This window comes from Pinus tabuliformis, chromosome 5_2, assembly GCF_031772625.1.
Source record: "Pinus tabuliformis cultivar Carrire ecotype Pingquan chromosome 5_2, CPIR1, whole genome shotgun sequence".
Classification (NCBI taxonomy): domain Eukaryota; kingdom Viridiplantae; phylum Streptophyta; class Pinopsida; order Pinales; family Pinaceae; genus Pinus; species Pinus tabuliformis.
In genome coordinates, this window is record NC_142306.1 from 848,245,356 (window position 1) to 848,389,534 (window position 144,179).

The 144,179-nt window shown below is 38.6% G+C and overlaps 1 protein-coding gene across 5 annotated transcripts; it reads left to right on the plus strand.

Annotated features, from left to right (window-relative positions):
• The first annotated feature begins 984 nt into the window (after positions 1-984).
• LOC149161957 (uncharacterized) lies at positions 985-81,426 on the plus strand. 5 transcript variants are annotated; one of them, XM_089437091.1, is made up of 7 exons: positions 985-1,384; positions 1,884-2,014; positions 2,233-2,313; positions 2,615-3,052; positions 10,668-10,896; positions 11,013-11,076; positions 11,237-11,531. In XM_089437091.1, exons 2-7 carry the CDS (start codon positions 1,971-1,973, stop codon positions 11,416-11,418), a joined length of 1,038 nt encoding a protein of 345 aa, XP_089293217.1. In that variant the 5' UTR covers positions 985-1,384; positions 1,884-1,970; the 3' UTR covers positions 11,419-11,531. The 5 variants fall into 5 exon arrangements, with proteins under 5 accessions (XP_089293217.1, XP_089293216.1, XP_089293213.1 ...); XM_089437090.1 differs by having other exon boundaries at positions 987-1,384; positions 1,953-2,014; positions 2,606-3,052; positions 11,237-11,527; XM_089437087.1 differs by having other exon boundaries at positions 989-1,384; positions 2,606-3,052; positions 11,237-11,521.
• The last annotated feature ends 62,753 nt before the right edge of the window (positions 81,427-144,179 follow it).

The following is a 144,179-nucleotide window of genomic DNA, read 5'->3' on the forward strand; positions in this document are numbered from 1 at the left end:
CAATCATCTTCCGTAAGCTATAACAAGAAGATACAAATCCCATGAAAATACAAACTACACAAAAACTAACTACACAAACTACACAAAAACTAACTACAGTACAATAATTGTACAGATAAACCCCAGTAAAAAAAATTAGCCACCATAATTTGAACTTGGATGATCTTGCTAATAACTATTTCAAATTTTAACTAAACCACATTATAACAAAAATAAATAACTTATTTAAAGAATATTAATTAAAAAAAGCAATTTTTAAATTTTCTTTTATGTGGGTGAAAGTTTTATTGCACAATAACCAAACATATGCCAACATAAAAAAAAATATCTAAAGCCTATGTGGATGCACGTGTATTGAAGGCCCATCTAGATACCCAAATTCTTCTTGAGACATTTTCGCTTATAGAATTTTGTTATGAAACGCTCTTCTCGATTGCACCATATGCCAACAATGTCCAGTGAGATATGAGCTACTAGGTTGTGGGAGCGTTACCTAAAAGTCTTTCTGTTCAGCGAATCTTGGGGAGAGACTGAGCATAATCTTGTACGACAATGGCACACAGAATACAAAATTCAGAATAACCGGGGTATTGTATCGATTGACTTCCGAAAGACTAATGCAAAATATCGCTATCACAAATAGCGAAGGTGGTGGAAGGATAGGCCTATGTGAGCATGGCCTCAACAATTGACCAATGTACTTGACACAACAAGAAAAACACACACAAAGGTGAAATGCAACTTCCTGGGTTTAAAAAAACAAAAAACCATAATTAAATAGGTGAAAAATAATAAGGCCCCACAGCCAAAGAGACGTTGTGATGTTGCTTTTGCATTGGTCAAACATTGTACAGATAAAAACTAGAGAATGTGTAAGTCAAAATTAACACACTTAGAAACCTTACATGGGACCATGTTATACTTGGGAAACAGGTACCCAAAAATATAGAGTAGTTAATTAAAAATTAAAAGAAAAACCATCAGAAAGAAGTTGACAGGAATAGACCGGATTATCCACTGGCTGAGGAGTGATATGCTTACTTTCTAATGCTATTTCTTTTTCTCTATTATACTTTTCTTTATTTTGGTTACGGGCGGATCATGGTCCTCCTTAGTCTCTTCATTCATCATTAGGCTCTCCCTAGATCTCCTGTCTCGCACATGATTAATTCCCTCATTGGCAATTCGATTGTTCTCCTGGTCGTTTTTCAATTTTTTGTTGTTTCCCAGTGGATCTATTTAGGAGACCAAAGTGGTTTTTGGAATTCTTTATTGAAGAGTGGTGGGCACTTGTAAAAACTACCATCTCTGCAATAGAATTCAGTGCAAAGGAGCATACAGTTGGTGTAACCTTCCAGGTTCTGCTACATCAAATCTTTGATTGGTAATGTTATTCCTTTTTTTTTTTTATCCCTAGGCATTTAAATTGAATTTTTCCATTTGGGCTGATGTGAAACTTAGTCTTGCTTGATTATCCAATTCATGTATTATGTGAAACATAAATTTGCCTTTCCCAAAACTCTGTTGTGATAATGTTTAATCCAATGCAAATGATGCCTTGCTTTGTGTTTGTTTCGCGTGGGCATTATTGATTAGTTCAATTCTTTGATTTGGGTCTGCAGTCAACAATGGAAGAGGTTATGGGTTCTTGTTATTTCATGAAATGATGGATGAAAATCACTTGGGTTTCTTGTTAATCTTTTGGAAAATGGATGAAAATTATTGGGATGCTTCTACCAGTTGTTTCCAATCGTACCCAAGAAGTTCTTTTGATCATTTGCTGTCTCAGTTTATATTGGAATCTTGAGTTCTGCTACAGTTCAATATGATTTCGAAAAGTTTTAGATAGGCTTACAGCTGGTCTGACTTTATTTTTATCACAGGTGGCAAGCTGCAAATAAATCTTCTTGCCAAAAATATTCTTAATTCCTTTGTCTGGCCACTTTTCTCAGCCAAACCATCGATTACTGATGGAAAGCGAGAAGTTCATGGATTGGCAGTGTGAGTTAGGCAGGTGAATATATTTCTGTTTTGGCACTATTTTTTTTTAATAGAGTTTTCCATAACGTGAATTGTAGATTTATAGTACCTGGAAAACTCATTTTCACCTGGTGCTAATTTCGAATCGAAAGTCAAGTATTTGGGGCTAGCAATAAAGATTTTATTTTCTTGGTAATGTATTAGGTTTAGTACATTGGCATATGTATCTTTCTAACATCACAAACGCTGCAGAACTTCCTATGGGGTCAGAAAGCATTTTGACGATGCAGAAGGCACCGAAGCCAGTAGCATCAAACTGACATATTGTAAAAGGTAATGAACTGACAAAACTGCTATATGTATTCCATTTCAAGCAACCGAGAATATCATCATTGAGTTACCATTTGTTTTGATCAAATTCAGTCTGATCCCTTATAGGGTTTTAATAGGAAACTTCTTGTACCCTGCTGGGTACTTAAAAGTCACCAGTTAGGTTGCTATTCTAAGTAAACAAGTTGAATTCACTTAATAACATAAAAACATGTATCAAGTAGCCCTTGTTTTTCCTGTGGATGCATGTTAAACATGGTTTACGTACATGATCCTAACAATGTCTAAGTTGCAGGAATTGCAGTAATGGTGATGCGGCCAAGCCACACACCCATGAATTTTCTGAGGACACAAAAACTAATGGCACGGAGCCTATAGAATCAGTGGATGCTGAATTCTTCCCATCCAATCAAGCTAATAAAGAGAATAATTCTCTGCAACCTCGACCAAAGTCTTTTACAAAAAAGTTCAAAGAAAATAAACCTGAACAAAAAAGAGGAGCAACTGGCCATGGCAATGGCACATTAAGCACTACAGATTTAGGAGTGCGGGTGCGGAGGCGCAAACAACAGAACTTGGAGGAAAATCATGGATCTAACTTGAGGCATGAGCAAGAAGTCGCATCAGATCATAATCAACAAGAAAAAATAAATCAGCCAGTTAGCAGACAAAGACGAAGGCAAGCTCCTAAAGCTGCTTCTGAAAAGGGCAGGGTAAATCAATGTCCAAGGACCCCAAAACGGTAAATCTCAAACTTCTTCCTGGGAAAATGTCAACTTAACAATTTCTTTTAGGGTGAGCTTTGCTCCACATGCCACATTGGATAATCAGTAATGACTATATTGAAATTTTAAAGTTAGTGCCAAGCGTCTACTTCAGTTCTTTATTGTTCTTCGTCAGATCTTCTCTGAGAAAGCTATGAGAACATTTAATGGAGAATACATATAGGCAAGATAGAAAAAAGGATAAGCAAAGAAGTGCAGTTCTATAGTACAATGACCGGCTTGAGGGAAGCTGTTCTGAAAGTCATTGGACGCAAATAAACTCTTTATAAACTTTGTTAGCATTTGTCATTGTTCTAATATTTCTCTGTTCGAATTCTCTTCTCTTTTCCAGGATCTATTTAACAAATTGAATGTATATTGGGTAAAAGGGATTTATGGTTTTCATAGGAAAATTTCTTAAGTCACCTGAGCTAAAAGAAACTATAATGTCAGGTCCTCGGAGGTTTTGTTTTTATTGATTAATGAAACCTTTTTGGCTTTTGATGTCTCTTATCTTCCTGAAATTGCACAATCCCAGGGTTTTTTGTTTAAACTTATGTTTCGGCTCTCCTGTGGCATGCTAGAGTATTCTATGACTTTAAATGTTAGAAATTAAAATGAACCAAAGCATTAAAATAAATATAGACTAAGAATCTTCTCTCCAAATATGAGCTTCTACAAAACTATAAGCGTGCAGATCATTTTCTTTCACAAGTTGATTGTACATTTGGTCAAGGGATATATGGTTTTATATAGGCAAACTACTTTAGTCCCCTGAACTAAAAAAAAAACTATAATGTTAGGCCCTCAAAGGTTTCGTTTTTATTGAAAATTGAATCTCTTTGGGCTTCTGACGTCTCTTTATCTTCCTGAAATTGAACGATCCCAACGTTTGTTGTTAAACTTAGGTTTCTTTAAAGGTCAGAAAACTGAAATGAACCAAAACATTAAAATAAATATAGGCTAAGATTTTTCTCTTTAAATGTGAGCCTCAACAAAACTATAAATGTGCAGATCATTTTCTTCTTTGTGTCTATTTCTTGAGTATGATTTTCTTCTTTGTGTCCATTTCTTGAATACTTCGTTTCTATGTAAAAGGCAATAAACCTTACATGAAAGTCCCTTAAGATTTGGTACAGAAATTCCCTGCCAACTACAGCTTTCTTTTTTGTAGGTTATATGTGTGCATCTGCTAAAACATTTTTATGAAGAGGCTGCTTCAATTAAGGTTGCCAGCTCTGTGCTGTATATTTTATACAGCAAAGTTCTCTTTCTGTTGACACAATTGGCAAATCTGCAAGAGTGGAATCCATCACCAACATTTTATAGTAATACAAATGTCATTTAAGGTGAAATCTAGCATCATTCTTGGTAGTACTGGTTCTGTAGCTCAGCCGGTAGAAGGGCAATATAGAATTGAAAAGCACAAGTTTTTTATGAATCCATATCTATTGCAAGGGTCCCAATATGATAGACAGAGAGGTTAATAAAGGACATCAAAATGCTCTTGTGGTTATTGGCTACTTGAGGAGTTAGTAGCACGTTACACTTATCAGGGGTTATTAAACTGTGATTTCAATCTCTGGCTAGGGTTAGGGGTAGGTAGTCAATTATTTTTCATGACTAACAGCATATTTTTGTATATAATCAGCATTTTGGATTTGTGATAACCCGATATATCACTGATCAGTTGATTAGATTTTTTATTCATTACAGATTAGTATCGTGTTTGCAAAGGCTCTTGTTGGTCAGATTTTAAGGCTTAACTTTTGATTAGGTAGTAGAATTGGTAGGCTTAACTCAGTGCATTGGTGTGGGTTTATAAATATGGGATTAATTTCCTTCACTGTTAAAAGGCAGGAAAAGACTGGCCAATTTTGTAATCAGTCCCTAAAAGGTGGGCGTGTTTAAAATTTGATGAGGCAGCCAAAGGTAACCAGGCAATGCTGTAATGGGGACAATCAGGAAGGAGGAGATAAGTGAATTTACCATTATGCTTTAGGAATCGGTTAGGCAACTAACTATGAAGCAGAGATTATAGTGATGCAAGGACCATCTGTAGGCTGAATGCTAGAAAGCTGTCAAGTTTGAGCGATTTTATTAATGGCTGGAAACTGTATTAAAATTGAAAGCTCCAAGATTTTCTTGAGGAAGTAGGGAGCTTGTATCACTGTTCACATAATTAAAACGGGATGATGTCAGAAGGGGCAAGATAGGTTGGCAGGTAAAATGGCAAGTGTGGGGATTAAATTAGGGCCAATTTATCTAAAATAATGACCTTTTAGTATGGGATAAACTACCAGGACTAGAGTATTAAGGTGTATTTAAAAATTATTTGTGGAATGACATGTGATTATGGGCTACATATAATGACTACGTTCTTGAGGATCATTACCTTATATATTCTCATTATAATTGAATTGAGACGTTGATGGAACACAAACGGCAACAAGGTCTCTTTGGAAGCTTAAATTTTAGTCTTTATAAAGGAATCACAATGTCACGAAAGTTATTATAGTTTTATTTGTAGAAATGAGCAAATTACAAGTATTGATTCTTCATAAGCTCAAAACTGTGAAGGAGGATGAGGGATCATAGGACTCAGATATTGATTATGAAAGGGATGTGAAACGTGCCAAAGGTCAGGGAAAGAGCTGGCAATAGATAGTAATGCAAGGATAGGACCAATGTTTGAGGATTTTGGCCCCTAAGGAGTAAGCACCCATAGGAATCTTATTATTTTGGATAAGGAGATGAGAGAAAGCATAGAGACAATCCTACCTGCAATTGGTCAGGAGTTTTGCAATATATACGTGGCTGTTGTGAATCTTATGCTTCATACAGTGAAGTTGGGGCCAGCTTGCACAATGTTTTCAAGGAGCAGAAACAGCTGAAGGAAATTGTATCAAGTCAGTAGCTGCAATAATTTATAGATGCAAGAAGTACGGCTGGACAGAGTTATGGTGAAGCTTGAAGAGATTGAGCCAAGACGTTAGTTGTAAGGGAAATTAACTAGGCTTGTGCCTTGAATCCTGATTTTATTAAGTTGGTGGAGAAGTTTCCCCAACTTGAAAGCAGGGACCTGTGCAGTGGTACAGTAAGTTTGGCTTAGTGAGATGGTTTGGTTTGTGGTGGGTAGCTAGGCATGTTGGGGATACTGAGAGGTTTAGGACTTTAAGCATGGGACGGGGAAGAGGTTTTGGGAGGGTGAATTTGGCACTGGTAGTCTGTGCATATGCCAGTAGGCATGCTTCTTGTAATAACCATATATATATTCAAATAAGTCTCTCCTTAAAAAATATCACTGAATCACTTTTGATTTGCATTTGTGTTCAATGCCACAGTGCTATTAAGAATTTCTAATTTTGTATCCAAGGTTAAATTTGTTGATTTCAGGGGGCCTTTCCTTATATTGAGTATACCATGGTTGAACTATACCTCTCCAAGTTTTGAATCAATCTTACAAGTTTTGAACCTGATATTTTCAAGCCCGTGAAGAAGGTTATGTTTGCCACGGGTTACAATCACTGAGATAGCCCCCGGGGAACTTGCTGACCATTGCTGAAGTCTGTTACCTGTCATAAAGGTCGGATTCACATTAAGGATTTTCAGTTTGTTGCATGGCCTTGTTTCTCATGTGATTACAATGGAGCCTTTGATTTTGCTACATTCATCAAGCTGAATTTAGTCCATTGTAGTACAGGAAAAATATTGATGGGATTGTCCAGTGACTACAGTAGTTTTCCTGTTTTAAGGACTCTATGACACTTTTAAAGAATTATTATCGCATTAAACTTTATTTTAACTTTTCATATTTGTCAAGATAAATTTTCAGTACTGAAAGGTCTCTTTTGAGTTTCAGGTAATTTTTGAAACTTCTGAAAGAATAAGGTTGTTTTCAATTATAACTCTTCATTTCTTTTATAATGGTGAACAAAACAAGGAGATATGGAAATTATGATCATGGAATTGCTCAATGTTCTTGTGTATCTTGTTGTATATTAATAGTAAATCCAAAAAGCTTACACAGATCCTGTTGTGAGGCTGAGAAGCCTGGTGGATAGGAAGCTAATTTTACTTGTGATGAGTCCTATCAGTCAAATACGGAAAAGGGATTCTATTTGTCATCCTTGGTCAGAGCATACAAAATCTGGTTTTATTTCTATATCTTATACTATATACTTTCATCTGGTGTCCAAAGTTATAACAACTGACACATGTATGTAATAGCATTAATATTTGACTCACGAGATGCACCTGCATTCATTGGTTAACTTGCATTTATAGTTGCAGTCATTAGACGATAAAGTCAAATTAAAAGTGACTCAGTTCACTTTAAGACCGGCATTGTACTAAAACACAACATCAATGTTACCATTTCATCATTTACTTTGAAGACATAATCAGATTTCTTATAAGCAATGCCACTGCATAGTGACACACCCTTGCTACCAAAAGTTTTTCTTTTTTTCTTTTTTTGGTGTGTGTATCATTTCTCTTGCATTTTAGATCTCAACTCAACAACAGAAGGTAATTATGGGAACTTACATTAAATCAGGAGGAGAAATTGCACTTGGAATTTCATGCCTTCGACATATAACTTGCATTTGGGATTGATCGGTATTTAATATTTGATGCAACCACTCACATTAACCAATGGTCTCATTTTGTGGGCCAAAGGCTTAGATTTAAATACTTGAGTCCAAAACAAATGATTAAGTTCAAATTTATAAAAATAATAGAAATGTAAAATAATACGACTAAACATTTATCTTCATAAGAGATCCAAGCCTATTTCAATAATGGTACATAGTAACTGATGCAGGAGCATTGTGTTTGTTGAGAATTTTGCAGTTTACTTTTTCTTTTAGTACATACTCATTTTTTTCAGGTTTTACAGTAATGTTATGGCCTGACGCTTGTGCTTGCCGTACAAGAATTTCAGTTCATCTGGGTTCAATTTTGGTAGCTGGAGAGGCAGTTAAGGCCTAACCTTCCACCTTGTGGAAGGATGACCTTTTTAAAATAATTCTATGAGCACATTCATTTTCTTCATGCAGATAGGGGGAGATAATATAAGATACCTTTATTAATGTCCAACAAATGACCAAAAATAGTTCAATGATCAATTTCAAATTTTAAAAATAATAAAAATTTAAAATAATATGACTAAAAATTTATCTTCATAAGAGATCCAAACATATTTTAATAATGGTACATAGTAACTGATGCAGGAGCCTTGTGTTTGTTGAGAATTTTGCAGTTTATTTTTTCTCTTAGTACATGCCATTTTTTGCAGGTTTTACAGTAATGTTATGACCTGACGCTTGTGCTTTCCCTACAAGAATTTCAATTCATCTGGGTTCAATTTTGGTAGCTGGAGAGGCAGTTAAAGCCTCACCTTCCACCTTGTGTAAGGATGACCTTTTTAAAAAAAATTCTATGAGCACATTCATTTTCTTCATGCAGATAGGGGGAGATAAGATAATATACTTTTATTAATGTCCAATAAATGACCAAAAGTAGTTCAATGAGACTGCTGAGAAATAGGGGTAGAGGGTACTGAAGATGTGAAGAGTCTGGGAGAAGGTATTTTAGAATGATTTTGAGTGGTGTATGAAATTTGTCTGTATGATAAATGGTGATAGCATGAAGAGCTTGTTGTATTGATCTAACGGGAGATTTATGAAGTCTAAGGTTTAGTTGTGTTTGTCTGCGAAACCTTAGCTGTTATTACTTAGATTTGCCTGTTTATCCTGCATTATTCACATGACTTAATCTTCTGTGCATAGATTCAACCTAGAATTTGGATTGAGCTCTGTTTTTCTTGTGGAATCCCAGCTTGAAAGGCCATGGATTTCAGGATATTGAAAGGCTATGATATTGTCAGGATTTCAGGATTGGCAGCATTACAACATTTCCACTAGATTCTGTCACATATGAGTGTATAGTACTGACATTTAATCAAGAGTACCAAGCCCTCTATGTACCTTGATGTTGGTGTCATTGACTGTTGAACTTCTCTGTCATTACTTTAGTAAAATGTACCCTTCACTCAAGCAAAATCACTGATTAGGCATGTTAAGCTTTTCTATCTTCTTTTAATGCTTAGAGGGTGATATTTATGATGAGGATCCCAATATAGACAATGATTTTGTTGTTATGTAGCTATTTGTTGAAGCATTATTTTTTTTGGACTCTAGAGGCCATTTAGAGCCTCTTTATTGATGTATTTTGGTTCGTAGATGGATTGCACTAGGTTGTATTTTGGTTATATGCACCTGTACTTTCTATATACAGGAGAAACTTTGCTGATTTGGATTCATATGGATGCACATGAATACATATGTCTTTTTTTTTCAAAGTTAAAATGTTTTATGTATTTTTGGTTGACCGGTCTTTTAGTCCAGTTCCAGTCCAGATCAAGTTTTGGGGGTTGACTAGTCCGGTTCTGATAACATTGTTGAGGATGTTGTGATCATTTTCTATCAAGCAAAGAAGGGGAAATCCATTCTTTCATTACTCAGGATGGATGTCATGTTTCAGTATCGATCTGTGATGTACCACTTGACATCTTATACATCTTGTCAATTTTGTTTTCATATTTATGTGGCAATTATTTTGTTTGATATTGATATTGCTTTAAAGGTTAAAAAAAATTAAAAAAATGATTTTTTTTGTTTGAAGTTTCCTGATAATTTCTGATAACTTCGAATAATTTCCCTGATATTGCCGATAATTTATATTTCAGGCTCCCTGCGATAAGTTCCTGATTACAATAAATTAACTTTGTTTTTGATACCCTAAAAATTTCAAAATAAGGCAACCAGAAGCTTTTAACAATAAAGCATTTCACTCCTGCTATACATCTATGGAACATGTTTGCAGTATATTGTGTGTGGGCATTCATCAAAGCACTCTGGACCATCATAAAATCTCTCAGGCTAATTAGGGGGTAGTTATTACTAATTAGTCGAAGTTGGGGGTTTTGCTGACAAATATGAGTATATTTGAGGAAAATATTACTTTCTTTATATCATTTCAATTATAGGGCAACGAAACTCAGAACATCTGAATTCAAAGGGAACGCTCTAAAATTATTTTTTATGTGGATCAATAACTTGAAATGGTTATTGCGGGTATGGCCATCTGAATATTGAATACGACATTTCAAATATTGTACCTAGCTATTACTAATCGGAAATAGAATATCAACTTTGGGCTGGTATCATGTTAAGACTAAAATACTTATTTTGGGAAGTACATGTTGAAAAGTTTTGAATCTTGCAACAAGTTATGCGGACATATGCTCCATGTTCTAAAAGAATTTCCATAAGCCTCAAGGATTTGAGGATATATTTCAGTTGGCGAGAGTAGTTAGAAATCTCTAGTTATATCCTCGAGTTCAAATGTAAAGTTATGAATTTCAGATTATGGACTTCGATCATCATAATCACGATATCTAAAATGAGATTTGGTGACAAAAACTATCTCAAAACCTAAATATATGGACGTTGTAGGCCTTGCAGTCTCTGCATGCCATATCATGTACAAAAACTCATGTAAATTATTTTGATGTTGTTGCTTCTTCAGAAAGAGTGAATCTGAGATATTTCCGCCGCCAAATCTACCACATGGCAAGGGTATGAAGAGGTCAAGGAGAGTGGCACAACGGTTAGCTCAAGAGGAACCTCCACCACCACCATTGAAGCTCCCCAGGCTTCATGTTGTCCTTACTCGGAAGGAAATCCAGGAAGACTGGATGAAAATAACGGGCCACAAGTATACAGGAAAACCAAGGAAGTCGACTCTTGTCCAGAAGGTACATTATTTAGTCATTAAAATGTCTTGTATGGTTTAATAGAATGTGTTGTGTATGAAATCTTTTTTAATGGAAATTTCTGGAAGCTCCACTCATTAAGAAAATAACGGATGCAGGGGCTAGGACTTTGTACAGCATTGATGTGTCCGTCATCTATTGAATACCTCAATGACCCTCATTGTAAGTTATGCTGGTCATATGTGCAATTATTTCTATTAATCTGTAATTCGGGAACATTCACTTTCATGCATTGGATTCATAATGTCCATCGGGCAGTCATATTTCTTTATTCCAACTAAACTAAAGTGCCCAAAATCCTTTTTGTCTTTTATTGATTCAGACACAAATTACTCAACACTGAGGCAACTTCCCAGGACACACATGAGTAAATTAAGGAAGAACTATTTTACCACCAACAATGAGAAGCTCATGCTTATTTATTACTACATAGTGATCCTTATCTCTTATTTCTGTATTATAAATGAGAGAATACAATACATCGTGAGTCCTGATCTCAACTGATTGCAAAGGTCAACAACCTAGCGTCAGCGTACTTCCAGAGGCCTTCTGTATGTGTTATCTCTGGATCATCACAATTAATAAGAAACAAGTAATTTTCCATGAAACAGCAGAAAAGTGTAATTTTTTTTAATGCTAAAGTGTATGTAATTTTACCAATTTATTCTTGAACCTCTTCGCAAGGAGTGGACCGACTATAGTATTTAGGAAGTCAAAATCTGATTCTTATGACCAATGTCTGAAACTACTAACTACATGATGATGATATGAGACATAGTATGCCTAATTCCATGCCATTCATCCAATTTGTTTTCTCTGGACCATGAGGATGCAGGCTGTTGTAATTATTAACTTCTACTTATCTTGTATGAGAAGGTTGTGGTTATTGTATTCATCACTGTATTGTAGAGTTTGTCTCTGCATGAGTAGTTTGCTTCCAAGGTTTAGTAGATTGTTAGATCTAGTTGGATATAAGAGATTCTCATCAACTAGTTGGATCCTATTTTGGTTTGTGATTGAGATGTTCTCTCAAGAGTTGTTGGCTCCTATTTTGGTTTGTGATTGAGATGTTCTCTCAAGAGTTTGTTAGTGTGCTAAGGTAGTGTTTATAGTCTAAGGCAAAGCTTCATGTATTTATATGTCTCTCAAGAGTTTGTTAGTGTGCTAAGGTAGTGTTTATAGTCTAAGGCAAAGCTTCATGTATTTATATGTTTACAATTGTTGGTTTACAGATTATTGAGCACAGTTTTTGTGTGTTTGGAAACAATATCTACTCGCCAATGTCTCTAGATGGTATCAGAGCAGGAACAGTCTTGACTCTGTCATGAGAGGTGCTGTGATCCTGAAAATTCCACACTGTTAATCCTAGGTAGATCTAGGATAATTGTAGGTAGAGGATTAGATTGTTTTATGGGTGATTACTATGGGGTGTCTGTGGTAGTGTTTTAGAACCATTGTTTATCAATGGTGTTGTATGTGAACGTTGTTCATCACATTGGTACAATGATCATGATCTAAAATTGCTAGCTCCGATGCCCATTGAATGAGACCATGTGCATTGTGGATTCTTTTGGTTGTCACAATGGAAGACAACATGACAGATGCATTGGTGGGGGCTGTTTTGCATTGCTTCTTAATGTGAAATTGCTTCTAGATTTGTCCTGCTGCAATTCAAGATGGAGGATGCGCCTGTGTTAAATGGTTTTGATATAAGAGATGTCGTTTCTTTGAAGGGCATAGAGTGAAGGAGACCTGTCTTGGTGGAGTCATCACCAAGAAAAGAGCCACTATAGTTAGACACCATCATGGAAATAAGAGACGCCCATAAGCCAAGGGGTTGATGTGAAGACACCCACGTTAGGAAACACTAGATCCACCACATGCTAGCATTGCTGCCATTGTGATCAAGAGGATCTGGTAAAGTTCTAGTTGTTTTAAATTTGCTGGAGAGGCATGCAGATATGATGGATCTGTTGGTATGGCAAAAATAGATTGAGTAGGTTGGAAGTAGTTTGCAGAGTTGTTCATGTTAGATTTTAGTTGGATGTGCACAACAGGAAATTATTCATCAGTGAGTTTAGACCAAAATTTCAACGGGAAAGGTCACCGGGTTGTGCCTGAAAAGAATGCTTCATTTCATAAGCGTTCTGACATATTGCCTAGCTCTCTGGCATCTGATCTCTAGCAACTATGGCACTATGATTACAGTCTGATCATCCAATCTGGAGAGGTAGTGCAAAATTGTCAGGTGTCAGAAGGAATCTTTGTGCCACAAGCTCATTGTTTTTGCAGATCTTCAGAAGGAAAAGATGTAAGCCAAGAAAAATTTGTGTTTTTCCTCCAACCATCATGGAATAAGTCTTTTTCCTCTCAAAGGTGAGCTTGATCTTCATCTACCGCAAATTCCATTTGGACCTAACCTAGTAAGTGGTGCATGCTTTTTTGTTGATCAATTGCCTTCCATGGGATCATATGAATGTTTGGTACGTGTGTGGTGGTCTTTCATATAAGGGGATCCTTCTAATTGTTGGATGTAGTGTTGTGGTTTGGCACTGATACGTCTTGGATTGCATTACAGCTGTTTAGATCATGAATCAAATTAGGAGTTTGAATGGCAATCATGGATACTTTAGTGTTTGTGTGTGATCATGAGCCTTGATCTGCCAAAGGTTGACTAAGCATGCATTGAATCCATTGCACATTGTATATATTGGTAGTTAAAGAGTTGAGGAGTAGCACCATGATTTGATAGGGAGACCTATGCATAGAAAAATTCACCACCAAAAAGGAGGAAATCAAGGGTTATGCTATCAAGGTGGAGGAATCGTAATTGGTGCAGCTGCAGGTGAATGCTGAATAACCCAGATCTGTGGAATCTTGGCTAGTTTGTGCAGAAGGTGAAGCATGACAACTGTTGTCCTATGCTTGGATAACCCATTCTTTCAAGATCGACATCGTATGATGATGTGGTTGGTTTCCATCTTCAAGTTATGGAGGATATGGTGTTGTTGGATGACATAATCAGAGTTGCAGTAGCAAAAATAGTGGTCATGTTCTAGATGTTGAGCTTATGTGCATGTCATAGAAGGCTTCAATCTACACAAATATGGTGTTCATTTTTTATCTTATGTGTGTCTTGATTGGTAAATGGAGCATGTGTATTGATCCATTATTGTGTGTGCTGTCAAAAAGTTCGTTGGTTATGAAATGATATCAGTTGTAAAAGAATTTCTTGGTGTGTTTGAGTTGATGGTTTGCTTGGTGTATCTGAGTTGAGCGAAGGATGTCTTGGTGTGTCCAAGACCAGAACTAAATGGTCCCAGGGATGGTGTGTCCAAGCTGTAAGGTTTAGTATCTGTAATGAATAGATGATTTTAGCTTAACTAGGATATTTGGATGTGCATCCTCATGTTTTGGTGCATAAGTCAAACTGGTCATTCAACCTTGCTTGAACTTGAGGGCAGATGATGCACATCCACATGGCGTAGTTGAGTTGAGTTCTTGAAGTGAGCACCTGTTATATTTCCTTGAATGGAGAGATTTTTTGCCCATATAAGGAGTTGTTAAAACTTGGAGGAGTGGGTTGTTTGTTGAATGATGAATGAGTGGACTGCTACCCACCAAAAAGGCGGGAACCCTTAGGGGAGAACGTTTCTCCTCCTTGGACAACCTTCTAGCCAACAGTCCTATTTGAACACATGATAGGATGGCAGGATCGTCCGTTTATCGCTTCGGTCATATTTCTCTCTCCCATCCAAAATTCCTTCTTGAAGGAAGGTGGGTCATTCATCAGTGGGTGCTTCAACCATTTTGCAATCATGTGCTTTAACTTAATGTTTTGGGTACACTGATATGGATCAAGGGGATAACTCGATGATTGATCGATTTTGACTATATTCTTGTTCCCTCACTTCCCCTGGGAGGTTAGTCATTGCCTCTAGTCTAGTGGGATATCCTTTGAGGTCTTAGGGTTTTAGGAAGGACGCTACCGAGGAGGCTTTGATTGAAGGAGCATTCCATGGTATTCCATACTTACCACTTTCCATCTTTCTTGTTTTTCTATCTCCATTCTTCGGGTGAGTGGTCATTGGTCATGGGGATTGGCACCCTTTCATCGTGATCCTTGAGTTTGGGTTAGAAAACTTTGCCTTAGAGGTTGATGCAGCTAAAAGAAAGATAAAAGCATAATAAATCCAAAAAAAAAAGATAAAATGCAAAATATGGTTGGGACATTAAATTAGCGTGTGGGCAAAAGTTGAGCATGAGCTCTACCCCCCTCATTAGGCATCACATAGTTCCTTGAGCATTTGAATGCTTCATCTATTAAAGTAACTCGTGCATTGTCCAAACCTTGATGAGCAATAAATTGACTCATCATTAAGGGGTACTAAATGCTAAATCTCAAAAAGCAGGCTTGGGCTCTTGAGCTATTGATGAAAACAGTTTCTTGGGTCCTTTGTTTTCTCATTTTCTTTCTCTTGATTCTAGTACCTGTGGTTATGGCCAGACTTGCATTCTCTTAAGTTGAGCAACAACGACAATGATCTTCTCTACGTTGACAACCATTCGTTCTTTGCTATAGCGAGATTCAACGATCCGACACTATCACACAGTGAGAGATTCAACGCTGATTCGTTTATGTGTAGGGATCAATGAATAAAACACAAAACTACCACGATTTCACATAGATGCGCACTCAACATAGGAACAAAAATGTGCCTATATAACGAGTCTCCATGCATAATTATTTCAACACAGAGTTCGTACAAGATCAATAATCCTATAACCATTTGCAGACTCGGTACACAAGTTTGAAAATAACATATTAAATGAAACAAAAAAATGAACTCTGTTTCACTAAACACTTTGCCACGATCATGGTGCCTCTGGTTTACGGCCTTATCTACATTTCTTGGCCGCATATGGGCCTTACCTGTCTTACCACATTGCAGGCGTACGATAAATAAAAACAATACAACCTCGTGGATCACTTTGGATCCATAAATACCTCCTAAAATCTCTTAACAACTCCTTACGATCCTTCACAGATCTCAATAATCTCTAACAAGATGGATTATGTGGCATTTTCAAAGGCATTTTAATGAGGATCTAATCCTCTTACAATAACGTCACCCTTCTAGAAGCTCGTCGTGGTTGTTTGACTATAAGGGGTTGATGCTCCTGCATCAACTATGCACCCAAATTAAAGCAAATCATCAAGAAGTAAAAAGCGCACCAAAGGGGTGGAAAAAGTAGGTCGAGGAAAGGGGTAACTCATGCCTCCACGATTGCTCCCTCCTTACATCTATACACTCAGGATGTTGGACCTCCATTAGCTGGTCACTTGGCTATGGCACCTTGCCTTGAAGTCATTCCCACTCCATTGCCACCATTTTTGTAGATGCCTATGGATTGATGGGCTAACTTAGGGCTTGTTATTTCCCCTTGGGGGTTGGAAACATCTAATAATGTTATCCATCTAACCATCCCTAACATAAGGAGGTAACTTGTTTATGGGAGTTGATCTAGTTAGACATTTGAAGGTGAGATCTTTGTGAAGTATTATTGAACCCACAACATTAGTTATGGTCCACTATGATGCATCTATGGTTATTGAACTTAATGATTGTTGATTTTTGATGTAGGTGCCTAGGCCGAGCACAAAAAAATTGACGAAGACTGGACAAGAGCTTACCAATGTGATGGGATGGTCACTAATGTTGGGAAAATTTTTAAATGTTTTGTTAAGAAAGTCATAATATTTAATTTAGGAATAGGTTTTGATTTTAGTCATCTTGAGAAATTTTCTATTGTAGGAGAAACTTTTTATTAGTTTTTAGTTGCCCTTATTTTGTGCAAGGGAAAACGATTCACACTTTGTGACTCTTGGTTTTCATGGTCAGTTTCTTTTGGGAAACAATAAGAAAAGAGCGTTTGGGAAGTTCCTGAGGTGAGGAGAAGTTCCAAAGGAGAAGAAGAGGGAAGGAGAAGAGAGGAGGAAAAAAAAGAGGGGAAGAAAGGGCCTCGTTGTTTCTCTTTGTAACTACAATTCTGAAGTTGCAGACCCGCCTGTACCTTCAATTTGTGTGAACTGGAAGGTATTTGTGTGTGAATGGCATAAATGATAAAAAATTTTGGACTGTAAGTTGTGTGCTTGCTAAATGGTTGAGATTGAATCAAATTCCTGTGATTAACTAGTTCGATTTCTGTTTGTGAACTCCTGGTTTCTATTCTTGTACATTTGTTCATTTGAATACTGGTCCTTTTGAAATTTTGTAGCTTTCTAAACCAATTTATATAAAAAAATTCAAACCTTGGTGGCTTCGGTTGTTGTATTTTGTCCATTTGCGTTTTGATTCTTATTGTGCCAGCTTAAAAAAAACCCACAAAGGAACGTGTCAATTGCATTCTGTAATAGTGGTTGCATGGTCTTTAGCGATTTTAGCGCTGTTATAGAGACAAAGTATCTTGTTTGAAAAAAAAACCCTCTTTGATACTTTGTTCGATTGGCAAATTTAGCATTGCAAACCTGATGAAGAAAGGTAAGTGAAATCGTTCCATGTGTCAATGATCTATAATTGAAAACTTGAAGATTTGAACAAATTGCAAGTAAAATTTATATGTGTTTTGTGCAATGGATCAATTTACTAAACACATAAGCAAATGATTTTTAACCAAATTTTACAGCCAAACAGAGACAAATAACTATATCTGAAACACATAACACAAAACATGATAAAGGAGTTCACCCCTCTCCTGGGCTACATCTCCTAGTCCAACTTCCAATGCAGGGCCTCTTTCATTAAGTGCTCAAAAGTGTGTTTACATGGCTTTACAATGCTCAAACAACAGAATTGATGTCTCCAATGGATCCAGAACTATCAAAAACCCCCATCTGGGTTCTTTCTGCACCTCATTTGGCCAAAAATTGAGAAAGTTATGTCTGTTACAAGTTTTCACGCAATTCCATCGCTAATCATCCTCCAATTCGACCCAAAGCTGGCTTGAGCGCTCCAAACTCGAAATCAGTGTGCAAATCTAGCCTACAATATCTCCCGACAAGCGAAATTGTAGGACAGTTAAACTGCGCATTAACACCCTAGTTCCGAAAAACAGGGTTGTATGGGTGCGCATGTGACCGGGATTAGCGCCAAAGATTCTGGGTCGAGAGCTTATAAAATGTGCCCCTGTCTTCGTTGCGGCATGGTCTCATCGACGCACATGTGGCCCAAGGCTGGCCCCCTCTGCGCGCCGCGCTCTTGGTCCTGTGATGGGTCATGTGACCCGGGGATGGCTCTTAGGACTGGCCCCTTTCCATTATCTCCGCTCGTGGTTTTGTATTGGCTCCCAATGCATGGTTTTATGGTTGGGCTAGACCACGGGGCTGGGGCTAAGCCCTATCCCTTGGTTCCGAGGGCGTGGGGACCAGGGTTGGGGCTTATTAGCCCCGACCCCAACCTCCGTTGTGAAATACGCTAACACTTAAATCAAAGTTGTGAAGTATGCTGATTAAGAAACATTGCATGGCGCTTTGGGAAAGTGGCTTGGTGCTTGATGCTTTGTCGAGAGTTCGATTCCGGTGGGTTGCTCGGCCTCCATAACAAAATGTTAGACCACCCTTGGGAGGCCATGTGGTTGCCTGTGGTTGGCCCACATGGCCCTCCCCCATTGGTCCTCCAATTACATAGTCAACAACCCATAAATTAATAAAAAAATTTGAATCCTCAACCAATGAAAATGCACCATTCACGAAGCAATCATAAGGAGACACTTGTCAATAAATAATGGGCCAATAAATTACGCAGTCATTTGCACAATCACCTGCCTAGTCAACGTACAGACTGCTGACTGGGCGTACCTGCAACCCAACTTTTAAAATTTTCGCTGTTTGGCAATTCGATTAGAGAACGATATCGGGAGCATACGATATCTGTTTTGAGTGAAACAAGTTGCGTTGGATTTTGGTTGCCGAGATCTACGCATTGGTACAGGTTTTGAGCCTTCTTGAGCACTAAACTCATCCCTTGGATCACTCCTCCCCATTGGAAGCTTTTGGACCTCTAAAAGACTACTTTTAGTCAACAAATAGATGAGGGTACAATTCCCTCACCCTTCCAACCTCAATCCATTTAGCTTTGCTTGGATTTGTGCCTTTGAGACCAACACAAAGGTACTCCACATTCCCTCATTTTGAAGTTTTTGTCCTTTTGTCAAGGATGGTATCCTGTTGCAATTCTTCAAGAAATTCTGGCGAGAAATCTTCTATTGAAGGAATCTGAACATGCTCTCCTTGATCATCAATCAAAGGAGGCTCATATAATCTCAAATTCTCAACATTAACAACTGCATACATTTGCGTATAAGGAGGTAAACCCAAACAGAAGGCATTGTTACCAATCTTTTCCAGAATCTTAAAAGGTCCATACCTTATTGGTTTTATCTTTTTACCTTATCCTTTAAGCCTCTCTTTGCTAATGTAAAGCAAAACTTCATCTCCGACTTGGAAACTGTGGTCAACACGATGCTTATCATGCCTTGTCTTGTACTTGGCTTTGCTCTTTTCCAACTGTTCTTGAACCATTTAATGCACCAATTAAACTTGCTCAATGAACTGCTTGGCCTTATCAATGTCATTATGACCATCAATAGCAACATCCTTCCCAAAGATAATATCTAAAGGAGATTTTGGTAAGTAATCAAAGCGTGCCTCAAATGGAGATGTTTGAGTCAATGAATGCTTTGCCCAGTTATAAGCACGCTGAATGTAGTGTAAGCGTCCATCCCAAAGCTCAGGGTTTTTGTTGCAATAACCACAAAGAAGATGTACTACCGTTTTGTTCACCACTTCTGTTTGATCATCGGTTCGTGTATGTAAAGTTGTGCTCTTTTTCAACTTGGTGTCCATGAGTGCCCATAAGCTTGACCTAAAGTTCCTGACAAATCGAGAATCTCGATCAGGAATAATGGATTTGGGCAACCTAAAATGTACCCATACACGTTGAAAGAACATTTGTGCAGTCTCTTCAGTTGTAACCCGCTTCTTACAAGGCACCAAAATACACATCTTGCTAAAACGATCCGCCACAACATAAAGATAATTATGATTTTTTTTAGACATAGGCAGTTCTCCTACAAAGTCCATAGAGACACTTTCCCAAGGACGGGAAGGAACTGGAAGTGGAGTATACATTCCTAACTTTCTATTGCTAGGCTTATTTGTAGCACATAAAGAACATCATCTTACATATCGTGATACACTTTCATTCATTCTAGGCCAATAACAATACCTTTGTAATTGTGCCACCGTCTTGCCTACACCGAAATGGCCAGCAATAAGAGAAGTATGTGATTTCCTTATGATGTTGACTCTTTCACCCTGTGGAATGCGTAGCTTGCCAAGATGATACAAAAGTTTATCGTGCACATGGTACTCCAATTCCTCTACCTGGTTGCCTTGACACAAAGTTGCATATACATCTTTAAAGTCATCATCTAAAGCATATTCTTCAACATAGTTCTCATGCATGATAGAATTATGCTTAAGAATAACTGAAGCACTAACAATTGGTCTAGAAAGCATGTCAGCAACCTTGTTATAGATACCTTTCTTATACCTTATCACCAAGTGGAATTGTTGCAAGAAACCCATCCATTTGAAGTGCCTCTCTTGCTGTAGCTTAGTTTGTGATTGCAAGTATTGCAATGGTTGATGATCAGTGTGAATGATAGTTTCCTTTCCCGTCAAATATTTTTTCCACTTTTTCACACTTTGCACCAATGGATACAGTTCCTTGTCATGAGTAGGATAGTTAACTATTGCACCATTAAAAGTTTCAGAATGGTAACATATGGGCTTACCATGTTGCATCAAGACTGTTCCCATGGCATGGTCACTTGCATTTGTATCTCAAACGACTGTCTTAAATCAGGAAGTGCAAGAACTGGAGCTATACTGATTCTATCCTTCAATGCATCAAAAGCTTTTTGTTGCTTGCCTCCCCATTAAAAAACTCGCTTTATGCTTGTCAAGTCATGTAATGGAGCTGCAATTGAAGAAAAGTTAGAAATAAACTTCCTCCAATATTGGGCTGCTCCCAAAAAGCTTCTAACCTCAGTTACATTATTGGGCTTGGGCCAATCTACAATGACTTTGACCTTTGAGTGATCTATCTTCAATTCAGCCCCTCCAACAATATGTCCCAAATAAACTAATGAGGTTTTTCCAAACTCACATTTAGTCATCTTTATAAACAATGTTTCTTTCTTTAAGACATCTAAGACTTGTTTCACATGCCTAACATGTTCTTCATGAGATTTGTTGAATATCAATATGTTATCTAAGTAGACAATTACAAAATCATCAAGAAAAGGCCTTAACACATCATTCATAACTCGCATGAATGTTGCAGGAGCATTACAAAGCCCAAATGGCATAACCAACCATTCAAACAAACCTTGCTTTGTTTTGAAAGTTGTCTTCCATGTGTCTCCTTCAGCAATCCTAATATGATGATAACCACTTCTCAAGTCCAACTTAGTGAAATACACAGTATCTTTCGATTGATCAAGCAAATCATCAATTTGAGGAAGATGATAACGATTCTTTATCGTAATCTTGTTCAAGGCTCTAAAATCTACACACATGCGCCATGTACCATCTTTCTTTGGTACTAAAACAATTGGTGACCCGCATGGCGATGTGCTTGGTCTGATGACCCCTTTGTCAAGCAACTCTTGGATTTGTCTTTTGATTTCTACATTCTCCATGACTGACATCTTGTACATGCCAATGTTTGGAAGAAGACAATCTTGTTGCAATTGGATCTCATGTTGGATACCTCTTTTAGGAGGCAATCCTTTGGGCTCCTGAAACATCTCATCATATGTTTTAACAACCTCATACAATTCAGATTTTAACTTTGCATCACATCCTTGGAAAACTTCATTTTCAACATTCTCTTTGGGTTTGATCATCAAGAGTACAAAGTTCTTACTAGCATTGACTAACCTCTTCATTTGTCCAGCATTCACAAGTGACAAATTCAACTTCTTGTTATGTGCTCTAACAATGTACTCAACTCCATTTTTAAACAAGTGATATTTGCTTTCATGGCGATGAAAGATGACTCTCCTATCATATGGATATGGGCTTCCCAAATCAGTGCCACAAATATCAAATGGAATGACATCAAGCTCTACCTCATCTATAAAGTTTGCAGTGATGGCAAATCTTAATTTCCATCTTTTTGTCGCATGTAATTTTGTATTGTCACATATCCAACCTAAAGGATATGGTTTATGATGAGGAGTTGTTTCCAAATTCAATTTCTTGACAGTGTCTTTAGAAATGAGGTTTGCTTGTGAACCACTATCAAACAGTGTATCTATCTTGGTATGTTTTGAAATGACTCTAATGTGGAAAAGCTCTATTCTTTCTTTTTCATGTTGAGTTTCATTGAGGCTACTACTTGAAGAACTAGTACTTGCAATAGAGTCCTTACCTTTGAATCCCATGGTTGTGATCTTTGTTTCATCCCCAGAGTCAGATCCTAAATCATGTTGTGTAGTTGCAGTAGTCTTTTGTTTCCCTTTGTTGTTAAAATTTTTGGGTCTCATTTCAGGATGAAGTTTCCAACAGTGGTCTTCATCATGGCCTTCTTTTGAACAATGTTTACATGTGAGTTTTTCTCCCTCTTTCTTGATTGAAGCATTCTTCTTTCCTTTTCCTTTGAATTTCCCCTTTCCTTTGTCTCCACTCTTAAATGGATTTTTGTTGCCCTCTTGAGGAACATTCTTCCCTCTTGCTTCTAAATGAGTTGCCTGTACAAAAACTTCATCTAGGGTTAAACATGAGAATTGTGTGTCTCAAATAACTGTGCAATCCTCCAATATATTTGAGTAGAGTGTCTTAAGAGGATAAATATATACCCAAAATCAAAGCTCTTTTTCTAAGTTCTTGAGTATAGCTTTGCACATTTTGACCTTTAGCTTGCTTAAAGTTTTGCCAATCCATAAAAGCTTTCTGCATGTATGCTAATGGATAAAATTGCCTTCTTATTGCAACAACAAAATCATTCCAAGAGGATAATCTTACCATGTTTCTTCATGTCCTCTTGAGTTTTGGCTTCCCACCACATAAGTGCTGTACTTTCCAATATAAGAGAAGCAAGTTGAATTTTGGTCTCATCATCCTTGATTCTTTGTATCTTGCAATACACTTCAATCTAATGAACCCAATTATCCAATTTCTCAGCATTTACCTCCCCATTGTACATAGGCAATTCAAATTTTATATCAAGTTTAAGCAAAGGAGTATTACCATGCCCCTTTGGAGAATTTGGAGGTGTTTGTGTAAGGGTAGAAGAAGATGAGGATGAAGGTGAAGATGATGATGGAGGTGAAGGTGGTGGTTTGTCACCATTCCCTTTTGGAGGCTTGTCTCCTTTTCCTCTATCTCCTTTTGAAAGCTTTGAGCTCTCTCCATACAATCTTGAATTCCTTTCTTCATAAAGAACCTTAACCATTTCAAACATCTCAAAGAATGATTTTATGAATGTTTTCTCATCTTTAGACATCCCTTTAGGACCTTCTTCACGTGCCATAACTATTGAAGCTTGAGGTGTATTTGTTCTCCTTGAAACAATTTGAGATCTTGGCTTCACAAGTTCTCGTTCTCCTCTTTTAAGCTTCAACCTTGTAAGCATAAAAAAAACACTTGCAAACAAGTCAAATCTTCACAATAACCTAGGCTTGATACCAAAATGATCTATAATTGAAATCCTGGAGATTTGAACAAATTGCAAGTGAAATTTTATATGTGTTTTGTGCAATGGATCAATTTACTAAACACACAAGCAAGTGACTTTTAACCAAATTTTACAGCCAAACAGAGACAAATAACCATATCTAAAACACATAACACAAAACATGATAAAGGAGTTCACTCCTCTCCTGGGCTACATCTTCTGGTCCAGCTTCCAATGCAGGGCCTCTTTCATTAAGTGCTCAAAACAATGTTCAAACAACAGAATTGATGTCTCCAATGGATCCAGAACTGTGAAAAACCCCCATCTGGGTTCTTTCTGCACCTCATTTGGCCAAAAATTGAGAAAGTTATGCTTGTTACAAGTTTTCACCCAATTCCATCGCTAATCATCCTCCAATGCAACCCAAACGTGGTTTGAGTGCCCCAAACCCGGAACCGGCGCGTAAATCTTGCCTACAATCCCACCCGACGAGCGAAATTGTAGGACAGTTAAACTGCTCATTAACCTCCCTAGTTCTGAAAAACAGGGTCATATGGGCGTGCATGTGACTGCGTTTAGCGCTGAAGATTCTGGGTCGAAAGCTTAGAAAACACGCCCCTGTCTCCGCTGTGACATGGTCTCATGGGCGCACATGTGGCCCAGGGCTGGCCCCCTCTGCGCGCCGCGCTCCTGGTCCCGTGAAGGGTCATGTGACTCGGGGCTGGCTCTTAGGGTTGGGCTAGACCATGGGGCTAGGGCTAAGCCCTGGCTCTTGGTCCCGCCCCTTTGTTCCGAGGACACGGGAACTAGGGCTGGGGCATATCCCTGGCCCTAATCTCTGTTGTGAAATGCGCTAACACTTAAATCAAAGCTGCGAAGTATGATGATTAAGAAACATTGCATGGCACGTTGGAAAAGTGGCTTGGTGCTTGATGCTTGGTCGAGAGTTCGATTCCGGTGGGCTGCTCGACCTCCATAACAAAATTTTAGACCACCCTTGGGAGGCCACGTGGCTGCCTCTGGTTGGCCCACGTGGCCCTCCCCCACTGGTCCTCCAATTACACAGTCAAGAACCCATAAATTAATAAAAAAGTTCGAATCCTTAGTCATTGAAAATTCACCATTCACGAACCAATCATAAGGAGACACTTGTCAACAAACCATGGGCCAATAAATTACACAGCCATCTGCCCAGTCAGCATATGGACTACTGACTGGGCGTACCTGCAACTCAACTTTTAAAATTTTAGCTGTTTGGCAATTTGATCAAAACACGATATCAGGTGCCATACGATATCGGTTTTGAGTGAAACGAGTTGCATTGGATTCAGGTCGACGAGATCTACGCACTGGTACATGTTTTGAGCATTTTTGAGCAGTAAAATGATCCTTTGGATCAGTCAAGGAACGAGTTAGGGACATTTGGGGGTTGATCTGGGAAAAGATTCGAGTCGTTTCATCTTCCTCGAAACCACAATACAAAATTTTCATGGGCACTATGAAATCGTTTTGTAGCAACGAAACAGTAAATTGGAGAACAAGCACTATCAAATCATTTCGTAATGATTGCACAAAATTTTTTTAGGACTGCATGTTCGGTTTTTAAATCCCCATTTGCCCTGCCCGTTACACCATTTGTTAAGTTGAAATGTATGTAATCAGATTTATGAAATGAGGTGAGATAAAGTGGAAGGTTAGAGAAAAATCTCTCATGGAATTTATCATAATAAATTCATATTCCTATATTGAATGCATATGTTAAATGATTCATGAAATATTGTTGAATTGGATGTGTGTGGAATAGATTGGGGATATTGGCGCCGGTCTGTGAGTTTGGTTGCCATTAAGTTGTATCAGAGCCATGGAAAGCTCTTTAGCTTGACAACTCTCAGAGGAGGAATAAGAAAGGTTTTAAAGAAGATGAGTCTGCACCAAAACAGGTATGGCATGATTCTAATCTTGAAGTAGAGGATGTGAACAAGAATCTGATTTTCCAATGAAGTTGGTTTTGTGAAAAGACTATAGTGGAGTTTCTGAAAGAGACCCGAACAAAGTAGAGGTGAAGTTTAGAATTGTAGCAATACACATTGGGAAGCCTGTGAGGTAAATTGTTTTAATTTACAAGGCCAATTACAGTTGAATTAATGATTGCAGAATGGAAATCTTAAAGAAAGGAAGCAAGTAAAGTTCAGAGTTCGCAGCAGAAGCATGGAATAGAATCAGAATTAGAAATCTGATTGAGGTAAATTTGGTTTTAATTTCAATTTGTGGTGAATTTGAAAATTGACAATTGTATGGTTGATGTTTTGAAGTTTGAAGGAAACAATGAAAGTTTATGAAAGGAAATCTACTTTAGGAGAAGTAGATCAGATTTGCTTTGAAAACATATCTGAAATAAGTGTTCTGAGTGTAAGGGACATTGAAGGCTGCAACATTAAAGGTAGAGTCATCAAGAGAAGCTACAACAATAACATATGTTCAAACAGAGATTTGGACGATGAGTTGATGACTGTAGCCAAGAACAAAGAGAGTTCTTGATGAAGATGGCAACGAACCTTGTAATAGAGAGGGAGGACAAGCCAAGTTCTCAAAGGAGAATGGTGAGCAGTTGAATGTAGAAGCTAGAAGAGCAGAGAGTGCTCAGATGAAGATTCCAGAGGAAGGAGTCAACAGAAATACCAGGAGAAGACTAGGCATGGAAGAGCTTAGTATGGTATTTACAAACAGGTTGATGGAGTCAGCTTGTTGTATTGGCTTGTTTGCAGCTCACGGTGAGCAAGAAGTTCACAGAAGGAGGAGATTTGTGACTACGGAGAGTCATAGTAAAGGTTTAGAGAGAAGCCATAGTAGATCAAGTTAGGACAAATTTGATCGAGAAGTAGCTGAAATTAAATTACAGCTAGAGATAATGAGAGGAATGCTACAAAGAGATGAGGAAGACCAGGGTTACAGATGGACTCTCTGGAAGAAAGTAAAATGGAATTTGTTGCAGGTGAAGCTGGGACAAAGATCAAATCCTCAATTGATGGAGAAACTCAAGGTGTTTGAATAGAGGTTCAATGCTCATTTGGGAAGAGAAATGGAGCAACAACAAAGGACAATTGCTGAAGATATTATTTGTGAACCGGAACAAGGATCCATCCTTGGAGAGGATGAAAGTGATGAAGAAGTTGCTGATGAGGGACTCATCAAGGGTCTCATAGATTATTTGGAGAATGGAGATCAACATGAAGAAATGGTGCAAGAAGCATCAAATGAGGCTACAAGGCCTTGTGATTTTGAAACTGACAAATTATATGTGTTTGCAGGTTGCACAAGCCAGAAAGAAAGACAACCATTGAAGACTGTCACAAGGATGAAGGAGAATGAACAAAATTTGATTTATGTTCCAAAGGCTGTGTCCTCGTGAGAATGTACAAAAGGTAATTTCTGGGAGATATTTGCAACAATCTGTTTTATTAAAAAAAAGAGTGGAATTGACTTGTGCAGACAGCCAAAGGAGAAACAAAGAGAAGCATTCAGATGAAATGCTTAATAAATTTGATGAAGAAATCGTGATGCGGAAAAAATTGCTACAAAAATCTGAGTCTAAGCTATTGATAGAACCACAAGCTGAACATTCAAACTTAATGTTCAAGAATTTTGAGGAAGAAATGGGATTTTTGGAAAGTTGGCTAAACAAGCATTCAGGTAATGAAAACCACGGGAAGTTAGTAGACTCAGCTGAAGAGAAGGAGCAAATTAAAGTACCACACAACAGTGGTATAGAAGAGGAAGGAATGCAACAAATAGTAGGCAACAACGACATAAATTTTCAGCAATATGAAGAAGATATCATGCAACACAGTATTGCTGAGATCAAGGATGAAGTCAGAGCGGAAAATTTTGAAGAAGACAACAATGTCTTTGTTGTGAACGAGTAAGGAAGAAGACATCCAAATGTCTTAAGTATCTATGGAGAGATGTGTGCTGAAGAGGAAGAAGATAAGAATACTGAAATTCTTATACAAGGAAAGATCTAGTTACAAGTGGGTAGCATTTGTAAAGGGAGTCTTGAAGATTCGATTGGCAGTTTAAAAGTTTTAGCGTTGCATGAAGGAGAGATTCTGGAAGCAATAAAGGAGACTTCAAAGTCTCGTATTTTTAAAACAGGTAATTGGTTTGTATATGCAAATAATGAAGATGTGCATGAAACAATGAAATGGCTTGGAAATACTTCAAGTAATGAAGTACAAGAACCATTGGGAGAGGACCTGTAGGATTGCAGGATAAGCGCAAAAAAAATGTAGCAGAATTGAAATTTTTAGAACACTAGTTGGAGAATTTGAAAACAGTGGATTGCAACAACCCAAGTAAGGACGAGATAGAGTTTTCCGTAGAGGAGATGTAGAAACAAATAGACAACAGTGATGGAAAGTTCCAGCAGAAAATGCAGAGAGTAGAGAAATTTGAAAAAGTCAGCAACGAATTTTAGCCAAGAAATAATGGTTTGTGCCAGCGGGAGGATAGGTTGGATGTGGAAATAGAGAAAATAAGGAAGTTGATGTTGAAGAAGCCTTAGAAGAAGAGGTATGTAGGACAAAGGAGAATAAAGGACATCATGTTCTAGATGGTAGAGCCAGCTTTCGAGGAAGACTAAAACATTAAACATGGAAACTTGGAAGGACAAAGAAGAAAACAATAGAGCAATGACATGACAAGGAGAAGGACCAACTACCACATAAAGTTTGGGATCGAGGAAGATTCACTTCATCAACACATGGTCAGGAGATCATGAATCTTTTTCACCTTGGGAGTCTGATGTAGGTGCATAGGCTGAGCACAAAAAAATTGACGAAGACTAGACAAGAGCTTACCAATGTGATGGGATGGTCACATGGTAATGTTGGGAAAAATTTTAAATGCTTTGTTAAGAAAATCTGAATATTTAATTTAGGAGCAGCTTTTGATTTTAGTCATCTTGAGAAATTATTTTCTATTGTAAGTTTTTTTTTAATTAGTTTTTAGTTTCCCTTGTTTTGTGAAGAAGGGGAAACGATTCACACTTTGTGACTCTTGGTTGTCATGGTCGATTTCTTTTGGGAAACAATAAGAAAAGAGTGTTTGGGAAGTTCCTGAGGTGAGGAGAAGCTCCAGAGGAGAAGAAGAGTGAAGGTGAGGAGAGGAGGAAGAAAAAGAGAGGCGAAGAAAGGGACTCGTTGTTTCTCTGTGTAACTACAGTTCTAAAGTTGCAGACCCGCCTATACCTTCAATCTCTGTCAACTGGAAGGTATTTTTGTGTGAATTGCATAAATGAACAGAAATTTGGATGTAAGTTGTGTGCTTGCTAAATGGTTGAGATTGAAACAAATCTTGTGATTAACTAATTCGATTTCTGTTTGTGAACTCTTGTTTTCTATTCTTGTGCATTTGTTCATTTGAATACTGGTCATTTTGAAAGTCTGTAGCTTGCTGAACCGATTTATATAAAAATAATTCAAACCCTGGTGGCTTCGGTTGTTGTGTTTTGTCCATTCGCGTTTTGATTCTTGTTGTATCTGCTTAAAAAAATCCCACAAAGGAATGTGTCAATTGTGTTATGGAATAGTGGTTGTGTGATCTTTACAGCGATTTGAGCGCTGTTACAGAGACAAAGTACCTTGTTTGGAATTATGCAAAAAAACCCCCTCTTTGACTGCTTGTTCGATTGGAAAATTTAGCATTGCAAACTCGGTGAAGAAAGGCAAGTGAAATTGTTCCTTGTGACAAGGAGCAAGTTAGAGATGTTGGGAGTTGATCTGGTAAATAATCGAGTCGTTTCATCTTCCCTGAAACCGCAATACAAAATTTTAACGGGCGCTACGAAATCATTTCGTAGTGACGAAACAGTGCATTGGAGAACAGGTGCTGCCAAATCATTTCGTAGCGACTACACAAAAATTTTAGGACTGCGTGTTTGGTTTTAAATCCCCTTTTGGCCTCCCCGTTACACCATTTATTAAGTTGAAATGTATGTAATTGGATTTATGAAATGAGGTGAGATAAAGAGTGGAAGGTGAGAGAAAAATCTCTCATGGAATTTATCATAATAAATTCATATTCCTATATTGAATGTATATGTTAAATGATTAATGAAATATTGTTGAATTGGATGAAAAAAACAGAGCTATGTGTGGAGTAGATCGAGGATATTGACGCTAGTCTGTGAGTTTCGCTGCCATCAATTTCACTTGATCTTGAGAGGGTTTTGTCAGGTGGTTTTGTCATAGTAGTAGAGGCTTCTTGATAGATGATGATCCTCTTTCTCAATAACATTGTAGGTCGTTTGACCCATTCTACATTGTTGATGCATGTTGCCTATCCAAAGCAGAGTGTTGGGCTACTTCATGACCCCACATGATGCTTGATACTCTGAGGTACCCCTAGATGTTGAAACAATGAGCCCATGAAGCTTGGTGTTAGAGATATTATTGATGTGTCCAGTGGACCCAGGATGCCCCCAGGCTGACCTTGACATTGTGTGATGGGCATTACTTGTTCCAAAGCCTGGATGATGATGGTCATCTTTGTGATGACGGGGGGGGGCTTACAGATCACTTTGGAACCCCAACGCTTGAGTGAGAGAGTGCCACATCACCTGTCTTGTCCTTTAGAGGGTGACATAGGTTACCATGGAGATGACGTCTTGGTATGGAGGCACTTTGGAGGCATGCCCATGATCTAGGAGCTACACCTTGGAGTATTGAGTGTTGAAGAATGTAACTAGGTTCGGTCTTCATAATTGTATTGGAGTCATAATGAAATGTATTTATCAAAAGAAAAAAAAATTAATTATTATTATTATTATTATTATGACTTGTTAAAACACAGGTTTCATGCTTGGGTCATCATGGTTTAGGTCAAAGTCCCCATTGAGGACTTCTAGGTTTTGTCTTGAGTCATTAGAGTCATTGTAAATTTAATGAGACCCCTTCTTGGGCTTTTGAATAATGTAAAAAGAATTCTTATTGAGTAAAATAAGTCATTTGTCACCTCCACACCAAGTCGGCCTACATGAGGGTAATTTGAACTTCAGAAAAGGGTATATATACAGTGCAGTTTGACTCATTTGGAAGATACACTGACACAAGTTCGATATAGAAGGAGGAGCAGAAAAAGTACGAAATTCCAAGAGAAGAAGGAGAATTGTTGGAGAAGGATAAAAGTTGAAGTTTATGGGTTGTTTCTCTCTCACATGTGTGGATTTACTGGGCTATTTGTTGGAAGGTCGAAGTTATTGTTGGGTCGAAGTTTCGTTGGATTGAAGTTCTGCTGCTGGGGAAGTCGAAAGTTTGCTGCTGCTAGATCGAAGTGACCAGGTTGAAGTTATTGCTGGAAGGTTATCATTTGCAGAAGAAGGGAAGGGCTGACTTGGTGATTGGAGGAAGTCTAGGTCTAGGTCAAGGAGTCTTGGATAATCTCGTGAAACTATTAAAGGAAGAGTTGTTGACTGGGTTTTCCCTTGGATAGGGGTTTTGCCTTGGTTGTCCGCCTACATTTGGTGACTTTGATCTTTGTGTCATGGTTATTGGTAATTGCTTGATGAACTAAGTTAAAAGAACACAAGAAAGTTAATAAGAGCATAAGAATATCACAAGTAATTATCAACATAAGAAAATCTTTTTGCCTTTCTGATTTTCCAACATGGAGCACTCATTAGCCCACAGGACACGCACTTGTGGCATTTATTTCTCTTTTGGAGGATGATGTCATGCTCGAGGAGGTCTTTCTCCCACATGTGTGGGCATTTGGCATCTTTTGTTATGTTTTTGAGCTATGAGGTTGGCTTGTAACCTCCATCTTGTGGAACACTTATGGTGAACTTGTAATTAGGGTTTCTTTACTTATATTATTGTAGAAATGTGTGGGATTAGTCTCATATGAATAGAGACTCCCCTCATTTCATATTTTCAATATTGCATATTACATTCCTTTCCTCTCGAAGCAAGTACAAGCTAGTCTTTTTTGTTACTATGGGAAATATGTGATATGTATTGGTGCAACTTCCTTGTGGATGTGCTTTTTGCATGGAGACATTATTCTGGGATTGAAAGAAGTGCTTTTGTGGAGAATTTTGTAAGTTTATTGCCTTATCATTGATTTTTGGATGTAACTATTTGAATGAGGTATCTACTTGACCCAGATGAAGTCTACTTTTTCCACCCCTCAACTCAGATGGAGTCTTTTACAAAGAAGTAAAAGATATATTGACCAAAAGGTGGAACAAGATGACCACCCCATTACACCTTTTGGCCTAGCAGTGAATCCAAAATATTATTATGTAGAGTTGCTAAGTAATCCAGAAAGAACCGCATCAAACAATGACCCAAAAGTCTCACAAGGATTTAAGAAAGCTTTTAGAAAGCTATTTGTAGATACTGCTATTGGGATTCAAACTCGTTTAGAGTTTTCTCATTTTGTGGGATTAGAGGGTTTGGGTTCAAATCTCGATTCTATGCAGGACAAAACCATATTAAATTCAATTAATCAGTGGGACTACTATTGTGGGGAACTTCCACATATCCAAGAAATGGCCATCAAGATCTTGTCATAGGTTACTAGTTCCTTTTTCAATAGAGAGGAATTGAAGTACATAAGTCTTCATCCATTCTATGAAGCGAAACATATTGGGCTCCAATAAGGCTGAGGAACTAGTGTATGTTCCTTTGAACCTTCACCTTCTATCGCACAAGAGTGACAAATACAAATTTGTGCCCACCAAACTATGGGATGTGGAACTAGAGTTGCCTGAATTGGATATGACGTTGAATGCCATGTCTCATATGACTTTGTTTGATGAGGAGACATCAATAATTGCATCTTCAAGTGGACATGGCAACAATGCTCCCACTCTTGGAGAGGATTCAAATGTTGATGTGGATCTTGTTGTTTTTCCACGATACTAGAGTCTAGGTTAGAATCTTAGAATCTCTAATGCTACCAATCCAAGTACCACAACAAACTACATTGCACAACGGAACAAAATACAACAGTAAATCTACTAGTGCACAAAATATAGACAAATTTTTACAATTTTCAACAACCTAAATTCGTTATATTAACAAACTGTCATACAACTGTCTAGGGCTCCTGTACCAGGGATAATGGCCCTTATACATCCATCAATACAAGGCATACAACTAGGGCTTTGTTGTCAACAAATGTGACAACCAAACTCCCCTAAACAAGATACACTGGCGATCTAGTTGATGTAGTGCACAATCACAACTACTGTTATCGTACCCTAAACACAAACGCTGGTCTGTCTGCTCCAAATCTGCAGCTCTTGCCTCTGTCAATGGTCTTGCTCCTTTAGGTCACTGAACACGACTTCTCCAACTGCTCTGTAGCTGATCGTTAGTCCTTCAACACATCAACACATAGAGACTCTTGTTGAGTTGTTCACAACTTAGTTTGTGAACAACTCTCAACTGCCCAGTGCTGCTTCTTAGTTCCTTTGGGACTTCTCTCTAATGCTTTCCTGTGCTGCTTCAATGAAGACAAACTTTGGGTCGGAGGGTTGCCACATATCACTTGAAGATGTCCTCCAACAATGAACTTGGGCTAACTCACTTCGCTGTGCTTTGTTCTGTTGATTTTGGGTAGCATTGGATGTGCTCTAGCTTCGAAATTTTGTGGAGGGGCTAGAATACATGAGATTTCGAAGACCCATAAATCGTTTGGAGAAATTCCACCCAAATTGAGAGTTATTAAAATAATTAATATTTTTAACGGGGTTCCTAAGTCTAAACTTAAGAAAATAAAAATATTAATGGGTATTAATAAAAATATGGGTGAGAAGCTTCTAAGTGATGAGGATCAAGTCTGCTTTAATCTTAGCCGTTGATTAGGGACTTAATCTCGGCCGTTGATTCATCAACAAAAAAAGTATAAGAGGAGGCTTGAGGGTTAGTTAGAGATACACCAAGTGATCAGTCAATTTGATTTTTCTAGGGCGAGGTTTGCTGAGAAAATCGAACAAGTGATTTGTGTCGCAGTGAGAGGGGCAGAAGCAGAGATTTGGATCAAAAAGGAGTTCCGAGCTAGAGAGTACCGGGTAGAGAGGCAACAATAGCATCAGAGAGGCAGCGCAGAGGCCTATGCAGCCCAGGAAGGGGCTCACATAGTGCTGACGCAGGTCGAGAGGGTCTCTTGTAGTGGCAATGCAAGATAATCGTCAGAAGTTCGAGATTTTGCCAGAGAAGCGAGGTTCTGAGCTGGGAGGGCTGAACAACAACCTTCCTCCAGCAAATCGATCCAACAGAAGGGGTGACACAATCTCCTAGAGGCAAGACACTCGCCCAAGCAGGGATTGTGCTAGGATTTTCGTAGTGCTTGCCGGAGTCAAGCCACTCAGTGGATCAGTTGTGACTTGGAGAACAAGGTAAACCCTCGTATGTATTTCTTGCTGCCGAGATTTCTCTGAAAGGTTAGTCGTTGTAAGAGGCAACCTGTTGTACTCATATTTTGCTTGCTTAATAATACAAACCCTCTATATGTTGCACCGGTTTTCCCAAGTTGGGTTTTTCCGGGGATGTGTTGTCCAAAAATAACGGTGTCCCTTGTGTGTTTGTCTCATACATTTTTAAGCTTATGATCTATATGTCAGTGTAGTCTGCAGTAGTGTTTTCCATCACTGTTTATAAATAAAATAACTTGTTGAATGTAATAACAAGTAGGAGATGATAAACTAGTGATTGCAGTAGGATTTATGATGTGTAGATTTAGAAATTTTCACATGGTATCAGAGGATTGCAGATCATAGGACATTGAAGCCATCAGCCGAGAGATCCAGTGAAACTGTTGTAGAGAAGCAACTGTCCCGAGTGACAACGTTGTTTTGGAGCCAAAGGAGTAGCTGAAGGAGTGACGCAAAGCCAGAGGAGTGACGCAGAGGCTCACACAGTGCCTGCGTCAACATTCTGAGCCAGTGGAGGGTGACGCAGTACCCGAGAGGAGCTCACACATTGATTGCATCAGCTCTCTGGGCCAGCGCAGAGGCTGAGAGGCTCAGGTCAATCAGTTGCCGGGGCAAGAGAAGCAGTGTAGATTCGATTTGTGGTGCTGGTGGGACGTTGTTGCTATTGGTGCAGAATAATGTTCGAGGAGACAAAGCCGAGGTAGAGGGAGTCACTGCCTTAGCAAATTTCTTGCCAAAGAAATCTAGATCCGGGTTGCTGAGCAGTAGCAAAGGAGGATTGGAGAGGAGTGATTCGACATTTGGCGAGAGGATTTCCGTGAAGGAAATTAGGACTCAGAGGGAGTCTAGAAGGAGCTTGTTCCTTAGAGGATTTCTAGCGCCGAAGAAATCCAGATCCGAGTCTTGCTGGGGTAGCAGCAGGAGAGGGAGAAGAGAACCAATTCTATATTTGTTTGAGCAGAGATGGCAGTCAATGGATTGAGGGATCAGGCCAAACTGGATGGAGCATCCAATTTTGTCATCTGGAAGGCCAGGATCCTGGCAGTCCTAGATAAGAATTGCATCAAGGATTATGCCTTGAAGATAGTTGTTGTTTTGGTCGATGTTGATCTGTTGAAGAAGTAAGAGGAGGCCCAGGCGAAGGCTAAGTGCATGATTTTGGACGGGGTCAAGGATCATGTGGCCCCACACATTGCTGAAAAGGACACAACAAGGGAGATGTGGGAGGCTTTGACCACCTTGTATGAGGGGACTTCCGTTCAACGGAAGATGCTACTGGAGAATGAACTGAGATAGTACCAGATGCAGAAGGGAGAAGAAATCGATCCCTTCCTCCTCAGGTTGCAAGGGATTCGAGACCAGTTGACTTCCGTGAGGTCTACACCAGATCCTGAGTTCATGGTCAGGACTTCCCTGAATGCAGTCACTGAAGACTGGGAGACCTTTGTCCAGAGTATCCTGGGCAAGGCTTCTCTCTCTAGTTGGGAGGAGATGTGGGCAGCTCTTTGGCAAGAAGAGATCAGGAGGTTGATCAAGGCAGGAAGTAATGGCAAAGGAGCCCGAGTGAAGAAGGAGGAGGAGGAAGATGCAACTCTCGCATCATCGGGACAACAAGGGCAACAAAAGAGGAAGAAAAGGGATATATCCAAGGTTAGATGCTTCAAGTGTGGGGAACTAGGACATTTCACCACTCAGTGCCCTCGGAAGAAGGGCAAAGAAGAGACTTCTGACTCGAAGGCTGCTCCAGCGAAAGCTGTCAGGGAAGGCGAGGATGACGATTGCGCCATGAGTGCTCATGCACCTCTGGACAAGAGGTGGGGCGACATCGAGTTGTAGTCGAGAGGACTACATGGGAGGGGCAGGATCCTTGAGGTGCCCAAACTCTTGCATCAAATATGGCTACGAGAACCCTTAATGACAGTAGAAGAATGATGGGTGTCAGATGGTGCAAGGGATGATGGAGCAATAGTGGTAGAGCTAGAGTGCCAAAGTCTGAGGCAGTGTAGTGGAGGTTGCAACAGTGCGGGAGGCACAAAGCAGATTGCAACAGTGCAGTTGCAGCAGAGGGTCAACATAGATTAACAACAGAGGTAGCTTCAACATCACGAGGCATCCATATTGACCAGCGTGTCAATTTTTGGGTGAGGTTTCAATTGCTTACTTCTTAGCAACTGAGTTGCAATGCAGCAGTTAGCTGTGGTAGTATGATGGAACATATTGAGAGGGAGCTGCAGTATAGATGTAGCAATGACAGTGGCAGTGTCATGGGTAGCAATACAAATTGCAGCAGTGCAGTGGATGAAGGGCAACAAGCCAAGCATCAACAACACAGAGGACCGATGCAATGGATCAATGTGATGCTTCTATTGGGAAGTATTGCTAGAGCACATTCCTTGCTAAGAGGGAGTGTTGATTTTGGGTAGCATCAGATGTGTTCTAGCTCCAAAATTTTGTGGAGGGGCTAGAATACATGAGAAATCCAAGACCCATAAATCGTTTGGAGAAATTCCACCCAGATTGAGAGTTATTAAAATAATTAATATTTTTAATGGGGTTCTTAAGTTTAAACTTAGGAAAATAAAAATATTAATGAGTATTTACTATTAATAAAAAAATGGGGGAGAAGCTTCTAAGTGACAAGGATCAAGTCTGTTTTAATCTTAGCCGTTGATATGGGACTTAATCTCAGTCGTTGATTCATCAATAGGAAAAGTATAAGAGGAGGCTTGAGGGTCAGTTGGAGATACACCAAGTGATCAGTCAGTTCGATTTTTCTGGGGCGAGGTTTGCTGAGAAAATCGAACAAGTGATCTGAGTTGCAGTGAGAGGGGCAGAAGCAAAGATTTGGATTGGAAAGGAGTTCCGAGCCAGAGAATACTGGGCAGAGAGGCAACAGTAGCATCAGAGAGGTAGCACAAAAGCCTACGCAGCCTAGGAAGGGGCTCACGCAGGCCGAGAGGGTCTCTTGCAGTGGCAGTGTAGGATAATCGTCAGAAGTTAGATATTTTGTCGGAGAAGCGAGGTTCTAAGCCGGGAGGGCTGAACAACAGTCTTCCTCCCTCAAATCGATCCAACAGAAGGGGTGACACTGTGTCCTAGAGGCGAGACGTTGGCCCAAGCTGGGATTGTGCCCGGATTTTCGTAGTGCTTGCCGAAGTCAGGCCACTCAGTGGATCAGTTGTGACTTGGAGAACGAGGTAAACCCTCTTATGTATTTCTTGTTGCCAAGATTTCTATGAAAGTTTAACCAGTGTGAGAGGCAACCTGTTGTACTCAGATTCTGTTTGCTTAATAATACAAACTCTCTATATGCTGGCAGCTGCACTGATTTTCCCAAGTTGGGTTTTTCCGGGGACGTGTTGTCCAAAAATAATGGTGTCCCTTGTGTGTTTGTCTCATGTATTTTTCAGCTTATGATCTGTATGTCAGTGTAGTCTGCAGTAGTGTTTTTCATCATTGTTTATAAATTAGATAACTTGTTGAGTGTAATAACAAGTAGGAGATGATAAACCAGTGATTGTAGTAGGATTTTTGATGTGTAGATTCAGAAATTTTCACATGTTCTTCAAAGTGTTAACACTAGAGAAACCTTCACCGTTGGAAAATTAGAAGACTTAGTTATTTAAATGATTTTCCTTAGCTTGATAATTATTTGTGATATGTGTTGACCTTTTATTACTTTATTAATTCTTTGTTCATCAAGCAATTACCAAAACAATGAAGCTCACAAGAGACAAAGTACACAAGATATAGGCTCCAAGCCAGGGAAAAACCCCTCCAAGGGGAAAACCCCAAAAATACTTCTCTTCTTCTTTAGAATCTGCTTACAAAATAGGCTTCCAAGACCCAAAGACTAAAGCCAACAAACCCTCCAAGCCCAAGCCAACCCCTAGAAAGATCTTCCTTGAGACAACCACCAGAACTTTGATACTGCTTCTTTGATGCTGCAACTTCGGCCCCTGCAACAAAATTTTGGTCTTGCAATTTCGGTCTCCTGCAACTGCTTCATAATTTCAACCTCCTGCAATTGGTAGCTTCACAAAGCCTAGTGAGACAAGGAAAGACAAACTTCGACTTCTGTTACTCTTCTTTGTCCTCCCAACTACTCTTCTTCACCTTCGCTATGCAGATTGAACTTGCTTGAGATGAGTGAGTTGAGCTTCACTCCTTTATATAGCCTTTCTTGAGTTTCGAATTCCCTCCCTTTAGGCTGACTTGATCTGCTCCTTGGGCCGACTTGGTCTTGGTCTTATCCATGGCTTTTTCTCGACAAGATAAATATTTTTCTTCATTACATTGAGTCCAAATGGGATTATGACACATAGCCAATATTATTCATTATCCTAGAAAGACCTAGAAGACCTAAAAGTACGAAGAACGCGCTCTTGACTCAAACTTGAGTATGAAACCCATACTCTAAAAATAAAATATTTTTTTCTTTCTTTCTTTATAAAGAATATACAATGTCATGATTACAATTACATCATAATGAAGACCGGACCTAGTTTCAATTTTCAACATCACCCTCCTTACAACTGTCAATGTCCTTCTTGGCAACTGATATAGGGCTACTTTGAGCACCTACTTGTTTCCGTTCAACAGCCTTAAGATGTCCCACCACGAACCGTCCCTTAATCCTTTTGGCCCTCTCCTTCTTGAGCTGCAACTGCTTCAGATGATGTGTTACTATGAATTGATGCACTTGGATGTGTTCCTTTGAGGCCCATGAACCTTCTATTTATATGTTCTTGTGGGTGCATCGAACAACCCTCCAAAGGGCACCTCCAATTGCTAGCCAACCTGAACTTGTAGGCTCTTTTACCCACATGAGCATATAAAAATTCATATCTCGCTTTGTAGACCTTCGATCTTGTTGCTTGAAGTTGCCCCTTGCTCCTCTAAGGGTCCTCTTCCATCTCCAAGAGTCAAACCAACAAAAGTCAACATGGTTTTGGCCCAACTCCTTTGGGTACAAAACCCCCACCTTGGGTTCTAAGCCCACAAATCACTTTTGTGGTGCCCATTCCTCCAAAACCCTAAGTCCTAAGGCTTGGAGTACCTCCCAAGCTACAAATTTCAACACTCCCTCTTAGCGAGGGAGGTACTTCCTATGCTAGGAAGTATCTCGTCATCACTGTCATTGCTGGTGACACTAACCCAACTCTTGCCACTCATAACTGTAGGAAACCCTGTAACATGAACTATGGCCTTCTTGGAAGTGTCACTGCCACTGTAAGTCTCCTGCTTCTTCTTCCCTTGAAATACTTTCAGGCTATTCGACGATTCCTTCTTGCCAGTTGTAGAAGCACCCTTACTACTCACTGACCGCGTGCTTTTCTTGGGCTGCATTCTCCCTTTGAACCTGCAAACTCTCACTAGAACTCGGCTCCATTTGAACCTCTAAAACGTGGACCTTCTCTTCCTTCTTCGTCTCGTGATCTATGATCTATAGGCTTTCATGTCAGTCTAGACTCTATATAGACCATGAACTTTAACTCCAATCACTACTCCTGCAGAGCTAGAGCCTCTGGGCTTGAGTCTCACCTTTCCACCTTGGAACAACACCTCAAACCCCTTCTGTTTGATTGCTGAGATAGATAACACGTTATATCTGAGCTCTGACACAAACAATACATCTTGAACTTGCATCAACTGGCCTGACTCCATCTTGAAAGGCATGACACTTGAACCCCTGATCTCTTTCTAACTCTTGTCGCCCAACACCATGTGCAACTCTGAGTCCCACTCGGCTAGAGTCTTGAACACATCTTACGAACCTGTCATGTGATTTGATGCACCATTGTCCATGTACCATGCAACCTCGTTGATGGTACCTTGAGAGAAATACAAGATCAAAGCAAAATCCACACTCTCCAATCTCCTGGAGAGGTCATCAATCTCGGTAGAAGTAGCAACACCTGCAACTTGCTTCCCCTTCTTCTTCTCATCATCTCCTTGCTTCTTCCTTAGACACTTCATCGAATAATGACCATGCTTGCTGCAGTTAAAATACTTGATCTTACTCAAGTCCTTCTTTTGCTTGCCCTTAATTCTCGTGCAAGAGCCACGTCATCATCGAGAACCTTCTTGTTCGGATGAAGATCCTCGTCTCTCCATTCTTCTTGAACGAAGTCATCCCACAACCCGTTCTAGTTTGGCATCTTGTCTCGGGCAACGATCCCTTTGATGAATGACTTCAACTCTGGAGTAAACCCCTTCAAGGCAATCCTCACCATCTCAGAATTTGAAACAGTCTCACCGATGGCGGCAAGCTCATCTCAAACTTGAGACAACCTCGTCAGATACGAAGTCACCCCTTCACCTTGTATCATCTTGGTGGCCTTCAACTTATCCTGTAATACTAATACCTGGTTCTTGTTCTTATTCTAGAACAAATTTTGAAGATCTTCCCACATTTCATGGGCAATGTTCTTCCCGGATAGATGAGGTATTAAGGAATCCTTGACACCATCTAGGATGATCAACTTTGCCTTCGTATCCAACTCTTTGTACACTTCCAGGTCCTTAGGGTCAGTCAGATTCTTGATCACTTTCTTGGTAAAGTCCCAGATCCTGTTCACCATCAGAACCAACTTGATCCTTTCCTTCCATGGACTATAGTTGGATAACCCTTCCAACCTGTCCTCATATTGTAGACCAACTGACAACTTCGACATTGTTGCGAGCCCTTCAACAACAATGTGACCAACTCCCTCTTAAGTTGTACTTGCTGTGCACACTTTGATTCACTGGCCCTTCAAAGTACCTCTGATACCATGTTGTTTCTCCACGGTACTTGAGTCTAGGTTAGAATCTTAGAATCTCTGATGCTACCAATCCAAGTAACAAACTACTTTGCACAACGGAACAAAATACAACAGTAAATCTACTAGTGCACAAAATTTAGACAACATTTTACAATTTTCAACAACCCAATTTCGTTATATTAACAAATTGTAATACAACTGTCTACGACTCTCATACCAAGGATAATGACCCTCATACATCAACTAATACAAGGTATACAACTAGGGCTTTGTTGTCAACAACTGTGACAACCAAATTGCCCTGAACAAGATACACTGATTTTCTAGCTGATGTAGTGCACAATCACATATCCTCTTGTCGTACCCTGAACACAACTACTAGTCCGTCTTCTCTCAATCTGCAGTTCCTGCTTCTATCAATGGTCCTGCTCCTTTAGGTCACTGAACACAACTTCTCCAACTGCTCTCTAGCTGATCGTTAGTCCTTCAACACATCAACACATAGAGACTCCTGTTGAGTTGTTCACAACTCTATTTGTGAACAACTCTCTACTACCCATTGTTGCTCCTCATTTCCTTTGACACTTCTTCCCTCTAATGCCTTCTTGCGTTTCTCCAATGAAGACAAAATTTATGTCGAAGGGCTGCCACCTATCACTGCAAGATGTCCTTCTCCAACAATAAACTTGGGCTGACTCACTTCGCTGTCCTTTGCCCTTCAAGGTGTCAACACTAGAGCCTCCAACCTTCACCCTCCTTATAGCTGTCAATTTCCTTCTTGGCAACTGAGCTAGGGCTACTTTGAGCAACTACTTGTTTCCCTCCAACAACCTTAAGATGCCCAACCAAAAACAGTCCCTTAATCCTTTCAGCCTTGTCCTTCTTAAGTTGCGATTGCTTTAGATGATGTGTTACTATGAATTGATGCACTTGGATGTGCTCCTTTGAGGCCTACAAACCTTCTATTTATATGTTCTTGTGGGTACATCGAACAACCCTCCAAAGGGCACCTCTAATTGCTAGCTGACCTGAACTTGTAGGCTCTTTTATCCACATAGGCATATAAAAATTTATATCTCGCTTTGTAGACCTCCAATCTTGGTGCTTAAAAATGCTCCTTGCTCCTCTTAAGGGTCGTGTCCTCTTCCATCTCCAAGAGTCAAACCAACAAAAGTCAACATGTTTTTGGCCCAACTCCTTCAGGTACGAAACCCCCACCTTGGGTTCTAAGCCCACAAATCTCTTTTGTGGCACCTATTCCTCCAAAACCCCAAACCCTAGGGCTTGGAGTACCTCCCAAGCTACAAATTTCAACAAATCTTAATTACGTGGAATCTGGATGAAGACATATTTGATAGTATGTAAATGTAATTTATGATGATGTTTTAAACTTTTGAACAATGAGTGTTGAATACCATAATATGTCATATGATATTAGACTGCCAATCATAGTTCATTTTGTAATTTGTACTATGTAGTGTGCATTATTAATTTTGGTGATGATGTTGATGATTGAAATTTGAAATAGAAACTTGATGATATGTTGAATGTTATAATAATCATTGATGATGATGACAATGTTTATGCTGAATTGATGATGATGATTTGTTTATGTTGAATTCATGATGATGATTATGTATTTTTAAATATAGAATCTAGATTCTAAAAGATGAATGGTAATATGAATTTTTTATTTTGTCTAATCCATATCGTATCACATTTTTTGAGAATTTGTTGTATCCATTCCAAACCCCGTATCTATATGCATCTTGCATCTGTTTCAGTGCAACTTAGCTATCTATTATACCATGATTAAATGCTTCATTATTGTTGAAATTTTGCTACATAATTGCATGTAAAGTTGTTCTTTCAAAGGCCTATAGGGAAACTCTTAATGTTCAGACTATATTTAATCTCTCTTAGACAGCTAGGGCAGCCTCTAGGGTTGGTAAGGAAGATTTATGCATAAAAGTGAAGTTTGTGTGGATATTTGTGGCTCACAATTTAAGAATTGTATCTATAAATTGTTTAAAGAAAAGTCTAGCATATTGCATGGTCTGTATTTCCTAAATAGGGCTGACGTCACTTTTTCTTTTCTTTTCGATTTATGCATATCTAACAGCTATAGCAATAATTTCCCTAGTCTATTCTCGATTGGAAGATCTTGATCCTTTGTTGTTGAATATCTTCTAAGATCTTTTCTTGGGATGCCATATGACATTGAATGCCTCATCATTGCATATCTTCCAAACCCTAACTTATAGCAGCCTATTTCTTGGTCTAGGCATCGAGTATTTGAACCCTAGTGTTGAACATCTAGGCCATCTTAGGCATTGTGGATACTCTATCCAATGTAATAGGCCTTTTATTCGTCACCTTGAGCTATTGTATTAGAATATCCATCTAGATGGTTTAGGGAAGCTTCCCTTGTGGTCTAATTCCACTAAAGATCGAGAGAAAGGTTGTTGAGGTGACAATGACAACCCAACCTCTCTCTTGTTGCCATAAGGTCTGGCCCCACCTAGTGAGGCTTTGCACCAAGTCTGCTAGATTTTGCAGCAACATGGGCCATTTATCGGTTGTGGACTCTAGATGATTTTATGGGACCAAAAACCTGTATGCAATTTGTTCTGTGTGTTAGCACCAGGTAAGACTAAAGGGATAGGTGTCGGCAGACAGTGGGTTTATTTGTTGCACTGATTAGCTTTTGGAATCACTGATGGAACTGTTTGCACATTTAGGGGGAGTTTATCAAGAAGTTGAATGAGCCATGTACCTAAAGGGATTTCTACTAGACTGGTGATTATAACGGTTGCGTACCATGTATTCAGATGGATGGTTGTCACCTTATATGTATTTCTACAAATTGGTGATGTCTACAAGAAGAAAGTCCCTAGTTGAACTAAAATGAACCAAAATATGGACTTTATTAGTATGGAGCATCTTTAGTTTCTAGGGGAATGTGTTGCATGAGATTAGATGATGATGAAGACCTAACTTGATAGAGATTAAGACAAACACTCATTAAGGGAGAGTGTTAGAATTAATAACTCCTACTTTTCTAATGTGTGATACCGTATACTTGATCATATGAGAAGGTTGTGGTTTTTAATTTTATTGTATTGGCCTTTGTATTATAGAGTTTGTCTCTATGTGAGTGGTTTGCTTGTAAGTTTTAGGAGGTTGTTAGATCTAGTTGGAAACTTGGATATAAGAGATTTTCTTCAACTAGTTGGCTCCTGTTTTGGTATGTTGTTGAGATATTCTCTCAACAGGTTGTTAGTGTGCTAAGATAGTGTGTATATCTTAGGGAAAATCTTCATGTATTTATGTGTACAATTATTGGTTAAATAGATCAGTCAACATGTTTTTTTGTTTGTGGAAACAATGGCTACTCTCCCAATTTCTCTATGCAGGTATGGTTGTGCAATTTGGAATCCATGTTGCATTCTCTCTGTTTTCTTATTGACGCAGCCCTTCAGGCCATTCTACATTATGTATTTATGTCTAAGCCAAGGAAAGTCACTTGCACGCATATCCTTAAAATAGGTTGGGTTTAGAAATCATTCTATAGTCTTCTAGCGGGTCACTTATAATATAGTATGGCCTGAACCTTCAGAAATTATAAAGTTAAAATTGTAAACTTCCTACCATGGATGATGAAATTCACTATCTCCATATACACATACACACCATCTGCAGCATTATTATTGATCAGCCATGTAGATGTATGACCAATAGTTATCATCAAAGCCCTACGCTTACTGCTGTGGGGAAGAAAGAGAAGCAAAAAGAAACATTAGGCTTCAGTAGGAAGAAGCATGTCAATAAATATTAGGGAGCACTGACGTATAAAGTTCACTTATGGTATTGAGTTGCTTCTGATATCATATGCCATAAGTGAGGCAGTAGCATTTAAAATTGCACTTTCAAAGAGGAAGCGTCAAATGCAGCTTTCGTGGTCAATAATACCTCGACTATAAATTGAAAAAATACATCAATTAATTTGGGAGGGGTAAATTTGGCAATGGGTTAGCAGGGAAAAAATATTAATGAAAAGAAGAAGAGTGTTAAAAACAAGCAATTGTATTCTGTTTGTGCAGCTGACAAAGAGGAAACAACTCACATTTAACTTGAGACAAACTCTCAACCTTAAGTGCATCCAAAATTCATGTCATATAATTAAACATGCAATAAAGCTGTGGGATTTTGGTGGTAGGTTTTGAGAAATGAGTGTTTTGATTCAGTCTGTGAAATAAGATCTTGATTTATATGGCCGCCCATGGTTTTTAGACCTTGAAAACTATAGTCACATATATGATTGATGTCCAACATCCATTCTATAAGATAGAGGATAGATTATGAAGGTGTTTATACTGCCTTTTTGAATCTAGTTGTGGCATTTTTTTGTTTCTTCATTTTGGCTAGCTCATCTTACTTGGCATGAGTAATTTTGTTAGTGGGTTACCTTTTCCTTTTAAAATCCATAATACGGTGATTGCTTTATGATTTTGAGACAGCCATCTGGAGTGCACATATGATTTTGACAATGCAGTGTAAATTCAATTGTTGATTTGCTCCCCCTTCTTCTGATATGATGTCTACTTTATTGTTTTGACTGTCATATGGAACATATCTACGATGTTAATGATGCGATGTAAACTCAATTGTTGATTTGTACCCAATAGTAGATGCCCATTGTGTCTGGGATAAAATTTCTTTATTGTTTTAACATTACTCTCTTTGATCAGTTAGTTTCTACAGAGACTCCGCTTGTGCAATATGTTATTAGTGCATGGATCCATGGGACCCTTGTCCCAGTGACTCTGAAAGTTGCACCGTTGTTACTTTCAATTGGGGCTGTTCCTTTTGCTGTTGAATTATTGATATTGAATATAGGGCTGTTGTTGAAAATGGGTGTAGGCTTTAGCTTTTTCTTCATGTCTACTAAGATTGGGTTTGTCTAGATGATAGTCTCTCCATTATTATATGGAAAAATGGGAGTGAGACTTTGCAACAATTTTTCTATTAAAAACTGTGCCATAATTGTGATGTTGCTGTATCACATAACAAAGCATACAATATACAAAATGACAAAGGCTTTAAAACTGAAAGATGATTTTTGAAACTTGTAGCATGATTATAATCGAAGGAGTATAGTAAGAAAACAAGCGAAGTGTTGCATGATAGAAAGATGATCAATTTCTTGCATTTATTGTCATCCATCAAGTTTTTGGATAAAATGATTCCTTTTAACCATTAATAAAACAATATGCACATGCCTTTTTATAGAATGTCATGAGCATAGAACCTAATGCCTGTGAATTACCTCAAGAGCTGATGTGAAATACTAATAATGTCCATGCTCTAATGGCTTATATGAAAAAATACATCTGTCCAAGTGCCAAGGGCCACTGACATCAACATCATAAACAATAGAGGTTGGTTGGTCAACATAAAGTTGGGCATTATGGGGGCAGTAGGTACAATCCAAGTGTCTGGTGGGGGATCTTTGTCATCAAGTTTTGGGCCTCAACCATAAATGGTATGCTCTCAAGTAGGAGGATAGGGTCCAATCCATCATTCTCTTGTGATTTAGGGCATGTCTCCATGGAAATGGCGAACTCAAGTTGAGGGAACTCATCATTATGGGCTAGGGAAGAGGTGGCTAGCTATGGTGCTCCCTACCATGGTTTTCTCTGCAATCACAAGCAAGATGATTAACCATATAACACATGCAACTCCCAGACCTGAAGGAATGGGTTGAATCAGGTTAATATTGAGCATTTAGAGGGATTGTGGTGCAAGGAGCCACCCCCTAGTTTTCCAAAGGCCTACAAAGAGCCCTAGCTGAAGCTCCACCTTGTCAGCATGCACCTAGATCTGCAAGTGTAGGTTGCCACATATTAGAGCACCATCATACTAGGTGAACTTGCCTCAACATTGGACATTTTTAAATACACAATCTTTTTATTCCTAGATGAAAAAGAAAATCTCTGTCGTAACTAATTTCTATGGTGTATGTGACTCAAGGGCCCATGGGATTTTATTGCCAAGAAGGGTGGACTTCTAGGTAATGGTGGAAGGGAGTGATTAGCTAGAGAGGCCTGAAGATGTAGTAAACCTTAAGTAGATTAAAAAAGGAAGAAGAAAAAAAAAAATTTCTTAACTTTAGAATAACCAAAGGCATCCGCACAAATGTAAACACAAGAATATAGAAAGAACCTGTAAGGTAGGGTAACACCATCAAATACTTCTTATGGAAGGATTGGTCCACAAGCCATGCTTGCTACAATACAATCCTCAACATCCAAGATATCTCAGCATAGTGATACTCGTGTATACAATATGTACAACTTGAGTGGGTCTAATGGTTAAGAACACGCGTTTCCTCTCAAGAGGTCAAGGGTTCAAATCCATAGGGGGTAGAGTATGTACACCTTTGTAGACTTTAGCAGTCAAATCCCTGCATGGAGGTGGGTCCTTTGTTCCACAAACAAGGGGGTTTCATACAGCAATTGGGTGTCTGACTTGGCTATGACCTTAAAATTAGATTATTATCATTATTATTATTTATACTCTCTTACGAGTATCACTGGGGGTCTATGCCAACTACTCATTATTATATTTATTTCTAAAGTTTTCTAAGCCATGGTAAACATATTAGGTATTGTAAAATAATTCCTACAGGAAACTAAATAGCTGAAACTAAAAGACCACTTAAAACAATTCTGTAACAAATACTAGAATCTATAAAAATGTACTATAGAAAACAGATAACAAAACTCAATCAGTGAATGTCAAAACCTGTTACTTTTTTCATTAATTCTAAATATGAAAATCTGCTATATAAGAAAACACATTGCTAATTATTGAACCGAAAAAATTCTATACTCTACCTTGTTTATAGAATATAAGTTACAAATGAATCTAGACACATGCACAATGATTTCTTAAGTGGATTTATTAAACCCTAACCCTAAATTGCCTTCCTTGCATGGATAGATGAGCCTAGGTGAAGTCCATCTCCACTGGATATGAACTGGAGCATCCAAGTATGTATCATCCTAGAGATTTGCTCCCTAACTCAAACTGGAATCTGCATGCATGAGTGCCTTGCTTAACTAGAAAATTGTGTCTTATAATTGTTCATGCAAATACTAACTAAGCAAAACTAGAAATGGAATTGAAATGCTAATATAAAAGGCATTAAACTGGAACTAAATTGAGGATGAAAGCATGCATGCATCCTCTATCTTTCTCTCCATAAATGCTCTTGCATCCTCATTATTGCTGTATGAAATTTTTGAAGGAGAGTTGTATGGAGTTGTCATCATGTTGTATAGAGCTCTATTGGAGGAGGGTTGCCTCACTATTGTACAGACCTGCACTCATCACATATGCCTTCGCTATATGGACCTAGAAAATACACTGTTATACACTTTTTGGTGTAACAAAAGTCCAACATTATTACCTCTGACTACCTAGTGGGCTAGTTTTATTAACTACCAACTACCAAGCGGACCTTATTCCATGATTATGGCTGCACACCAATTATTCCTTTTGTTTACCTCTATAGTGAACCTTAGTAGATAACGATGTGAAACCCATAACTTTAGAAATAAAAAAATGTAATCGCACAAGAATGATACATAAATATGGAAATAATCCTTAAGACAGGGTAACACCATCAAATACTCATGGAAGGAATCACTCCACAACCATGCTTGTTACAATAAAATACTCAACATCCAACATGTCTCAATACAATGATACGAATGTGTATATATACCTTTTCATGAGTATACCTTGGGGTCTGTTGACTACTTTGTGTCAATGACCCCATAGCAGTACACCCCATTTTTTTCACAAAAGGGATAGCCCCTAATCGATGTGTATGTGCCGTCCAGCTATCATCATGAACCTGATCATCATGTTATAATGTAAACTCATTTGGCATTTATATTATGGAAATAATCTCTGTAGAACCGTGTCATGTATGTAACGACCTAGGTAAACCTACTTTTCTAGTGATGATCTCCATTCCAGGAAGTTTTTCGTTTCACTGATTCATTCTCGGATGGTTGGCAAAGTTTTCCCCTCCAGTCTTAACCCCAAAGCTGGAATGGATTTTGTCACTAGGATCTTAGGCGAGTCCTAGTTTTATAAATCGAGTCTATGTAAAAGTGTTTTGGGAATAATCCTAACTATTTGGTTAGGTTATTTTATTACAAATTGCTTGGTCTGCTGGATTATATTTGTGTCGCAAAAATGGGTAGTCTGTGAGGGTCTATTACAAATGGGTTTTTCCCCTTATGATGTAAAAAATATGAAAATCATGATGTAAACTGTTTTGAGGGTTGGAAAAATAATTTATTCCCTCATAGGGTAATTAATAAAATTTGCTGGCAAAAAATTAATTAAAATCCTAAGCCAGAAATTTAATTAATTCTAGGTCTTAGGCAAATTTAAATTTTCCAAAGGAAAAATTTGTCGGTCCTAAAAAATTAAATTTTAAAAGGTCCCGGGACTAAGGTAAATTAATTATTTAGCTAAATTTTAAACCTCTGATCCCTGGGAGTTAAGTCAAAGTCAAAATTTTGGGGAAATTAACTCAAAAGTTTAATTTTTGAGTTAATTAAAATGCATTTAATTGAAAAATTCGAATTCCCTCAAGAATTAAATATTTTGATGGATGAGATTAAAAGAAATTTTAATCTGCATCGACGATCGAGATTGCTTTGACGATGATCACTCGAACTAGTCCTTGGAGGATTTATCTTTAAATAGGATGTCATTTTTCAGTCAATCTATCTAATCTTTGAGTCGTGTGCTTAGCAAGAAGCTCGTGTAATTTTTTTCTGGATAATAAAGAAAGACTTTGGAGTTAGATATTGCTGGTGTTATTCTTCATGGGAATGATGTAAGATGTGTTGTTTTCATGCATAATTTTTTCTAAAGCCATTGATGATAGCTTCTGAAGAGTGATTTGAGTCATAGTTTTAAAATTCGGCCGATTCGAAACGGAAACGGCCGAGTTGATCCGTTTCATTGCCCAGAAATGTGACTCGGTGGAGGAAACGGTTCAGTAGGCCGAGTCAGCAGAAATGTGACTCGGTGGAGGAAACGGTTCAGTAGGCCGAGTCAGCCATGACTCGGCCTACTGAACCGTTTCCGAGTCATGGCTGACTCGGCCAACTCGGCCGTTTTTTGTATTGACTCGGCCGAGTCATAACCAACGGCCTGTAACCCCATCAAAACAGCGATTTGACATTTTTTTAATGAAATTTTGAAGTGTTTGCTGATTGGTTTGGACTCCAATGTGTTTTATGAATTAGTTAAATGTTATTTGGGGTCTATTTCCCCATCCCAAACCCTATTTAACACATTCAAATGCTCTCTACTATTGATAGCTATTCAAATTTCATGGTAATGTTAAATTCTTAAAGTAAAAGTGACATTCTCCTTAATCTTCATTTTCATCCTTTTACTTAAATTTTTAACATTACCATGAAATGACTCAGGATGTTTGAGAGTGGTTTCGGCCTCACTGGATTTCATATGGAGAAAGTAGAATTTTAGATTTCATTCAAAATCCAGCAGACTTATCAATTTTTCAGGATTTCAGGATTGGAGGATTGCAATGTTTCCATTGAATTTTGTCATGTATTAGGGTATGGAACTCGTATTTAATCAAGAGCACCAATCCCTCTATGTACCTTGATGTTAGTGATATTGGTTGTTGAACTCCTCTGGGATTCGCTCCCAAACCAGGAGCTTCTGAAAATGTCGCTTCCGCTCGCGTTTTCGCTCTCGCTCCCCACTTTCGCTCCTGCTCCCAAGTAACACTGAGCCAGATGATGTTGGCAACTCTAGCAGTAGCCAGTGGTACTGGTCACAGACTTTTGTTGTAGAGGCCATTTATAGCCTCCTTGGTTATGTGTTTTTGTTTCGATCTCTATATCATCATCGTGGATGTACTATGTATTGGACAATGCACTGGGTGCCATTTTGATATAATGGATATATTCATGAGCCTACCTTGATCATATGTTGTCTTCTATCTATATTCTAATGCTGTGTGTTTGGAAACATGAACGAAAATCTTTAAAATTATGTGTTTTTATAAAAAATAAATATTTAATGTCTTTTTTACAATGACCGAGTCATTGAAATCGAGCCGGCCGAGTCGATATTGAGTCGGAGTCGGAGTTTTAAAACACTGATTTGAGTACATGTATCTTGCTCAGTCACTGGGGTTTGAATAATAATCTAAATTTTGAACGTAATAGTTGGTATTTCTATTTTTCTGAATTTTATTATTATTTTCTCGCTCTATTTTGATGGCTGGATTGAGTTTTGCAGGGAAACCTTGATTTTAGATCCTCGGGCGTTAGGTGAAGTTTTCAGTTGAACCAGCCAACTCCCAATCTGTATTTCCTGAAGAGCCCAACTAAATTAGCTTCGGGCTTATCATAAGATTTTTTTGGTGATACACGAAGGGTTTCGAGTTAGCACCTCCTTTAAAATTTAAAACTTTAATTTTTTGTGCAACATAATGATAGATCTGGCTACTTAGAGCCTTCAACTTGTAATTATTGTAATTTAACTGGTTTTTTTAATTTTATCATTGTAGATCTCGTTTCTGGGTGTTTCGTTTTGTCATTACAGGTACAAATCTAAAGAAGGGTTCCTGTTTGAAGCCAGATCTTGGCCCTGGAGGGTAAGATCTAGCCTTAGTATCATTTTGCTGGGACATTTTATTCAACTTTTTGCAATCCAAGGGTTTTAAAATTTAAATATGGAGATTTTGTAAGTTTTTTCAAGAATAGATCTGAAACAGGAGAATATCACTATAATTAAAAATTTCTGAGAATTTTTTTTAAAGGATTTGAGCTACCAGCGTTTGGCTGCGTTTTTCTTTCTCTGGAAAATTTTGAATTATTTTATTCCCTGCGGTTTTCGATCTGCTGCAAATTTCGATTTTTTTTCAAAAAAAACCCTTATTTCTCCATCGCTGCAAACCCTTGCGGCTTCCATTGCCTGCATTTTCTCCATCAAGCTTTCCCTCTCTTCACTGCCTTTTGTCGCTGCCCTCATCTCCTAATCCGCGCTCCCATCAAAACTGCAACCCTAGTCGATTTCCTTGCAGCATGAAAAACGTTGCTTGAAGTCGCTGCTATCCCTTGTTGCCCCTTCACGTCCTCTCCATCTCCTTGTCCTGTTGTGCTCAGTTCCCTTCGCCCAGTCTTCCACCCGCGTCGAAGCTCTTTCTCCTTTCCTTCGACCTGCACATTCCCTATACCTACACGTAGCCCCAAAACCTCATCTGCTGAGTCCCTTGTCTCCCCCTGTGGCCATCCTTTCCCTCTCGACCTGTGTCTATCTCCATCACTGTCCCTTCTCCTCGAGCTCCATCGCTTCTGTTGCCATCGAAATCTGCAGCCCATCCCTGCGTGCTGCCAGCCCTGCCATACTTAAATCATTGCTCGGTCCTCATCAAAGCCTTTCCTCCATCGATCCACAACCTTTTGCTCCTTCGTCGAGCTCCTTTGCCGCTGTCTACCTGCAAAGCCCAAACAAATTTTATTTGTTTCCTTTCTGTGTATCATATGCTTCAAAATTTTGTTTAGGTTAGGGTTGGGTTTTCACAAATGATTTCGATTTTTTATTTTATTTTTGTTTTTTGTTTTGACCCTTTTCATTTACATTTTATTTTTATTTTTTGTTTTGATTTTGTTTGAATTTAAACTTCTTTTGATTTTTTCTTTCGTTTTTTTTGTTATTTTGTTTAATTTTTATTATTATTATTATTATTTTTTATGACATTTTGATAATAAGAAAAAAAAAAAACAAAATTTTAAAAATTTTCTTCATTTACCACATTAAAAAATTACCGAAGGGATAATTAAATTTTTAATCGAAAGTTCATTCTTGGGTTTTTATTTGTGTTAAGGGTTTTGGACTTCAAAAAATTTTAGAAGGAAAATTTTGTGGTATTGACATTTTTTATTTCTCTATAGTCAAACACGCTTAAAATCATATCTAAGATTGACTATAAGAAAATTAACAAATTTGCTAGATCTGGGCCATTAAAGAAAATCATTTTAATTCTAGGATTGTGAATTTGCTTAGCATTTGAATTTCATAGTTCTTCTTGGTATTTAAATTTTTCGAAATTTAATTGCTAGAATATTTTTGCATGCTAATATTTTGATCTAATTGTTCATGATCATCTCTTTTATTACATTTCCAAATTTCTCTGAATAACTTGTTTTCATTTGGTTTATGGTTAACTGAATATTAAGGCATTGGTCTGAAAATCATTTCTATCTTGTGGTTGTGTCTTATTTGTTTTAAATGTTTGATCTATCCATCTCAGTTAACCATGACTTGTTCTATATTCTACAAGTTGTTCATCCTTGATTCTCCTAGAGCCTGTGTTCCACATGCTATCTTCATCCATCCACCTTAGGGACTACCCCCCTTGACTTGTCTAAGAGAGAGTCCAAATGGAGTAAGGATTAGAGTGACAACCCTTACTTTGAGCATTGTCGCGGTGCCTCGACACTTTGTGCGACAACATTTTTTGGTTTCGTTGCCGATGACAGAGTTTTTCTATCATTGGTCATCTCAATCTCTTCTCATCATTTGATCCTTTCATCTTCATCTCATTTTCATCATATCATCTTCTGTGTCTAAATTAGATTTCTGTCTGGGTAGCGACTCCACTTCCTTCATCTTCTACAAGGGTGTGTACTAGGAGGAACCCAAGCAACTTGGCTAACCCTGCTCCGGATCTTGAAAGGGCTCCCAGAGCTAGATTACACAAGCTCTTTTCTCATACACTCTTTGACAATCTTGGCTAGGAAGCTCTCTGCGATATCCATTCATTCTTCTTGAATCCTCTTGTTCTAGACATAATGGATATCTATGAGCCTCTTAACTTTGCTAAAATCCAAGGTTATCCCCATAACCTTCCTAATAATGGTCTAGACAAGTTACCCACTTTCCAAGGAAATAATGCAATCATTGTTAAAAATCATTTATATGCTTTTCAGACTTGGTGGGCTAAATTCGCTAATGCTCATAATTATGAGGATGTGCAAATGAAATGCTTCGTCTTGACCCTTGAGCAAGATGCTATTGATTGGTTTAGGGATAGGCCTGATCATTGTATTGATTCATTTAATTCCTCCCTTAATGCTTTTAGAGAGAAATTTGGTGATAAGAAAGAAGATCGATTTCTAGCAAAAGCCATTAGCGTCATTAAAAAGAAAGAAAATGAGATGTGTGAAGAATTTAATAAAAGGTTTAATGGTATGCTTAAAGAAATATCTACTGATTACAAACCAACTGAGAAAATGCTTCTAGAATACTATCTCGATGCTTTCAATCCTGACACTTCTTATGAGCTAAGAAGGACCAAGCCTAGTGACTACAAGGCTTGTCAAATCACAACTGAAGAGCTGGAAAAAGATAAGAAGGCTTCTGGCAAATCTGAAATTCCTGGGTTTGATAGATCTGCTGTTAAATTAAAAGAACCTAAAGGAAAAGAAAAGGAATCTGAAGAAGAACCTATGCAAAAATTGCTTAAGAAGTTATAAAATATGGAGTTAAATCAAGCTAGGATGATTGCTGATCATGCTAAGGAGATAACTACATTACAGTCTAGGTTGATTCAAATGGAAAGAGCTCAAATGCAAAATCATCAACCTAAGGGTTAGAATAATAATAATAATAATCGAAATAATTGGCAGAAGAAAGGTCAAACCAATGAGCAAAGGCCTCCCAATCCTCTCGAAACTAATAATCTTGTGGAGGATACCTTGCCTTACTGTAGGGTCTGTGACGAGCTTCATGAAGAAGCTACTTGTCTTGTTATCAAGAGAATCATGCATCATGAGATGCTTGGGACAAACAATCAGATAAACATGGTTGGTAAAGAGTATCATCTATCGCAAGAGAATTGGGAAGAGGTCAAGGAAATTAGTCAACCCGTCAGAGCTTTCACATCTTCATATAACATTAATAATTTTGGTCAAGAAACTAATGTCTTGGTTAAACTTTTTAGTGAGGTGCCTCCTCTTAAGAGAGTTCTTGAAATTGCTAAGGACAAGGGGCTAACCTATCAGAGAATGAGTCAAAATGATAATCAAGTTAATTCTCGAAGTCTTAACCCCGGATCAACATCTAGTATGAATATTGATTTAGGAGGTTGGTTTAATAATTCTAAAGTTTTGGTTCCTGTCACTGAAATAGTGAAGATCCCCTCCCAAAAGGCCAAGTTACTAAGTGCTATTGGCAGTACCCAGGTGAATGCAACTCAAGAGGAAACTCATGAGGCTTTCTACCAGGATGCTCCTGTGTATTTGCAAAGTATGGAATCTGATAACAAAGGGCATTCTCCTTTTTTCATTACTTTGCTTGTTAATAATTATCGGTTATATAACTGCATGCTTGACTCTGGTGCTTTCGCTTGTGTGATGACTAAGAGAGTCATGGAGCAGCTTAACTTAAGGATATCTAGGCCTTACTATAACATATGTGCCATGGATTCGAAGAAAATTGAAGTTCATGGGTTGATTAAGGACTTACAAGTCCATCTGTCTGTCTACCCTGATATCATGATTGTCATGGACATAGTTGTGGTTGACGTGCCTGATGCTTGGGGTATGCTTTTGTCTAGGAAATGGGCCTCTGATTTAGGAGGAAGCATTCAAATGAATTGGTCATATGCTACGATTCCTTCCCCTAATGGTCAAGGATTTCTTAAATTAAATAGAGAGCCCAAAAGGAGATTCCATGTCGAAGATCCTAAAAGTCCCCATAATGAGATAATATGTGAGCAACCTAACCCTGGGAATCATGCTATTTTATCTAATTCGATCATTCCCGTAGAGGTCAAGGTTGATAAAAAAGAGGGTGATTTAAAAGATAAGGTTTGGCATTTATACTTTGATGGTGCAACATCTAGGCATGGTAAAGGTGCGAGAATTACTTGGAAATCTCCCCTTGGTCATATTTCAAAATTTGCTTATCGATTGGAATTTGAAGCAACCAACAATGTGGCTGAATATGAAGCCTTGTTGTTGGGTATTGAAATGGCAAAAGCTTTGAAAGTCAAATTGCTAAGTATCAAGGGTGATTCAGATTTAATTATCATGCAAATTAAAAATAATTTTACATGTAAAAATCAGAGATTAAAAAATTATAGAAATGTTGTGTGGAATACCATGGAGTATTTTGATGCCATTAATCTTGAAGCTATCCCAAGAGAGCAAAATTGCTTCGTTGGTGAGTTAGTTGTTGCTGCTTCTACCATGCAGTTTTTTGATAAATCAATTGAAGATAAAACCAAGACTAACATTATTTTTAAACCTTCTATCCCTGAAAAATTTGAACATGGGCATGCCTTTGATAATGAAACACATGTTATTCACTTTCTAAATAATTTGGATAAGTTTCAGGGTTTTCAGGTAAATTCTGCGGAAGACGGATCCAAACGGCTTAATTTTCAGAGAGGGAAGAGTCCTACCATATGCATGATTGAACATGGCACATCTGAAAAGCAGCCTACAGATTTGCCTAAAAGCAGGCAAATGCTCAGCATGCACTACATTGAATGCATTTGATGCCATAGGGCATCCTTTGTATTGTATTCCTAACCCTACACCCTTTTATTTCAGTATTTCATTTCGTAGGTAGATTTATGTTTTTCATGTTATTAGGATAGTTAATAAATGAAGAGCTTATATCTTTCCTGTGCTTAATATTATATGATGATTTTTGGATGGACGCTACTTATGTTATCTTGTGTGTTGCGTGGATGCAGATTCTGGATTCTCACATTCCTCTGGTGCAACAACGTGTTCCCAAGTAGAGCCAGATGTTGACTACTCTATGTCAACGACCCCATAGCAGTACACCCCTTTTTTTTCCACAAAAGGGATAGTGCCTTATCGATGTGTCCATGCCGTACAACTATCATCATCAACCTGATCATCATGCTATAATGTAAACCCATTATGCATGTATATTATATAAATAATCTTAACAGAACTGTGTCATGTATGTAACAACCTAGGTAAACCTACTTTTCTAGTGACGATTTCCATTCCAGTAGGTTTTTCGTCTCACCGATTCATTCTCGGATGGTCGACAGAGTTTTCCCCTCGACTCTTACCCCAAAGCTGGAATGGATTTTGTCGCTAGGATCTTAGGCGAGTCCTAGTTTTATAGAAAGTGATTTGAGAATAATCCTAACTATTTGGTTATGTTATTTTATTACAAATTGCTTGGTTTGCTGGATTATATTTGTGTCGTAGAAATGGGTAGTCTGTGAGGGTCTATTACAAATGGGTTTTCCCTCTTATGATGTAAAAAATATGAAAGTCATGATGTAAAGTGTCTTGAGGGCTGGAAAAAAATTTATCCCCTCATAGGTTAATTAATTAAATTTTCTGGCCAAAACTTAATTAAAATCCTGAGCCAGAAATTTAATTAATTCTAGCTCCTAGGCAAATTTAAATTCTCCAAAGGCAAAATTCGTTGGTCCTAAAAAATTAAATTTTAAAAGGTCCTGGGACTAAGGTAAATTAATTATTTTGCTAAATTTTAAACCTTTAATCCCTGGGGGTTAAGTCAAAGTCAAAGTCAAAATTTTGGGGAAATTAACTCAAAAATTTAATTTTTGAGTTAATTAAAATGCATTTAATTGAAAAATTCGAATTTCCTCAAGAATTAAATATTTCGACGGATGAGATTAAAAGAAATTTTAATTTTCATCAATGGTCGAGATTGCTTTGACGAGGATCACTCGAACTAGCCGTTGAAGGATTTATCTTTAAATAGGAGGTCATTTGTCAGTCGATCGATTTGATGTCTGAGTCGTGTGCTTAACAAGAAGCTTTTGTGTAATCTTTTTCTAGATAATAAAGAAAGACTTTGGGGTTAAATTCTGCTGGTGTTACTCATGGGAATATTGTAAGATGTGTTGTTTTCATGCATAATTTTTTTTAAAGCCATTAATGATAGCTTATGAAGAGTGATTTGAGTACAGGTAGCTTGCTTAGTCGCTGGGGTTTGAATAATAATCTAAATTTTGAACGTAATAGCGGGTATCTTTATTTGTTTGTATTTTATTATTATTTTCTCGCTCTATTTTGATGGTGGATTGAGTTTTGCAGGGAAATCTTGATTTTAGATCTTCGGGCGTTAGGAGAAGTTTTCAGCTGGACCAGCCAACTCCCGATCTGTATTTCCTAAAGAGCTCAACTAAATTAGCTCCGGGCTTATGATAAGATTTTGTTGGTGATACACAAAGGGTTTCGAGTTAGCACCTCCTTTAAAATTTAAAAATTTAATTTTGTGCGACATAATGATAGATCTGGCTACTTAGAGCCTTTAGCTTGTAATTATTGTAATTTAGCTAGTTTTTTGATTTTTTAATTTTATCATTGTATATCTCGTTTCTGGGTGTTTCGTTTTGTCATTACAGGTACAAATCTAAAGGAGGATTCCTGTTTGAAGCCAGATCTAGGCCCTGGAGGGTAAGATCTGGCCTTAGTATCATTTTGCAGGGACATTTTATTCAATTTTTTGTAGTCCAAGGGTTTTAAAATTTAAATCTCGAGATTTTATAAGTTTTTTCAAGAACAAATCTGAAGTAGGAGAATATCACTGTAATTAAAAATTTTTGAGAATTTTTTTTAAAGGGTTTGAACTACCAGCGTTTGGCTGCGTTTTTCTTTCTCTAGAAAATTTTGATTTTTCTTACTGCCTATAGTTTTTGATCTGCTGCAAATTTCGATTTTTTTTCGAAAAAACCCTTATTTCTCCATCGCTGCAAACCTTCGCGGCTGCCATAGCCTGCATTTTCTCCATCAAGCTCTCCCTCTTTTCACTGCCTTTCATCGATGCCCTCATCTCCTAATCCACAACTCCCATCAAAACTGCAACCCTAGTCGATTTCCTTGCTGCATGCAAACCGCTGCTCGAAATCCCTGCTATCCCTTGCTGCCCCTCCGCGTCCTTTCCATCTCCTCATCCTGTTGCGATCAGTTCCCTTCGCTCAGTCTTCCACCTGCGTCGAAGCTCTTTCTCCTTTCCTTCGACCTCCATATTCCCTATTCCTACACGTAGCCCCAAAACCTCATCTCCTGAGTCCCTCTTCTCCTCCCGCTGCCATCTTTTACCTCTCAACTCGCGTCTATCTCCATCACTGTCCCTTCTCCTCGAGTTCTATCGCTTTTGTTGCCATCAAAATTTGTAGCCCATCCCTGTATACTGCCAGCCCTGCCATACTTAACTCGTTGCTCGGTCCTCATCGAAGCCTTTTCTCAATCGATCTGCAGGCTTCTGCTCCTTTGTCGAGCTCCTTTGCCACTGTCAACCTGCAAAACTCAAACAAATTTTATTTGTTTCCTTTGTGTGTATCATATGCTTCAAAATTTCGTTTTGGTTAGGATTGGGTTTTCACAAACGATTTCAATTTATTTATTTTTTTTAATTTCCGTTTTTTTTTTTTGTTTTTGTTTTGACCCTTTTCATTTACATTATTTTTAAAATTTTTGTTTTGATTTTGTTGAATTTAAATTTCTTTTGGATTTTTTTTTTTTTTTTTTTTTTTTTTTTTTTTTTTTTTTTTTATAGTTATTTTGTTTTAAATTTTTATTTTTACGACATTTTGATAATAAAAAATAAAAAATTTTAAATTTTTTCTTCATTTACCACATTAATTATTTTTAATGAACTTAGCACGTTAAAAAATTACTTAAGGGATAATTAAATTTTTAATCTAAAGTTCATTCTTGGGTTTTTATTTGTGTTAAGGGTTTTTGGAAATTTTTGTGGTATTGACATTTTTTATTTCTCTATAGTCAAACACACTTAAAATCATATCTAAGATTGACTATAAGAAAATTAATAAATTTTCTAGATCTGGGTCATTAAAGAAAATCATTTTAATTCTAGGATTGTGAATTGCTTAGCATTTGAATTTCATGGTTCTTCATGGTATTTAAATTTCTCGAAATTTAATTGCTAGAATATTTTTGCATGCTAAAGTTTTGATCTAATTGTTCATGATCATCACTTCTATTACATTTACAAATTTCTCTGAATAACTTGTTTTCATTTGGTTTATGGTTAACTGAATATTAAGGCACTGGTCTGAAAATCATTTTTATGTTGTGGTTGTGTCTTATTTGTCTTAATTGTTTGATCCATCCATTTCAGTTAACCAGGACTTGTTCTATATTCTACAAGTTGCTCATCCTTAAATCTCATAGAGCCTGTGGAACATCCATTCACCTTAGGGACTACCCCCCTTGACTTGTCTAGGAGAGAGTCTAAACGGAGTGAGTAAGGATTAGAGTGACAACTCTTACTCTGAGCGTTGTCGCGGTGCCTAGACACTTTGTGCGACAACAAGGTCTATGCCAATTACCTCTTATTATTATATTATTTCCTCTACCTACTAGTGGGCTCCTATTTATTACCAACCAACTACCAAGCAATGTTTTAAAATTCCGACTCCGACTCCGACTCGGCCGAGGGTCGACTCTGACTCCGACTCCGACTCGGTATCAACTCGGCCGGCTCGATTTCAACGACTCGGTCGTTGTAAAAAATACATTAAATATTTATTTTTTTATTAAAAAACATAATTTTAAAGATTTTCATTCATGTTTCCAAACACACAACATTAGAATATAGATAGAAGACAACATATGATCAAAGTAGGCTCATGAATATATCCATTATATCAAATTGGCACCCAGTGCACTGTCCAATACATACACGATGTTGATATAGAGATAAAAAACACATAACCAAGGAGGCTATAAATGGCCTCTACAACAAAAGTCTGTGACCAGTACTACTGGCAACTGCTAGAGTTGCCAACATCATTTGGCTCAGTGTTACTTGGGAGTGGGAGAGAAAGTGGGGAGTGAGAGCGAAAACGGGAGTGGGAGCGAGAGCGAAAACGGGAGTGGGAGTGACATTTTCAGAAGCTCCTGGTTTGGGAGCGAATCCCGGAGGAGTTCGACAACCAATGTCACTAACAGCAAGGTACATAGAGGGATTGGTGCTCTTGATTAAATACGAGTTCCATACCCTAATACATGACAAAATTCAATGGAAACATTGCAATCCTCCAATCCTGAAATCTTGAAAAACTGATAAGTCTACTGGATTTTGAATGAAATCGAAAATTCTACTTTCTCCATATGAAATCCAATGAGGCCGGAACCACTCTCAAACATCCTGAGTTGTTTCATGGTAATGTTAAAAATTTAAGTGAAAGGATGAAAATGAAGATTAAGGAGAATGTCACTTTTACTTTAAGAATTTAACATTGCCATGAAATTTGAATAGCATATCAATACTAGGAGAGGGGAATGGACCCCAAATAGCACTTAACCAATTTAGAAAACACCTTGGAGTCCCCAACAATCAGCTAAATGTTAAATAAGTTAAAAAAATAGAAAAATCCCTGTTTTTTTTGGGTAACTGGCCGGATTTAATGATTCGGCCGAGTAGATGTGGAAACGGCCGAGTTGGCCGAGTCAGCCATGACTCGGCCGAGTCATCTGAGTCATGGCTGACTCGGCCTCCTGAACCGTTTCCTCCACCGAGTCATATTTCTGGGCAATGAAACAGATCAACTCGGCCGTTTCCGTTTCGAATCGGCCGAATTTTAAAACTATGCTACCAAGTGGGTCTATTCCATGATTATGGTAACATTACATTAGTTATCCTCCTTGGGTACCTCTTTAGGTACTCCGTATTACCCTCCCTAGGTACATTACATTCCATCCCCCTTCATGTGTTTCATCCTTCAAAAATGAGTGAAAACCATACAATAGGATCCGTAAGCAATCTAGTCAATTGGTACCGAGTATGAACATCCATCCATCCTAGTGAAATATGGACATGGGGTCTATTGCCGCCTAAATCCACACCTGGGCTAATACAGAGAAAATCTTTAACTCCACTTGTTGTGGCCTTGGAGGCAAGTCTCGAGTTGAGAAACTGTCACTCAATTCTCAAATCTTCGCGAAGCTGAACGGGGTGGACACTATGAGACAAAGAAGACTACGGCTTGATCAAGCTATAAGATAAACAAAATAAAGTTCTAAGAGTAAATGAATTTATACAAGAAACATATCCACCATCAATATACAAATTGCAGTGTATCACTTTAGAGCAGGTAAATATTTCCAAAAGTGAATGAAATGATCATGAGCACATACAACCATCCATAAATAAGAGATGTAACAATGATAGCATCAAATGAATGGAAAATCTTAAGAAAATGATATAGTGAGTAATGGAGACTAGTGCCAATAAGATAACTTATGGAAACAAATGCTCAAAGCAAGAGACAATACTTGAAAAGTAAATATTTTGAAAATGAGATGCTCAAAGTAAATGACAATTGCTTGAAAATAAAATGCTTGAAATGAAAATGCACAAAAGGTAAATGTACTTGAAAGTAAAGTGATAATGAGATAATGATCAAGTACCAAGTGCTGCAAAAGGAAATGTGATGGAGTGTACTTGGTTGATTTTAGTTAAATTAGATTTTCACTTGGGTTTAGGTTAATTAAGCGTGTGAGTGCACAACATGAAATATGTGGTTGCAAGAAATCAAATCTAACTAAGGTTTGGGTCTCTTTCAGATTTATTCTCACTCGGTTGAGGAAAATCGCAAAAGGACCCTATAGGGAGAAGCTTAGCTTCAATGAGTACCCCCAAAGAGCCCACAAGTCAGCCCGTTTGCAAGGAGGTCCAACACTAAGGGAAACAAGCCCCTAGCCTTACTTCACAAGTCGAATGTTTACCGGTTTCCCCCAATCCCAGAATAAGAAGATATAGAAGAGGTTTTCCATATTTAGTCTAAGTTCAACCAACAAGCCTTCTCTGATCATGCAAGAGGATCAAGCTAGGCTTGCAACTTGCATGAAAATGTATCAAGGCTTGAAGGAGGTTTATTACTCTTTGCAAAAAATTGAAATCTATACTAAAACAAGAATTGAAATCTATTCTAAAGCAAGAATTGAAAATTAGTCTAATCTAGGAGCATAAAAGGAAATCTATTCTAGATTGAAGTTAGATTTATCAAATGAAATGAAATGAAAACTAATCTATATTGTGATGTGTGATTAAGCTAATTTAGGATTAATTTTTTAGCCCAAAAGAAATGCAAACCATGAAAAGAAACCACACACACAAAGATCCCCATTAGGTGGGGGGGATGCTTAGGGGACTCCCCTAACTCCCAAGATAGTTACAATGCTCTAATGAGTCCCTTGAAATCAAAGGGATCAAAAGAGAAAATGGAATCCCTTGAAATCAAAGGGAAGGTAATGGCTCTTTATGAAGTTAAAATGGTGAAATTTGATGGTTTTTTACAAAGGGTTCAAAGTAGGTCTCCTTTGAGGTTGGACCAAATAAACTGGAGGTCAAACATTGTTCCTTAGAAACTTTAAGACTATGTTTATTTTTAATACCATTCTAGAATACACATTGTTCTTTTCCATAGGGGCATACAAATGGCATTCAATGCCTCTTTATCCTCTTGAGATTCATATTATTAAAGTCTTAGGCCCTCAAAAACGCAGTGTATTTCTAGGAGGCATTGTCTAGCCAATATCAAAACACCAATTGGTCATCAGTGTCGTTAGAAGCATTAAAGTTAGGTAAGACAAGTACTTGATGTGTGGGTTCAAACAACATGCTCAATTACATATGCAACAAGCGTTGGTGAGATAAGAATAGCCACCACACCTCAACCGTCCTCTTGCTTAAAGTGGAAAATACAACATTAGGGGAAATGTAATTAAGAGTTGTGCTTAACAAAAAAACCATGATTTTAACATCTTGAAGATAGAGATGTCTAAATTTGAAACCAATTAATGAACTGGCTGAACCATGGTCTTCCTAATAATGTCGGCAAAACCACAAACATTCCAAGATGAATATTACACACTTCATTTGGAATCTTCAACGTGAACATTACTCTCTTGACTTTCAACATCCAACAAAGCTTGGTAAGGGTTTGAATAAATAATCATCTTTTAAGAGAGAACAATTGTTACCCATGCACCAATTGAACTTTTCTTTGGTTTTCTTTGCACATCCTTAACCCCATTATTGGCTCAAGGGTTCAACATTGAGGATGGAGACCAAGCCCTTTGTGTGGCCTAAGAGGAGCAAATGAGTTGTTTCCTCATGGTTGATATGGTAGGTTTAGATAGAGCTAGCCTAGATTTTGCAAAGCTCTTAGCTGGAGGAGCCTTGTTATCCTTTTTACCACTTTAATCTAACCATTTCCATAAGCAAAGGTTGAACCCTTTTGAGCTTGGGTTTTAGGAAAAATCGCTAGAAAGGCATCAGGGGAGTTGACATTAACCACCAAGGGGTAGTCCTTAATCCCATGAGTTAAACTCTGGCACCTAAAACAAGTGTCAAATTAATGTATCTAACTGGTTTCCTTATGACCTTTGGGCCTACACAGATGTATACAAACTCAGGTCCTTCGAAAGATCAACCCTAAGGCAAACCCACCTTTTTGGGTGAGGATTGAACAAGTGTTGGGCTTTATGACATATGAACTTCTCATGAAATTCGTGAATTGCAAAGTGGGGCTTGGGAGTTCCATCCATATTGGTCAACACAGTTGTGCAACTTTTCCCATAGAGAAACTTTCATACCAATTTGATGATACAACCAGGGTATGACATATCCAAGGGCCACAGACTACTAAATCAACAATAGGGCTATCTTCCTTGAATGTGAACTAAAAAAAATCCCTTATTTGGTGTATGGGTTGCTGTGCATATCCAATAATGGGTTTCCCAGGATTCCTTGACCCTTTCCTTTAACATAGACTTTGGTGGAATATGCATTGAGGATGTGTTGTCTAATATCTTCACAGACAATAACATATCCACCAATAACACTATCAATTGGAACTCCAACTTAGAAACAATGTTGCATGAAGAGGACGAAGCGAGTGTGTTTTTGGGAAGCAAAGCGTTAGAAGTATCATTTTCCAAAATCTTCAGAAGCGAAGCATATATATATATATATATATATATATGTTATAGTGTATTTATATTAAACAAACATGCAAAATGCCAAATTAAGTGTAGAATATATGAAAGCATGCATATTTGTACTTAATTCAAGATAGAAATGGCATCCATGGTACAATAATGATTAATTATTTGAGCATCAACCATCTAGATTCTAGCAATTACAAACAAACATCAATTTTTTAAGCCTCTCACAGTCAATTGAAGGTACAAAGTATCAAAATTTTAAGCATCTAATAGAAAGTAGGCCATTAAAAGTTAAAACATTGAAATAGCTTATATAGCAATTGTCAACATGACCATATAAGAATGTTTACAAAATGGGCCATCTGCACACTGAAGTAGGAAGATTGAAAAGTTAAAATTCCCAACACTAATGTCTAATATTGTTTATAGACTATGATCAATAAAGTAGTGAATCTATCTACTAATATCTCCTCCTTACAACACCACAACTGCTGCTTGGGCCTCCACATGGTGGTAGTGAAGTAGATGGTGGCTGTGGCATTGAAGATGAAGCCCCTGTTGTTATCATTGAAGTCTTGGATATGGGGACCATGGCCCCTGTTGTTTTCACTTTCGCATGAACATAGTTATATAAGATGACATCTCTAGGCTCAACAACGTCTTTAATATGCCCCAACATGTTATTCATCTACTCATGCACTTCCCTAGTTATTGGCCGATCTAAATTTGCAAACTTGATCATGTGATTAATTGACCTGGTGAATTGCAAAGCATATCTAACCCATTACTAAAAGTGATTGTCAATAACAATGTCCTTCACTACATTAGCATCATCTCTGTCAATGCTCATGCCATCCCATGAATCACTAATCACCATAGCACCCAAAGCTGGTCTCACCTTCAATAGGTGCCTAAAGGTGAGGTCGTAGCTTGCAAATATAGTTTTCACAATCTTAAGCAACTAGAAAATGGAGTAAATTCCATAGAAGTAATTGACCCTTATATCCCTTGTGATAGATTTAATGAGTTGCTTCCCTATCTTGTACAACTGATTAATCCACCCACATTCTTTATGCTTTACAATATCATGCATCAAAAGGTTCAATGTGTGCACCAAGCACCCAAACCAAAAGATGTGTGGATGAGTTCATATGATTTTTCCTGCTCCCTTACAATTTGCTACATTATCAATGATTACTTAAACCACATTAGTAGGACCAATATCATTAATTGTTTTCAATAGGAGATCTGCAATGTTTTGAGAAGAGATGTAGTGATTGAGGAGGTGTCATGACTTGTAAGAAACATTGCATCGCTAGCAAAAACACCAAGAACTTTTATCAAATGTTGGTTTCTAACATTTGTCTAACCATGTGATATAATGGATACCCTACAATTACTCACCAGGGGTTGGGATAATCATAGGTTCCTGAATGATAAAGGAGGATCATCTAGGGCCTGTAGGAACCAGGGTGATGGCCATGATGATGGTATAGATCTCATGTATTGGATTTTGCCCACGTGCTAAATGTGTTTGTCTCGACCATCTTTTGCATTTTGTGGTACATTTTTCTCTTGAATGTGGCCAATTATGCTTTACTTTTCTTTTCAGTTGCATCAACCTTCGAGGCATCATTCCAGGCCCAACCCAAGGTGTGGGTAAGGGAAAGGGAAGGGTAACCCTATGTGGACCCAATGGAGGAATGTGGACCTAGGCGCGAGAAATGATGAACGGGGTTATAATCAGTGGAAGGGGAGCAATATATATGGATGAGGGAGCAGAACCATGCAATCAAAATTGGGGTTTCCCATGTAGTACCATCCCTAAAGCCCAATGGTTAGTAAAATAGGTCCCACGGGACTAGAGTCCAAGGTTAACATCCAAAAGAGGTCTAGGGGACAAGAGCACAAACCTAGCCCACTCTTTTTGCCGAATCCCCCCATTAATCCATGCCCATAAGTGTCCATGATAAACACACTACTATACTCAATTACCAAATGACAAGTCATACCTTTAGGTTCGGGAGGCCCACCTTCAAACATACGATCATGACAGATGGCTGAGGGACCACATGGTTGGCTCAGGTGGCGAAGAAATGGCACAACGAGCTACTTGGTGGCTGTAAGGGGTTGTCGGTTGCCGACTGAGGAACATCTTGGAGAAATTTTTCTCCTAGGGATATCACCCACAAAATGGTGGATAATAGGCATCAAGGGGAAGAAATGGAAGAAGACAATAATGGTCACGTTGATAATGACCCAATGTATGATGAGGAGGAAGGGTTTGAAGGGGGCAATGAAATGCAAGTGGGAAAAGGTTCATTGACACCCTTGTGGAGATTTTCTTGAGCTTGGAGAATAGAGGAGAAGAGAGAAAAGGAGATATCAAATTTTTGAGGGAAAATTTGTGAGATGTCTTATCTCACACATCGTGCTCTAACCCCTTTAGCCCCAATTGATCAATTAAAGAAAAAAACCATAAAAGGAAAAAGGCATATAAGGAAGGGTGGAAAAATCAAGGCCAGGGCACCTCATGTACCACGATTGCTCCCTCTTATACGTTATATACCCAAGTGTGGGCTTTCCTTGTATTAGCTATCCTTGTACTCCAACATGTGACTGAGGGCTCCCCCTTTCATTTCCCACTCCATTCATCTCTTTATCACATGCCACCACCTTTTAAAGGATATACCTTGGACATAATGTTCCCTTTAGAAGTAGAAACCACCTAATAGGATACTTGGTTAGCCCCATTTGGAGCTTGGAGACATTAGCACATGCCAAAGCCCACTATGGAAGGGCATGCCATTATGAAGTCCCCACTTGTTGTCCATGGTTTGTAAGCTCTTTTACTCGATTTCCTTGATGACTAATTGTATTAGAAGGCTAGGGGACGCATTAGATATTATGCAGGATTGTAGGTGGTCTCCATTTTATGTTTGGTCTCCCTATACGAGGTTCTAACCCTCCAGAGGGCTACATTAGCACATGTAGGGTGTGTGTTGAGAGCCATGGGCCTCCACAACAATAGAAAATGTTCCATGGATCCCCAAAGATATTCAAAGATTGCTCGAGATTCACCTATTGGACGAGGAAGATGCACCTAGTTCACCTTTGCCCAACTGGCCCCACAGTTGTACCATGCACTTAACAGAAGACCCAGGACTTGTATGCTGATGTGGCATCACTTACACCATCATCTAAGCCCTTATAGATGGTGTACAGGCATCTTCGACTTACTTGGTGACCCATGAGGTCACTTGTGTGCCCTCAAATCCATTGGGAGTACCACAAGTTTATTATGTGGAGAACAAGGGGCCAACCCATTGTCCATTACTTTTGGAAGTCTTATTCCTCATTATGGCATTTATGGACTTCATGAGGCTTCTTATAGGGCCCAACAACATGTATTATTGATCATTCGACCTCTTGAGAGGCTTTTTATTTTGTTTATGAGCTAGTTTGTTGGGCTTGTCACCAAAAGTTAGTTTGTTGGGAGCACCACAAGTTTATTATGTGGAGAACAAGGGGCTAACCCATTGTCCATTACTTTTGGAAGTGTTATTCATCATTGTGGCATTTGTGGACTTCATAAGGCTTCTTATAGGGCCCAACAACATGTATTATTGATCATTCGACCTCTTGAGAGTCTTTTTATTTTGTTTATGAGCTAGTTTGTTGGGCTTGTCACCAAAAGTTAGTTATTTGCACATTATTTTTATTTTAGGGGCTAATGTAGGCTCAACTAGCTACATCGAAACTAATTAGGAGTATATAAATACAAATGGTGAGAGTTCATTTCTCATCATCACTTGGTTTGGACTTGTATCTCTCTTGAGATTTTCGCTATTCCTTCTTGGTGGACGAAATTTTGGAGCATGGATGACTTTTGATGTATGGATTGTCTTTTCTTATCTTGGAGCTTCATGATTGGCAAGTTTATTGATGGTTGGATATATTCTCTTACATTTAAGTACAAATTTAATGCTATTTATTCTTTTACTTTGCCACATACATTGATGATGAAATTTTTGCTATACTGGTGCTAGTTGCTGCATGCATTTACTGCGAAATTGTGGAATTATGTTTCTATATAGCATATCTCTATGTATGGGCCATGTATCTTGAATGAATTCTCTTAGGGATAATTCTATGGTTGAATTTATTTTGACAAGCCCTTACCTTGCAAAACAAAGTGTAAAAGCTTTAAGGTCACTCTCCTTTGCCCTAATTACAAGTGAAGTTGTCCTTGAAGCCTTCTTGACCTAGAAATGAAGTCCATTGTCATATTCTTCTTGATTCCAATATCCCAAAGGATTAGGCACTGGTCTACCATATGGTGATCACCTAAAGAACTATTTTTCTTCACCTCTCCTTTACTCTAGGTCTAGCCACATTAGGGCTCCCAGGGCATCATTTTCCCAACAAACCACCCATAGAAAAACTTCGATCTCTTGGCCTCCACTGCGCTGGTGTACTCCTATGCCTCCTCCAAATTTGAGGAAATTCTTACGGTGGGGTTGTGAGATATCCGAAGCCCTAGCCTCGAGATTGGTTTTTGCCCTAAGTTTCCCTAGGCTAGTTCCTCATAAGGATCATTTTGCACCTTTAAGAGAAAATCAATTCTTTGATCCCCTTCTTCTCCTGGTTTAGGTCAAAATCATCATTGGTTGCGAAACTCCCTCCTCTTGACCTAACCTAGGTCCACCTGGTCCCATGTGGTCCCATACCTTATCAAAGTAAATGCGTCAAAAATCACTCGGGAAACCAAGTTCCATAAGGATTTTAGGGATTGGGAAGCCCCTTTACAATTCATACTCCCTAAACCTAGCCCTTAAATCCTCATTTCATTTCCCTAGAAAGATTTGTGTTGTCGCACAGATTGTCTAGGCAGCGCGACAACGCTCATACTGGGGGCTGTCACCCTGATCTCCGATCGCTCCGTTTAAGCCGTCTCCCGAGGCTAAGGGGGGTAGACCCTATAGGATAAAGGAAGACCAACTGTGGACCAGTTGGGTTGGGAGACACAGCAAGGCAATTTAGCACCTGATTGATTTTAGAAATTAATGTACCAGTGCCTTATGGAGTTAATGATTAAATGATTATTTATTAAATGTTGCAGAAATATGAACCTTGTAAAACAATCATTTATCATCAAATAACCCAAGCAAAGATTAATTTTACCAAATGCGAGATAATCAATAAATGCACAATGCCTTAACAATATTCCAGCAATTAAAATTCAAAAGATTAAATGCTTTAAATAACCATGCAATTTTAAATGCTAATCAATTACCACTTTCATATAGCTAATCTTCAAATAAACATTTAAGCATGTTTAACTATATAAAAATGATAAATATTAATCTCACACCAAAATTTTAGCCTTAGCGGAAAAGATACACAAAAATCGTAAATATGACAAATCCTTGAGCCAAGACTAAATCTGATAAAACATATATATATATATATATATATATATATTTTAATAAACTAGAAAAATAAAACAAAAATAAAACCTATGGATAAAACACTTTATGCCGTTTGGGGATAAAATCAAAACCTAAATCGGATGAAAAATGATTTTTAAATTTCAATTATTATCAAAATTTTAAATAAAACAAAAATGAAATGAAATAAATCTAAAAGCTAAAACAAAATTTATGATTCTAACTAAAATGAAACTATATTTAAAAAGAAGCACCTATGCGAACTTAAGAAATCACATAAAATTTAACTATGCTGACTTTAACCCTAATCTAAATAGAAGCCTCACCAAATATATGACGACGAAAATCAAATGCGTTGAGGCGTTTGCAGGTTCTAACGGCGGTATGGAGCAGAAGAGTTTTGTCGATGAGGAGGGACGCAGGGATGCGAGGTTTCGATGTGTTTTGCAGGTGGACGGAGAGGGGTAGGAATGTTTGACGGCCTGGAGAGTGGAAATATTGCAGGTATAGCAGCGTAAGGAGCTTGGATGATTGCAAGCAGAGGTTTGATACAAATTGGAGGGCGTTCGACGACGGAAAACGCAGGATCAAAAACTGGACATAGGAAAGCGGACAGCGTAGGGCGAATGATAGCAGAGGGGCTGACAAATTTGGGTTTCTTTGCGAAGGTAGACAGCGTAGAATGCGTGAAAAATGGAAGAAACACGCAGGATTATGGCAATGCGTATGATTGAGGTATGGAAGGCAACATGGACGGCGTGGAGAGATAGCACTAATGGACAAGCTTGCGTAGTAGCAGCTAGACGGTGGGTTTGATGAAAGTGTGAAGAGGCTAGGGCAATGCGTAGGTGCAAAAGACAACGTGTAATTAAGGAAGGAGCTGCACAGGTAAAGGGAGCACGTGGGAGGTTGAGCGGATTTAATTTGCAGGTGAGAGGATGGGTGGAGGTGTGCGTGGAAGCTGGAATGGACAACGTGTGAAGATCTGGAAGACTGCGTGGGGGGCACAATGGGCAGTGGAAAAGTAGCAGCTTGAGCAGGGTTTGCAGGTGAAAGAAATATGACAGCGGCAAAACCCTTAATGAATTTTTTTTTTGAAAATAACTTTGCTGGACAGTAAACAAAATGGAAAATTGTTGCCAAATAAAACCCCAAAAAAATTTCTCTAGATTTGGACAAGATCTGAAATCCTGGACTGCAAAACGATGCACCTGCAAAAGCTAGTTCTGAGGCCAGATCTTACCCTCCAGGGCCTAGATCTGGCTTCAAAATCAAATTTCGACTTTAGACAACCTGCAACCTGTTCCTGAAAACAATGAAAACAAACAGCCAGAACCTGAAAATGCAAAAAATAAATGAAACCCTAAAAACCCTAAGATCCAACGAAATAATTACAGTATTTACAAACTGAAGGCTCTAGGTAGCTAGATTTATTGTTATGCCATAGAGATATTTTCAGAATTTTAAACTCAATGTGCGGTGCTTTAGAAAACCCTCCGTGCATTCACCAGAAAATTTCAAATGATAAGCTCGGGATCAAAACTGGCTGGGCTCTTTAGAAAATGCAATCCGGGAGTTGGCTGGTTCAATCGAGAACTTCCCCGAATGCTCGGTAATCTCAAAAAAAGGATTTCTTGCACAACTTAAATCAATCATTAACGAAGAAGGAGAAAACGATACTAAAATCCAAATGTAATGGAGATACCTGCCATCATATCCAGAAATTTAACTACCATTCAAACCCTAGCGACTAAACAAGATACCTGTGTTTAAAATCACTCTTCATCAAGCTATCATCAATGGCTGAAAATAAATTTATGTAGAAAAATAAAACATCTTATAGCAATTCCAGAAGAGTAACACCAGCAAGATTTCAACCCCAAAGTCTTTCTTTATTGCACAAAAAATGACTACAAGAAAGCTTTCTTTAGCACAAGACTCACAGATCGAATGATCTCAAATGACCCCTGACACCCTATTTAAAGAAAAAATTCCCAACAACTAGTTCGAGTGATCCATGTCAAAATGATCTCGACCGTCGATGAGGATCAAAATCTCTTTTAATCTCATCCGTCGAAATTTTAAATATATTAAAAAATTAAAATCTTGCATTTATTTCCTCAAAACTTTTGATTTATTAATATTTTATTATTTTATTTTATTTATAAAATTTTTTGTTATTTTTTTAATTTATTTTATTTTATTTTTAATTTTTTAATTTTTTATTATTTTTATTTTTTGGATCCTCGAACTTAACCTTTGGAAAAATCACCTAGGACCTAGGACTTATGAGGGGATAAAACATTTTCTAACCCTCAAGACACTTTACATCATGATTTTTACAATTTTACATCTCAAGGGGGAAACCCATTTGAGATAGACCCTCATAGACCACTCAGTTCTGCGACACAAACATAATCTAGCAGATCAAGAAATTTGTAATAACCTAACCAAATAGTTAGAATTATTTCCAAATTAATTTTACATAGACTCGAAGCACACTAGGATTCCCCTAAGATTCTAATGACAAAATCCATTCTGGCTTTGGGGTTAGGCTAAAGGAAAACTCTGCCGATCATGGATCGATGAGACAAAAAACCTTCTGGAACGTAGATTATCACTAGAAAATTAGGTTTGCCTAGGCAATTTACATACATGACTCAGATCTGCTAAGATTATTTACAATTTACATATGCAGACTGGGTTTACAACATAACATGATCGGGCTGATGATGAAAGTCGAATGGCACGGATACAACGATCAAGCGCTACCCTTTTGCGAAAAAGGGGGTGTACTGCTATGGGTAGTTGACACGTAGTGGTCAACATCTGGCTCTACTTGGGGACACGTTGCTGCATTGTAGGAATGTGAGAATCCAGAATCTGCACCCACGCAACACACAACAAAACATAAGTAGCGTCCACCCAAAAATCATCATATAACATTAAGTACATGAAAGATAAAAGCTCTTCATTTATTAACTATTTAGTAACATGAAAAGTAAATCTAATCCTAAAATAGAAATGGAAATGCTGAAAAAACAAGGAGTAGGGTTAAAAATATAGAGGATGCCCCATGGCATCAGATGTGTTCAATATAGTGTATACTGAGCATTTGCCTGCTTTCAGGGAAATCTGTCGGTTGCTTGTCGGATGTGCCATGTCCAATTCTGCATACGGTAGGACTTTCTCCTATCCGAAAATCAAGTCGCTCGCGGCCATTTGATGCATCAAATCTTCTTCTCGTTCTCTTTCTTTTGCGTTTTTTCTTCGTGGCAGGTTGTATCACTGATGATGTGGAACATTCTGCTTCAAAACCCTTAGATGAAGTATGTAAGATATGTGTGACATGTCTTTCTTCATTTTGCATCTGATCTTTATCGTTTTTAATTTTATTTGGATCACCTTCAATTAACCACTTTTCAATCGAACCAATGACCTCATAATAAGATGGAGCTTGTTGCAGCAAATAAGGAGGCTTCTGATCTGTCGATGTTTCCTGGTTTCTTTCATCCTCTGACCGCTGTTGAAATTTATGTACCTGTATTGTAATGGCATCTATCTGGCTAGAGTGTTCAACTTTCATAGTACTGATTTCCTTGGCATGGTCTTCTTCCATGGTCAATAACTTATTTTGAAGACATATCTGATTAGCTTCCATATCTTTTATTACTTTATCATTATCTGCTTTTATGGTCATCAAGCAACGCTGCATAGAGTTTATCTCTTTCTTATGATTTTCTTGCATGGTAGCCAACTGATTATTATGATCGAATGTCATGATAGTCATTTCTTCATCCATAGTTAATAACTTGTTTTGCATAAAATTGATTTCCCTATCATGATTAGCTTTCATGGTTTCAATTTCCTTATCACGTTTTTCTAGGCGGGTGCATAAAGTTCTCATATCATTGGCGTAATTAGTTTGATTGATCTCCATATTTTTTACCAGCCGCATTAGTTCTTCTATAATTTGCTTTTGATTTTCCTTTTCATTGATTTCACAATTTGTCCCTGCTTTTCCACTATCCTGGATTTGATCTGCAATGGTACAGGTGGATGGCACATTCTGATATGAAGAATTGTCTTGAAATCTTTCATCGACAGCTGGACCTTTCATAAGATTACTTTCATTCTGTTGCACAATTTTAGGGGCACAAGGCGAGCTATCTGGATAACCATATCTATCTTTAAAAGCATTGACAATGTCTTGTAAAGAAGTGAAAGAATCTTCAGGACAATTATTAAACCAATTCAAAGCATCACCCTCTAAAGAAAGGACAAAAAGACGCATTTTGACATCTTCATGATTATACTGAGGAGGTCTACAATATATGATCATTATACGAGTAAACCTGCCTAGATGCTTTCTAACAGCGACTGAATCACCACTCGAGAACAAAGGTAATTTAGAAATGGCCACTTTTGGAACATCATGGAGAACATCAGTAAAATGACATGGGGTAAACGAATAATCCATGATGAATAATGCGGGACCAAATGGATGATAGAAAGAGATCTCTGCTCAAGAAAATCAAGAGATGAAAGAAGTGGAGTCGCCACTTGAATAATGAATCTGATTTTAGGATCCAAAAAGAAACCAACAAGCAGATATGAGGGAGGCTTCTTGTTTGGGAAAAAATAAATGAAAAGAAATGGAGTCACCACCCAAACAAGAAACGAATTGAAGAGTAGTTGCTGATATGACGAAAGATAAGGTGATGAAAAGATCAAATGACGCCAAAGAATGTTGGCCGTTTGACAGGCTAATGAATGGCGTAAAAGATGAGACGGTGCCAAAAAATGTTGTTGTTGCCGGCTAAAATGAACAGATGAGAAATGAGAAGAATGATTGTCGTTGAAACGCTAGGGACAGAAAAACTCTATCCCTGGCAACGGTGCCAAAAAATGTTGCCGTTGCCGGTTCAAATGAAAAGATGAGAAATGAGAATAAAGATGAGGAAATGTTGTTGAAACGCCGAGAATAAAATGTCCCCGGCAACGGCACCAAAAAATGTTGTCGCACAGATTGTCTAGGCAGCGCGACAATGCTCAGACCGGGGGCTGTCACCCTGATCCCCAATCTCTCCGTTTAAGCCGTCTTCCGAGACTAAGGGGGGTAGACCCTATAAGATAAAGGAAGACCAACTGTGGACCAGTTGGGTTGGGAGGCACAACAAGGCAATTTAACACCTGATTGATTTTAGAAATTAATGTACTAGTGCCTTATGGAGTTAATGATTAAATGATTATTTATTAAATGTTGCAGAAATATGAACCTTGTAAAACAATCATTTATTATCAGATAACCCAAGCAAAGATTAATTTTACAAAATGCGAGATAATCAATAAATGCACAATGCCTTAACAATTTTCCAGCAATTAAAATTCAAAAGATTAAATGCTTTAAATAACCATGCAATTTTAAATGCTAATCAGTTACCACTTTCATATAGCTAATCTTCAAATAAACATTTAAGCATGTTTAACTATATAAAAATGATAAATATTAATCCCACACCAAAATTTTAGCCTTAGTGGAAAAGATACACCAAAATTGTAAATATGACAAATCCTTTGAGCCAAGACTAAATCTGATAAAACATTTTTTTTGTTTGTTTGTTTGTTTGGTTGTATTTATAAACTAGAAAAATAAAACAAAAATAATACCTAAGGATAAAACACTTTATGCCTTTTTGGGATTTTTTAATTTTTTTAATGATTTTTTGATAGTTCTAAACATAAAATTAAAAAAAAAAAAAATCTAATTCTAAACTAAAACTTAGATTAATAAAATCGAAACCTAAATCGGATGAAAAACGATTTTTAAATTTCAATTATTATCAAAATTTTAAATAAAACAAAAATGAAATGAAATAAATCTAAAAGCTAAAACAAAATTTACGATTCTAACTAAAACGAAACTATATATAAAAAAAAAGAAGCTACGCTAACTTAAGAAATCACATAAAATTTAACTATGCTGACTTTAACCCTAATCTAAATAGAAGCCTCACCAAATATATGACAACGAAAATCAAATGCGTTGAGGCGTTTGCAGGTTCTAACGGCGGTATGGAGCAGAAGAGTTTCGTTGATGAGGAGGGACGCAGGGATGCGAGGTTTCGATGTGTTTTGCAGGTGGACAGAGAAGGGTAGGAATGTTTGACGGCCTGGTTGTGGAAATATCGTAGGTATAGCAGCGTAAGGAGCTTGGATGACTGCAAGCAGAGGTTTGATACAGATTGGAGGGCGTTTGACGGTGGAAAACACAGGATCAGAAACTGGATAGAGGAAAGCGGACAACGCAGGTCGAATGATAGCAGAGGGGCTGACGGATTTGGGTTTCTTTGCGCAGGTAGACAGCGTGGAATGCGTGAAAAATGGAAGAAACACGCAGGATTATGGCAATGCGTCTGATTGAGGTATGGAAGGCAGCATGGACGGCGTGGAGAGATAGCAATAATGGACAAGCCTGTGTAGTAGCAGCTAGACGGCGGGTTTGATGAAAGCGTGAAGAGGCTAGGGCAATGCGTAGGTGCAAAAGACAACGTGTAATTGAGGAAGGAGCTGCGCAGGTAAAGGGAGCACGTGGGAGGCTGAGCGGATTTAATTTGCAGGTGAGAGGATGGGTGGAGGTGTGCGTGGAAGCTGGAATGGACAACGTGTGAGGATCTGGAAGACTGCGTGGGGGGCACAATGGGCAGTGGAAAAGTAGCAGCTTGAGCAGGGTTTGCAGGTGAAAGAAATATGACAGCGGTAAAACCCTTAATGATTTTTTTTTTTGAAAATGACTTTGCTGGACAGTAAACAAAATGGAAAATTGCTGCCAAATAAAACCCCAAAAAATTTCTCCAGATTTGGACAAGATCTGAAACCCTGGACTGCAAAACGATGCACCTGCAAAAGCTAGTTCTGAGGCTAGATCTTACCCTCCAGGGCCTAGATCTGGCTTCAAAATCAAATTTCGACTTCAGATTTGCAACCTGCAACCTGTACCTGAAAACAATGAAAACAAACAACCAGAACCTGAAAATGCAAAAAATAAATGAAACCCTAAAAACCTTAAGATCCAGCTAAATAATTACAGTATTTACAAACTGAAGGCTATAAGTAGCCAGATTTATCGTTATGCCACGTAAATATTTTCAGAATTTTAAACTTAATGTGAGGTGCTTCAGAAAACCCTTCGTGCATTCACCAGAAAATTTCAAATGATAAGCTCGGGATCAAAACTGGTTGGGCTCTTCAGAAAGTGCAATCTGGGAGTTGGTTAGTTCAGCCGAGAACTTCCCCGAACGCCCGGTAATCTCAAAAAAAGGATTTCCTGCACAACTTAAATCAACCATTAATGAAGAAGGAGAAAACGATACTAAAATCCAAATGTAATGGAGATACCTGCCATCATATCCAGAAATTTAACTACCATTCAAACCCTAGCGACTAAACAAGATACTTGTGTTTAAAATCACTCTTCATCAAGCTATCATCAATGGCTGAAAATAAATTTATGCAGAAAAATAAAACATCTTACAGCAATTCTAGAAGAGTAACACCAGCAAGATTTCAACCCCAAAGTCTTTCTTTATTGCACAAAAAATGACTACAAGAGAGCTTTCTTTAGCACAAGACTCACAGATCGAATGATCTCAAATGACCCCTGACACCCTATTTAAAGAAAAAATTCCCAACGGCTAGTTTGAGTGATCCATGTCAAAATGATCTCAATCGTCGATGAGGATCAAAATCTCTTTTAATCTCATCCGTCGAAATTTTAAATATACTAAAAAATTAAAATCTTGCATTTATTTCCTCAAAACTTTTGACTTATTATTATTTTATTTTTAAAATTTTTTATTATTTTTTAAAATTTATTTTTAAATTTATTTGATTTGATCTTTTATTTATTTGATTTTTTAATTTTTTAATTTTTTATTATTCTTATTCTTTATTTTTTGGATCCTCGAACTTGGCCTTTGGAAAAATCACCTAGGACCTAGGACTTATGAGGGGATAAAACATTTTCTAACCCTCAAGACACTTTACATCATGACTTTTACAATTTTACATCTCAAGGGGGAAAACCCATTTGACATAGACTCTCATAGACCACCCAGTTCTGCGACACAAACATAATCTAGCAGATCAAGAAATTTGTAATAACCTAACCAAATAGTTAGAATTATTTCCAAATTACTTTTACATAGACTCGAAGCACACTAGGATTCCCCTAAGATTCTAATGACAAAATCCATTCCGGCTTTGGGGTTAGGCTGAAGGAAAACTCTGCCGATCATGGATCGGTGAGACAAAAAACCTTCCGGAACGTAGATTATCACTAGAAAATTAGGTTTGCCTAGGCAATTTACATACATGACTCAGATCTGCTAAGATTATTTACAATTTACATATGCAGACTGGGTTTACAACATAACATGATCGAGCTGATGATGAAAGTTGAATGGCACGGATACGACGATCAAGCGCTACCCTTTTGCGAAAAAGGGGGTGTACTTCTATGGGTAGTTGACACGTAGTGGTCAACAATTTGTACCTTGCTTGAACAGCAAGCAAGCCCCATTCTTGAGTCTCCCTAGGAAAGGGTCCCCGAGATCACTCTCGAGATCACTTCACATCCATCTAAGTTGATCTATCCTTCATAGGTGATTCTCTATATATCGAGTTTCCTCCCATCGGTGAAAGTTTGTAAAGAGTAGGAAGCTTTCGCTGTGGTGATAGTGGGCTTTAGTTTCATTGTTGCTCTTGACCTAGCAAGTGCCCTTTTAGAACCCCCTGCTAGTTTGAACGGTAACAATGCCTATCCCCCAATAGCACCATGAAAACCAAAAATGGAATGATAAGCTGAAAGAACACCATTTTTCTCAAAGCTTGGATGGACAACCTGCAATAAAATGAGGAAGAAGGAGGAATGGGAAAGGGTAGGACAAGAGGAAAAAAACCACAAATAAGAAATACAAGAAAATGAGGGGGTTAGGGTTTGCACTTACCTATTTAGCTCTTGAGAGGTTGAGATAGATGGCAGCCTCTGTTATCTCCTCCAAGCTCCTTTTTCAGTCTTCCAAGCTCTCCTTTGCTCTCTCCTTCAACCTCTCACAAATCTGCCCTAAAAAATTTGCTGTTTCCTTTGCTCTCTTCTCCAAGCTCAAGCAAATGAGATTAAAGAATGAGGAAAAGAGAGGGGAAAAGGCCTTTAAACCTTATCCTCACTCACCTCCTCATCCCTAAACTCACCCTAGGTCCCATCCTTAACCCATAGTTAGAGATTAAAATAAAAATTGGCTGCGGAACTGTGTGTGTTCCTCTAGAAGTGCTCGCGAATTGTTATGGAACTGTGCATAGAACCACAATTTCAGCTGCAGAACTATGCATGGAATCGCCACTGTTCCCACGGAGGCAAGAAGCATTTTTTTTGAATAGAGGAGCACTTCCAAAAAACTGAGACATGGTTCTGAAAAATCAAGATGTGGTTCTGAAAAACTGAGACGTGGTTCTGGAGGGCAGTTCAGGCATGGATCTGCATGGTGCGCAGTTCCAGCTTCCAAGCCGCGGGGGGGGGGGGGGGGGGGGGGGAACTGTTCCTGCGACACTGCTTAGGAATTTCATTACCTCATGGTAAACTTTAGGCACAAACTTGCATGGGGCCTTTGGCAGTGCCATTGTTGCCGTTGTTTCCTCATAAGTCAGATTCCCACAAAGCTACTGCATAACCAAGCTCAGCTGATTGAGTGGCCATATGCAGCCCTAAAGTCTTATGATGACCAGGCTAGGCCACACAGGATAGCACACGACAGTAGAGCTGTCAAGGAAGGCCATTAATGTGAAAATCTGACCAGTCATTGTGGCCAATACATCTCACATCTGCAGTAACTCACGTTCAGGCTTTCCTGTGGTAAATACTAGCAGAGAGCTTCTGTTAGGCCTAGGACTGTCCTCCATCATTTGGATTGCCTAGTTCTTCAGCTTTGGCAATAAGAATTTAATTAGTTCACCCATGCTCAGATGAGAAGAAAATTGAAGCTGAGGTAGGATGATGCCAATTAGACTAGAAGTTTGTAAAATGGCCAGAGACCATTTAGCCTCATCTTGAGTATCTTTTGGTGAGTAAATAATAAATCGTTTCTCAGTTTATGTTTATGATAAAAACCTAGGTTGAGGATTCCTATGACTGTTACTTGAAAGCTTTCTATCACTTCTCTTCTTATTTACATTGTTCATATATTCTATATTTATTCACTGACTGAGCACTGAGAAGTTCTTTGAGAGAGTCACATCAGAGGTTAAGGTATTTGTTTTTTCTGTATGAAATTGGTCAGGCTCCATAATAATTGGATTTGTGACGCCAGATGGATCAAACTATGTAGTTCAGCAATAGATCAACTCCATATTATGTCTTAAAGAAAGATATACTACGATGAAGGTCGTTGGAGTTATTGTCTAATTCCATGCCTTGAACATTTACCATCTTTCAAGGTGTTGTCTTCATTGTGGTTAGCATGATCCTTGGCTTTGTCCAGTGCCCATTTTTAAAGATACTTAAAAAAAGCCAAACAGTGCAACCACTTTATGCTATAGAAGATCAGAGCCAAAGCATCCATATGTACTTGGTTATCCTGCATTGATGATTGGATATTATATTCTGGAGTATTTCTTTTGTTGTTTTTTCCTTCTCTCCTTTTTAATTAAGGTTCCATTAATATAGGATGGATGCTTTAATTTGATAGAATGTATAAGAGAGTGTTTAACCTATATTCTGTGCTTGTGTGCTACATTTCAGGATGGTGTTCACTTATCACAAAACCAAGCACTCTAAAAAAATTTGACAACAATTCTCGGTAACTGGAATTCAGAACTTTTACATTTGGGGTTTCAGGGATACTGATGATACATGTGACAAATATTCCATCATCTGTTTCTATCGAGGATTCAACTGATTTAACTGAATATCACAAAGTGTATGCAGCGCATCCTGGGTCATTTCCACTGGTTGATAATTATTGGATGCAGAGCTGAATATTTGAATGCTATTTGGTCTTGGGGGATTAAAATGGAGGTATCCACACTCCAAGTCTTCAAATGGTCATACAAAGGAAATACTGATGAATGAACATAATATATGTATAGTAGACTTATCTTTTAAACATATGAATTCACAATGTTTTGACAGTGAATCTCTAAAATTTCACTGATGTTGTTATGTCTTGGAATTTCAAAGGAATGATAGAGATCGACTTTGTAGATATATTAGAGTATTGCATAATGAACCTACATATAAATAAATTCTGAACTGATTTGTGTAATCAGGAAAGCTCTGCAACACTTGCAGAAGTACTAACCTCACATTTTATTCCGTAAAGTTGAATGAGCTTTGCTTATAAAGTTTGTGTTTTCATTATATTTTGTTTGTGTTTCATTTCACATGCTTTCTGCTCGTGTGTCGAAGGGGGGAATTTAAAAGTGATTAGTCGATATATGCTGCTTATATTTTTAAGTTTTATATTTCATGGTGCTTGCCAAGCCTACAAAAGATGTTTTTCTTACTGTACAATCTGGTTGATTGGGGGAGGTGTGACTTGAAACAAACTTGGACATAACAAGTGCAATTTTCTCTTTTATTTGGGGGAAATGCATCTTATATCACATCACCGAATGATGATGAATGTCCATCGTATGATATAAACTCTGTTGAACAGGTTCAACATTAAAGTTTGTAAATGGATTTGCTTTGTTGTATGGTGAGATTAAAGCATCTTTAATCTGTGGAGTTCCCAACGTAAAACATGGGGTTGAGAAGTTTTTATTCAAGATGAAGCTACAAGAGGAAGGTATTTGGTAACTGGTACTCATCTTGCCTCATTTTCGGAGATCTTGCCTGGAATCTGGCAACCGCAACATTGCTGAAATTGCATATTTCTATTTTTCAATTTGTGATTTTGGTCATCTGGGCCACAGTTCAGAAATCCGATTTTACTCTAGGATTTTAGTGTGTGGTTGGGGCAATTTTTATGGGTGAATTCCTTTCGGATTCCTGTGAAAACTGTGGCTAGGAAGCGGGGCAGAATGAGTGCCACTTATCCCACATGCAAAAGGATGTATAATTTAACTTAAAATCTAATTATTTTCATTATCAATTTAGTTTGCTTTAAGCATTCAGTTCATGTCCACTTTTCATTAATCTGATATCATATGGTTAGACATCTTGCTGGATGGAGGTAACATAAAGTTATATCACATGACTAGTGGCTATCTAGGACAATATGAATATTGATGTAAATTTGAGTTGAATAAGATGAATATTGATGTAAAGTTGAGTTGAATAATATCACATACCTGAGGACAAGATGAGCATGTAAAGTTGAGTTGAATAATTAAGTTATATCACATGCCTAATGGCCACCTAGAGGATGAGATGAATATCGATGTAAAGTTGACCTTAATAATAAACACCCACATGTAATGATAAGGATGAGATGAATATCGATGTAAAATTGACGTTATTAATAAACACCCACATGTAATGTGTAATGATAAAAATGAACTGCTCGAGAGTTTCCTACTAGTTTAATTTGAATGAATCACTTATTTTATTTAGCATGTTTTCTTAGCAGTATTAATGTAAAGTGGCATGGATGACAATAATAATAATGTTACAATTCTAAACAAGTGTAATATGGAACTTTGCTGTTTAGTACCTGTTTCTTATCCAAAAAGTAATTATAAGATTACAAAGTTTGAATTTCAATCAATGCTCTATATAAAGGTATCAAAATGGTTAATGATCCCTTATCCAACATATAAACCTTATTTATATTCTTAGAAGTTAGTGAAGGTCATTAGAAATGGAAAGTAAGGATTTACAATGGTAAGAAACCCATAATTTTTATATTAGAGTGCACAATTAATGCACATTTTACTTTTTGCAATTTTTGGAATGCATACACACCTTACATGAAGGGAAAGCATACACACCTTACATGAAGGGAAAGTATGTATGAAACATGTGCTTCTCTTTAAAGTTGAATTAAGTGGAGCAAACATACTAAACTAGATATATCTTAGCCAATACAATAAGTATTGGTCAATTATGACCAAATAATGCCATAACATTTGTTAATGATCAACTCTATATGCAATATCCTCACTAATTAATCAAAGCAATTTGATGTAGAAGTAACCCATATGAACCTTATTTATATTCTTAGAAGTTAGTGAAGGTCATTAGAAATGGAAAGTAAGGATTTACAATGGCAAGAAACCCATAATTCTTATATTGGAGTGCACAATTAATGCACATTTTACTTTTTGCAATTTTTGGAATGCATATACACCTTCCATGAAGGGAAAATATGTATGAAACATGTGCTTCTTTAAGGGAAAACCCATGTACCTAGTGAAACTCTCTTTAAAGTTGAATTAAGTGGAGCAAGCATACTAGACTAGATATATCTTAGCCAATACAATTAGTAATGGTCAATTATGACCAAATAATGCCATAATAGTTTTTAATGATCAACTCTATATGCAATATCTTCACTAATTAATCAAAGCAATTTGATGTAGAAGTAACCTATATGAACCTTATTTACATTCTTAGAAGTTAGTGAAGGTCATTAGAAATGGAAAGTAAGGATTTACAATGGTAAGAAACCCATAATTCTTATATTGGAGTGCACAATTAATGCACATTTTACTTTGTGCAATTTTTGGAATAAATACACACCTTACATGAAGGGAAAATATGTATGAAATATGTGCTTCTTTAAGGGAAAACACATGTACCTAGTGAAACTCTCTTTAAAGTTGAATTAAGTGGAGCAAGCATACTAGACTAGATATATCTTAGCCAATACAATCAGTAATGGTCAATTATGACCAAATAATGCCATAATAGTTGTTAACTATAAACTCTATATGCAATATCCTCACTAATTAATCAAAGCAATTTGATGTAGAAGTAGCCTTGAGGTTTTAGAAATCATATCAACCAAAAAGAGTATATGATCTAGTTTGTTGTTGAGTATTTATTTGTTGTGTTTTTGAGTCAACCTCATTTAAAGGAGAGCCTTGGTGTGCATCACTTATCAATTTAGAGAACTGAGGAAATATAGAAGATCGTAAGTTATATGTAACATGGTATATTTGGAAAGCCAATTTATTTATTTAATTTTTAATTAAAATAAGTGTTGTGTTGCAACATTTATGAAATGTTTCTAAATAACTCCTACCTTTAGCTAAAGATGCAATTTTTATCACCAATGTTTTAATGTTGAATTCTCTAAATTATAATATTAATTTATGTCTTTTAACATTTTCATTAAGAGCAAATATCTTTAAGAGTTATATACCCAAATGCTTAATGACATATGGGAGTTGAGATCATTTGGCTTTTTTTTCTTAATTATCTAAAACTTATCAATTTAGAGAATTGAGGAAATATAGAAAGATTGTAAGAGATATGTACTTGAAAATTCAATTTAATTTTTTTAATAAAGGCAACTTTGTGATGCAACATCTTTTTAAGTTTCCTAAATAACTCCTACCTTTAGCTAAAGATGTCATTTTTGGCCACCAAAATTGTAATGTTGAAGTTTGTAATTTATAATATTAAATTATGTCTTTTAACAAATATCTTTATAACTTATCTACTCACATGTTTGGAAAATATCTTTAGAACTTATCTACCACATGTTTGGAAAATATCTTTATAACTTATCTACTCACATGTTTGGTGACTTTTGGAATATAGAAAGATTTTAAGATGTATGTGACATGGTATACTTGAAAAGTCAATTTAATTTTTTAAATTAAAGCAAATGTTGAGTTGCAACATCTTTTAAAGGTTTTAAATAACTCCACTTTCAGTTAAAGATGTCGTTTTTGGCCACCAAAGTGATAATGTTAAAGTTTGTAAGTTATAATACCAAATTATGTTTTTTAACAATTTCATTGAAAACAAATATCTTTATGACTTGTATATATTCACAGAAATTTGATTTTTTTTTTTTAATAATTATAATATTGACTATATTTTGTTTTAAAAGTGTTTAAAATTATTAAATGTAAAAGTGTAGGTTTAATAAATATTTATAAACTTTTTATAACATAAAAATATATTTTCACTTTTTGTATATAAATTTATTAATGAATTTGCATTATAAATCTATGTAGCCATAAATTTAAAGTGCATATTAATATTTAATAAATATTTTGTGCTTTTAAATATATATATTCAATAAAATTTATTTAAATTTTGATTAAAAATAATTAAAATGATATATTTGAATTAGTTAAAAATCTTTTCCTATAACCATGATTAAACACTATTAAAATATAAAGAATTTCAAACACAATATTATTTTAATATGCGCAATATTCTTTAGCCAAGCATTTTGGCTTTTGCATAAGAATAAAAACAATTTTATTTTCATCATAATGTTATGAAGAATTCACGTGACATAAATAACAGGTGAGAAGACAATGCTCCATTTATAAGACAATGCTCCATTTATTTACTCTACGGTGACCAATAAAACAATAGTGTACATATATATCATGTTTGGGCTAAAACATATTGGACATTTGCCTAAAACTGATTACACGAAACTATATTAGATGGTGAATATTGGACTTGGAGCATTCCATTTATTTGATGTCATATGCTTTTGTGGAGATAAAATAGATTTAGAAATTAACACTTGAATGTGGTCTATGTGTGTATGGTAATAATTTATTAAGGAAAAGAAATCAATGGAGATTTTATAATTTGGATATTTAAGGTTGTGGCTATCCATCATCATTGTTGGATGCAGGTGACCATGAATGAAAAATAATGCTTAATGATGTTATCCCTCTAGTGACATTCCGTGCACCTGTCTCTATCACTCATTTCAATTTTTTGGTTCCCTCCTGTGACATTCTGCGCACCTCTCTCTATCACTAATTTCAATTCTTTGGTTCCATTTGTTTGGCAATGGTCCCAACAAATATTTTTTAATGGATGAAAATGATTAAAATGTACTTTATTAATAGATGAAAATTATTATGAAGTACTTAAACATTGAATATGAGGACATTTGACAATCATAATTTTTTTAGAATTTTTTTTTTTTAATATAATTTTTATAACTGACAATTCAATTTAAAACCCCATAAAATTAGTCTTGTTAATAATTTTAGCCAATGAAAAAATAAGATTTCCAAAGTTCAAAAATTTTAAAAATAATTTTAATTTAAAAAACTCATTTTAATATAATAATTTTGGAAAACTTTAATAAACCTTATAGATTGTTTAAAAAAATTAAGAGGTTTGAAGTTTTTTTTGACCATAAATTGATTACAAGGCAGGTATAAAAATTATAAAATACTTTTGTTAGTTGCAATATTTTGTTATTATAATTATGAACCACATTAAGGAGAAATAAGAGCTCCTACAACGAGGCACCCTCACTCGTCAGGATCGATAACATTGTATTCTTCATAAAAGGGTCATAAGTCTCATGCTGATCTCTTAAATGCTTCCAATTGGTTGTTGAACTTGTTCGCGCCTTCTTCTTCTGCATGGAGGGAGATCCCAAGCCTACTGGGCGTCAAGATTGAAAGTGGGTTGTTGGTTCGAAAGCTCTTATTTTTATTTTTTATTATTTTATTTTAATTTTAAATAATATATGTATAATTTTAAATAAATCACATGTGTTCCATGTGTAGATATAAAGTGTATAACCCTTGCACATAAAATGTAGATGATAATGGGACAAAATACATTGTACCAAGGTGCAATTGTGTACAAACCTAATCTTGTGATATTAGTTCAATACTTACATGTATTATCATATTCTTTGTACACTATAATTGTTATACTTGATTATCATATACTTTGTACAATACTTGTCATACTTGATTAGGTGAAGATTGTCATTTACCATGCCAATAAGGAGTAGTTAAATTTTCTTTTCATGGTTAATGGTTGTCATGTTTAGTGGATATATATTTCACTATTTGTGAAAGATGAATATGACAATTAAGAGTTTTTATTTGATATTTTTAATTATTATACATGATAACATTAATTGTTTTGAAGACAATGTTTAGGTCATCACCATGACTTCATTTCTCCCCCTAGTCATAATTTGACACAAGTCATGGATTATCATATTTGATTAGACAAAGTTTGCCATTTCATGTGCTAACCATTAGAGTTCGAATTTTGTTTTCAATGTTAGAGGTTGTCATGTCTAGTGAATGCCACACAATAATATTTTCTTGGATCCTTTTGATATTATACATGCAATAGTTATAGTAGTAATGGTGTTTAGGTTACCAACAAGGCTTCATTTCCTAAAGCCCTTTGAGTTATTATTTAACATAATTAATGGCATGAATAATATTTCGTGGTGTATATTTTTCTTATTTAGGTTTTCATTAATCTTGTTTTCAAGCTATATATAAATTGATGAAAGAGTGATAGCCAATGTTAATTTAGAGATAAAATAATTCAATATTTAAATATTTTATTTCTATTCACATATTTTCCTCTTTATTTAATACATCTCAGGGCTATATTAGCACCTATTCATTTATTGATTTGAATATCATTTTTTTTGAGAAATTTAAGTTGAGTTTCATTTTTCATAACACTTTTAAATTTAATGTTTTTAAATGGAAATATAATAAGAACCTTCAATAAATATTCCATGTTATATCTTTAGCGAAGTCAATTTTCTAAAATATTAAAAAAGAGATATTTAAAGAAAGTAAGATAGTGCTAAATTGGTGGATAAGTCGTGCCAATTATATATATATATATATATATATATATATTTTTTTTTTTCTAAATTATGCTAAATTCTATTACTGAAACATAATGGTACACTAAGGCTTTGGCCTTTGCATGTCCGTGCCATGGTTTAGGGCAGAAACCAACAAAACAAGGTCTGGATTGCCCATAATGGGAAACCAGTCCAATTCAAAAATAAAATTGCAGGTGTTATCTTGCTGCCCATGCAGGGGAAACCAACAATTACGCATAGTATTTAACCAATTTAAAAAAAAAAAACAAAAAAATCATCAAAGTAACCATATGACAGCAAGTTTTCCTAGAAACCCCGAAAAAACCAGATATCATAATTCCCGGAACTTGAGACTCGAAGACACGTGGCAAGTTGTGTGGTCGGTCAGGTTTCATGCTGGCAAGTCAGGTGTTATGCGGCGGCGACGGGTGTTCCTCAACAACGAAACACCTGTATTCATCCATGTCGTCTTCTGCCTGCTGCGTTGCTCCTGTGTCATCTTCCCGTTGCTCCGGGTGTTCCTCCATGACAAAACATCTGTAAGGATCCATGTTGTCTTCTGCTTGATGGTCATGGTCCTTCTCCTCCTCAGTTTGCTTGTCCGAAGGAGTGTCGTGCTTCGCCCTTGCGTAGTGTGTGCTCCCCTCGACCCTAGCTGGCTCAGCGCTGGTATGGTGTCCACCTTTTGTGGTTGGCTCCTCCTTGTGGAAGGTAATGGAGATGGTGGCGTTGATGATGGGCTGGTTCAGGGAACAACGGTAGATGAATTGGGCTGAGTGGAGGGGCGGCAGTGGACTTGAGGGAATTTCACTGGGTGACGAGTCAGAATGTGTCAGTTGGAGGCAGAGATGTCGTGAGCGGCCTCTTCCGCTGCGAGTATTTGGGTAACGGTCTGAAGTCAGTTGAGCCGAAGGGGAGGAGGTGTCAGAGGCTGAAGACGGAGGAGAGCGGGACAATCTGCCTCTGCTGCCCCCTCTTTGACTACGCATTCTATGGTGAGTTCTGGGCATATTGACAACAGGGGTAGGAGGATGTTTGCAGGGAGACGACTCAAAATGATGAGAGGGCGTAGCAGGTCCAGAGGTCGGCTCAGAGGAAGGATTCGCTGCAGACGCGGGGTGGAAGATGAAATTGTAGACCAAGCTTTGAGTAAAATGAATGCCCGGGCCGAGATTAATGTAGCAAAGGATGCTGCAGCACCTGCTCGTAGTAGTGTGAGAGCTTGGTTCCGATGCTGCCAAAGGACATTAGCATTGCAGAGGCAGGGGATTAGAGACTGGGGCGGTGGAGTTAATATTACCAGAAGTCACCATTGAGCCGAGCCGAGGCGGGTAGATGCAGGCGGTTTGAAGACAGTGCCGGCTTAATTGCCATTTATGGCCAATGTTAATACATTTTATGGATTGGTGTGCAAGATTACGGAGGGCCATGTGGCAAGGCCACTTACCTTCCCGTTCTGCCGCGAACCTATTAACTATGATGTGCACCCGCATCCGAGACGTCGTGCCAATTATAATTAAAGAACAACAATTAAGTTATTGGATAGACCATTTGAATTGAGATCGCTAGAACAAACCACATTCAAGAAACAATACATCCAATATCAATATTAACATCTTTTACTTTATTGTAATATCGAGTTTTATGCATTTTCTGTTATATTTTTTTATTTATGCATGATATTTGCATTTAATGGGAATATGTTTCATCTTTTAAATGCAAACAACTAGGCTAATTGATAGTCCTTGTTTGCTGAGAAGCTTTCATTAAATCATAATATAGCTAATTTTATGAGGGTATTGATATTGATGATAATTTATGTTCTTAAGCTCACTTTAAAATTTAAATTTAATTTGTGCATCGATGGTTTATTTACTAATGGTTGAGAAATACCAGTAGACTAAAAAAATAAAATAAAATTATTTCAATATAATAATTCATTTCTTTATATATAATTATTTTCCTTATCTATATATATATATATATATATATATATATATATATATAAATTTTTTTTTTTGATTTTATATTCTATCAGTTAATGAAATTATTTTTTCCCATTATTTTCCAGTCCACAAGTTTTTGTAAATAATAATTCATATTAACCTTGGTGTAGAAAATAAAAACAAGAAAATTATTACTTCAATATTAACAATTCATTTGTTTATATATAATTATTTTCCTTATATTATTATATAAATATATAGAACATAATATAATTTTTATTTCATATATATAACTATTTATTAATTCAACATTTTTTGGTTTTGATTTCCATTAATCAATGCAAATTAATCTTTTGCTATTATTTTTAGCTCTAAAAGTTTTTGTAAATGATGATTCATATTAATCTCCCTGTGAGCTTAAGGTGGTAGGACGACCATTGAACATATCCCCACTATTTAATTTGGAAGCTCCCATCCAATTCCAATATATAACTACCTATGTGGGTAAGAATGACAAGGTCTTCATTACACTAGGAAGAGCATGGTGCATTTTATAGCCTAGTATTGAGGAGAGTGTAAATGATTGGATGGTAGGATGACCATTGAACATATCCCCAACATTCAATTTAGAAGCTCCCATCTAATTCCAATATATAACTGCCTATATGGGTAAGAATGACAAAGCGCTCATTACACCAAGAGGAGTAAGATGTATTTTATAGCCTAGTATTGAAAAGTGAATTTTTACCATGTCCACAATGTGATGCCCCATATAATATGTTGTACAAAACTAAACATATAATGATATTAAATTTAATTTAAGTAAATTGATAATCATCCACAAATCATTGTATATAAAAAATAAAGTTATAAAATGAAATCATATCAACTATTAGAGAAAAATGAACTTGAGGCAATTCTATTTGGTACCACACACACACACATATATTTGATGAAGCAAGAACATTAGTAACAAGAACATTAGTAATAAGGGATTTATATCTCAATTGTTTTTGGATCCTTCCATGTTTAATAGATTAATATAGATTTACCACTAATCTGTAATTTTGTTTATGGGATCTTATATGCAATTTTATAAATTACTTATTAAAACAAAAACTAACTATCCATATGATTTATTATTATTATTATTATTATTAGTAGAAAATTTAAATGAATTCTTGATGTTTTTATAATATTTGTGATTAAATTTTTAAAACAAATATTTCATGTAGTATTTTTTAGATATTTATATATGTATATTGAATTAATATCCATCACATGTTCAATTGACATTATTATTATTATTATTATTATTGCCAAAGAAAAAACGTAATTTTATTTAACCTAAAAAACAAGGAACAAAATTACATTTTGTAGATGGTCAAAAGCATTCGATCATGTGAGCCTTTCGACCAATGCACAAAAAGAAGAAACTATAAAAAAAATTGCATAAATTTGTCAGGGCTAAGTGTGATAAAAATCACTTAGCTTCCTCGTTTTTCCTTTCTTTTTCTCCACCTTTCGCCAGACTCCTTGATTGGGAGCAGCCATTACTATTTCCATCTGCCTTCGGGGCGACTTCTTTATCTGAGTTCAAGCTCTCAAATACACAGGCACCCTTTATTCCCCCACTTCCTTTTTCAACGAATGCTTCTTCCTTTTGCAACTCTGATATTGTGATCTTTGTTGATTTAGTACCCTTTTGTCTAATAGTCATTTTTCTTGACTTATCCTCCACTCTGCGATTTTATTGGCTGCCAGATTGTGTATGTGCTTCTGTGTTTAGAATATTTTCCTTGGGCTTTTCCTTTTTGTTTTCTGATGTGTCAGGAAATTTCCATCTCCTTTAATTTATTTTAATTTATTTTTGTTATTTATTTTTATTTTTATTTATTTTATTCGTTTATTTATTTATTTTTATTATTATTATTCTTTCAGTTATGTTTTAGTCCCCTTTTAGTTATTCAATTCTATTTATTCATTATTATTTTATTTTTACTAATATTTCGTGTTTTATTATTATTTTACTTTTATTTAGTTAGTTATTTTATTATTATTATTAATTTTTAGATTTTATTAATTAATTAATTTATTGTTTTTAAGCTTATTATTTTATTCCCTCTTAGTTATTCAATTTTATTTATTTATTATTATTTTATTTCATTTGTTCGTGTTTTATTATTTTTTGTTTATTTAGTTAGTTATTTTTATTATTTATAATTTATAATTTTTATTAATTAATTAATTTAATTAATTTATTATCACTTGATTTATTTTTAAGCTTATTATTTTATTTTTACTATTGTTTTGCTTTTTATTTTATTTATTTATTATGTTTATTCACGTTTAACTCTTAGTCATATCTAGTGGTTTATTTTTATTTGATTTCTCTTTTATTTTATTTATTTTTATTTTTGTGTTTGTGTATTTGTTTTATTTTTACTATTTTATTTCAGGTTTTTATATCTATTTATTTATTTAATTTGTTATTTTATTATTTTTTAGTTATTCTCACTTAATTTTTTCTTAGAAGCGGTCCATTGCAACTAATTTTCTTTTATTGGTAATTTGACCTTTAATTTTTGATTATTTATTGATTATCTTTTATTTTGATCCTGGTCCTTTGGTCAATATTAGGGGTTGGGTCAAACTAGCCGTTGGAGGCTCTGCTCGGTCTATATAGCATGCTAAGCTAGATCTGTTTTCTTCATCTTGTCCTGACGATGAACCACACTGGTTGGTTCGAAACGCCTCGACAAATGACTTTCCATGTGATTTACGCCGAAATCTTTCTCTAACTTAATATGGATCACAGAAGCATAAACTCTATAACTTGATATATTATTGGTAATCCCCAATAATTTTGGATACTTTTCTTCACTTGCCTTAGATCCAATAGGTTGTAGCCTTTCCATTTAAATTCTCGACAAATATCTGGATTTTTTCTCTTTCTTTCTGGATTTTGTCAAGATATGGCTCTAAACGGTAGAGAGGAGATCCATAGATGCGTTTCTCTAGATGTAATATATATTCACTCAAATTTAATCGTGTCTTGGGTCTAAGGAATGAAATTAAGAACTTTTTTTGTACCAAGAACATCAGAATGGGCACCTTTCTTCTGATCATTTTAGATCTAGAAGGGAGAGCCAGTTTTTCATGCACAATGGATCCTTTCTTATTTGGAGTCCATGAATCCTCCTCAAATCAGGTTGCCATCATACAAAAGCTTGCATTCCTTTTCAGATCTGGAATCAGAACGTTTGGTCAAAAACCCCGTAATATAGGCCCACCACAACCACTCTATGAAGGTAGATCCATTGCCTTCGAGACAAATTTGGATTCGTATCGTGGGTCTTTGGGTCGTCATCCCGTTCTTAGGACATACCTAGTCACGTGGGTCTGTAGCCGAGCAAGGACGTTTTTGGTCCTCAAGGGCCCAATGAACATAATTTCGGAAAGAATAGTTCACGACCTGTAAAGACAAATAACCAACTTTTTCCTTCATGGATAAATCCAATATCCCCGCTCCTGAATCCTCCGATGATGCCTACAACCTGCCACGGTTTGGCATCGACATCATTCGAGGATGTGCACAGAGAAAGCATATCTCTACCCGAGATCGCCATCCTCAATTTTATTTAATACTTAGCTCAATTGGAATTATAACAAATCCAATATCCCTGCTCCTAAATCCTCCGATGATGCCTACAACCTGCCAGAGTTTGGCATCGACATCATTCGAGGATGTGCACAGAGAAAGCATAGCTCTACCAGAGATCGCGATCCTTAATTTTATTTAATACTTAGCTCAATTGGAATTATAACAATGAGAAAAAGATAAATATAGGATGGAAAATTTATCATGGGCTTGAAAACAATTGTTAGTCAATAGATATTTGGATATGGAATAAAAAATCATCTCTTCTATTATTTTATATGGCTACGAGGTTTGGGATTGCAATATCTCTAGAGAGCGATGGAGGAAGATAGAATAGATCCAAAAGCTCCTTATAACTTACAATCTCAAGATTAAATGAAATGCTCCTTATCTTATCCTCTTGATTGAAGCAATCCTTTCCCCCATTAAAAACATGGCTATGAATATGTATCTTATATATAAAAAGAAGTTAAACAACATGGAGGCCATGAGGTTTCTTAAATTTGCTTTTAACTCTAGCCAAAACCCCCACCTTTAGCTCAAAGGTGGATGCCATAAGGATGCAAGCCTTGGCTAGACCATTGGGGGATAAAGGAAGATATACTTTTGCACAATAAGAATAATGTTAAAAATATTATTATCTGAAAATTCAAGGAGAAATTATGGGGTGATAAAGAGTTATACAAAAAAGGGAAACTAAAATATTATAAGGAGGTGATAAACCTCAATATTGAAAATAAAAAAATATCTCTATGTCTTGACTAATGTTAAGAAGAAAATGAACATTACTAAAATAACAACTTCTCATGAGCTACATAGTGGAATTGAGAGTTGGTCAATTCCCAAAACACCATGGGATGGATGGGTTTTTCATCTTTGCTATATTTGGAGAGTTGGAAATGAAAAACACTCTCTTAAATTGTCACACTAACATTCATTTAATTTTCAAAATATTTGTCACATTATCAACCTTTTAAACATTTTAAGTAAGCAAAACTGTAGTGATCTTTGAGTGCTTCTCTTAATACTTTTGGAGCATATAAATAAAATGCTAAAAAAATCCTAGTAATCTCTTACCTTCATAAAATAAAGATAAACCATATCAATCTTACTTGAGGTTATTGTCATTATCATATTTACACCCAAAAATAAAAATAAAAATAAAAATAAAATCTAAACCTTCTATAATAACTCTAACCAAGCTACTCGCCTAAGTAATAAATCTAATCCTAACCCCCTATGTATAAATGAGGATTGTGACTTAGCTAATAGATTCCAAAGAAATTCCAAAGACACAACTGAGAACCTATTTGGTACCAAGCTTATCAAGCTTTGCAGTTCCCATGACATGCTAATTTGTAATGGAATTAATAAGTGGCCAACCTATGGCTAGAGGACTTGTATTCATGGGTTGGGCAGTAGTGTTGTGGATTATGCAATATCATCCACCCATGTTCTCAACCATATTGTAAGATTTTACCTCCTAAATAGCCAAAAGCCTAATTCAGACCATAGACCTTTATCCTTAACCCTAAATCTTGACATGCACACCAACCACATGCAAAAGAAATATGAGGGTCAAAGGCACATTCGGATCTCTTCTTATAGGATTTAAAGAGGGATTTAGGTTTCTTAACGTATAATGATAACATAGATCACATATAATATAATTTTACTACAACCCTTTCCACTACCATTAACAAATTCTCCACTGAGGTTTCATGTAAAAAGAATGATAGAACTTCCAACCCTTGGTATGATTATGATTGTAAAAATTCCAGGAAAATGATTGGAGATGCTCCTAACAAAACAGTAAAATTTGAGAAAATAAGTGTGTACAAAGCTCTTATCAAAAGGAAGAAAAGGTCCCATTGGGCAATTTAATTGTAAGTTAACTTACTTAACATAAAATTATTAATCCAAGTTCACATACTTGTGAAACACACTTACACAATATATGCTGGAAAATTAACTTTCAATTTCAAAAGTAAAATCTAATATATTGAAAGAAATTGCAAGAATAAAATCCTAATCATGAATATATCTAACATGAACACATGTCACACTTTAATCCAAGTTTAATCTATGGAAAACATTTGAAATTAATCTAGGAAAGCACATAAATTTAATCTATAAAATCATGTAAACTTAATATATGAAAGCATGAAAACTTAATATAGAAAAATGAGTAAATTTAATCTATGAAATATTGTAAATTTAATTTAGGAAGTAATTGAAATCTATTTCTATGAAAGCTCAGAGACAGTTTTATTCTAGAAAGCAATAAAAACTTTGTTTCTAAGGAAGTAAATGATTTCTATACTAAGGAAAGTAAAGGCAACTTATTCTTATTATATGACAATAAGAAAGTGATATTATGAGATCTTAGAATCATTCATGTATGAGAATACTTAAATGCAAAGATAAAAGACTTAAATCAAGAAGCAACTAATAAATGTTTTTGTTGTTTCCAGAGGTTTATTCAAATGCTTTATTTGTAGAAGAAAAAGAATGAAATGAGTATAAAATAACATCTAAAGATAGTGCATGCAAAACAAAGCATATAAACAAAAAACTTGAAAGAAAACTTGTAGAAATTGAGCATAAAAGAAACTAATCTATTTTGTAGAATTGAAAGATAAAGAAAATTAAAATACACATGTACTCATCAGGGGCCCCTCCTGAAACGTACTAGAGTTGGAAAGTCTAGGAAATTATTGATCAAACACTAGATCTCACCATGAAGGCATAACCATATCAAAGGATTGTATTAACTGAATAGTGCGTGAACTTCAATAATATTCATAACATCAAGCATAAACATAGCTAATCTCTTACATTCAAAACTTAAAACCTCTTTGAATGGAGAAGACACTCCTATTTATACAAAAACTAAGATAATTGATTAATAAATGTAGATCCACAAATCTCTCCGAGATCTACATATCTCTCCTAGGTCTACATATCTCTCCTAGATCCACAAATATTTCATGAGGTAACAACCATGTGTTAACATCTAGCAAGTAACATCTCTTCTTATCCTCTCACAAATCTCTAAAATATTTGATAGGAGACACTTACGAAAACTTCCATAATTCTTCTTCATGAAATGTGCTTGAATAATGATCTCAAATCTTAAAGAGTTTGAAGAGGAAATTCGAATTTGAGACTTAGAGGCCAAATATGACTTTATTAGAATCTTCAAATATGCCTTCAAACATCACAAAACTCATCTAACTTTGAGATATAAGTGAATACATGTTATTTTTATAATATTTAACCATAAATTCACTCAAAATATTAAAATAAATGTTTTGGAAAATAATAAGTATAAATCCATATATGATCATGAAAATGGTCTTAGTGTAAGGTGATGGAGCTGTAGAATATGGTAAATACTAAAGGAAAGTGAAAGAAAAGAGAGTGAAAAAGGATTACATTTTGGAGACCCAACATGTCTTATACTTGTAAGAGGCAAGAGTGTCTTCTCCACCTTTCTAAAGTTGAGCCTAGAAAGTTTTAGAGGAATATACTTTTTCGTAAAACAAAAGAAAATAATTTGATCCCCTTAAATAACTGGGATATTTATCTTAAGAATCTTTATGACTCCCCAGACACCATGGACAACATCTTAAACACTCATATAGAGGAGGATATATTTTCTTTGGAAGATGTGGAGTTTGGGATTAAGAAACTCACTAATGGGAAAGCTAGGGATATTGAAGGCTACCAAGATGAAATTTTCAAAATGGGAAGGTTTATCCTCATCCCTCATATTCAAAAACATCTCAATTTGGTAGTAAAACTCAGCTTCCCTAAGCCTTGGACTCAAAACCTTATTGTGCATATCTTTAAAAGTGGGGATAAAAATGTTCCCTCTAACTATAAGGCCATTATGATTAGCCAAATTTTAGCCAAACTGTATGGGCTCATTTTGGAAAAGAAGATTAGCCTCTGACTTGAAATCCATGGTAATAGAGCTAAAGGGGAAACTGAATTTAGGAGACATCAATCAACTATCAACCATCTTGTTACCCTTAGGATCATTTCCGAGGCGTGTCACAATAGTAAATTGACCTCTTTTGTTGTTTTGTTGACTTTAGAAAAGCTTTCAATATTGTTCCTTGGGATAAGCTATGTTATAGACTCGAAGAGATGAGGGTTCCTCTCGAGTCGAGAGATGTTATAATTTGGCTATACGAGAATGTTGTTGCCAATCTTAAGACCACAAAGGTTTGGTCTAAATAAATTAAATGAAATATCGACGTTAGACAAGGGCGTCCTCTTTCCCCTACCCTTTTTGGAATTTACATTGATAAGCTAGAAGAGTGTTTGGAATATGCGAGATGCAATGTACCTAAGCTCTCTAATATGGTCATTAATATTTTCATGTATACTAAATATATCATTCTTATAGCCAGAAGCCATGATGATCTTGAAAAGAAAATTAAAATCCTCCATGATTACTGCTCCAAGATGAGTATGACTGTTAATAATAACAAGACTAAAGTCGTGATAATTAAATCCAAAGAGATCAACCATGATAATTTCATCTATGATAACAATTACTTGGAAAATGTTTTTTCATATAAATATTTAGGTAGGTATTTTCGCAATCAACTCAACTTGTTGAAAAACACAACAAGAAATTCTCAATTTGATTTTGCCTTGATTAAATTGAGAAAATTCGAATTTCCACATCAACAGGAAACTTGGATGATGTTAACTTGTGTGACATGGCTTGTGTCACACAGTTTACTCAGTAAATTCAAGTTGGAGGAGTTAGAGTTCAATTCTGCATGTGTGATTTCTATTTTGTAGTAATCAAGGTCAATTATCTTAGTTTTTTTTTCAATTAAACTATTTCCAAATTTTGGAGGAACTAGTGGAAGCTCAGTTAAGTAGTGGGACTTCAGTCAAACTCAGTGATCATCTAGTTAACTAATCAATCAACCCAAAATAGCTAGTGCATGAAGATAATTCGATCTACCCAATTGATGAGCCCCAATTTTGGTACAATTTGGGCTCATTTTGGCCTATTCTACTTGCTCAAACCATTCATTGTTTACTGTTTATGCATGCATTTCTTAGTTTATTCATGTTGTTTGTAGGAAGAAGGGTAGGCACTTTATCTACGTGACTAATGCATTATGATTCCAGGTTTTGGCATTAAAAGGGAGCAAGAGACAACGAAAAAGGAGATAAGGAGACAATGAGGTGGCACTGCTGATTTAGGAGAGGATGTCCATGGTCTTGGGACATTCCTCGTGATTCCCACCAAGAACTCTGAGCTCCAATCCATCTCCCCTCCGAGCTCAAGAAGCAGCCAGCTGTCTTACAAGAACAACAGTTCTAAAACTGTTCTACAGGAGCAGCACTTATGACTGTCCTACAGGATCCGCAGTTAGACTCGAAGTTAGACAGCCGAGCTCCTAAAATCAAGGATACTTGTTGGATCATCATTTTGTATAAGTATGGAGGCCTTAGCCTTAGATAGGTTGTTGAAACTCTCGTATTGCTATTGTAATTTTGGAGCACAGTTCAGCTTTTGTCTCTTTTTGTAAGCCAATTTGGCATGATGTCAGATTATGAATAAAGAAGACAGTTTTGTGATCTAGTTCTGAGTTTCTTAAGGAGACTATAGCTCTCAGGTTAGGGCCCAACCTGAGAGCCATAGATCCCCTCTGTTGTAGTGTTGTTTCCATTTCATTTCCAGCACTTTGAGTTTTCGTTTGCACATGCAATTCGGATTACAGTTTGTTAATTTGTTTTTCTTCATGAGTAGGATAGGATTTGCTTATGGTGAATTGGTTTCCACTTGTTTAGTATAGCAGAGGATATAGATAATCGATTGGAGCTCCAACAAAAAGGCTGTTAAGGCTCACTGCCACCGTTCTTGAAGATTGGGGTGCAGCCCATAACTAGCCACCAAAAACATGCATTTCTTTACTTGATGATTGCTGCAATACAGTCACGGTTACGTTAGATGCTTCCTTGTCATCCACTCATGCACCACACTCCTTTACCACAACTTCATGCACATTCTCCTTCACGTTTTGGACTGCTGATCATTGAATTTACAAGCACAAGTAGGTTAGGTTAATGCAATTTCAGTTTGGTGACAGTCATAAGCATTTGCTTCATTTACATTTCTCTCTCTCGTCCATTACTTCATTCTCCATCTCGATCACGCATGCACACACATCTTTGACCCCTACTCTGCTCTGTTATCTCCCAAAGTCTTCCATCCCTCACGTAACTTCATTCCCTAGCCTTTCGTTGACCTAGTTCTCTATCTCCCAACCTACTCCCTACATTCACTCCCTATCCTATTCCTTCACTTTTACAGCCATCACCAGCCTCATTCCTACCTTACACCTCTCCCCCTACCACTCCATTACTCCTCCATCACTCCAAACACTCACGGTAGGACATCCTGTAGCCATTTGTAGACATCCTGTAGAAAACAGAGTATCCTGTAGGATCCTCCACAGCCATCCTGTAGGAGGCCACTCTCTCGGTTGCTGAGCATCTGAATGCGAGGAACCTCTGTGGATGGATGCTAAGGATCCTTAGGGACCTCTCCTAGCCTTCCCAACCTGTTCCACACTTTCCTTCCTTCTCCATCCCATTTGCACAACCAAACCCTAATTAGCACACAATTACAATCATTCCACACACCTAAAGGAAAAATACAAAAACATGTCTTTTATGATGCAAACAGCTTAGATCCATGCATTTTCAATTATTAGAGGTAACAGCAGCATTGGTAGAGGTTTCCTTCACGTTCCTTGCATTATAGAGGTTAGACTAGTTAAATTAGGGTTTCCTAGGTTTACATGCTTTGATTTGCTTTCAGTTCATTTTTGTCAAGTAGATTAGTCTCCTTTGAGTTAGCTTTCGTCCATCATTGATAAAGCTTCTTCTATGAGCCTATAGAAGTTGGCTTGAGCCCTAGCGGACTTGTGCCAGCTGACCAAGTGACAGCTGCGACAAGAGCTAGTACTTGTGCATACAGCACCGTCGCTTCCAAGTTTGTACGAACTACCGGGTTGATAAAATGAGAGACAGGAAGCCCCAGGAGTTGTAGCATTATTGCTACAATACTGGAGCTCACCATCTTTTTGGCGCCGTTGCCGGGGAAGCGTTAGAGTATTAGTAATTGTTTCTTTTCTTCTAATTCCTTACTCTTACTTATGCTCAGTAGTTTATTTCATTTCCATTCTGCAAAAGTAGCATAGACATTTCATGCTTTCATAGCTTAGTATTTCCTGCTTTCATAGCTTAGTATTTCCTGCTTTCATAGCTTAGCATTTCCTGCTTTCATAGCTTAGCATTTCCTGCTTTCATAGCTTAGCATTTCCTGCTTTCATAGATTAGGCTTTCAATTCTGCAAGCATAGATTAGAATTTCGATTTTGCAAGATAGTCAATTGTAGATCTATCTGTTTCGTTTTTGCAGGTACACAGAAAAAAAAAGCAAAAGCAATCAAAAAAAAAAGAGAAGTCTTTTCCATTTCATGCCTCGTAGGAACCGAGATAGATCAGGAAAATTCCTACCAAACACCCCCACCACATCACTTAGTCACCCTTCACTCTTCGGTGGTGACAGTGATCCAGAGGAAACTATAGGTGAACATCCCGAGACATACCAAAATCCTATAGAAGAAGAAGAGTTAGAGACCACTCCACCTAAAGCTATGGCTGACAATAGAGAAGATGAGAGGATAGAAGGAGCTTTCCCCATCCGAGAGACCAATGGTGAGATGAAAATGAAAAACATTAGCCCCTCTGCTTTGCCTCACTTCCATGGAATGACCACTGAGGATCCTGATACCTTCCTATTTGAGTTTGTTGTCCTCTGTAGAACCTATGACTATACTGAAGATGAACAAAAGCTAAAACTTTTCCCTTCCACTCTCAAGGATGCAGCATTACGCTGGTTCATGGGTTTGCCTTGGAATAGTATCACCACATGGGCACAGATGCAGCAAGCCTTCAACACCAAGTACCGGGATTATTGTAGGTCCAAGGAAACAAAAGGGGAAATCTTTCGGATGACCATGGGAAGCGATGAGTCTTTAGAGGATTATGAGGAAAGGTTCCAACTTAGTTACAAGCGGGCCAGGTGCACACTTGACCCCGAATCCCTTAAGTTGGTTCTGCTCCGAGGAGTACCTGAAGATCTCTTAGATACCCTTCACATGTTAGCTGGGGGGGACATTTACCAACTGCCTTATGAGGACATCAAAACTGTGTTTAGAAATCATTCTAGGGCAGCTAGGAAACGAGGTAGAGGAAACCTCCTCTCCACTGGTGTCCCTTTCTCCAAACATGAGTTTACAAACCAATTAGAAGATCTTAAGAGTGAGGTGAGACAGACCATTGCCATGCAGCTGGACACATTCAGGATCCAGCAAAAGAAAGAAGAAGCTGAGAGAGCCCTGGCTGTCTTCTGCCCTAGGTGTACAAGAAGACATCCTAAGAACGAATGCCCATTGCATTCGGTTGAAGTGTGTTTTGTTTGTGAGGAGGACCATCCTACCAATCAGTGTCCCACCTTACCTGGGTTTAAAGCCATGTACCAAGGGACTGAAGCCCCCACTGAACCTCTCTACTTCATCAACCAAAGGAGGCCACAAGGATCTAGACCCTATCAGCAGGGAATGCAAGGGGCACCACAAGCCTATTACAAGCCCAACCAATCGATTCCTATGCCTTCCTGGGGTCCCCCTGCTCATCCTTCTTGGTCCATGCCTCCTCCATGGTATTATCCACCTCAGTATCCTACTCAACCCACTACTCACTCATATCACTCTCATGCCCAGTCACAGCCTCAGTGGAGTGCACCTCAGTCAGGGTGGAGGCCCCAGTACAACAATCCTCCCGCCATTCTGCCTCCACCTCCAGTTCAGCCACAACCATTACCTCCTGCTCCTCCAAGGCAACCTCAAATGCCTGCTCAACCGAACCCGAACCCCAACAATAGACAGGCTCAGCAGGTATATACTGGGGAGACCTCATGCCCTACCTATGCTGTGGAGATCCAGGAGATCAATCTTAGATCTGGAAAGACTCTTCCAGATCGCCAACCTCCTCCCCCAGAGGAAGAGGAAGACCATCAGGAAAGTGAACCAAAGCCTATTCCACCCTTTCCTGAGAGACTTACAGCCACCACACAACCCAACCCGGAAGAAGATGAGCTCCTAGGAGAGCTCAAGCAGTTGTGTGTGAAGATACCCCTTCTCCAGGCCATCAAGGATGTGCCAATCTATAACAAGCTGGTTAAGGAGAAGTGTTTCAAACATCCAGGCAGACGGAAGAAAGATGCTTCAACTATCAATGTCATAGGACAACTGTCTGACCTTATGCTAGGACAAGTCATCTGCCCAAAGTACTTAGATACTGGAAGTCCTGTAGTAGATGTCCACATCAATGGCACCATTATCCCCCACACCTTGATTGACCTGGGGGCTGCCATTAATGTAATGACCAGGGATACCATGCTCAAGCTCAATCTTCAAGGTTCCTTGAGGAAAACCTCGACAGTACTGCAACTAGCAGATCGTTCCACTGTGACTCCCGAAGGAATTGTGGAGGATGTCTTGGTCTCTATTGACTCTTGGGAGTATCCTGCAGACTTCCTGGTTCTGCAACCAAAGGCAAAGCTTACTGGATATCCCCTCATTTTGGGAAGGCCTTGGTTAGCCACTGCAGATGCCTATATCAGTTGTCGTGCCGGAAATATGACCATCAAAAATGGTCCTATGTCCAAGCAACTTGTCCTATACCCTCCTGCCCAACCCTCTTTGGAGCATGACTTACCACTCTGGTTGGAAGAAGGAGAAGAAGACGAGGTGTATTCGGCACCTCTGTGTACCATAGAAACCAATCGAAGAAATCCCCCAACCGAGGATGATTTGATCGAGAACTTGATCCAAAATCCACCTACCAGTGCACTACCTTTAGAAAAATTGGTGGAGGATGCCCAAGCCAGCACCTTAGTGGATTTTTGTACAACCAACCCTGTCACACCCAGAGTTAAGAATGTGGAGTTCGGCCCTGAGAGAGCATTGAAAATCAGCTCCTCCCTATCTCCTTCTCAGGAAAAGGAGCTGTGCAACCTATTGGCCAACCACCTGGATGCTTTTGCTTGGAGCTATAAGGAGATGAAAGGAGTCCATCCCTCGGTCTGTACTCATCATATATACATCAAAGAGGACTGTAAACCGGTTAGGCAACCTCAGAGGAGAATGAATCCAGCCCTTAAAGACATTGTCAAGGAAGAATTGCAAAAACTGTTAGATGCCGGATTCATCTACCCCATCTCAGATAGTGAATGGGTGTCCCCTCTAGTGTTGGTTCCCAAGAAGAATGGGAAGTGGAGGATCTGTGTAGATTACCGGGAGCTGAACAAAGCTACCAAGAAATACCATTTCCCTCTACCTTTCATAGATCAAGTGTTGGATGGACTGGCAGGAAAGAAATTCTTCTCTTTCCTGGATGGGTTTAGCGGGTACAATCAAATCCAAATCCGCCTGGAAGACCAAGATAAGACCACCTTCACTTGCCCTTGGGGTACCTTTTCCTACCGAGTCCTTCCCTTTGGGCTATGCAATGCTCCTGCTACTTTCCAGAGAGCTGTCCTAAGCATCTTCTCGGAGCTGGTCCATGATGCAGTGGAAATCTATATGGATGACTTTACTCCTTATGGGGCCAACTTCCAGGCAGCATTGTCCAATTTGGGAAAAGTCCTCACCAAATGCATTGAGATGAACCTATCCCTCAGTCCCGAAAAATGTGAATTCCTGATGACTGAAGGGACTGTGCTAGGCCATACCATCTCTAGCCAAGGATTACAGGTGGATCCTAACAAAATTGCTCTAATCAAGAAGGTTCCACCTCCACAAAAGGTAAGGGATGTTAGGAGTTTTTTGGGATTAGCGGGATACTACAGGAGATTCATTAAGGACTTCAGCAAGCTCGCCTCGCCATTGTTTGGCTTGTTGGCAAAAGATGTGGAGTTTAAGCGGACTGATGATTGTCAGAAGAGTTTGAATGAGTTAAAGGACAAGTTGGTGTCAGCACCAATCTTGAGAGGTCCAAACTGGGCCCTACCTTTCCACATCCACACTGATGCCTCGAACAAAGCCATAGGTGCAGCTTTAGGACAAGTTGAGGAAAAACTTCCATATGCCATTTACTTCGTTAGCAAAAACTTGTCCAAAGCAGAGCTAAATTACACTGTAACCGAGAAAGAGTTCTTAGCTGTAGTCCATGCATTAAACAAGTTCCGTCATTACATTACCAGATATCAAACATTTGTACATACTGACCATGCTGCTATTAGATATTTGATGAATAAACCAGATGTGAATGCTCGTATTATTAGATGGTTACTTTTATTGCAGCAGTTTGATCTAACCATTGTTGATAAACCAGGTAGAGAGAATGTTGTTGCTGACTTTTTATCTAGATTGGATTTGTCTGCAGGTGAAGATGGGACGGTGGATGACCAGATGCCTGATGAGCATCTGTTTGCTATCTCAGTACTCTCTCCATGGTTTGCTGATATAGCAAACTATCTTGTTTCAGCTCAGTTCCCTCCGCACCTCTCTTCAAAAGAGAAGAGCAAAATCATCAGAAAAAGTGCCTCATTCACTTGGATCGGGGGCAACCTGTTCAAGCTTGGCCCTGATCAGATCCTTAGGCGTTGTGTAAGGGAAGAGGAAGTCTTTGACATCCTCCTCACCTGTCATGATGGGCCTTGTGGAGGACATTTTGCAGCAAAGAGAACTGCCTTCAAGATCCTGCAGGCAGGCTACTATTGGCCCACACTTCACCAAGATGTCAGAAGATATGTCAGCCAGTGTGACCAATGCCAAAGAATGGGGAAACCAACCCAAAGGGATGAGATGCCTCTCCAACCTCAAGTGACTCTTGAGCCATTTGAGAAGTGGGGCATGGACTTTGTGGGTCCAATCAATCCCTCTTCGAGGCAGAGATCCTACATCCTTGTGTGTACTGACTACTTGACCAAGTGGGCAGAGACTAAAGCAATCAAAGCAGCAACAGAAGAGAAGGTGGTCGAGTTCTTAAGAGAGAACATCTTCTACAAGTTTGGCTACCCAAGAGAGCTGGTGACCGATCAAGGGAGCCAGTTCACATCCAACTTGGTTGAAGATCTACTAGCTCATCACAAGATCAAGCATAGGACTTCCACCCCCTATCATCCTCAAGCAAATGGGCAGGTGGAAGTCACCAATAGAGCATTAGAAGGGATCTTGACCAAAGTGGTGAGCAGCAGCAGAAAGGACTGGGCAGATCGCCTGGTTGAGGCCACATGGGCTTACAACACCACTTGGAAGACCACCACCGGCTCCACACCTTATGAGCTGGTCTATGGGAAGAAAGCTTTGTTGTCCATTGAGTTTGAGTGTAATACTTTGAGGATGGCAGCTCAGCTGGACCTAGATCTCAGCCATGCACAGCAAGAAAGGTTATTGCAGCTAAATGGACTGGATGAGCACCGCATGCAGGCCCTCCTTCACTCAGAAGTGGTTCAACTTCAGAGGAAGGTGTGGCATGACCAACATCTCCATGACAAGCAATTTCAGCCGGGAGATTGGGCCTTGTTGTATGACTCCAGATTCAAAGATTTCAAGGGGAAGTTGAGAACCAGATGGCTAGGACCATATGTAGTGGAACAGTGCCATGACAATGGATCGGTCCTCATTCGAACCATTGATGAGGAAGCCATTCCCATGCTTGTCAATGGGCACCGATTGAAGATCTACAGAAGACCTCTCTCAAGACAAGAGTTTATCAGCACTATGGAGAAATCTGTTTTGGTCATAGAGAAGGGTTCTGCCTCCACTTTGGGCATACCCTGAAGAGAAAAGAAAAAAAAAAGAAAAAAAAAAAAAAAAAAAAAGAAAAAAAAAAGAAAAAAACGAGAAAGAATAAAGATCCTTGGGTGAAAACCTCTCTGAGGCGCCCAAGGCAGGTAGTAGGGGTGAAAACCTCACCGAGGCGCTCCTATTGTCTTTCAAAAAAAAAGAGAGAAGTCTGAAAAAGATCCCTGAGTGAAAACCTCTTTGAGGCGCTCAGGGCAGGTAGCAAGGGTGAAAACCTCTTTGGGGCGCCCCTGCTATCTTTCAAAAAAAAAAGAGAGAAAAAAAAAGGAAAAAAACAATGCGCACAATAAAAGTTTTGCATGCAGATGTTCTATGGAGGAGAAGAAGCCTCTCCACTCCAAGCCAGGGGCCTTCATCGTGCTATCAAAGGATGTCATCAACACCCCCTCCAAGAACAGCAATGTTTCCAAGGTATGTGCAATTCTTATCATGATTTGGATCTTCTACAGGAAGATACAGTTTTTCTACAGGAACAGGCAGTCTTCCTACAGGAAGACGCGGATCTTCTACAGGAAAGTTCAAGATTTCTACAGGAAGCCCTGTGTTCTACAGGAAACTTCCTGTAGAAGGTTGCGACGGCCGAAATGTGTTTCAAATGAAGATCTAGTGACTGAGGAGTGGATTGAATGCATGCATGCCACTGATGGCACCCCTGAACATCGCCATTATCTTCCTCCACCATCCTCGTCACCATGCAACCAAGATCCCTGCAGCAGCACAACAAAGTAATCAGTTCTCGTGAAAAAAACATCTGTCGAAGAAAAAACGAGCACCAAGAGCCATACCACATCCACGCTATGCATCAGAAGCGTTGGGGATCGTGAAAGAGAAGCCAGAACCGCCAGCATGCAGCATGCACCCGAGGAGAAGGGATTGTGACAAGACCCTCGCGGGGATCCTGTAACAGTCCAACCTGCTCGAGTGAAGACCGTCCACAGCACCGCCATCTGAGATGAAACATGGGCGCATGAACGCAAAACCATTCACTCCATCGCCAGCATCCTGTAACGCAACCTGTAACCACGAGCCTACGGGAATGTGCAACCACATGCAGCAGGTAGATCCATCGCTCAAAAACTGGGAAATCAGGTGCAGCCGCGCGCAGGTAAGTGTTCTAATCCTTCTCTCCATCAAACTGCATGATTATTACTTCGATTTGTTTTGCATGGCATAAAGGTGAATGGTTGAGCGGCCGTAAGGCCAGTGACTGGCCACGTCGGTTAGTGAAGGGATAGTCAGAGGATGAGGTGGCGGCCACGGCAAAAGAAACACGCAGCACGCACGTGAAGATCAGTCCCGTCAACCGTGAAACACAGTTTAGCCAAAAAGGGCGGCGGCAGATCTGTGGGAATGAATGCGGCAGCAAGCGAATGTGCAGGCGGATGATGAGTGACGTCACCCAACGGTCCGGTGGGGACAGCTCACCCCCGCGCCACGAGCTGCGCCGATTCAAAATCCAATCGGCTCGATTAAGCGTGTATATCCATCAACTCCACTTCAAAACTTGAGTAACTCTTCTGATCGCCTCTGTATGTTGATACGCCGAGCTCTCGGCTACCTGAACGCTGGTAAAGCACCTCTCGACCGCTGTCCAACTATAGCTCCCCCCGAAGTCTGCGCACTGCTCCTACAGGAACGATTTCTACAGGAACGCAGTCCTACAGGAAGCAGTTTCTACAGGAAAGCAGTCTCTACAGGAAGGTGAAGGCTTCACGTAAAAAAGGTGGCGGAAAAGAGGTAACTCTGAACTCCTTCCGCAATTGGTTTTCAAAGGTGGCAAGGTCATTGTTCACCGTCTGGTCATAAAAAAATATTGGATTGCTATGCCTATACTATCGCTTCTACAGGATAGCAATATAATTAGACTGTGGTCTGTGAATTCATTGCATGCTCTGTCCATAAGACCGAATTTCCTTTGTATCTACCACCTTGGGTCAAAACCACTGTGTTCATCATGCCTGGTGGGTTTATTCGGCGAGAGCCCACTGATTCAACCACACTGAGGAGAAATCAGGCAGTGGTAGAGCTCTTTACACAAGCACAGTGGATGTCTTTTTGTGATAAGTTGCAAGGGTACGATGAGGAAGTGGCCGAGGAATTCTTGCAGGCCCTGAGGCCAAAATCCACGGTGCTAGCCACAGTCAATTTCAGAGGCCTAAGCCTCAAGATAACCCCGCAGTCTATCAGTAGAATCACTGAGCTTCCTATGGGTCTCCCGTGGGATAGAGAAGAACGAAAGCTAAGCCAGCAAGCCAAGAAGGAGTTCTTCCCACCTGAAGAATCATTCACAGAGGACAAAAATGGGGTAAGAAGGACAAGCCTGTTGCCACCATGGAACGAAGTCAGTTTGCAAATTATGAAATATATCACCTGTGAAGGACGATACAACATCGTATATGCGTATCATTTCAGGCTGCTCAATGAACTAAGACACCGGATTGACCTTCCTGCAGCACAAAAGCTGAGCATACCTTACTTCTTACTACAGTCCTTGATGGAGTGCTCTACGAAACTTAAGGACGGCATTCCGGATCAGGTGGCACACCATGGGCTGATCAAGTTGCTTGTAGAGGATGCACTGCACTCCTATAAAGTTCCCCTCTCCTGGGAGTCATTTAGAAATCTAACACGAGATGGGGACATCAAAATGCTGGTCGAAGATAGTGGCTCCTCCAGCAGTGAAGACAAAGCGGCAGTGGCCAAAGGAAAGAGGAAACCAGGTCGGAAGACCCCTGCCATGGTGAAGAGGAAGGAACAAAAGAGGAAGCAAGAAGAAAAGGAAGACGAAGAGGAGGATGACACCCCTGTTTTGTCAGCAAGAGAACAGAGGATGAAGAGCAGAATGGACAAAGCTGAGGTGGTCCCTGTCAGCCCAAGCACCTCGTCAGCTCCTGCAGGCAAAGCCAAAAGAAAAATCCATGCAGCCAAGCAAGAAAAGGTGGTGATAGTTGCATCTACAGGAAAGCAGACGAAGGCTTCTACAGGAGGCTCAAAAACAGAGAAGGGATCTTCTACAAGAGACCCACAGAGCGTAAAGAAAGAGTCTTCTACAGGAGCGCCAAAAGTGGACAAAGTAGGGTCTTCTACAGGAAGCCCGAAAAGCACTAAGGAACAGATTTCTACAGGAAGTCTGAAAACAAAGACAAAGGCTTCTACAGGAAGCCCAAAAATTCAAGAAAAGGCTTCTACAGGAAGCCCAAAACTGCTAAAGGAAAAGGCTTCTACAGGAAGCCCAAAGGTGCTGACGGAAAAGGCTTCTACAGGAAGCCCGAAATTGCAGAAACCAGCTTCTACAAGAAGCCCGAAAGAAAAAGGAAAAGCTCCTGCAGGAAGCCCAGACGTGCTAAAAGAAAAGGCTCCTACAGGAAGCCCAAGAACTGAGCAAGATGCTCCTACAGGGAGCCCAAAACCAAAGGAGGAGAGACCCTCTACAAGGAGCTCTGAGAGAGAAAAACGCGGAAAAGAGAAGGCTAGCATCCTCGAAAAGGAGGCAGCAGTGGCACTGGCTGCCCTCAGCACACCGGCAAAACCAAAAGAAAAGAGAGAGAGGGAGATCCCTCTACCTTCTGAAGCCAGAAGAAGTCAGAGAATGAAAACAGACAAGTCACAGCCTCCACCCAGCAACCAACCCACTTCAGGAGACATCCCTACTTCACCCAGTACAAGAACTCCCTCTAAAATCCAGGCCACCCCTGAGAAGGGTAGCCCAAAAGTCACTTCTTGGACGCGAAAAATAGGCCAGTCGCCGTCTGAAGCCCGGCTCAAGGAAATGAAAAAGGGGGAAGAAGCACCACCCTCGTCTCCACCCGAGGCAGAGAAAACAGAGGCCCCAAAAGTAGAGAAGAAGGAGTAGGTTCCGGGCCCCAGTTCTCGGCCAAAGACAAGGAGCCGGGGCAAAATTGCTCAAGGATGAGGAAATGGTTCAGCTGGGGGGTGATGATGAGCCCCAATTTTGGTACAATCTGGGCTCATTTTGGCCTATTCTACTTGCTCAAACCATTCATTCTTTACTGTTTATGCATGCATTTCTTAGTTTATTCATGTTGTTTGTAGGAAGAAGGGTAGGCACTTTATCTACGTGACTAATGCATTATGATTCCAGGTTTTGGCATTAAAAGGGAGCAAGAGACAACGAAAAAGGAGATAAGGAGACAATGAGGTGGCACTGCTGGTTTAGGAGAGGATGTCCATGGTCTTGGGACATTCCTCGTGATTCCCACCAAGAACTCCGAGCTCCAATCCATCTCCCCTCCGAGCTCAAGAAGCAGCCAACTGTCCTATAGGAACAACAGTTCTAAAACTGTTCTACAGGAGCAGCACTTATGACTGTCCTACAGGATCCGCAGTTAGACTCGAAGTTAGACAGCCGAGCTCCTAAAATCAAGGATACTTGTTGGATCATCGTTTTGTATAAGTATGGAGGCCTTAGCCTTAGATAGGTTGTTGAAACTCTCGTATTGCTATTGTAATTTTGGAGCACAGTTCAGCTTTTGTCTCTTTTTGTAAGCCAATTTGGCATGATGTCAGATTATGAATAAAGAAGACAATTTTGTGATCTAGTTCTGAGTTTCTTAAGGAGACTATATCTCTCAGGTTAGGGCCCAACCTGAGAGCCATAGATCCCCTCTGTTGTAGTGTTGTTTCCATTTCATTTCCAGCACTTTGAGTTTTCGTTTGCACATGCAATTCGGATTACAGTTTGTTAATTTGTTTTTCTTCATGAGTAGGATAGGATTTGCTTATGGTGAATTGGTTTCCACTTGTTTAGTATAGCAGAGGATATAGATAATCGATTGGAGCTCCAACAAAAAGGCTGTTAAGGCTCACTGCCACCTTTCTTGAAGATTGGGGTGCAGCCCATAACTAGCCACCAAAAACATGCATTTCTTTACTTGATGATTGCTGCAATACAGTCACGCTTACGTTAGATGCTTCCTTGTCATCCACTCATGCACCACACTCCTTTACCACAGCTTCATGCACATTCTCCTTCGCGTTTTGGACTGCTGATCATTGAATTTACAAGCACAAGTAGGTTAGGTTAATGCAATTTCAGTTTGGTGACAGTCATAAGCATTTGCTTCATTTACATTTCTCTCTCTCGTCCATTACTTCATTCTCCATCTCGATCATGCATGCACACACATCTTCGACCCCTACTCTGCTCTGTTATCTCCCAAAGTCTTCCATCCCTCACGTAACTTCATTCCCTAGCCTTTCGTTGACCTAGTTCTCTATCTCCCAACCTACTCCCTACATTCACTCCCTATCCTATTCCTTCACTTCTACAACCATCACCAGCCTCATTCCTACCTTACACCTCTCCCCCTACCACTCCATTACTCCTCCATCACTCCAAACACTCACGGTAGGACATCCTGTAGCCATTTGTAGACATCCTGTAGAAAACAGAGTATCCTGTAGGATCCTCCACAGCCATCCTGTAGGAGGCCACTCTCTCGGTTGCTGAGCATCTGAATGCGAGGAACCTCTGTGGATGGATGCTAAGGATCCTTAGGGACCTCTCCTAGCCTTCCCAACCTGTTCCACGCTTTCCTTCCTTCGCCATCCCATCTGCACAACCAAACCCTAATTAGCACACAATTACAATCATTCCACACACCTAAAGGAAAAATACAAAAACATGTCTTTTATGATTCAAACAACTTAGATCCATGCATTTTCACTTATTAGAGGTAACAACAGCATTGGTAGAGGTTTCCTTCACGTTCCTTGCATTATAGAGGTTAGACTAGTTAAATTAGGGTTTCCTAGGTTTACATGCTTTGATTTGCTTTCAGTTCATTTTTGTCAAGTAGATTAGTCTCCTTTGAGTTAGCTTTCGTCCATCATTGATAAAGCTTCTTCTGTGAGCCTATAGAAGTTGGCTTGAGCCCTAGCGGACTTGTGCCAGTTGACCAAGTGACAGCTGCGACAAGAGCTAGTACTTGTGCATACAGCACCGTCGCTTCCAAGTTTGTACGAACTACCGGGTTGATAAAATGAGAGACAGGAAGCCCCAAGAGTTGTAGCATTATTGCTACAATACTGGAGCTCACCACCAATTGAGGTGGAGATTCCAAGGTAGTGTAACATCAGTTGTAGACTAGTATTGAGTGTACACGTGTTGCATGCAGTTAAATGATTAGCGTAAAGGAATTGCGTAATTCAATTTAGGGGATTTCCTAAATAATAAGGGATAATTCCTCAAGGAACAACGAAAATAAGAGTTCAATCCAAGGAAAAATTTGACAAAGTATGGGCCAGGGGCATTGAGTGAGAAGATAGATAGGTTGTGCACTTGCAGGGTGAGCTCAATTGAGCAAAGCAATTATACTACATCTCTATTTCATTTTATTAATGCAAGAGGCATTGGGGTTTTTAGCATATTTCTTTCCCCGGATAAAAATAATTGTTGCATGTGTGTTATTCCTTCTTTCATGTTTGAAATTTTTGTTCTAAATTGTGTCTTAATGTTCATAAAGAAGTAGTGTAGATTTGTATCTTATGATTTAGATTAAAATTTCATGATAAATTGCAAATATACAACCTAATTTCTACATGCTATTAGAGTTGGATTCACATTAGAGAAAGAAATTCAAAGCTGTACCTTAGAGGTTTGAATTTGAAGATCAGTGTAGCAGGATTTATTCATAACTGAGAAGATGGCCTTCAATGGACTAAGGCTAGAGTATGCCTTGGAAGGCACCTCTAATTTTGTTGCATGGAAGGACCACATGTAGAAAGTATTGGATGAAAATGGGTTGCTAGAATACATCAAGACAACTGTTGAAAAAACTCAAGCATATGATGCCTAGAACCTTTCTCAGTGGAAGAAAGATGTGGCCAAGGTGAGGAATACCAGAGATGAGACTTAATCCAAGGGTGAGGATGAAGAAAAATTTGCATTGGATGAAAAGGAAAATAAGGGAAAAGGGAAGAAATCCCAATCCAAACCAGAATCCAGTCAAGGGGGAAAGAAGAAATATTTGTCAAAAATTAAATGATTCCATTGTCATGAATTCGGGCACTATGCCATGAAGTTTCCACACAAGAAGAAAAGTAAGAATACCTCAAGAGGAGTAGTAGGTGATGATTTGGCTTCACATTTCGAGCTTGAATTTACCTTCATTGCATTCATGGCCAACATAGTGATTAGGAGTGTGTGGTTCTTGGACTTAGGTAAATTGTTCCATATGACAGGCAATAGAGATTTTTTTAGTGACTTGGAGGAGATATATTTGCAGATGTATATCGAGATGGGGGACGAAGGAAGGTATAACACAACCATGAGTGGTACAATCACCTTTCAGAGGGAGTTAGGCTCACCCCTCAGGCTCAAGGATGTCATGTTTGTTTCGAGCCTAAAGAAAAATCTTGTCTCTGTTGCAGTTTTGGAAGGCCGTGGTTATGAGGTGATCTTAAACAAAGGAAAGGCATTCATGAGAAACATAACCACATGACAGGTGAAGTAGATTAGTGTTCATGTGAATAACCTATACAAATTAGATGTGGAGTATTGTGCTGCATTGAGCACAAAGGCGAAGAAGGTGCAGAGCTATGATGTCAGTGAACTTTGGCGTAGATGACTTGGCCATTTGCATCATGGTGGTTTGAAGACCATGCAACAGATAGCCATAGGCCTCCCCAAAGGATCACTTGAGTAGTAGGATGTATGCAAAGGATGTACCTGGGGGAAGTACATAAAAGTTACATTCCATGATCAAGATAACAAAGCACATGCAATCCTTGAAAGGATCCACTCTAATGTCTGTGGAAATTTCTCAACAACCTCCACTGCTAGGCACAAATATTTTGTCATTTTTATTGATGACTTCTCACGGAAGTGATGGATATTCTTCATGCAAAATAAGGATGAGACATTCTCCAAGTTCGTAGAATTCAAAGCACTAGTTGAGAGAGAAATAGGCAAGAAGGTGAAGGCTCACAGGAGCGATAATGGAGGTGAGTACGTGTCGAATAAATTTAAAAATTTCTGTGCAAAAGAAGGAATTCAACAAGAGTTGACAAAACCCCAAAACCAACAACAAAATGGGCCGAATAAGAGAAAGAAACACAAAATTGTGGGAGAAACGAGGGTGATGTTACATGATCAAGGCCTACGTATGAATTTGTGGGCCAAGGCATGCAACACAATAATATATTTGCAGAACTAGAGTCCCCATCAGATTCTTGGAATGATTACACCAGAGGAGGATTTCTCCGAGAGAAAGCCGTATGTGTCGCACTTCAAGATTTTCAGAGTCTTTGTTTACTGCCATGTCTCCAAAAAATCAAGGAAGAAGCTAGAGCCGACAATAAAATTTTGGGTATTTTGGGTTACGCATAAACTCCCTGTTAGTGTCTGTCAGTCCTGCCAGTCACCAGTGATCAAATGTACTCTTTCAAAGTTGTTGATAGGGTTATTAGGTCAAATTGTTATATTTTCAAATAAAATTTGATCATTGGTCAGTTCTAGGTCATTACTACTCTCTCCATTCTCAAGGTCAATTAATGCCATCATGGTCTTGTCATCACTCCTTGTCAATAAAGAGTGTCTTGGTCATATCATCAATGAGTCATATAGGGGTCATGTCATCACCTTATGTCATCATCATGGGAGTAGTAATAGGGAAAAATGATGCTCAAGGAGATTTCAACTTGTTTTAACATCCCCATTCATATTTCATATAACTCCCTCAACTTCCCTCATAAATCCCCTCATTCCCTTTAAAACCCATTTTTCCCTTGGGAACACTCATATTCCATATTAAAATTCCTAAACTCTAGTCTTATCCCAAAGTCCCTTTGTATATCCCTCGAGTCACATTTCCATGTTTTTTTATAAACTCTAGCCTTAAATCCATTTTCCCTTTGTTCATATTAATTCCCAAACTCTAGCCGCATTTCCATTGTTTACTATACACTTAACTCTAGCCGTTTTCCCATATCAATAAACATGCCCGCATAACCTTTTGTAATACATTACCCCCGAGGCATAAACAGGGCCCGCAGGCCACGTATTACCATATTGCATCATCCCGCAATCAGCCTATCCCACATCTCGCAATCGGTCCTGCTCACCTATAACGTAAAGTCGCTATCCGTTCACCGATTGTGATAACCCCTCCCGGACGTGAAATGGCATGACACACAATCAAATAAGATGTCGGGTCCACCCCGTTCAATCCCCCATGTAATACATAGCCCTGTCCCCACTGCCAATTGTGAAAAGTCCTGGCCCCTGGCGACCGCACCAATATTAAGTCTCTCCCCCACAAGGTCCTCCTCCTAGTTGCAATATGGAAATCCCCAGAAAGATGCGATATTTTATATATCATGACTTAATGGGCTATTAGGACCAGTCCGTCGGCAAAGCACTATGAAACAGAGTGAAAGCCCCTACGGATGCGATAGTTGATATAATGGACTTGAAAGGATTTTTGGGTCCGAGTTTATAGTTCCACTCCTGTGTACCCTCCTCTGCATTTCGATTACGATATGGAAAGCCCCTTTAGATGCAATGTATTACATAATGGATTTAAAGGGTTTTTCAAATCCATTTATTAGAAAAGTCCCATGTTATAATAAGAGACTTAGCCTTGCTGTGATTGTGATAAGAAAAGGGCCGTGTGTTTATACTTATCTCTCAATGGCCTAGATCAAACCTGCCCAGATCAACGACAAAGAAAGAATCGGTCCCCATGGCTCGCTTTTAACAGAAAAACAACAACGAAAGAATAGAGAACAACATTGTGTTTTCAACAGCTACAATCATCAGAACATAATGCAGCGAAAAAGGGAGCAACATAGTTCATCAATCAACAGGATTAACAAAAATGTCTATTCGAGGCCTTAGTTACACCAGAATGCCCAGAATAACACCAAAGCTCATCCAAATGATATTTTTAGTAGTTTTGATCTATTTTAATGAATTTTTGTAACAAATCTTGAATTCTGTTTCAAGATATTTTTTCTGTAAATAATTGTATAAATACTTCAGATTTCGAAGTATTGTAGGTTGGACATCAGAGAGTGAAAGGCTTGGAGCTTGTACTCATCATCTTTTATAGGAAATCAAAGGCCAGTTGCAGCTATTATTTAGGAATTCTTGTGGTATGAGTTTGTGATAATGTTTTTCTTCTGTTAATATCTTATATGAATGATAATTTCATCTCCTTTCCATATCTATGCTTTTCAGTGATTTTCCTAAGAGGTTTTAAACAAAATTCTTAAGTTTAAGCTCTGTTTTGTTAGGAATTTCATGTTTATGTTACCTATCTTTTGATAAATGAATTCATGCTTTCCATGCTCATTTTGAACCTTTTATTTTCCACCCTACACTACATCGAAAAAACCCCAAAGTATCACAAAGGCATACCTACCCTGATCCTTTATATCTCTTGCAACTGAACCCTTGAGACCTGACCTAGTTCCTTGATTTTGACTCCTGATCTAACAAAACCCTAAATTTCAAAACGCTATAGCTGAACATACATTGCCTAATGTCTTTTTCCCACTCCAGTCATATTTGGCTGTGAGCTTTATAGAGAGATCTCTCTCTAGTTTAGCAGGGCTAGTTGCTGAAACCTAAGTGGCCTGAGGTTACCTCCTTTGATCTCCTTTCTTAGCCTTGAGATATTGTGGAGGATAACATTTTGGCATCATTGCCGGGGAATGAAAGATCATATCTTCCCTGGGAAAGAACGACAAGGATCAGATATGATTGTTGATGGTGGACAATGATCAGACACAGGAAGGCTGAAATCATTCACCTGGCGACTCCAAATTAGTTTCAAATTTAATTCAAAGACTCCACTGGAGGATGAACCTTACCAACAGAAAAATGAAAGGACAATATGGGAAAATCAGGTATTCAAGTTGGAATTTCATCCAAGACTTCATGTTCTTTGCCATAAATTATTTATTCTCTTTTTCTGAGAATGTCAAGAAGGTTTTCCAGAGTATACTGTATTTGAGAAAAGATCCCAGACTCACATTTGATTCCTTTCCTTTGAGGATTGCGAATACAAATTTTGATCTTGATCTAGACCCTTCTTCTGAAACCTATTTTGATCATATTCAACTTGTCGAACTTCAAGAGATAAAGACTAATCCTACAACTTATGTACATACTCCTACACCTTGTAAAATTCCAGATAGATACAAACCACTCATCTTACCTCCTATACTCCATGATTTCCCTGAAAATTATTACAAATATCTTCCCAGGTTTGATGGAGAATATGGTAACATCATTACTGAAAAAAACATTCAGAATTTTGAAAATTTTCTCGACCTTTTTGAGGTTTAAGAAGATGATGTCAGTATCAATATTTTTGCTTTATCTTTGTAAGGTGAAGCCAAGAAATGATTCAAAAACTTACCAGCTGCAAGAATTTTTTATTTCCATCAGTTTGTGAAAGTCTTTCTTGATAAATGAGTGATCAAGAGTAATACTTTTCTGATTTTAGAAGAGTATAATAATTTGAAAAGACAACCAGGAGAAATAGTGCAACACTTTTCAGCTAGGTTCAATCAAGTATACCATTCAATCCCCGCTAATATCAAACCGCCACCCAGTTTAGATCTCTTACACTAACTGAATGCCTTTGATCCAGAAATGGAATTTCAATTGAGAGAAAGGGACTTGAAAAAATGCAGGACAATGCAATAGATATGCAAGCTAATCTGCTGGTCAAAAGGTCAAAGTTGATGGAAGCAGAGAGGGAGAACATAGAGAAGGAACACCTGACATCTTCAGAAGTGAAACTTAACATTTTGGTAAGTACAATGGAAGAAACGATACAAAGGATCACCATGAGAAATGAATTTGTTGTTCAGAAACACCATGTCCCACTTATTTCTGAAGAAGAAGAGGTTGCTAACCCTAACCATTATCCTTCTCATTCCAGTTACCATAGATTAGAAAATGATTGTTTTATGTATTCATTTATGAAAAGTCATGAAAATGGATTTGTAGATCAACCCGTGGAGAATCAATCTGTTGATCTAATGTGTATGCTTGATGAAACTCCTTATATTGATGATTTACCCAAGTATGATCAGTATGATGATGAATATGTTGTTGAAATAGAGGCTGACTCTTCAAGGCAATCAACGACATGTTTTTGGGAGGAATAAGATTCACTACGATAGCTCAAATATAACACTCAACCTATACATATTAGCCATGATAGCAATGAAGAAAATGCAGAAAATTTCAAAGTAAGTGAAAGGTCTTTGCCTTTATGTTTTACTTCATTTCAATTTCTGAGAGAAAACTTTCCCAAGATTAGAAATAAAAAATCCTTTAGTTCTGATACTGAACACGAAGAAGACAATGAACTTCTTGATCAAGACTCCTTACCCTTGTGTTTCTCCTCATTTGAAAAAATAAGGGAGAACTATAAGCAAGTAGATAAGCGAGTTGTCAACAACATAAATGGGCCACCTTCTCATAAATTGGTTGAGGAGGTCACTTGTGATATGGAAGCTTCTTTTGCTCCAGAATCTTAGCCACCGAGTTACGTTGAGTTTCAAATCAGAGATGAAAGTTTAGAACCTGAAACATATTGTGAATTGATGCAGGATAATTCTGTACCATTAAGTTTTGATTCATTTCAGTTCTTGAAGATTTTTTTTGATAATATCTCTAAAGAAAAGAATGACAAGCTTATATAAAATCATGTAGTCTCATTGGAACCAATGTTAGGGTCCAGCCCTAACCCATTTATTTATGTAATAAACCCAATAGGGTCGAGACATAGTCATATTTAGTTAAAGAGTCAATAAAGCCCATATTAATAATTGTAAGTGGTTAACTTGCATTTAAGAAAGGGACCACATTTAGTTGCAAACGGGCCATAATTAATAAATAAAGTGGTTAACCCATGTTATGAAAATTACCACTAGTCGTTAAGTTGTTGGAGGTAATTTAGCTATAAATAGTCGTAGTTAGAAGGGAAATATCATCGAGTCTTATTTTTTAATCGAGCTCTGCTCTGCTGGAGGTTGCTTCCTCGAAGAGGAAAGTGAACATTTCTTTTATCTCTTAATAGTAAAATACTTACTATTTTTCTCATTTTATTCTGTGTTCTGGGTTGTATTTCTTCGCATATTTGGTATTTTGGAATTTCTCACAGGTCAAGAACATAACAAGTGGTTTTAGAGAACTTTCCAGGGCCGTGGTACCTCCATTTTTGCAGAATTTTTTTTTAAGCTAGAGACGTGTTCCGACATCTTTAAAACACAGGATCTGTCATTGAGTGCATAAACTTACGGATTTGGGGAGGTATGCACGCAGAAAATACAAGAGGTGGTCACACTTGTTGGACTCCCTTGTAACCCCTGTGGGTACCCTTAGAGTAGTAGCGCATTAGACAGAACCACACATGGACTGCACTTCCACGTACCCTCTGGGTATATCGGAAGCCCCCTAGGCTCACCTGAAATCTCGCCTTAGATAATCCGTCAGCCGTCTTGCTGCTACAGTACATTGAGAACAACACTCGGGGAGATTACTAGTGCATACCATAGGGTAGTCGGGCAGTATGGCTAAGGGTATAGTTAATCCTCCTTAGTTAGTGCCCTGAAAGATTGGGCTGAGTACTATTGTTGGACCCTTATGTATATCACGATCTGTAGCACCTGACACTCCTTTGTGACCATAGTTCCCTCGACTCTCTAAAGATCGCCCATTATCAGATCCACCAGTTGGGGTTCTACCGCCGTAGTATGATTAAGATCTAGCAGTTGGGGTTCTGTCGCTACCACACCAATCAGATCCACCAATTTTGTTTCTTACGCCGCAGTACAACTCACATTCAGCAGTTGGGGTTTCGCAGGCAGATCTGATGCTCTGCGTAGTGAAGCTTGTTGCTGCTATAGTCTGGGCTCGATTTTCGCAGGACATTGGGCAGGATCAAGTTTTCTAGAATTTGGCCACTGCAGTATTGATCCGCGGGGAGTAAAACTCCTTTCAGAGTAAAAATCCTTTCCGAGTCCTCCCTGGGACGCTTACAAGAGACTTAGCCCATAAGATTTAGGACGATGAGCTAATCGCAGTGGTACCATTCACTGGTCAACCTCATTTTTTAGGTGGTCCCAAATTTTTTCGGAGTGACTTCAAGTGACCGAGATCTGTGTATGGTAGAAACCAGAGCTCAAGTCATGGCCAATGAGAAGATCAAGCACCTTGAATCAAGGTTGGATTCGTTCAAGGAACAACTGGAAGAAATTTCAAAATCGCTTGAACTAGTCACTAAGAGCATGACAAGGTATCATCATGAGGCACATAGTATTGATGAACACCTCGAAGGAGAATCTAGCCATCATATTCACTTCCATGGAAATCACCAACATTCCCACCCTCGGCCACCCAAGCTAGACATGTATAAATTTGATGGCTCTAATCCGGAAGCATGGGTGGCACAAATGGAACAATATTTCACCCTGAATGATATCTGCGATGATCAAACTAAACTACCTGTGGGAGCCCTTTACTTGGACCAAGAAAAATGGCAATGGTGGCAGTGGCATGTGAAATGTTATCCCGGGAACATAACGTGGCAGGTGTTCTCAAAGGCCCTTTGTGACCGCTTTGACTGAGAATCTAATTTTTTGGGCCGTCTCACTAAGATCCAACAGACAGGCACAATAAAAGGCTACATTATAGCCTTTGAGACATTGGCCTTTAGAACAGAAGGTCTAAGAGATGAATTCTACTTGGAGTGTTTCATCAGTGGTCTCAAAGAAGCCATCCAAGCACATGTCCGGATGCACCACCCACCTACATGGATAGATTCTTGCAAAAAGGCTATCGAGGTAGAACTTGCCTTAGCTACCCTATCTACTCATCCAAATTTCGTAGCCAAGGGGCATTCCACCCAGGCGCAAGGCCCTACCCAAACACTTAAGGTTGAAAAGGTTTCTCCAACAGAAATCGCTGAAAGAAGAAAACCATTATTGTGCTACTATTGTGATGACAAATACTCCCCGAGGCATAAATGAAAGGAACCAAAATTATTTCAAATTGATGTTACTGCTCACAACTCATCTGAGGAAGCCCCACCCCTTAGGGGTCTAGAGGATGAAGTTGAGGAAACCTAGTAGGACGAGGATCTCACAGCTATGCCAAATGAACTAGTTATCTCGCTACATGCTTTGGCGAGCATTTCTGCGCCCCACACTCTTAAAATCAGAGGATTTCTTAAACACTACCCCTGTAGTAGTATTGATTGATAGTGGTAGCACTCATAACTTTATCCATAAGCGAGTTGTCGAAGCTGTTCATTTTTTTTTAAGGGAAGTCTCTAATTTCCAGGTCCTTATTGATGATGGGGGGACAATGAAATGTGAAGGTTGCTGTAAAAATATTAAAATTCAGATGGGAGACTACCACCTAAAGACCCATATGTTTGCGATTAACATGGGTGGTTGTGACATTGTCTTGGATGTTGAATGGCTTCGAACACTAGGCCCAATCACAATGGATTTCCAAGAGTTAGATATGAGATTTAAGCAGAATGACCACATTCATACACTTCGTGGACTCCAAGCAGGTGCTCCTTCTATCATCAGCTCGCATCGAATGGAAAAGTTGTTGAAAAAGGGCCATCATGGAGTCATTGCTTAGTTTAATGCCATCCAAGCCATAGAATCCACTACTCTTCATATTCATCCTGAGATGCAACAAGTCTTAAACCACCACCAGCAGGTATTTGAAAAACCTAAAGAGCTTCCACCCTCTATAGGGGAACATGATCATAGCATCACCTTGGTCCCAGGGGCCCAACCGCCTAATGTGCACCCATATCGATATCCTTTCACCCAAAAGAATGAAATTGAAAAAATCATCAAGGAACTCCTTGAAGCAGGTGTTATTCATCCTAGCATCAGTCCCTATTCATCACCAGTGTTCATGGTGCTAAATAAATATGGGGAATGACACATGTGTCTGGAATTTTGGGCCCTCAACAAGCTCACTGTCAAAGACAAATTCCCTATTCCGGTTGTTGATTATCTTCTTGATGAACTACATGGTGCTCAATTCTTTACCAAGCTAGATCTTCGCTGTGGCTATCACCAAATACGCATGAAAGAAGTAGACATTCCCAAGACTGCTTTCCAAATGTAGAAATTTTGAATAATATGACACTTATTCACAGAGATTATCCTGATTATACACTATTGCCGAATACATTCATAATACATAATCTCCTCTACGTTGGTCATCAATTTAGCAGCATTAAAAACAATGAAACATCAATCGCGTGCACACATTAACACAGTATGTAACCCGGGGAAAGCATACAGCTGAAAACCCCACACTATCTATATATTATAATGATTGAGAACATGTAAAAATACATAGTACAATACTCCTCGCAAGTACTCAGCACTATCTCCACCTGTTACACACAAAACTAGCTCAGATCCGAACAAGTCACAGGTTCAAATCTCCTTCGCTGCTTTGCCTGCCTCCACTGCGCAATCCTGCAAGAGAATGGATCACTCACACTGGAAATCACGTGAGCACAAGCTATATTTCACTTGGTATTGGCCAACACTGCGCAATTATCATTGGCATAACTCAATCCCATTGATTGTGCAAGATCTCATGCACAACTATAGTCACAACTGATAGCAATCTCAACCTCTAACACCTATCTCCACTGAACTGTACATGCACTGACATGCAACTGAGTTAACTGATGTATTCTTTAGTTGCTTTATGAGTTAATAATTAGTGAAACAACTCATCATTAGTCTGTTTGCAGTTAGACTAAATACAATTAGTTTAACCAAGTCAAACTGAACACAACTCCGTTAACTCCACATCCAACTCCACCAAACTCAACCACATGAGTTCTAACTGAAGTCCTGCATGCAATAGCTCAACTGAATCATAATAAAAGTGTATTTCCTTCTGACAGCTACATGTGCCACATCTGTAGCTCAAACTGAAGTGCTCCAAGAGAATAAGATAATGTTTATAGTCCAAATATTATTATGAGACAATAATATTCGACTGTTCTATTTTTAGCCCGACAGTCTAAAAATAGAAACCTGCCCATATTTCTAAAAATAGAAGTCCATCTATTTTTACCAACATGACCAATCATCCACAAATAACATACTGCAACTCATAGACCATGATCCATATGTCTAAAAATAGACATAGTCTAAAAATAGACTTTGCGCCATAATTTGCATGCGGGCCCACTTAGTGAAGGCGACTCCTTTCCACTAAGCTCCATCATCTTGTTGCATTCTCAACACCAAACACATGAAGGCCATTATGAATTCTTGGTCATGCCATTTGGTCTTTGTAATGCTCCATATACTTTTCAAAGCCTCATGAATTGTTTTCTTTGATGACATTCTCATCTACAACCTAACCTGGGAAAAACATCATCATCATGTAGACCTGATCTTGCAACTGCTTCAGAATCACAAATTATTTGTCAAATTGTCCAAGTGCTCTTTGGTGTTGAAGAAGTCGAGTATTTGGGACACATTGTGGGTTGTGAAGGTGTCAGAGTTGATCCCAAAAAGATACAGGCAATGCAAGATTGGCCCCAACCAAAAACCTTGAAGAGTTTGAGGGGATTCTTGGGTCTCATTGGCTACTATCGCAAATTTGTCCGCAATTATGGTCGCATTTCTAGACCCCTCACTAACCTTCTCAAGAAAAATTCATTCCTCTGGACTAATGCATCACAACAGGCATTTGTGGCTCTCAAACGAGCCATGTGTTCCACTCTAGTATTGACACTACTCAACTTCACAAAACTTTTGTGATTGAATGTGATGCTTTAGGTACGGGTATTGGTGTTGTCTTAATGTAGGAAGGTCGACCCTTAGATTTCACCAACCAAAAACTGAGTGGGAAACATCTGGGAAAATCTACCTATGAGAAAGAGATGATGGCCATCTTACATGCAGTAGATACCTAGAGACCATACTTATTGGGGTGGCATTTCCAAATCCGCACAGACCATCAAAGTCTCAAATATTTTTTTGAGCAATGTATATCATCACCAAAACAAAATAAATGGCTGGCCAAAATGTTGGAATATGATTATGAGATAATTTACAAGAAAGGGCGTGAAAATGTAGTAGTGGATTCTTTATCATGCCAATTTGAGGATGAAAGCACCCTGCTATCTATCTCTCTTCCCATACCAGATTGGATTGAAGAAGCCCGCAAGGAATGGTTTTTACACCCCTCTCTCTCCTAACTCATTAATAACTTGAGAGCATATCCTAATTCCTCAGTTGGCTACTCTTGGAAGGATGAGATTATTTGCTACAAGGATCGAGTAGTTATATCGCCGACATCCACCCTCAAAACTCGCATTTTGGCAGAGTTGCACTCATCTCCCACTATAGGGCATGCAGGCTTTCAGAAGACTTATTCTCGCACTCGTCGTTCTTTCTTTTGGACTTGCATGAAAAATTAAATTCTTACTTTTGTAGCTGAATGTGATGTGTGTCAACTCCACAAAGGAGAAACAGTCAAGTTACCAGGAAACTTACAACCATTGCCATTCCCTGCCTCCGTATGGACGAATGTTTCTATGGATTTCATTACTGGTCTCCCAAAGTCGAGGAACAAATCTGTCATCATGGTGTTTGTGGATAGAATTTCTATATATGCTCATTTTTGCGCTCTACCCCACCCATTTACCCCCACTTTGGTGGCTCAAGTTTTCATGGACCAAATCTTCAAACTGCATGGCATGCCAACTTCCATTGTGTTTGATCGTGACCCGAATTTCACCAACCAATTTTGGCAAGAATTTTTCAAGCTACAAGGCACCCAACTCCAACTAAGTACTACATATCATCCCAAAACTGATTTTCAAACTGAAGCAGTCAACAAATGTTTGGAGACATACCTAAGGTGCTTCACTTCAGAAAATCAACATCAATGGGTACAGTGGCTACCTTTAGCTGAATGGTGGTATAATACTAACTATCATGAAGCCACCAAGATGAATCCATATGAAGCAGTGTATGGCCAACTCCCACCTTCACCTATTTCTTATATCCTTGGATGCTCTAAGGTGCAAGCAGTTGATCAACTCCTATAGAACCGTGTCGCCATGCTAGCTCGTCTCAAAGATAATCTCCATCAAGCTCAGAATCGAATGAAGCAACAGGTAGACCAACATTGTTCAGAGCGCACATTTCAAGAAGGGGATCAGGTATTCCTGCGGCTGCAACCATATAAGAAAACATCGCTCAAAGAAAAGGGCTGCCAGAAATTAGCTCCAAAATTCTACGGACCTTATCAAATACTTCAACGCATTGGAGCAGTAGCCTACAAGCTGGCCTTGCCACCAACTTCAAAAATCCATCTAGTGTTCCATGTATCATGCCTCAAGAAAGTGGTGGGTAACAATTGCAAAATTCAAACCAATCTACCCGAATTGGGTGAGGAAGGTTCACTCTAGCTCCAACTTGAACAAGTCCTTGATACTTGTGAAAGACGTCTGCGCGACTGCATGATCAAGGATCGTCAAGTGGAAAGACACCTCTCTAGAAGATGCGACCTGGGAACCAGCCAATATTCTTCAGCAGTTTCCGCAACTTCAGCCTTGAGGACAAGGCTTCTTTTGATGGGGGAGGGCATGTTAGGGTCCAACACTAACCCCTTTATTTATGTAATAAACCCAATAGGGTCGAGTCATAGTAATAGTTAGTTAAAGAGTCAATGCCCGTATTAATAATTGTAAGTGGTTAACGCACATTTAAGAAAGGGACCACAGTTAGTTGCAAACATGCCATAATTAATAAATAAAGTGGTTAACCCATGTTATGCAAAGGACCACTAGTCGTTAGGTTGTTGAAGGTAATTTAGCTATAAATAGTCGTAATTATAAGGGAAAGATCATCAAGTATTATTTTGTAATCGAGCTTTGCTCTGCTGGAGGTTTCCCCCTCAAAGAGGCAAGTAAACATTTGTTTTATCTCTGAATAGTAAAATACTTGTTGTTTTTCTCATTTTATTCTGTGTTCTGGGTTGTATTTCTTTGCATATTTGGTATTCTGGAATTTCTCGCAGGTCAATAACATAACAACCAATGTATGACAAGTTGCAGCAGTCCTCTCAAGTTCTCCATGATCCAATAGTTGATTTTTTGGATGATATCTGTAGTCAAAGTCCTTCTCCATCAGTTAACTATGAGCTTCAAAACAAAGGTGACATGATTTTGATAAGGCAACTGGCTTCATTGTTTTGTTCAACAGGAGTCTCTTTACAAAGCTCATACAAAAATTTGCAGTCATATCAGGAGAGCAATGAAGAAGATTCTTGTCTGCAGCTTGATCATCAAGAAAAAATAGTCATTCACGAGTTCCAAGATCCTTTTGTCGAGTTGCTGCAGTCATCAAGGGAGATGAATTTTATTGTATTTATGGATCATGTACACATGTTCAGTGGACACTTGGAGTGGCCTATCTTTTGTTTTTCCTGCATGCTCAAGGAAAGTGTGAGCAAGATTCAAGTAAGTAGCCATTTGCTGAATTGGTGTTGGGATGGGGTCCCCTGGGGTTAGTTTTGGGGCAAAAGCCCAACTTTTGATGTAAAAATATGAAAAACCTCTGCAAATTGTGGTCATGGAGCACGTAGCTAGTTAAGAGTCAAAAAGGGTTTTTACCGTCCTTTATGTAAAGTTGATTCGGATTTTGATATCTACCCATGGTTCGCGGACCATGGGATTGTATAAATAAGTGTGTCTTAGAGAGTCTAAGAAAAGTAAGAAGTATATGGGTACGAGCAAAGAAGCCTAGCGCAGAGATAGAAGTCTTAGAGGAGGGAAAGGCTCTACAACTGAGTGCGAAGAGGCCTAGAGTAGTGTTCGCAGTTGAGTGCGTGGACCCCTGCAATTGAGTGCAGAGGGAAGTATTGAGTCTGTAAACCTATATTAAAGGTCAATAAAGAAGATTATTGTAGAAATTCCTATGTTTTAGCTCTTTACTTCTGATATGTATGATTGCGATATATGCTGCAATGGAATGATGTCTTTATAAAATAATGATGTATTGATGCGCAAATTTACTTGATCCATCTTATTATTTGAACACAATTAATGTTAAGTGATTACTCAAAGATCATAACTCTGTTTGTTAAAGTTATCGAACACTTAGGTAGATTTGAGTAAATACTGGTCTAAAAGTAATCTATGGTGCACTTAAGTAGCTAATTCTCTTGTTCAGGGTCCGCCAAATTCAGTTGTAGACCTTCGCGGAGGTCTAGAGGCCGGTTCAAGGAAGCTATTTCCATAAGCCATAAGCGCTTAAAGGTCTGCGCGAAGGAAGATCTAGGTCACAAAAGGACATCACACTGATCTCTAGGTGTGGAAACTTGGTTCCAGAATCCCCCCATACTGCTACGGGTGAGGCTTCAGTCCGCGCACCACGGATTGATGCCGAAAGGGACAATAGTGTAGGTATTTGTTTGGCGCAACTAACTCTGAACCTGGGTTAGGACCCCCTAAGCCAACAAATGGTTCTGTTGTCGAGACCGGGATCTGCATAAAGAGACGTGTGATGTCGCATCACTGGCATCCGACCAAGAAGGAAATTGAGAATTGGTTGGATAAAAAGATCCACAAATTTGTGACGTAGGAAAACAAGAATCCACACCTGAAAAAAAATAGTGGTTGGACAAATATCTGTACACCGAAATACATGAAATTTTCTTCTGCACCTTCATGATTGAAATACGAGTGGATAGCTAAATTGGTAGACGACCAAGGGAGGTGGAAGCTTGACAGTCCAATAGTGTGGACTCCAGAATTAGTGCGAAGGTTGGAAGATTTTGAAGATAAGATCGTGCGTGATGTTGACCATTGGCTTGATCGGGTTATAGGAGGATTTGTTACAGAGTTCGTGGTCGACACCTCAGTCAGTTACAGTGAAGCAGAGCGACATTTCTTCAAAGGACTACGAGGTAAGTATCTAAGATCTTTGAATACTTGGATTAAGATGTTGTTGTGTGAAAAACGGGTTATGCCACTACCTTGATGTTTGGAGCTACGTGAAGTGGGAAGCTCTTCAGGGATAGGGGAAGAACAAGCCTTGAATATAGCCCGTTGATTGAACCTCTTGTGAGTGACGACGAGGGAGCAACACAGGCTTCACCACAGAGTGCTGTCTAGTTGATAAGGTAGGGTTTTTCGCGGATACCTCATCCGTCCACACCACCTCCACCTCCAACTCCACAACATACACCTTTGCCCACACCACCACCACCACTGCCGCTAGTCAATATGTCAAATACAATGAACTTTCCAGTTTTCAAGGGCTTAGGAAGTGAGGATCCAGATCAGTTTTTGTTTGTTGTGAAAGCTGTGTGGACAACACAAAAAATTACGGATGATAATATAAAAAAGCGCAATTGGTCACCGCTCTGCAGGATCGCGCAATGGCATGGTACGTTAAGTACTGCACCAATAATCCGTTGGCATCATTAGCAGATACTCAGACCACTTTAAACAAAGAATTCGGTAACCCTAAGTCTCCCTCGCAATCAGTAATTGGATTTAAGGAAATAATGATGAGGCCCGGTGAAACGCCATGGGATCTAGATGAAAGACTAAAGTGTGGAATCTCCGAAGCTAATATGAATCTCACAGATAGCCAGCACCGCGATTGGTTTATAGTCGTGCTCCTGCCCCACTTAAGGATTGCTTTATCACAACAAAAGATAGGAACTCAGGTGGAAGCCCTGGAAATTGCGATGAGATTGCATGAAACTCCTATTCAGGATGCTTTGTTGGGGGTTCAATAGATACACGTAGAACTACAAAACCTTTTCTTGGAACTGCAAAGCTTGAAAAAAGAAAAAGCGGCGCAGCTGAAGGTGCACGAAGAAGTTTGGTGTCTCAAGTGTAAAAACTAGGGGCATGATAAAGATCACTGCCTTGTCTTCGCGAATTACATCACAGGAGGGGGGCCAATGCCCCTAAGGCAGGAAGCTCCAGCAGGACCAAGTGCGGGGCCCATGCTATGGTGCGTTATCTTCCAGGTGGCGGGAAAACATGTAACAGATAATTGTCACTTACTGCAAAAGTTTGTGCAGACACCACAACAATTGTTCTGCGATTTCTGCAAATCAGTGGGCCACGATGAGCGCCATTGTCGAAGCTATGAATTAATGATGGAGAGGACGCCTACGTATCGAATACAAGTAGAAACTCGGCCTTCAGATCAGGGTGCTGGGGGAGCGTGTAGAGGATATCAGGGACGCGGACAAGGCCGAGGAGGAGGAGGACCTGGTAGGGGTCGTGGGTAGGTCATTTGCTACAATTGCGGAATGCCAGGACACTACGCGTGAGAGTGTACGAATCAGACACGCTCTTCATGTCAATTGTTGGGACCTTTGTTTAATTTTGAAAAGGTTTTGACCAATTTTGGCTAACCAAGGGATGAGAAGGAAATGGGTGGCAACAATGGTTGGTTGGTGGAACAAGCAGTTACGTAAGAGTTGTGGCAAGGTGGCAGCAGAAGGCAAAGGTAGCTGAGGGGGCACGAAGGTGTAGAAGCAACCGAGGGGAGGAACAACCGAGCAAGAATTGGCACTCTAGGTAACAGAGAAGGATATAAAAGGAGAAGTCTAGGAAAGAAGCGGGCTTAGATCTAGCGAGGGTAAGGAGAGGAGCAGCAGAACCGAGAAAGGAGGTGAAAGGATCCCCAGTTGCGATAGATGGAGGGAAGGTTGCAGGAGCCTAGAATACATGGTCCTTGAAGCTGAGCTGAACCCATGGAACTGAGATGGGTATTTCATGTAGTTATTTGCAGTGGAAGGTGAGTTATATTGTAATGTTTGTTATTAAGATTAATATAAAGAATGACTAAGATCGGTTGCGACTTGTAATGTATCTGGGCCCTGTGTATGATGAATCTTTAAATTTTTGAATGTCTTATCAATTGCATGTAATCGGAAGTCCTTAGATTATGACGAGTATGAAGTTATCTTTGTCTTATATGTAATGTGTCCATATATGTGATCGAATGCAACCCGGTTAATACTTTCTCGATTCCATGCTGAATCCTTCTCCCTTTTGGTTGTGGCGTGCCTCGGGTGAGACTCCTTGCCCTTTGGGGTAAGGTGAAAATGCCGACGTTGTCCTAGACTACAACAGACTATTGTTGGCCTCCTGTGCCTGAACAGAGGGTCTTCCCCCTGATCACTCTTTCGAGCCAACAAATGATTCCGTCGCCGGGACCTGAAGATACAAGAACTGGTTAAGACTATGGTGTCAAGGATATTTAAGAGAGAGATCAGGGATTGGTGGAATCATAAAGTAGACCAGTTTGTAGCGGAGTGTAGAAATTCCAACTGAAGATCACTTGGTAATGCAATGTACTAAAGCAAAACACTTGATCTACTTCTACAAACAATTTAGCGGAAGCTTAATCGAACATGAGCAACATCATGCATGAACATATATAACTGGGAATGAGAAGTAATCAACCATAACATAGAAGATATATTACTGGGGAAAACACCAGCCTAAAACCCCAACTCTGTATTATCATACAAGTGGAAATCTTGTTCAAGTTACAAAAAGAATCAGCTCTCAAGCTATCATGCTCTCTCTGCAATCAAACAATACAACTCACAGACTCAATAGACATAGAATATATCTTCCTCAAGCCCTCCAAGCCTCCTATTTCCTTGCGCAGTTTTGATTGGGGTCTAATGATATCACATGTGTGAATTGGCCTCATCACACTCACTGTAACCTCAGGTCCAACTGCGCAATCCATAAGGAATAATATTCCTTCTGCATGCAAGGAATATTCACCAAGGAATATCCTAGCAACTGATAGTACACTGTCCCTCCATCTGATCTCAACTGGGTCTCTGACTGAACTGACATGCATGAGTTATCCATGAGTGAATACTCAGTTATCTGAATTACAGTAGTTACATGCATGCAAGCATTAACTAACTGAACTCTCATTAATTTAACAAACTGTTAAATTAATCTAACTGGACTTGACTAAGTTAAACTAAGTCAAATGATTACAACTCAATATTACAACTCATCCTTATCTCTTTAACTAAAGGTTAAATTCCTCAATTAATGGAGAAACTGTTGCATGTCCTCACATAGACTTCAAGTTTGATTTTCCTTAACTAATTAACTCAAGATGAATTAATTAATTAATTTCCAAACTGCTGTTGATATCAAATTCGAATTTTACTTCCTATGTTTAGTCCAGGGACTAACTAAAATAAGAAGGGATCCTGAAATGCTATTTTTAGAAAAGTTATTTTTAGCACTTTCACTTTTCACCCATTGTAGCTAAGATCTCCAATGGCTGAACTGCTTTTTATAGCCCGACTATTTATAGCAGTGCTATTTTTAGCATTTCTTGTTGCACTTTTCAGCACTCCCTCTCAACAAGAAAGGGATTATCAGTAACCCCGATCCTGTCTCTGTGGAACTCGAACTTGCATTTTGACAATGCCTTAGTCAAAATATCTGCATCCTGCTCCTCGGTCGAAACATACTGCAACATCATGATCCTCTTGACCACACAGTCCCGTAGATGATGGTAACAGATATCTATATGCTTGGACTTGTCATGAAACACTGGATTCTCAAAGAGTCTTATGCAACTCTGATTATCACAGTAGGATCCATCATCTGACCAAACAATCCCACTAGAATCTTTCACATCCAAATGGCCTCAGATGCTGCCTGATTGGCAGCCATGTATTCAGCCTCTGCTGAGCTAAGTGCAATTGACCTCTATTTCCTGCTATACCAAGAAACTGCAGCTGAACCAAGGTTGAATATTCCTCCAGAAGTGCTCTTCCAGTCTGATGGACTACCAACCCAATCCGCATCCGTGAAGCCTTGCAACTTCACTCCCCTGATCGCAAGGATTCTCAAGATGCATAGTGTCCCTGTAACCTTTAGGCCCCTTAACACCATTCGTATGTCCCTCAGATCAGCAAAGGATCCTATCGACCCTAAAGATATGAAAGGGGTATATATTGTCCCTTGTTCCTGTGGGACCCACTATATTGGTGAGACGGGTCGCTCCATCAATCAAACAATTAGTGAACACACAACTGACCTTAAGCATAGGAGATCAAAGTCTTTGGCTTTAGCTGAGCATGTGGAAAAAACCAATCATCATGTTTGTATTGAAGAGGCTAGTGTCATTGCTAGGGTTTCTCAGTTCCATCATCGGAAATTTAGGGAAGCTCTGGAGATTGAAAAGAGGCCAAGAAATCAGTTGGAAAATCAGTAGATGTTGGGTCCCAGATCTCTCTTCCTAGTCGCTTCCTTCCTTTCCGCCCCTCCTCCTCCCCTCCCCTTGTTTTTGGTCTCTTTTGTTTATATTCAGTTAATTATTTTATCTGATTGTTTCTGTACCCTTTTTTTTTTAACCTATTATTATTTTATTCTAGTTAGTTAATATTTACAATTATTTTATCGGATTAGTTTTTGTATTCATAATTTTTTATTTTTTATTTTTTATTTATTTTTATTTTTTTATTTTTAATTTAACTTCTTCTAAGGTATGTATATATATATATCTATATATATATATATATATATATATATATATATATATATATATATATTAACTCTTTAATAGTTTTTTTTTTTGTTGATAAGTGGGTGAATCCTGAAAATCACTCTTACTCTGTGGCTGAGAGGCCACGTCTCAGGGGCATCTAAGCCGTCAAAATCACCCGGGGATCGCACCCGGCCTGAGCCGCACCAGCGGAAACCATGCTGGATTTTTTGGTATCAGCGAGACTAGAACCGGTGACCTTTGCTTGCGGAGCGCCTTAACAACGCGCTCCTTCACCAACTGTTCTAAATCTCTTTGATTTTAACTCTTTAATAGTTATTCATATGTTTTATTCCTTATTTATATTTACTATGTATTTATTAATTTGTTAATAACTCTATATATAGTTAATTATACATTTTATTCTAATATTTATAGTTTCTATGTATTTATTTAATTGTTAATACCTTTTAACAACCAATTAAATTATATTATTTATATATTTATTTAGTCCCTTATTATAACTAACTTCCTATTAAATTAAATTATTTATATATTTATTTTCCAGATAAGGACCCTAGTCCATTTTAGCCCTTGGAGGCTCTGCTCAAGCTATTTAACATGCAAAGCTGGATCTGGTTCTTCAACTTGTCCTGATGATGAACCACACTGGTTGGTTCGAAACGCGTCGACAAATGATAGATCTTGTGATTTATGCTGAAAAATATCTCATAAACTTCACTCCCTCTGTCTGCCTGTACCATAATCCGTACTGTGTAGTGCCTCTGAGATATCTCAGCACATGCTTCGTTGCCTTCCAAAACAACTTGGTAGGCTGAACCATAGCTTGACTCAGTTGGTTCACCGCAAAGCATAAGTTGGGTCGTGTGTTCACCAAATACATAAGTGAACCGACCAGCTGCCGATAAACAGTAGCAGCTACTACCTCACCAGAAGTAGCATCCTCCTTCCTCCAGTTCCCAGCTAGAGGAGTCTACATGGGCTTGCACTTCTCCATGTGAAAGCACCTGAGTATGTCATTGGCATACTTGCCTTGAGACACAATTACTTCCCCATCTTTCTGCCACAATTCCATGCCTAGAAAGTAGTGCATGAGGCCCATGTCCTTCATCTCGAACTCTCTTGCAAGGTCCTCCCTGCAAGACTGTATCAACTGGTCATCACCTATCAAAATCAGATCATCAACATAAAGTACAATAATCAATGGCTTACCTCTACCATGATCTGGTAAAGGTTTGCATCTGCTTCACTCTTGGTGAAACCCAATCCAGTGAAATAACTGTCGATCCTGGTATACCAAGCATGGGGTGCTTGCTTTAGCCCATACAATGCTTGCTTGAGTTGGAAAACATGCGACTCACGATCGAAGGTCTCAAATCCTTCGGGCTACTCAATGTATACCTCTTCCTCAATCTTCCCATTGAGGAACGCCGTCTTCACATCCATCTGATGGATCTTCCAACCCATATGAGCTGATAGAGCTAGCATCGATATGATAGATGAGTACCTTGCTACGGGAGAAAAGGTCTCATCGTAGTCGATCCCCTTAACCTGTGAGAAACCTCGGGCAACAAACCTTGCCTTGTGTTTCTCAACACTGCCATCAGCTGCCTACTTTACCTTGTAAAGCCATCGGGAACTAACCACTGACTTGTCCCCAGGTCTAGGGACAACATCCCACACACTGTTCTGTATGATAGAATCGTACTCTTCTACCATTGCATCAACCCAGACTGGTTGCTGCACTGCCTCCTGAAAAGAAGAAGGTTCAGTCGCTACACACTCCCCAACCAGGGCCATGTAGCCAGTGTATCTCTCGGGAGATCTCCTCTGTCTGCGCTGAGAGGATGGCTGCCCCACATTCTCTCTCGCATCTAGCATCAATCTGTCAACTTCCCGCGAGCATTTCCGCCCGTCTCTGGAAGACTCTCCAGGAGTGGTGGTCTCCACTACTAGATCCTCTGCATGTGGCTGATCCACATCATCAGGAGGCTCCTCCTCCTTTGGAACTAAAAGTTCCTCATCACCATGCAACTTGAGCTCCCTCTCAAGTGACACTTGCATGGCTCTCTGCTCGTCGAACTTCAGATCCTTGCACACTACGGTCCTCTAACTAGCAGGAAGAAACACACAATAGTTGTGGGGTGTATCTATGTACCCCAAAAGTATCCCCAACTCAGCTATTGGGTCTAGCTTCTTTTAAGCATCTTTGGTCACATGACAGAAAACTGGTGATCCAAAGATGTGGAAGTGACTCACATCTGGTCGCTTCCCCGAAAAAGCCTCCATAGGTGTCTTCATCCCCAAGATACGATGAGGACTTCTGTTCTGAAGGTACACTGCTGTATTGCATGCCTCAGCCCACAGATGAAGTGGTAGGCCTTGGTCATGCAACATCGCTCGAGCTGCTCCCACAATAGATCTGTTCTTCCTTTCGGCCACCCCATTCTATTGTGGGTTATGAGGTGCCGTCAGTTCCCGTTTAATTCCTTTTGCAGCATACTATCCACCATTGTCGCTACGCAAGGATTTTGCTTTCTTTCCAGATTCTTTCTCTGCCAAGGCTTTAAACTCACAAAATCTCAAGAAGGCCTGATCCTTCTTTTGCATAAAGTAGATCTAGCATCTACGAGAAAAATCATCAATAAAAATAACATAGTACCTTTGCTTAGCGGTGGAGGCTGTAGAGAATGGTCCACATACATCTGAGTGAACTCGCTCCAGGATTGCTCTAGCTCTACTATCCTGATCCTGAAAGGAAGCTTTCACATACTTACCCAAGGTGCATCCTTTGCATGTATCTGTTTGCTCCAGTTTTCCCTTGGGTAAGCCGGTAGAAATTTGCTGCATGATCTTCAAGGCCCCGTGATGCAAGTGGCCTAGTCTTCTATGCCATAGCTCACCAACATCTTGGCTTTGCACCACCTCTGCTTTGGAACTCAGTGCAGCACAGTCTTCTACCTCCAGCTTGTAGAGATTCTTTACTCGAATCCTAATTTGCTTGGTCTGTCCGGTGCCGATATGCCTTAGGAAAACTTTTCCTTTACTAAAGACTACATCATAGCCTTTATCTTCTAGCATAGCAACAGACACAAGATTCTTTTTCAAACCTGGTACATACTTAACAACAGATAGGGTGAGAGGAGCACCATGCTCCCTTTGAAACACAACTGTACCTTCACCTGAGACACAGTACTTTCCATCATCGCCCATCTCAATCCGCATCTGGAGATCCTTATCCTCCAATGTAATGAAATGATTCTTGTCACCCGACATGTGGAAAGAAGCTCCACTGTCCAGGTACCAAACACATCCCACCATGGATGAAACCATGCATGCGATAAGCGAGAAATCCAGCTCAAACTGTGAAGCTAGTGCATCACCATCAGATCCCTTTGAGGAACCCTTCTTGGATTTCTTCTGTGGACAATTCATAGCATAATGGCCCACTTCATGACAGTGAAAGCATCGCACCTTCGACTTGTCAACCTTCTTCCCACCATGAGAAGATTTGGATTGGGATGCCTTCCCTTTCCCTTTCTTAGCTTTACTCGCTAAAGCTAGATTTTCTTCATCATCTTGTTTTGATGAAGATCCATCCCTAGTGCTCCGCCTTATCTCCTCCTGCATTAGGTCCGACCAAATTCGTTCCCAATCTGGCAGTTTCTCTCTACCATTAACCGAGTCTTGGTAGCTATGCTAGCTTTTTGGAAGATCGAGGAGTGCTAGACTCACCATGTCATCATCAGCTGTCACGACCCCTACGCTTGCAAGCTCATCCTCGCAAGTGGTAAGCTTGTTGAGGAATGTAGAAATTATGTCACCCTTTTCACACTTGATCTTTTGAAGCTTGTCTTTCAGTGCCAGCTTCCTCTGATCGCTGCTATTCTGATAAATATATTTCAATGTTTTCCACATCGAAAATGGAGTCTCCTTCCCATGGAGGCTCGAGACAATGTGATCTCGAACTCCCTCTAGGAGGATTCTCCTTGCTCTAGCCACACACTTTTTCCATTCCACCAGTTGAGTAGCATCAGTCGGCTTTTGGACTTCTTGATCAATGAAGTCCTTGAGACCGTTATCTTCCAATACTGCCTCCATGCGATCCTTCCAGGCTATATAATTCGAACTGCCATCAAGGGCATATTTGAGTCTTAAACCACTGAACGCCATAGTGAAATAGATGTGATAAGAACTCAATTCAATATTCAGAAACCAAACTTCGTACTTCTCCTGCTTGTATACTGTTCTTCCTTGATCACCTTTACTCCGATACCATGTGGAAATTCCCACTGTAGATCACCTGGTACTGAAATAAACTAAAGCAAAACACTTGATCTACTTCTACAAACAATTTAGCGGAAGCTTAATCGAACATGAGTAACATCAAGCATGAACAGATATAACTAAGAATGAGAAGTAATCAACCATAACGCAGATGATATATCACTGGGGAAAGCACCAACCTAAAACCCCAACTCTGTATTATCATACAATTGGAAATCTTGTTCAAGTTACAAAAAGAATCAGCTCTCAAGCTATCTTTCTCTCTTTGCAATAAAAAAATATAGCTCACAGACTCAATAGACATAGAATATATCTTCCTCAATCCCTCCAAGCCTCCTATTTCCTTGCGTAGTTTTGATTGGGGTCCAATGATATCACATGTGTGAATTTGCCTCATCACACTCACTGTAACCTCAGGTCCAATTGCGCAATCCATAAGGAATAATATTCCTTCTGCATGCAAGGAATATTCACCAAGGAATATCCTAGCAATTGATAGTACACTGTCCCTCCATCTGATCTCAACTGGGTCTCTGACTGAACTAACATGCATGAGTTATCCATGAGTGAATAATCAGTTATCTAAATTACAGTGGTTACATGCATGCAAGCATTAACTAACTAAACTCTCATTAATTTAAAAAACTGTTAAATTAATCTATCTGGACTTGACTCAGTTAAACTAAGTCAACTGATTACAACTCAATATTACAACTCATCCTTATCTCTTTAAATGAAGGTTAAATTCCTCAATTAATTAAGAGTCAACAATGATACCCCCGAGACATAGGTAGCGGTTCCCCTGATCTTCCCCTGGTACTTTATCGGAATCCGAAGGAATTTGTTATTAGCTTCGCCAAGGCAATGTGGGTATATAATGCGCAGGAGAAATACCGCATCAATTTCAACATCGGGAGCAACATAGGAACTAGTAGTATTAGCAATTTAGGACTACAGGGATCCCAGCAGCCAGGGAGCAAAGGGTTCATGCTGATAGCTCCTACCCAGATCAGTATGGCGGGATCTTTTACCAGATATCCCGAATTTGTGGGGAGAGGAAACGAGGATGTGGAGCAGCACTGGTATCTCTGCGAAGCTATTTGGAGGGCCCGTTAGACTCTAGATAATGTCAGGGTAGTAGAATTCCAAACCACGCTGAGGGAAAGGGCTCTGTGTTGGTTTATAAAATGGGCGGAGCAGAATCAGAACCCCACAATAGATGATATTAAGAGAGGATTTGTGCAGGAATTCAAGGTACCACAGATAGATCAACAAGGGCTATCAAAACTGTGGGAAATTAAGCAGAAGGAGGGGGAGACGGCTTGGGAGCTCATGCAAAGGTTTAAGGATGCCATTGCCAAGTTGAGTTACACTTTGGACCCAAACCACCAGCGGGACTGGTTCATTAAGGCACTCTTGCCTTTGACCAGAACGCCACTAACACAACAGAAGATAGGAACCCTCTAGGATGCGTTGGAACAAGCATCATGCATATAAGCTATGGCGGGATACCCACATGAATACAGGGGGGGACGAGCCTGCAAGATCCGTCGATTTTAGGCCTACAAAACTAGATCGCGACTTTGACAGAGAAACTGAAAGATCTTCAACCAGTGCATCCAGCTAGACCCAACGTTTGGTGCACCCACTGCATGGTGGAGGGGCACGTTGTGACAGAATGCCCGAGGTTGTGGGGGATTAATCATCCAGGTGGGGTTGCAGGGTCGTCAGGAGCCCCACCAACCGCAGGAGTTGTGGTGGTAGGAGCACAAGGGGCCTTCCCAGGGAGGAATAATCAAGACTTTTGTGAGATTTGTAGGGCATATGGACACCTGCCATGGATGTGCCCTATTTTTCAAAAGTACTCTAACGTCCCCAATAACAACTACTGTGAGTTTTGCACATCAACGATGCATCACATCGATTAGTGCTGAGCACTAGACGCTCTAGTAGAAAGGCTGGATAGATCCACGTTCAGAATTAATGAGTCAAACTGGGGAGGACGAGGAGGAAGAACGGGAGGAAGAGGGCCCGTGAGGTGTTACAACTACGACTAGGAAGGGCATGTTGCCAGAGAATGTCCGCTGCCGAGGAGACCATGGTGCTCACAATGCAGAATTAATACCCACGCAATGGAGGACTGTCCGGAACTCATTGCAAAGTGGGAAGAAAGGACTAGACAGAGAGGGGCCAACTTGGTGAATGCTAAACCACAAACCGATGACAACCTCCCCACAATCAATATTATACCTAGTGTGGATAATATGGGGTACAAAGGGAGGTACCCAAGGGAATAATGTAATAATGAGATGGGCCATAGTAATAAATAAGGTGGTTAACCCATATCATATAAGGGACCATAAGTAGTTAACAATAATGTAATAAGCCCATGGTATTAGATAGATGGTATTGAGGGAACCATGGTAATGACCCATGGTATTGTATGTATGAGGCCTATATGGAGGCTAGAGACTCCCCGTTGAGAGGTGTCAAGGAATATTGTATGAACAGGCATATGGTTTGTGGAGTGCTCTCCTTCCTTAAGTAGTGAATGTATGGTGTTGCCCTACCTTAAGGGTTTTGATCAATAAGGAAGCATTTATATATATTCAAATATTGTTATTTTTGGTGATTATTTGCAGTTATTGGGTATATTGGTACGTTTTCATATATTTGTAGGCCAGATTTATAACAAGTGGTATCAGAGCACTTTCTTGGGCAAAAGTGGAGAATTTTTTTTTTTAATTTTTTGTAGGAACTTTCTGGGGCGGCGAGTTTGCAGATCAGATCTATATGTTTTGGGGAAAAATCTGCAAAATATAATTGCAGATCTGGATTCTTTGTGAAAAAATACCCAAGTTCAAAAAAAAATCAGCCAAATCGAAGTCCAGATGAAGGAGATATCGCTGATCTAAAAATCAGTGGTGTTGCAGACATTTTTCGGGGCGACGAATTTTCAGATCAGATCTGTATGATTTGGGGAAAATATGCAAAATCTAATTGTAGATCTGGGTTTTTGATGAAAAAATACTCCATTTAAAAAAAAAATCAGTCGAATCGGAGTCTGGATGAAGGAGATCTCGCTGATTTAAAAATCAGTGCTGTTGCAGACATTTTTTGGGGCAGCGAGTTTGCGGCGCATATATGTACATTCTAGTGCAAAATCTACATAATCTAATTGCAGATCTGGATTATTTGTGAAAAAATACCCAATTTCAAAAAAAAAATCAGTCGAATCGGAGTCCGGATGAGGGAGATATCGCTGATTTAAAATCAGCTATTTTTTCAGCAATTTTTTGTGACGGCGGGACAGTTGCAGCGCGAATAGGAAATTCCAGTGCCTAGATCGGGATTTATATCACATGGGAAGATGCAGAATGGTTGTTCCATTTCTGAAAACAGGTCATAATAGGGATTCTAAGCAATATTGACTGAATTGTGGCCATTTCAAATTTTCGCCAAGTAAGCGATTTGTTTTCAAAAACCCTCTTCATGGCTTATAACAGTAAGTTTTTTACAGGAAAAATAATGGGTCTTCTATTGAAAATTTTATAGCACATCTTAAGTTTGACTTCCCAGGGTGTTGGAAGGACAAAATAGGGTATTATTTGAAAGATGAGGCTGCTATATGGTGGAAATCACTTGACAGTGAGATTCTGAAGTTATGTTGTGCTGACGAAATTGAAGAACTACTTTTGGAAAAATGGTCTCATACTAGAAAGGAGGAAACCAAAAAACCTGGTAAAGATTTTATTTTTGCAAGAAAGAAGGAAACCAAGAAACCTAAAGGGTTATTTTCTGCTGGTATCTCCTTATTACAGGTTCATGGATTGATTCAGAAGGAGAAGATCATTGTGTCCATAAATCCTAGTTGCAAGCATAATTTTATCTATGTTAATTTGGCAAAAAATTTGCAAGTTCCAACAAAACACATTGAAAACACACAGGTTGATAATGGGTATATTCAAGTTTATAAAGATTTGAAACTTTATATGGATAAGTATGTGTTGCATTGTGACTTTTATACTTCAGATATGGATAACATGGATGTTGTTTTGGGATATCCTTGGATGGAATTTGTGGGTACTGTCAATATTAATGTGCAGAAGAAATTCCTAAAGCTCTGGTATAAAAAGAAGAAAATTACATTGCAGGATATTTCCATTAAGACCCAAGAAAAAGATGTTCCAGGGACTGACACATCAGATGATGAGCCCTTGATGGTCGACAACCAAACATAAACATCAAACCAGGTACAGGTAGAGTCCAAGGAGGCTGAAGCAGAAAATGTTACAGGTATAGATACATCAGATGAGGAATTAGTGGTTGAAGTAATATTGGAAGATAAGCAACAACAAAAGACGCCACAACATGTACCAGCTACCAATCAGGCTCCATTAGGTGGTGAATTAAAGAAAAAGACACCGTGGGTTAAAACTTCAGCATATCACCACCCACATCACCCCGCAAGAAAACAACCAACAAGATGGCAACAAATTAGCCACAAGGACAACCCCGGCATGACAGATAGAGAGGAGCGATGATCCACACAGAAGAGCCGCGACGGTCAGCTTCCATCTCAAGCGAGCGAGGCACCAGCTAGATCGATGGTTCACCTTTCTCTGGGATGGCTAGATGCACATGCATGGTACTAGTGGACTACTCTTTTGAGTAGATCTTATTATTTGTGTTCTTCCCATGTTTCGGGGATGAAACATGTTAAGGGGGGTGAAATGTAGTATACCTAGGGGGGATAATATGGGGTACAAAGGGAGGTACCCAAGGGAATAATGTAATAATGGGATGGGCCATAGTAATAAATAAGGTCGTTAACCCATATCATGTAAGGGACCACATGTAGTTAGCAATAATGTAATAAGCTCATGGTATTAGACAGATGGTATTGAGGGAACCATGGTAATGACCCATGGTATTGTATGTATGAGGCCTATATAGAGGCTAGAGACTCCCCGTTGAGAGGTGTCAAGGAATATTGTATGAACAGGCATATGGCTTGTGGAGTGCTCTCCTTCCTTAAGGAGTGAATGTATGGTGTTGCCCTACCTTAAGGGTTTTGATCAATAAAGAAGCATTTATATATATTCAGATCTTGTTATTTTTGGTGATTATTTGCAGTTATTGGGTATATTGGTATGTTTTCATATATTTGCAGGTCAGATTTATAGCACATGTTGCCAAAGGATGTCCGTTGCCAAGGAGACCATGGTACTCACAATGCAGAATTAATACCCACGCAATGAAGGACTGTCCGGAACTCATTGCAAAGTGGGAACAAAGGACTAGACAGAGAGGGGCCAACTTGGTGAATGCTAAACCACAGACCGATGACAGCCTCCCCGCAACCAATATTAATATAGTCACCCGAGGAGGGAAGAAGACAGGGGAGGACTGCTACACAGAGGACCCCCCCTTAATCCTTAAGCAGCGTCTCCACAAAAGGGGTATCAGATTGAATTCCAAAAGAAGTACTATCAGGAAGTAGCTAAGCTGTTTGAGGGGATGATCGTGAGATCACATGCCTGATCACACCCAGCTGATTGGGGAATGGTTTAAATTGTTCTTGAAAATTGTTGAGGATGAAGGCATGCTGAAGGAGTTGAGAAAAAGTCTAAAGGCTACGGTATCCATGGAAGAAGAGGAAGTGGAACAACCACGTGCAGGGTTACCAGAGAAGGCTTCCAGAAGAGTGAAACGGAACAAGAGAAGAAGCGGAAAGGAGTTTCGAATCAATGCGCAAGTGGTAGGATTCTAGATAAGGGACACCATGCTAGACTTAGGGTCAGATGTAAACATCCTACCTAGGAAAACTTGGGAGGCAATGGGGAAGCCTCAACTAAAATACTCGCTAATTCAACTAAGAATGGCAAATCAGTACTGCATACTACCAATTGGGAGATTGGAGAATGTAGAGGTTGATGTGGTAGGGGTGAAGACGCACACTGAATTCGAGGTGATTGACATCATGGGGGATAAGGACCCATACCTGGCACTCCTGGGGATTGATTGGGCATATGAGAACTATGCTGTTATAGACCTAAAGAAGGAACTGATGATTTTCGAAGCAGACGGGCTAAGGGTGATCCAACTGTTAGACCCCTACCAAGGACCTAGGTTTACAGAACCAGCAGATGATAGGGATGAGCCAGGAGGGTTAGACCAACTATACACGCTCATAGTAGGGAAGAGGGAGGACTACATAAACCCCATGGTTGGAGGATCAGTAAGCTAGCAAAGTATCCAAAGCTCGGAAACCGGTTCAGAAGCTGCATGGGATGCATGGCAGCAGGGGGGATACGAACTGACCATTAGACGATGTGCAATGATAAGTTGAGTAAAACAGGGAGAAATGGAGATAGCTGATTATTTGAGGTACCATGGACTTGAACCAGTGGACACCTTCTTAGACAAAGTATACCGGGAAATGACAGAGGATCAAAGGATCTGCTTTCTAAGTATCGGCCTCATGGCAACTCCGGTAAGATGGTGGAAAACACATTGCAATACACTAAGAGACTGGGCAAGCGTCAAACAAGCCATGAAGGAAAGATTTGGCCGGGATGAAGATCGGTCATAGGATA

What these genes read in the sequence shown, in the direction of transcription:
- LOC149161957 (XM_089437090.1), top strand. Translation starts at nt 1,971, where the DNA reads ATGGAAAGCGAGAAGTTCATGGATTGGCAGTGTGAGTTAGGCAG. An exon ending in AAACTGACATATTGTAAAAG is followed by an intron (nt 2,314 to 2,605) that starts GTAATGAACTGA and finishes TCTAAGTTGCAG; the next exon opens with GAATTGCAGTAATGGTGATG. An exon ending in ATACCTCAATGACCCTCATT is followed by an intron (nt 11,077 to 11,236) that starts GTAAGTTATGCT and finishes TTATTGATTCAG; the next exon opens with ACACAAATTACTCAACACTG.